The sequence below is a fragment of the Ptiloglossa arizonensis genome, chromosome 7, assembly GCF_051014685.1.
Source record: "Ptiloglossa arizonensis isolate GNS036 chromosome 7, iyPtiAriz1_principal, whole genome shotgun sequence".
Taxonomy (NCBI): domain Eukaryota; kingdom Metazoa; phylum Arthropoda; class Insecta; order Hymenoptera; family Colletidae; genus Ptiloglossa; species Ptiloglossa arizonensis.
In genome coordinates this window covers 1,177,636-1,321,814 of record NC_135054.1, presented here as the reverse complement: position 1 = coordinate 1,321,814, position 144,179 = coordinate 1,177,636, and positions in this window count along the sequence as shown.

The window sequence follows — 144,179 nt, the reverse complement described above, 5'->3', positions numbered from 1 at the left end:
AGGGGAAAAGTACACATACCGTTGTAATCGGGCGAGATTCTACTTTCAGATGCAACAGAAATTTTGCGGATTCGTCAATCCGTTCGCAAGATATGGCTGTTTGGAGGTAAGAAACGGTTGAGAAACTCAAAATTTTCGCAGTTCTGATGCTCGATACGAATAACTATAATGGCCTAGGGGAAAAGTACACATACCGTTGTAATCGGGCGAGTTTGTACTTTCAGATGCAACAGAAATAATTCGGATTCGTCAATCCGTTCGCGAGAAATGGCAGTTTGGAGGTAAGAAACGGTTGAGTATCTCAACATTGTCGCAGTTCTGATGCTCGAAACGAATAAGTAGAATGGCCTAGGGTAAAAGTACACATACCGTTGTAATCGGGCGAGTTTGTACTTTCAGATGCAACAGAAATAATTCGGATTCGTCAATCCGTTCGCGAGAAATGGCAGTTTGGAGGTAAGAAACGGTTGAGAAACTCAACATTTTCGCAGTTCTGATGCTCGAAACGAATAAGTAGAATGCCCTAGGGGAAAAGTACACATACCGTTGTAATCGGGCGAGTTTCTACTATCAGATGCAACAGAAATTATTCGGATTCGTCAATCCGTTCGTGAAATATGACAGTTTGGAGGTAAGAAACGGTTGAGAAACTCAACATTTTCACAGTTCTGATGCTCAAAACGAATAAGTAGAATGCCCTAGGGGAAAAGTACACATACCGTTGTAATCGGGCGAGTTTCTACTTTCAGATGCAACAGAAATTTTGCGGATTCGTCAATCCGTTCGCGTGATATGGCAGTTTGGATGTAAGAAACGGTTGAGAAACTCATAATTTTCGCAGTTCTGATGCTCGAAACGAATAACTAGAATGGCCTAGGGGAAAAGTACACATACTGTTGTAATCGGGCGAGTTTCTACTATCAGATGCAACAGAAATTGTTCGGATTCGTCAATCCGTTCGTGAAATATTACAGTTTGGAGGGAAGAAACGGTTGCGAATCTCAACATTTTCGCAGTTCTGACGCTCGAAACGAATAACTAGAATGGCCTAGGGGAAAAGTACACATACCGTTGCAATCGGGCGAGCTTCTACTTTCAAATGCATCAGAAATTATTCGCATTCGTCAATCCGTTTCGGAGATATGGCAGTTTGGACGTAAGAAACAGTTGAGAAACTCAAAATTTTCGCAGTTCTGATGCTCGAAACGAATAACTAGAATGGCCTAGGGGAAAAGTACACATAGCGTTGTAATCGGGCGAGTTTCTACTTTCAGTTGCAACAGAAATTTTCCGGATTCGTCAATCCGTTCGCGAGATATGGCAGTTTGGAGGGAAGAAACGGTTGAGAAACTCAACATTTTCGCAGTTCTGATGCTCGAAACGAATAAGTAGAATGCCCTAGGGGAAAAGTACACATACCGTTGTAATCGGGCGAGATTCTACTTTCAGATGCAACAGAAATATTGCGGATTCGTCAATCCGTTCGCAAGATATGGCAGTTTGGAGGTAGGAAACGGTTGAGAAACTCAAAATTTTCGCAGTTCTGAAGCTCGATACGAATAACTAGAATGGCCTTGGGGAAAAGTACATATACCGTTGTAATCGGGCGAGTTTGTACTATCAGATGTGTTGGAATGTTCAGATTATAATAAGTAGTTTATTATGATATGCAGGGATCTCGCGTATCTAGTAGTATAGTTCCCGTACACACAAGAATACAATGTAGGCACTCGAGGAGTACAATGTGATATGTCTTCGTGACTCTGGACCTGGAACTCGACTGGTAGGAAAAACAAAAACGTAAACGGCCAAACCGTTGACCGCGCGGCGGACGACCCTTACGCGCCAATACGGAGACAGTCCCAAAAATCGACATCTGGCATCCCTAAGATCGTTGTTGCATTCATTCCAACAAGATGCAACAGAAATTATTCGGATTCGTCAATCCGTTCGTGAAATATGACAGTTTGGAGGGAAGAAACGGTTGAGAAACTCAACATTTTCGCAGTTCTGATGCTCGAAACGAATAAATAGAATGGCTTAAGGGAAAAGAACACATACCCTTATAATCGCGCTAGTTTCGACTTTCAGATGCAATAGAAATTATTCGGATTCTTCAATCCGTTCGCGAGATATGGCAGTTTGGAGGTAAGAAACGGTTAAGAAACTCCAAATTTTTGCAGTTCTGATGCTCGAAACGAATAAGTAGAATGGCCTAGGGGAATAGTACACATACCGTTGTAATCGGGCGAGCTTCTACTTTCTGATGCAACAGAAATTATTCGGATTCGTTAATCCGTTCGCGAGATATGGCAGTTTGGAGGTAAGAAACGGTTGAGAAACTCAAAATTTTCGCAATTCTGACGCTCGAAACGAATAACTAAAATGGCCTAGGGGAAAAGTACACATACCGTTGTAATAGGGCGAGTTTCTACTTTCAGATGCAACAAAAATTTTGCGCATTCGTCAATCCGTTCGCGAGATGTGGCAGTTTGGATGTAAGAAACGGTTGAGAAATTCAAAATTTTCGCAGTTCGGATGCTCGAAACGAATAACTAGAATGGCCGAGGGGAAAAGTACACATCGCGTTGTAATCGGGCGAGTTTCTACTTTCAGATGCAACAGAAATTTTGCGGATTCGTCAATCCGTTCAAGAGATATGGCAGTTAGAAGGGAAGAAACGGTTGAGAAACTCAACATTTTCGCAGTTCTGATGCTCGAAACGAATAACTAGAATGGCCAAGGGGAAAAGAACACATAGCGTTGTAATCGGGCGAGTTTCTATTTTCAGATGCAACAGAAATTTTGCGGATTCATCAATCCGTTCGCCAGATATGGCCGTTTGGAGGGAAGAAACGGTTGAGAAACTCAAAATTTTCGCAGTTCTGATGCTCGAAACGAATAAGTAGAATGGCCTAGAGGAAAAGTACACATAGCTTTGTAATCGGACGAGATTCTACTTTCAGATGCAACGGAAATTATTCGGATTCGTCAATCCGTTCGTGAGATATGACAGTTTGGAGGTAAGAAACGGTTGAGAAACTCAACATTTTCGCAGTTCTGATGCTCGAAACGAATAACTAGAATGGCCCAGTGGAATAGTACACATACCGTTGTAATCGGTCGAGTTTCTACTTTCAGATGCAACAGATGTTATTCGGATTCGACAATCCGTTCGCGAGATATGGCAGTTTGGGGGTAAGAAACGGTTGAGAAACTGAAAATTTTCGCAGTTCTGATGCTCGAAACGAATAACTAGAATGGCCTAGGGGAAAAGTACACATACCGTTGTAATCGGGCGAGTTTCTACTTTCAGATGCAACAGAAATTATACGGATTCGTCAATCCGTTCGCTAGATATGGCAGTTTGGAGGTAAGAAACGGTTGAGAAACACAAAATTTTCGCAGTCCTGATGCTCGAAACGAATAAGTAGAATGGCCTTGGGGAAAAGTACACATACCGTTGTAATCGGGGGAGTTTCTACTTTCAGATGCAACAGAAATTATTCGGTTTCGTCAATCCGTTCGCGAGAAATGGCTGTTTGGAGGTAAGAAACGGTTGAGAAACTCAAAATTTTCGCAGTTCTGATGCTCGATACGAATAACTATAATGGCCTAGGGGAAAAGTACACATACCGTTGTAATCGGGCGAGTTTGTACTTTCAGATGCAACAGAAATAATTCGCATTCGTCAATCCGTTTCGGAGATATGGCAGTTTGGACGTAAGAAACAGTTGAGAAACTCAAAATTTTCGCAGTTCTGATGCTCGAAACGAATAACTAGAATGGCCTAGGGGAAAAGTACACATAGCGTTGTAATCGGGCGAGTTCCTACTTTCACTTGCAACAGAAATTTTCCGGATTCGTCAATTCGTTCGCGAGATATGGCAGTTTGGAGGTAAGAAACGGTTGAAAACTCAAAATCTTCGCAGTTCTGATGCTCGAAACGAATAAATAGAATGGTCTAGGGGAAAAGTACACATACCGTTGTAATCGAGCGAGTTTCTACTATCAGATGCAACAGAAATTATTCGGATTCGTCAATCCGTTCGTGAAATATGACAGTTTGGAGGGAAGAAACGGTTGCGAATCTCAACATTTTCGCAGTTCTGATGCTCGAAACGAATAACTAGAATGGCCTAGGGGAAAAGTACACATACCGTTGTAATCGGGCGAGCTTCTACTTTCAAATGCATCAGAAATTATTCGCATTCGTCAATCCGTTTCGGAGATATGGCAGTTTGGACGTAAGAAACAGTTGAGAAACTCAAAATTTTCGCAGTTCTGATGCTCGAAACGAATAACTAGAATGGCCTAGGGGAAAAGTACACATAGCGTTGTAATCGGGCGAGTTTCTACTTTCAGTTGCAACAGAAATTTTCCGGATTCGTCAATCCGTTCGCGAGATATGGCAGTTTGGAGGGAAGAAACGGTTGAGAAACTCAACATTTTCGCAGTTCTGATGCTCGAAACGAATAAGTAGAATGCCCTAGGGGAAAAGTACACATACCGTTGTAATCGGGCGAGATTCTACTTTCAGATGCAACAGAAATTTTGCGGATTCGTCAATCCGTTCGCAAGATATGGCAGTTTGGAGGTAGGAAACGGTTGAGAAACTCAAAATTTTCGCAGTTCTGAAGCTCGATACGAATAAGTAGAATGGCCTAGGGGAAAAGTGCACATACCGTTGTAATCGGGCGAGTTTCTACTTTCAGATACAACAGAAATTTTGCGGATTCGTCAATCCGTTCGCGAGAAATGGCTGTTTGGAGGTAAGAAACGGTTGAGAAACTCAAAATTTTCGCAGTTCTGATGCTCGATACGAATAACTATAACGGCCTAGGGGAAAAGTACACATACCGTTGTAATCGGGCGAGTTTGTACTTTCAGATGCAACAGAAATAATTCGGCTTCGTCAATCCGTTCGCGAGAAATGGCAGTTTGGAGGTAAGAAACGGTTGAGTATCTCAACATTGTCGCAGTTCTGATGCTCGAAACGAATAAGTAGAATGGCCTAGGGTAAAAGTACACATACCGTTGTAATCGGGCGAGCTTCTACTTTCAAATGCATCAGAAATTATTCGCATTCATCAATCCGTTCGCGAAATATGGCACTTTGGAAGTAAGGAACGGTTGAGAATCTCAAAATTTTCGCAGTTCTGATGCTCGATACGAATAACTAGAATGGCCTTGGGGAAGAGTACATATACCGTTGTAATCGGGCGAGCTTCTACTTTCAAGTGCATCAGAAATTATTCGCATTCATCACTCCGTTCGCGAAATATGGCAGTTTGCATGTAAGAAACGGTTGAGAAACTCAAAATTTTCGCAGTTCTGATGCTCGATACGAATAACTATAATGGCCTAGGGGAAAAGTACACATACCGTTGTAATCGGGCGAGTTTGTACTTTCAGATGCAACAGAAATAATTCGGATTCGTCAATCCGTTCGCGAGAAATGGCAGTTTGGATGTAAGACACGGTTGAGTATCTCAACATTGTCGCAGTTCTGATGCTCGAAACGAATAAGTAGAATGGCCTAGGGTAAAAGTACACATACCGTTGTAATCGGGCGAGCTTCTACTTTCAAATGCATCAGAAATTATTCGCATTCATCAATCCGTTCGCGAAATATGGCACTTTGGAAGTAAGGAACGGTTGAGAATCTCAAAATTTTCGCAGTTCTGATGCTCGATACGAATAACTAGAATGGCCTTGGGGAAAAGTACATATACCGTTGTAATCGGGCGAGTTTGTACTATCAGATGCAACAGAAATTATTCGGATTCGTCAATCCGTTCGTGAAATATGACTGTTTGGAGGGAAGAAACGGTTGAGAAACTCAACATTTTCACAGTTCTGATGCTCCAAACGAATAAGTAGAATGCCCTAGGGTAAAAGTACACATACCGTTGTAATCGGGCGAGCTTCTACTTTCAAATGCATCAGAAATTATTCGCATTCATCAATCCGTTCGCGAAATATGGCACTTTGGAAGTAAGGAACGGTTGAGAATCTCAAAATTTTCGCAGTTCTGATGCTCGATACGAATAACTAGAATGGCCTTGGGTAAAAGTACATATACCGTTGTAATCGGGCGAGTTTGTACTTTCAGATGCAACAGAAATTATTCGGATTCGTCAATCCGTTCGCGAGATATGGCAGTTTGGATGTAAGAAACGGTTGAGGAAAGAAAAATTTTCGCAGTTCTGATGCTCGAAACGAATAACTAGAATGGCCTAGGGGAAAAGTACACATCCCGTTGTAATAAGGCGAGATTCTACTTTCAGATGCAACAGAAATTTTGCGGATTCGTCAATCCATTCGCGAGATATGGCAGTTTGGATGTAAGAAACGGTTGAGAAACTCATAATTTTCGCAGTTCTGATGCTCGAAACGAATAACTAGAATGGCCTAGGGGAAGAGTACACATACCGTTGTAATCGGGCGGGTTTCTACTTTCAGATGCAACAGAAATTATTCGGATTCGTCAATCCGTTGGCGAGATATGGCAGTTTGGAGGTAACAAACCGTTGAGAAACTCAAAATTTTCGCAGTTCTGATGCTCGAAACGAATAAGTAGAATGGCCTAGGGGAAAAGTACACATAATGTTGTAATCGGGCGAGTTTCTACTATCAGATGCAACAGAAATTATTCGGATTCGTCAATCCGTTCGTGAAATATGACAGTTTGGAGGGAAGAAACGGTTGCGAATCTCAACATTTTCGCAGTTCTGATGCTCGAAACGAATAACTAGAATGGCCTAGGGGAAAAGTACACATACCGTTGTAATCGGGCGAGCTTCTACTTTCAAATGCATCAGAAATTATTCGCATTCGTCAATCCGTTTCGGAGATATGGCAGTTAAGACGTAAGAAACAGTTGAGAAACTCAAAATTTTCGCAGTTCTGATGCTCGAAACGAATAACTAGAATGGCCTAGGGGAAATGTACACATAGCGTTGTTGTCGGGCGAGTTTCTACTTTCAGTTGCAACACAAATTTTCCGGATTCGTCAATCCGTTCGCGAGATATGGCTGTTTGGAGGTAAGAAACGGTTGAGAAACTCAAAATTTTCGCAGTTCTGATGCTCGATACGAATAACTATAATGGCCTAGGGGAAAAGTACACATACCGTTGTAATCGGGCGTGTTTGTACTTTCAGATGCAACAGAAATTTTGCGGATTCGTCAATCCGTTCGCGAGATATGGCAGTTTGGAGGTAAGAAACGGTTGAGTATCTCAACATTGTCGCAGTTCTGATGCTTGAAACGAATAAGTAGAATGGCCTAGGGTAAAAGTACACATACCGTTGTAATCGGGCGAGCTTCTACTTTCAAATGCATCAGAAATTATTCGCATTCATCAATCCGTTCGCGAAATATGGCAGTTTGCATGTAAGAAACGGTTGAGGAAAGCAAAATTTTCGCAGTTCTGATGCTCGGAACGAATAACTAGAATGGCCTAGGGGAAAAGTACACATCCCGTTGTAATAAGGCGAGATTCTACTTTCAGATGCAACAGAAATTTTGCGGATTCGTCAATCCGTTCGCGAGATATGGCAGTTTGGAGGTAAGAAACGGTTGAGAAACTCAAAATCTTCGCAGTTCTGATGCTCGAAACGAATAAATAGAATGGTCTAGGGGAAAAGTACACATACCGTTGTAATCGGGCGAGCTTCTAGTTTCAAATGCATCAGAAATTATTCGCATTCGTCAATGCGTTCGCGAGATATGGCACTTTGGAGGTAAGATACGGTTGAGAAACTCAAAATCTTCGCAGTTCTGATGCTCGAAACGAATAAATAGAATGGTCTAAGGGAAAAGTAGACATACCGTTGTAATCGGGCAAGTTTCTACTCTCAGGTGCAACAGAAATTTTCCGGATTCTTCAATCCGTTCGCGAGATATGGCAGTTTGGAGGTAAGAAACGGTTGAGAAACTCAAAATTTTCGAATTTCTGATTCTCGAAACGAATAACTAGAATGGCCTAGGGGAAAAGTACACATACCGTTGTAATCGGGCGGGTTTCTACTTTCAGATGCAACAGAAATTATTCGGATTCGTCAATCCGTTGGCGAGATATGGCAGTTTGGAGGTAACAAACCGTTGAGAAACTCAAAATTTTCGCAGTTCTGATGCTCGAAACGAATAAGCAGAACGGCCTCGGGGAAAAGTACACATACTGTTGTAATCGGGCGAGTTTCTACTATCAGATGCAACAGAAATTATTCGGATTCGTGAATCCGTTCGTGAAATATGACAGTTTGGAGGGAAGAAACGGTTGCGAATCTCAACATTTTCGCAGTTCTGATGCTCGAAACGAATAACTAGAATGGCCTAGGGGAAAAGTACACATACCGTTGTAATCGGGCGGGTTTCTACTTTCAGATGCAACAGAAATTATTCGGATTCGTCAATCCGTTGGCGAGATATGGCAGTTTGGAGGTAAGAAACGGTTGAGGAACTCAAAATTTTCGCAGTTCTGATGCTCGATACGAATAACTATAATGGCCTAGGGGAAAAGTACACATACCGTTGTAATCGGGCGAGTTTGTACTTTCAGATGCAACAGAAATAATTCGGATTCGTCAATCCGTTCGCGAGAAATGGCAGTTTGGATGTAAGACACGGTTGAGTATCTCAACATTGTCGCAGTTCTGATGCTCGAAACGAATAAGTAGAATGGCCTAGGGTAAAAGTACACATACCGTTGTAATCGGGCGAGCTTCTACTTTCAAATGCATCAGAAATTATTCGCAATCATCAATCCGTTCGCGAAATATGGCACTTTGGAAGTAAGGAACGGTTGAGAATCTCAAAATTTTCGCAGTTCTGATGCTCGATACGAATAACTAGAATGGCCTTGGGGAAAAGTACATATACCGTTGTAAACGGGCGAGTTTGTACTATCAGATGCAACAGAAATTATTCGGATTCGTCAATCCGGTCGTGAAATATGACTGTTTGGAGGGAAGAAACGGTTGAGAAACTCAACATTTTCACAGTTCTGATGCTCCAAACGAATAAGTAGAATGCCCTAGGGGAAAAGTACACATACCGTTGTAATCGGGCGAGTTTCTACTTTCAGATGCATCAGAAATTATTCGCATTCGTCAATCCGTGCGCGAGATATGGCACTTTGGAGGTAAGATACGGTTGAGAAACTCAAAATTTTCGCAGATCTGATGCTCGATACGAATAACTAGAATGGCCTTGGGGAAAAGTACACATACCGTTGTAATCGGGCGAGTTTGTACTTTCAAATGCATCAGAAATTATTCGCATTCGTCAATCCGTTCGCGAGACATGGCACTTTGGAGGTAAGGAACAGTTGAGAAACTCAAAATTTTCGCAGTTCTGATGCTCGAAACGAATAAGTAGAATGGCCTAGGGGAAAAGTACACATACTGTTGTAATCGGGCGAGTTTCTACTATCAGATGCAACAGAAATTATTCGGATTCGTCAATCCGTTCGTGAAATATGACAATTTGGAGGGAAGAAACGGTTGAGAAACTCAACATTTTCGCAGTTCTGATGCTCGAAACGAATAACTAGATTGGCCTAGGGGAAAAGTACATATACCGTTGTAATCGGGCGAGCTTCTACTTTCAAATGCATCAGAAATTACTCGCATTCGTCAATCCGTTCGCGAGATATGGCACTTTGGAGGTAAGATACGGTTGAGAAACTCAAAATCTTCGCAGTTCTGATGCTCGAAACGAATAAATAGAATGGTCTAGGGGAAAAGTACACATACCGTTGTAATCGGGCAAGTTTCTACTTTCAGATGCAACAGAAATTATTCGGATTCGTCAATCCGTTGGCGAGATATGGCACTTTGGAGGTAAGAAACGGTTGAGAAGCTCAACATTTTCGCAGTTCTGATGCTCGAAACGAATAACTAGAATGGCCTAGGGGAAAAGTACACATACCGTTGTAAACGGGCGGGTTTCTACTTTCAGATGCAACAGAAATTATTCGGATTCGTCAATCCGTTGGCGAGATATGGCAGTTTGGAGGTAACAAACCGTTGAGAAACTCAAAATTTTCGCAGTTCTGATGCTCGAAACGAATAAGCAGAACGGCCTAGGGGAAAAGTACACATACTGTTGTAATCGGGCGAGTTTCTACTTTCAGATGCAACAGAAATTTTGCGGATTCGTCAATCCGTTCGCAAGATATGGCAGTTTGGAGGTAGGAAACTGTTGAGAAACTCAAAATTTTCGCAGTTCTGAAGCTCGATACGAATAAGTAGAATGGCCTAGGGGAAAAGTGGACATACCGTTGTAATCGGGCGAGTTTCTACTTTCAGATGCAACAGAAATTTTGCGGATTCGTCAATCCGTTCGCGAGATATGGCTGTTTGGAGGTAAGAAACGGTTGAGAAACTCAAAATTTTCGCAGTTCTGATGCTCGATACGAATAACTATAATGGCCTAGGGGAAAAGTACACATACCGTTGTAATCGGGCGAGTTTGTACTTTCAGATGCAACAGAAATTTTGCGGATTCGTCAATCCGTTCGCGAGATATGGCAGTTTGGAGGTAAGAAACGGTTGAGTATCTCAACATTGTCGCAGTTCTGATGCTCGAAACGAATAAGTAGAATGGCCTAGGGTAAAAGTACACATACCGTTGTAATCGGGCGAGCTTCTACTTTCATATGCATCAGAAATTATTCGCATTCATCAATCCGTTCGCGAGATATGGCAGTTTGGATGTAAGAAACGGTTGAGGAAAGAAAAATTTTCGCAGTTCTGATGCTCGAAACGAATAACTAGAATGGCCTAGGGGAAAAGTACACATCCCGTTGTAATAAGGCGAGATTCTACTTTCAGATGCAACAGAAATTTTGCGGATTCGTCAATCCGTTCGCGAGATATGGCAGTTTGGAGGTAAGAAACGGTTGAGAAACTCAAAATCTTCGCAGTTCTGATGCTCGAAACGAATAAATAGAATGGTCTAGGGGAAAAGTACACATACCGTTGTAATCGGGCGAGTTTCTACTATCAGATGCAACAGAAATTATTCGGATTCGTCAATCCGTTCGTGAAATATGACAGTTTGGAGGGAAGAAACGGTTGCGAATCTCAACATTTTCGCAGTTCTGATGCTCGAAACGAATAACTAGAATGGCCTAGGGGAAAAGTACACATACCGTTGTAATCGGGCGAGCTTCTACTTTCAAATGCATCAGAAATTATTCGCATTCGTCAATCCGTTTCGGAGATATGGCAGTTTGGACGTAAGAAACAGTTGAGAAACTCAAAATTTTCGCAGTTCTGATGCTCGATACGAATAACTATAATGGCCTAGGGGAAAAGTACACATACCGTTGTAATCGGGCGAGTTTGTACTTTCAGATGCAACAGAAATAATTCGGCTTCGTCAATCCGTTCGCGAGAAATGGCAGTTTGGAGGTAAGAAACGGTTGAGTATCTCAACATTGTCGCAGTTCTGATGCTCGAAACGAATAAGTAGAATGGCCTAGGGTAAAAGTACACATACCGTTGTAATCGGGCGAGCTTCTACTTTCATATGCATCAGAAATTATTCGCATTCATCAATCCGTTCGCGAGATATGGCAGTTTGGATGTAAGAAACGGTTGAGGAAAGAAAAATTTTCGCAGTTCTGATGCTCGAAACGAATAACTAGAATGGCCTAGGGGAAAAGTACACATCCCGTTGTAATAAGGCGAGATTCTACTTTCAGATGCAACAGAAATTTTGCGGATTCGTCAATCCATTCGCGAGATATGGCAGTTTGGATGTAAGAAACGGTTGAGAAACTCATAATTTTCGCAGTTTTGATGCTCGAAACGAATAACTAGAATGGCCTAGGGGAAGAGTACACATACCGTTGTAATCGGGCGGGTTTCTACTTTCAGATGCAACAGAAATTATTCGGATTCGTCAATCCGTTGGCGAGATATGGCAGTTTGGAGGTAGCAAACCGTTGAGAAACTCAAAATTTTCGCAGTTCTGATGCTCGAAACGAATAAGTAGAATGGCCTAGGGGAAAAGTACACATAATTTTGTAATCGGGCGAGTTTCTACTATCAGATGCAACAGAAATTATTCGGATTCGTCAATCCGTTCGCGAGATATGGCAGTTTGGATGTAAGAAACGGTTGAGGAAAGAAAAATTTTCGCAGTTCTGATGCTCGAAACGAATTACTAGAATGGCCTAGGGGAAAAGTACACATCCCGTTGTAATAAGGCGAGATTCTACTTTCAGATGCAACAGAAATTTTGCGGATTCGTCAATCCGTTCGCGAGATATGGCAGTTTGGAGGTAAGAAACGGTTGAGAAACTCAAAATCTTCGCAGTTCTGATGCTCGAAACGAATAAATAGAATGGTCTAAGGGAAAAGTACACATACCGTTGTAATCGGGCAAGTTTCTACTCTCAGGTGCAACAGAAATTTTCCGGATTCGTCAATCCGTTGGCGAGATATGGCAGTTTGGAGGTAACAAACCGTTGAGAAACTCAAAATTTTCGCAGTTCTGATGCTCGAAACTAATAAGCAGAACGGCCTAGGGGAAAAGTACACATACTGTTGTAATCGGGCGAGTTTCTACTATCAGATGCAACAGAAATTATTCGGATTCGTCAATCCGTTCGTGAAATATGACAGTTTGGAGGGAAGAAACGGTTGCGAATCTCAACATTTTCGCAGTTCTGATGCTCGAAAAGAATAACTAGAATGGCCTAGGGGAAAAGTACACATACCGTTGTAATCGGGCGGGTTTCTACTTTCAGATGCAACAGAAATTATTCGGATTCGTCAATCCGTTGGCGAGATATGGCAGTTTGGAGGTAAGAAACGGTTGAGAAACTCAAAATTTTCGCAGTTCTGATGCTCGATACGAATAACTATAATGGCCTAGGGGAAAAGTACACATACCGTTGTAATCGGGCGAGTTTGTACTTTCAGATGCAACAGAAATAATTCGGATTCGTCAATCCGTTCGCGAGAAATGGCAGTTTGGAGGTAAGACACGGTTGAGTATCTCAACATTGTCGCAGTTCTGATGCTCGAAACGAATAAGTAGAATGGACTAGGGTAAAAGTACACATACCGTTGTAATCGGGCGAGCTTCTACTTTCAAATGCATCAGAAATTATTCGCATTCGTCAATCCGTTTCGGAGATATGGCAGTTTGGACGTAAGAAACAGTTGAGAAACTCAAAATTTTCGCAGTTCTGATGCTCGATACGAATAACTATAATGGCCTAGGGGAAAAGTACACATACCGTTGTAATCGGGCGAGTTTGTACTTTCAGATGCAACAGAAATAATTCGGCTTCGTCAATCCGTTCGCGAGAAATGGCAGTTTGGAGGTAAGAAACGGTTGAGTATCTCAACATTGTCGCAGTTCTGATGCTCGAAACGAATAAGTAGAATGGCCTAGGGGAAAAGTACACATACCGTTGTAATCGGGCGAGTTTGTACTTTCAGATGCAACAGAAATAATTCGGATTCGTCAATCCGTTGGCGAGATATGGCAGTTTGGAGGTAAGAAACTGTTGAGAAACTCAAAATTTTCGCAGTTCTGATGCTCGAAAAGAATAACTAGAATGGCCTAGGGGAAAAGTACACATACCGTTGTAATCGGGCGGGTTTCTACTTTCAGATGCAACAGAAATTTTGCGGATTCGTCAATCCGTTCGCGAGATATGGCAGTTTGGAGGTAAGAAACGGTTGAGTATCTCAACATTGTCGCAGTTCTGATGCTCGAAACGAATAAGTAGAATGGCCTAGGGTAAAAGTACACATACCGTTGTAATCGGGCGAGCTTCTACTATCAGATGCAACAGAAATTATTCGGATTCGTGAATCCGTTCGTGAAATATGACAGTTTGGAGGGAAGAAACGGTTGCGAATCTCAACATTTTCGCAGTTCTGATGCTCGAAACGAATAACTAGAATGGCCTAGGGGAAAAGTTCACATACCGTTGTAATCGGGCGGGTTTCTACTTTCAGATGCAACAGAAATTATTCGGATTCGTCAATCCGTTGGCGAGATATGGCAGTTTGGAGGTAAGAAACGGTTGAGGAACTCAAAATTTTCGCAGTTCTGATGCTCGATACGAATAACTATAATGGCCTAGGGGAAAAGTACACATACCGTTGTAATCGGGCGAGTTTGTACTTTCAGATGCAACAGAAATAATTCGGATTCGTCAATCCGTTCGCGAGAAATGGCAGTTTGGATGTAAGACACGGTTGAGTATCTCAACATTGTCGCAGTTCTGATGCTCGAAACGAATAAGTAGAATGGCCTAGGGTAAAAGTACACATACCGTTGTAATCGGGCGAGCTTCTACTTTCAAATGCATCAGAAATTATTCGCAATCATCAATCCGTTCGCGAAATATGGCACTTTGGAAGTAAGGAACGGTTGAGAATCTCAAAATTTTCGCAGTTCTGATGCTCGATACGAATAACTAGAATGGCCTTGGGGAAAAGTACATATACCGTTGTAAACGGGCGAGTTTGTACTATCAGATGCAACAGAAATTATTCGGATTCGTCAATCCGGTCGTGAAATATGACTGTTTGGAGGGAAGAAACGGTTGAGAAACTCAACATTTTCACAGTTCTGATGCTCCAAACGAATAAGTAGAATGCCCTAGGGGAAAAGTACACATACCGTTGTAATCGGGCGAGTTTCTACTTTCAGATGCATCAGAAATTATTCGCATTCGTCAATCCGTGCGCGAGATATGGCACTTTGGAGGTAAGATACGGTTGAGAAACTCAAAATTTTCGCAGATCTGATGCTCGATACGAATAACTAGAATGGCCTTGGGGAAAAGTACACATACCGTTGTAATCGGGCGAGTTTGTACTTTCAAATGCATCAGAAATTATTCGCATTCGTCAATCCGTTCGCGAGACATGGCACTTTGGAGGTAAGGAACAGTTGAGAAACTCAAAATTTTCGCAGTTCTGATGCTCGAAACGAATAAGTAGAATGGCCTAGGGGAAAAGTACACATACTGTTGTAATCGGGCGAGTTTCTACTATCAGATGCAACAGAAATTATTCGGATTCGTCAATCCGTTCGTGAAATATGACAATTTGGAGGGAAGAAACGGTTGAGAAACTCAACATTTTCGCAGTTCTGATGCTCGAAACGAATAACTAGATTGGCCTAGGGGAAAAGTACATATACCGTTGTAATCGGGCGAGCTTCTACTTTCAAATGCATCAGAAATTACTCGCATTCGTCAATCCGTTCGCGAGATATGGCACTTTGGAGGTAAGATACGGTTGAGAAACTCAAAATCTTCGCAGTTCTGATGCTCGAAACGAATAAATAGAATGGTCTAGGGGAAAAGTACACATACCGTTGTAATCGGGCAAGTTTCTACTTTCAGATGCAACAGAAATTATTCGGATTCGTCAATCCGTTGGCGAGATATGGCACTTTGGAGGTAAGAAACGGTTGAGAAGCTCAACATTTTCGCAGTTCTGATGCTCGAAACGAATAACTAGAATGGCCTAGGGGAAAAGTACACATACCGTTGTAAACGGGCGGGTTTCTACTTTCAGATGCAACAGAAATTATTCGGATTCGTCAATCCGTTGGCGAGATATGGCAGTTTGGAGGTAACAAACCGTTGAGAAACTCAAAATTTTCGCAGTTCTGATGCTCGAAACGAATAAGCAGAACGGCCTAGGGGAAAAGTACACATACTGTTGTAATCGGGCGAGTTTCTACTTTCAGATGCAACAGAAATTTTGCGGATTCGTCAATCCGTTCGCAAGATATGGCAGTTTGGAGGTAGGAAACTGTTGAGAAACTCAAAATTTTCGCAGTTCTGAAGCTCGATACGAATAAGTAGAATGGCCTAGGGGAAAAGTGGACATACCGTTGTAATCGGGCGAGTTTCTACTTTCAGATGCAACAGAAATTTTGCGGATTCGTCAATCCGTTCGCGAGATATGGCTGTTTGGAGGTAAGAAACGGTTGAGAAACTCAAAATTTTCGCAGTTCTGATGCTCGATACGAATAACTATAATGGCCTAGGGGAAAAGTACACATACCGTTGTAATCGGGCGAGTTTGTACTTTCAGATGCAACAGAAATTTTGCGGATTCGTCAATCCGTTCGCGAGATATGGCAGTTTGGAGGTAAGAAACGGTTGAGTATCTCAACATTGTCGCGGTTCTGATGCTCGAAACGAATAAGTAGAATGGCCTAGGGTAAAAGTACACATACCGTTGTAATCGGGCGAGCTTCTACTTTCATATGCATCAGAAATTATTCGCATTCATCAATCCGTTCGCGAGATATGGCAGTTTGGATGTAAGAAACGGTTGAGGAAAGAAAAATTTTCGCAGTTCTGATGCTCGAAACGAATAACTAGAATGGCCTAGGGGAAAAGTACACATCCCGTTGTAATAAGGCGAGATTCTACTTTCAGATGCAACAGAAATTTTGCGGATTCGTCAATCCGTTCGCGAGATATGGCAGTTTGGAGGTAAGAAACGGTTGAGAAACTCAAAATCTTCGCAGTTCTGATGCTCGAAACGAATAAATAGAATGGTCTAGGGGAAAAGTACACATACCGTTGTAATCGGGCGAGTTTCTACTATCAGATGCAACAGAAATTATTCGGATTCGTCAATCCGTTCGTGAAATATGACAGTTTGGAGGGAAGAAACGGTTGAGAAACTCAAAATTTTCGCAGTTCTGATGCTCGAAACGAATAAGCAGAACGGCCTAGGGGAAAAGTACACATACTGTTGTAATCGGGCGAGTTTCTACTTTCAGATGCAACAGAAATTTTGCGGATTCGTCAATCCGTTCGCAAGATATGGCAGTTTGGAGGTAGGAAACTGTTGAGAAACTCAAAATTTTCGCAGTTCTGAAGCTCGATACGAATAAGTAGAATGGCCTAGGGGAAAAGTGGACATACCGTTGTAATCGGGCGAGTTTCTACTTTCAGATGCAACAGAAATTTTGCGGATTCGTCAATCCGTTCGCGAGATATGGCTGTTTGGAGGTAAGAAACGGTTGAGAAACTCAAAATTTTCGCAGTTCTGATGCTCGATACGAATAACTATAATGGCCTAGGGGAAAAGTACACATACCGTTGTAATCGGGCGAGTTTGTACTTTCAGATGCAACAGAAATTTTGCGGATTCGTCAATCCGTTCGCGAGATATGGCAGTTTGGAGGTAAGAAACGGTTGAGTATCTCAACATTGTCGCAGTTCTGATGCTCGAAACGAATAAGTAGAATGGCCTAGGGTAAAAGTACACATACCGTTGTAATCGGGCGAGCTTCTACTTTCATATGCATCAGAAATTATTCGCATTCATCAATCCGTTCGCGAGATATGGCAGTTTGGATGTAAGAAACGGTTGAGGAAAGAAAAATTTTCGCAGTTCTGATGCTCGAAACGAATAACTAGAATGGCCTAGGGGAAAAGTACACATCCCGTTGTAATAAGGCGAGATTCTACTTTCAGATGCAACAGAAATTTTGCGGATTCGTCAATCCGTTCGCGAGATATGGCAGTTTGGAGGTAAGAAACGGTTGAGAAACTCAAAATCTTCGCAGTTCTGATGCTCGAAACGAATAAATAGAATGGTCTAGGGGAAAAGTACACATACCGTTGTAATCGGGCGAGTTTCTACTATCAGATGCAACAGAAATTATTCGGATTCGTCAATCCGTTCGTGAAATATGACAGTTTGGAGGGAAGAAACGGTTGCGAATCTCAACATTTTCGCAGTTCTGATGCTCGAAACGAATAACTAGAATGGCCTAGGGGAAAAGTACACATACCGTTGTAATCGGGCGAGCTTCTACTTTCAAATGCATCAGAAATTATTCGCATTCGTCAATCCGTTTCGGAGATATGGCAGTTTGGACGTAAGAAACAGTTGAGAAACTCAAAATTTTCGCAGTTCTGATGCTCGATACGAATAACTATAATGGCCTAGGGGAAAAGTACACATACCGTTGTAATCGGGCGAGTTTGTACTTTCAGATGCAACAGAAATAATTCGGCTTCGTCAATCCGTTCGCGAGAAATGGCAGTTTGGAGGTAAGAAACGGTTGAGTATCTCAACATTGTCGCAGTTCTGATGCTCGAAACGAATAAGTAGAATGGCCTAGGGTAAAAGTACACATACCGTTGTAATCGGGCGAGCTTCTACTTTCATATGCATCAGAAATTATTCGCATTCATCAATCCGTTCGCGAGATATGGCAGTTTGGATGTAAGAAACGGTTGAGGAAAGAAAAATTTTCGCAGTTCTGATGCTCGAAACGAATAACTAGAATGGCCTAGGGGAAAAGTACACATCCCGTTGTAATAAGGCGAGATTCTACTTTCAGATGCAACAGAAATTTTGCGGATTCGTCAATCCATTCGCGAGATATGGCAGTTTGGATGTAAGAAACGGTTGAGAAACTCATAATTTTCGCAGTTTTGATGCTCGAAACGAATAACTAGAATGGCCTAGGGGAAGAGTACACATACCGTTGTAATCGGGCGGGTTTCTACTTTCAGATGCAACAGAAATTATTCGGATTCGTCAATCCGTTGGCGAGATATGGCAGTTTGGAGGTAGCAAACCGTTGAGAAACTCAAAATTTTCGCAGTTCTGATGCTCGAAACGAATAAGTAGAATGGCCTAGGGGAAAAGTACACATAATTTTGTAATCGGGCGAGTTTCTACTATCAGATGCAACAGAAATTATTCGGATTCGTCAATCCGTTCGCGAGATATGGCAGTTTGGATGTAAGAAACGGTTGAGGAAAGAAAAATTTTCGCAGTTCTGATGCTCGAAACGAATTACTAGAATGGCCTAGGGGAAAAGTACACATCCCGTTGTAATAAGGCGAGATTCTACTTTCAGATGCAACAGAAATTTTGCGGATTCGTCAATCCGTTCGCGAGATATGGCAGTTTGGAGGTAAGAAACGGTTGAGAAACTCAAAATCTTCGCAGTTCTGATGCTCGAAACGAATAAATAGAATGGTCTAAGGGAAAAGTACACATACCGTTGTAATCGGGCAAGTTTCTACTCTCAGGTGCAACAGAAATTTTCCGGATTCGTCAATCCGTTGGCGAGATATGGCAGTTTGGAGGTAACAAACCGTTGAGAAACTCAAAATTTTCGCAGTTCTGATGCTCGAAACGAATAAGCAGAACGGCCTAGGGGAAAAGTACACATACTGTTGTAATCGGGCGAGTTTCTACTATCAGATGCAACAGAAATTATTCGGATTCGTCAATCCGTTCGTGAAATATGACAGTTTGGAGGGAAGAAACGGTTGCGAATCTCAACATTTTCGCAGTTCTGATGCTCGAAAAGAATAACTAGAATGGCCTAGGGGAAAAGTACACATACCGTTGTAATCGGGCGGGTTTCTACTTTCAGATGCAACAGAAATTATTCGGATTCGTCAATCCGTTGGCGAGATATGGCAGTTTGGAGGTAAGAAACGGTTGAGAAACTCAAAATTTTCGCAGTTCTGATGCTCGATACGAATAACTATAATGGCCTAGGGGAAAAGTACACATACCGTTGTAATCGGGCGAGTTTGTACTTTCAGATGCAACAGAAATAATTCGGATTCGTCAATCCGTTCGCGAGAAATGGCAGTTTGGAGGTAAGACACGGTTGAGTATCTCAACATTGTCGCAGTTCTGATGCTCGAAACGAATAAGTAGAATGGCCTAGGGTAAAAGTACACATACCGTTGTAATCGGGCGAGCTTCTACTTTCAAATGCATCAGAAATTATTCGCATTCGTCAATCCGTTTCGGAGATATGGCAGTTTGGACGTAAGAAACAGTTGAGAAACTCAAAATTTTCGCAGTTCTGATGCTCGATACGAATAACTATAATGGCCTAGGGGAAAAGTACACATACCGTTGTAATCGGGCGAGTTTGTACTTTCAGATGCAACAGAAATAATTCGGCTTCGTCAATCCGTTCGCGAGAAATGGCAGTTTGGAGGTAAGAAACGGTTGAGTATCTCAACATTGTCGCAGTTCTGATGCTCGAAACGAATAAGTAGAATGGCCTAGGGTAAAAGTACACATACCGTTGTAATCGGGCGAGCTTCTACTTTCATATGCATCAGAAATTATTCGCATTCATCAATCCGTTCGCGAGATATGGCAGTTTGGATGTAAGAAACGGTTGAGGAAAGAAAAATTTTCGCAGTTCTGATGCTCGAAACGAATAACTAGAATGGCCTAGGGGAAAAGTACACATCCCGTTGTAATAAGGCGAGATTCTACTTTCAGATGCAACAGAAATTTTGCGGATTCGTCAATCCATTCGCGAGATATGGCAGTTTGGATGTAAGAAACGGTTGAGAAACTCATAATGTTCGCAGTTTTGATGCTCGAAACGAATAACTAGAATGGCCTAGGGGAAGAGTACACATACCGTTGTAATCGGGCGGGTTTCTACTTTCAGATGCAACAGAAATTATTCGGATTCGTCAATCCGTTGGCGAGATATGGCAGTTTGGAGGTAGCAAACCGTTGAGAAACTCAAAATTTTCGCAGTTCTGATGCTCGAAACGAATAAGTAGAATGGCCTAGGGGAAAAGTACACATAATTTTGTAATCGGGCGAGTTTCTACTATCAGATGCAACAGAAATTATTCGGATTCGTCAATCCGTTCGCGAGATATGGCAGTTTGGATGTAAGAAACGGTTGAGGAAAGAAAAATTTTCGCAGTTCTGATGCTCGAAACGAATTACTAGAATGGCCTAGGGGAAAAGTACACATCCCGTTGTAATAAGGCGAGATTCTACTTTCAGATGCAACAGAAATTTTGCGGATTCGTCAATCCGTTCGCGAGATATGGCAGTTTGGAGGTAAGAAACGGTTGAGAAACTCAAAATCTTCGCAGTTCTGATGCTCGAAACGAATAAATAGAATGGTCTAAGGGAAAAGTACACATACCGTTGTAATCGGGCAAGTTTCTACTCTCAGGTGCAACAGAAATTTTCCGGATTCGTCAATCCGTTGGCGAGATATGGCAGTTTGCAGGTAACAAACCGTTGAGAAACTCAAAATTTTCGCAGTTCTGATGCTCGAAACGAATAAGCAGAACGGCCTAGGGGAAAAGTACACATACTGTTGTAATCGGGCGAGTTTCTACTATCAGATGCAACAGAAATTATTCGGATTCGTCAATCCGTTCGTGAAATATGACAGTTTGGAGGGAAGAAACGGTTGCGAATCTCAACATTTTCGCAGTTCTGATGCTCGAAAAGAATAACTAGAATGGCCTAGGGGAAAAGTACACATACCGTTGTAATCGGGCGGGTTTCTACTTTCAGATGCAACAGAAATTATTCGGATTCGTCAATCCGTTGGCGAGATATGGCAGTTTGGAGGTAAGAAACGGTTGAGAAACTCAAAATTTTCGCAGTTCTGATGCTCGATACGAATAACTATAATGGCCTAGGGGAAAAGTACACATACCGTTGTAATCGGGCGAGTTTGTACTTTCAGATGCAACAGAAATAATTCGGATTCGTCAATCCGTTCGCGAGAAATGGCAGTTTGGAGGTAAGACACGGTTGAGTATCTCAACATTGTCGCAGTTCTGATGCTCGAAACGAATAAGTAGAATGGCCTAGGGTAAAAGTACACATACCGTTGTAATCGGGCGAGCTTCTACTTTCAAATGCATCAGAAATTATTCGCATTCGTCAATCCGTTTCGGAGATATGGCAGTTTGGACGTAAGAAACAGTTGAGAAACTCAAAATTTTCGCAGTTCTGATGCTCGATACGAATAACTATAATGGCCTAGGGGAAAAGTACACATACCGTTGTAATCGGGCGAGTTTGTACTTTCAGATGCAACAGAAATAATTCGGCTTCGTCAATCCGTTCGCGAGAAATGGCAGTTTGGAGGTAAGAAACGGTTGAGTATCTCAACATTGTCGCAGTTCTGATGCTCGAAACGAATAAGTAGAATGGCCTAGGGTAAAAGTACACATACCGTTGTAATCGGGCGAGCTTCTACTTTCATATGCATCAGAAATTATTCGCATTCATCAATCCGTTCGCGAGATATGGCAGTTTGGATGTAAGAAACGGTTGAGGAAAGAAAAATTTTCGCAGTTCTGATGCTCGAAACGAATAACTAGAATGGCCTAGGGGAAAAGTACACATCCCGTTGTAATAAGGCGAGATTCTACTTTCAGATGCAACAGAAATTTTGCGGATTCGTCAATCCGTTCGCGAGATATGGCAGTTTGGAGGTAAGAAACGGTTGAGAAACTCAAAATCTTCGCAGTTCTGATGCTCGAAACGAATAAATAGAATGGTCTAGGGGAAAAGTACACATACCGTTGTAATCGGGCGAGTTTCTACTATCAGATGCAACAGAAATTATTCGGATTCGTCAATCCGTTCGTGAAATATGACAGTTTGGAGGGAAGAAACGGTTGAGAAACTCAAAATTTTCGCAGTTCTGATGCTCGAAACGAATAAGCAGAACGGCCTAGGGGAAAAGTACACATACTGTTGTAATCGGGCGAGTTTCTACTTTCAGATGCAACAGAAATTTTGCGGATTCGTCAATCCGTTCGCAAGATATGGCAGTTTGGAGGTAGGAAACTGTTGAGAAACTCAAAATTTTCGCAGTTCTGAAGCTCGATACGAATAAGTAGAATGGCCTAGGGGAAAAGTGGACATACCGTTGTAATCGGGCGAGTTTCTACTTTCAGATGCAACAGAAATTTTGCGGATTCGTCAATCCGTTCGCGAGATATGGCTGTTTGGAGGTAAGAAACGGTTGAGAAACTCAAAATTTTCGCAGTTCTGATGCTCGATACGAATAACTATAATGGCCTAGGGGAAAAGTACACATACCGTTGTAATCGGGCGAGTTTGTACTTTCAGATGCAACAGAAATTTTGCGGATTCGTCAATCCGTTCGCGAGATATGGCAGTTTGGAGGTAAGAAACGGTTGAGTATCTCAACATTGTCGCAGTTCTGATGCTCGAAACGAATAAGTAGAATGGCCTAGGGTAAAAGTACACATACCGTTGTAATCGGGCGAGCTTCTACTTTCATATGCATCAGAAATTATTCGCATTCATCAATCCGTTCGCGAGATATGGCAGTTTGGATGTAAGAAACGGTTGAGGAAAGAAAAATTTTCGCAGTTCTGATGCTCGAAACGAATAACTAGAATGGCCTAGGGGAAAAGTACACATCCCGTTGTAATAAGGCGAGATTCTACTTTCAGATGCAACAGAAATTTTGCGGATTCGTCAATCCGTTCGCGAGATATGGCAGTTTGGAGGTAAGAAACGGTTGAGAAACTCAAAATCTTCGCAGTTCTGATGCTCGAAACGAATAAATAGAATGGTCTAGGGGAAAAGTACACATACCGTTGTAATCGGGCGAGTTTCTACTATCAGATGCAACAGAAATTATTCGGATTCGTCAATCCGTTCGTGAAATATGACAGTTTGGAGGGAAGAAACGGTTGCGAATCTCAACATTTTCGCAGTTCTGATGCTCGAAACGAATAACTAGAATGGCCTAGGGGAAAAGTACACATACCGTTGTAATCGGGCGAGCTTCTACTTTCAAATGCATCAGAAATTATTCGCATTCGTCAATCCGTTTCGGAGATATGGCAGTTTGGACGTAAGAAACAGTTGAGAAACTCAAAATTTTCGCAGTTCTGATGCTCGATACGAATAACTATAATGGCCTAGGGGAAAAGTACACATACCGTTGTAATCGGGCGAGTTTGTACTTTCAGATGCAACAGAAATAATTCGGCTTCGTCAATCCGTTCGCGAGAAATGGCAGTTTGGAGGTAAGAAACGGTTGAGTATCTCAACATTGTCGCAGTTCTGATGCTCGAAACGAATAAGTAGAATGGCCTAGGGTAAAAGTACACATACCGTTGTAATCGGGCGAGCTTCTACTTTCATATGCATCAGAAATTATTCGCATTCATCAATCCGTTCGCGAGATATGGCAGTTTGGATGTAAGAAACGGTTGAGGAAAGAAAAATTTTCGCAGTTCTGATGCTCGAAACGAATAACTAGAATGGCCTAGGGGAAAAGTACACATCCCGTTGTAATAAGGCGAGATTCTACTTTCAGATGCAACAGAAATTTTGCGGATTCGTCAATCCATTCGCGAGATATGGCAGTTTGGATGTAAGAAACGGTTGAGAAACTCATAATTTTCGCAGTTTTGATGCTCGAAACGAATAACTAGAATGGCCTAGGGGAAGAGTACACATACCGTTGTAATCGGGCGGGTTTCTACTTTCAGATGCAACAGAAATTATTCGGATTCGTCAATCCGTTGGCGAGATATGGCAGTTTGGAGGTAGCAAACCGTTGAGAAACTCAAAATTTTCGCAGTTCTGATGCTCGAAACGAATAAGTAGAATGGCCTAGGGGAAAAGTACACATAATTTTGTAATCGGGCGAGTTTCTACTATCAGATGCAACAGAAATTATTCGGATTCGTCAATCCGTTCGCGAGATATGGCAGTTTGGATGTAAGAAACGGTTGAGGAAAGAAAAATTTTCGCAGTTCTGATGCTCGAAACGAATTACTAGAATGGCCTAGGGGAAAAGTACACATCCCGTTGTAATAAGGCGAGATTCTACTTTCAGATGCAACAGAAATTTTGCGGATTCGTCAATCCGTTCGCGAGATATGGCAGTTTGGAGGTAAGAAACGGTTGAGAAACTCAAAATCTTCGCAGTTCTGATGCTCGAAACGAATAAATAGAATGGTCTAAGGGAAAAGTACACATACCGTTGTAATCGGGCAAGTTTCTACTCTCAGGTGCAACAGAAATTTTCCGGATTCGTCAATCCGTTGGCGAGATATGGCAGTTTGGAGGTAACAAACCGTTGAGAAACTCAAAATTTTCGCAGTTCTGATGCTCGAAACGAATAAGCAGAACGGCCTAGGGGAAAAGTACACATACTGTTGTAATCGGGCGAGTTTCTACTATCAGATGCAACAGAAATTATTCGGATTCGTCAATCCGTTCGTGAAATATGACAGTTTGGAGGGAAGAAACGGTTGCGAATCTCAACATTTTCGCAGTTCTGATGCTCGAAAAGAATAACTAGAATGGCCTAGGGGAAAAGTACACATACCGTTGTAATCGGGCGGGTTTCTACTTTCAGATGCAACAGAAATTATTCGGATTCGTCAATCCGTTGGCGAGATATGGCAGTTTGGAGGTAAGAAACGGTTGAGAAACTCAAAATTTTCGCAGTTCTGATGCTCGATACGAATAACTATAATGGCCTAGGGGAAAAGTACACATACCGTTGTAATCGGGCGAGTTTGTACTTTCAGATGCAACAGAAATAATTCGGATTCGTCAATCCGTTCGCGAGAAATGGCAGTTTGGAGGTAAGACACGGTTGAGTATCTCAACATTGTCGCAGTTCTGATGCTCGAAACGAATAAGTAGAATGGCCTAGGGTAAAAGTACACATACCGTTGTAATCGGGCGAGCTTCTACTTTCAAATGCATCAGAAATTATTCGCATTCGTCAATCCGTTTCGGAGATATGGCAGTTTGGACGTAAGAAACAGTTGAGAAACTCAAAATTTTCGCAGTTCTGATGCTCGATACGAATAACTATAATGGCCTAGGGGAAAAGTACACATACCGTTGTAATCGGGCGAGTTTGTACTTTCAGATGCAACAGAAATAATTCGGCTTCGTCAATCCGTTCGCGAGAAATGGCAGTTTGGAGGTAAGAAACGGTTGAGTATCTCAACATTGTCGCAGTTCTGATGCTCGAAACGAATAAGTAGAATGGCCTAGGGTAAAAGTACACATACCGTTGTAATCGGGCGAGCTTCTACTTTCATATGCATCAGAAATTATTCGCATTCATCAATCCGTTCGCGAGATATGGCAGTTTGGATGTAAGAAACGGTTGAGGAAAGAAAAATTTTCGCAGTTCTGATGCTCGAAACGAATAACTAGAATGGCCTAGGGGAAAAGTACACATCCCGTTGTAATAAGGCGAGATTCTACTTTCAGATGCAACAGAAATTTTGCGGATTCGTCAATCCATTCGCGAGATATGGCAGTTTGGATGTAAGAAACGGTTGAGAAACTCATAATGTTCGCAGTTTTGATGCTCGAAACGAATAACTAGAATGGCCTAGGGGAAGAGTACACATACCGTTGTAATCGGGCGGGTTTCTACTTTCAGATGCAACAGAAATTATTCGGATTCGTCAATCCGTTGGCGAGATATGGCAGTTTGGAGGTAGCAAACCGTTGAGAAACTCAAAATTTTCGCAGTTCTGATGCTCGAAACGAATAAGTAGAATGGCCTAGGGGAAAAGTACACATAATTTTGTAATCGGGCGAGTTTCTACTATCAGATGCAACAGAAATTATTCGGATTCGTCAATCCGTTCGCGAGATATGGCAGTTTGGATGTAAGAAACGGTTGAGGAAAGAAAAATTTTCGCAGTTCTGATGCTCGAAACGAATTACTAGAATGGCCTAGGGGAAAAGTACACATCCCGTTGTAATAAGGCGAGATTCTACTTTCAGATGCAACAGAAATTTTGCGGATTCGTCAATCCGTTCGCGAGATATGGCAGTTTGGAGGTAAGAAACGGTTGAGAAACTCAAAATCTTCGCAGTTCTGATGCTCGAAACGAATAAATAGAATGGTCTAAGGGAAAAGTACACATACCGTTGTAATCGGGCAAGTTTCTACTCTCAGGTGCAACAGAAATTTTCCGGATTCGTCAATCCGTTGGCGAGATATGGCAGTTTGCAGGTAACAAACCGTTGAGAAACTCAAAATTTTCGCAGTTCTGATGCTCGAAACGAATAAGCAGAACGGCCTAGGGGAAAAGTACACATACTGTTGTAATCGGGCGAGTTTCTACTATCAGATGCAACAGAAATTATTCGGATTCGTCAATCCGTTCGTGAAATATGACAGTTTGGAGGGAAGAAACGGTTGCGAATCTCAACATTTTCGCAGTTCTGATGCTCGAAAAGAATAACTAGAATGGCCTAGGGGAAAAGTACACATACCGTTGTAATCGGGCGGGTTTCTACTTTCAGATGCAACAGAAATTATTCGGATTCGTCAATCCGTTGGCGAGATATGGCAGTTTGGAGGTAAGAAACGGTTGAGAAACTCAAAATTTTCGCAGTTCTGATGCTCGATACGAATAACTATAATGGCCTAGGGGAAAAGTACACATACCGTTGTAATCGGGCGAGTTTGTACTTTCAGATGCAACAGAAATAATTCGGATTCGTCAATCCGTTCGCGAGAAATGGCAGTTTGGAGGTAAGACACGGTTGAGTATCTCAACATTGTCGCAGTTCTGATGCTCGAAACGAATAAGTAGAATGGCCTAGGGTAAAAGTACACATACCGTTGTAATCGGGCGAGCTTCTACTTTCAAATGCATCAGAAATTATTCGCATTCGTCAATCCGTTTCGGAGATATGGCAGTTTGGACGTAAGAAACAGTTGAGAAACTCAAAATTTTCGCAGTTCTGATGCTCGATACGAATAACTATAATGGCCTAGGGGAAAAGTACACATACCGTTGTAATCGGGCGAGTTTGTACTTTCAGATGCAACAGAAATAATTCGGCTTCGTCAATCCGTTCGCGAGAAATGGCAGTTTGGAGGTAAGAAACGGTTGAGTATCTCAACATTGTCGCAGTTCTGATGCTCGAAACGAATAAGTAGAATGGCCTAGGGTAAAAGTACACATACCGTTGTAATCGGGCGAGCTTCTACTTTCATATGCATCAGAAATTATTCGCATTCATCAATCCGTTCGCGAGATATGGCAGTTTGGATGTAAGAAACGGTTGAGGAAAGAAAAATTTTCGCAGTTCTGATGCTCGAAACGAATAACTAGAATGGCCTAGGGGAAAAGTACACATCCCGTTGTAATAAGGCGAGATTCTACTTTCAGACGCAACAGAAATTTTGCGGATTCGTCAATCCGTTCGCGAGATATGGCAGTTTGGAGGTAAGAAACGGTTGAGAAACTCAAAATCTTCGCAGTTCTGATGCTCGAAACGAATAAATAGAATGGTCTAGGGGAAAAGTACACATACCGTTGTAATCGGGCGAGTTTCTACTATCAGATGCAACAGAAATTATTCGGATTCGTCAATCCGTTGGCGAGATATGGCAGTTTGCAGGTAACAAACCGTTGAGAAACTCAAAATTTTCGCAGTTCTGATGCTCGAAACGAATAAGCAGAACGGCCTAGGGGAAAAGTACACATACTGTTGTAATCGGGCGAGTTTCTACTATCAGATGCAACAGAAATTATTCGGATTCGTCAATCCGTTCGTGAAATATGACAGTTTGGAGGGAAGAAACGGTTGCGAATCTCAACATTTTCGCAGTTCTGATGCTCGAAAAGAATAACTAGAATGGCCTAGGGGAAAAGTACACATACCGTTGTAATCGGGCGGGTTTCTACTTTCAGATGCAACAGAAATTATTCGGATTCGTCAATCCGTTGGCGAGATATGGCAGTTTGGAGGTAAGAAACGGTTGAGAAACTCAAAATTTTCGCAGTTCTGATGCTCGATACGAATAACTATAATGGCCTAGGGGAAAAGTACACATACCGTTGTAATCGGGCGAGTTTGTACTTTCAGATGCAACAGAAATAATTCGGATTCGTCAATCCGTTCGCGAGAAATGGCAGTTTGGAGGTAAGACACGGTTGAGTATCTCAACATTGTCGCAGTTCTGATGCTCGAAACGAATAAGTAGAATGGCCTAGGGTAAAAGTACACATACCGTTGTAATCGGGCGAGCTTCTACTTTCAAATGCATCAGAAATTATTCGCATTCGTCAATCCGTTTCGGAGATATGGCAGTTTGGACGTAAGAAACAGTTGAGAAACTCAAAATTTTCGCAGTTCTGATGCTCGATACGAATAACTATAATGGCCTAGGGGAAAAGTACACATACCGTTGTAATCGGGCGAGTTTGTACTTTCAGATGCAACAGAAATAATTCGGCTTCGTCAATCCGTTCGCGAGAAATGGCAGTTTGGAGGTAAGAAACGGTTGAGTATCTCAACATTGTCGCAGTTCTGATGCTCGAAACGAATAAGTAGAATGGCCTAGGGTAAAAGTACACATACCGTTGTAATCGGGCGAGCTTCTACTTTCATATGCATCAGAAATTATTCGCATTCATCAATCCGTTCGCGAGATATGGCAGTTTGGATGTAAGAAACGGTTGAGGAAAGAAAAATTTTCGCAGTTCTGATGCTCGAAACGAATAACTAGAATGGCCTAGGGGAAAAGTACACATCCCGTTGTAATAAGGCGAGATTCTACTTTCAGATGCAACAGAAATTTTGCGGATTCGTCAATCCGTTCGCGAGATATGGCAGTTTGGAGGTAAGAAACGGTTGAGAAACTCAAAATCTTCGCAGTTCTGATGCTCGAAACGAATAAATAGAATGGTCTAGGGGAAAAGTACACATACCGTTGTAATCGGGCGAGTTTCTACTATCAGATGCAACAGAAATTATTCGGATTCGTCAATCCGTTCGTGAAATATAACAGTTTGGAGGGAAGAAACGGTTGCGAATCTCAACATTTTCGCAGTTCTGATGCTCGAAAAGAATAACTAGAATGGCCTAGGGGAAAAGTACACATACCGTTGTAATCGGGCGGGTTTCTACTTTCAGATGCAACAGAAATTATTCGGATTCGTCAATCCGTTGGCGAGATATGGCAGTTTGGAGGTAAGAAACGGTTGAGAAACTCAAAATTTTCGCAGTTCTGATGCTCGATACGAATAACTATAATGGCCTAGGGGAAAAGTACACATACCGTTGTAATCGGGCGAGTTTGTACTTTCAGATGCAACAGAAATAATTCGGATTCGTCAATCCGTTCGCGAGAAATGGCAGTTTGGAGGTAAGACACGGTTGAGTATCTCAACATTGTCGCAGTTCTGATGCTCGAAACGAATAAGTAGAATGGCCTAGGGTAAAAGTACACATACCGTTGTAATCGGGCGAGCTTCTACTTTCAAATGCATCAGAAATTATTCGCATTCGTCAATCCGTTTCGGAGATATGGCAGTTTGGACGTAAGAAACAGTTGAGAAACTCAAAATTTTCGCAGTTCTGATGCTCGATACGAATAACTATAATGGCCTAGGGGAAAAGTACACATACCGTTGTAATCGGGCGAGTTTGTACTTTCAGATGCAACAGAAATAATTCGGCTTCGTCAATCCGTTCGCGAGAAATGGCAGTTTGGAGGTAAGAAACGGTTGAGTATCTCAACATTGTCGCAGTTCTGATGCTCGAAACGAATAAGTAGAATGGCCTAGGGTAAAAGTACACATACCGTTGTAATCGGGCGAGCTTCTACTTTCATATGCATCAGAAATTATTCGCATTCATCAATCCGTTCGCGAGATATGGCAGTTTGGATGTAAGAAACGGTTGAGGAAAGAAAAATTTTCGCAGTTCTGATGCTCGAAACGAATAACTAGAATGGCCTAGGGGAAAAGTACACATCCCGTTGTAATAAGGCGAGATTCTACTTTCAGATGCAACAGAAATTTTGCGGATTCGTCAATCCGTTCGCGAGATATGGCAGTTTGGAGGTAAGAAACGGTTGAGAAACTCAAAATCTTCGCAGTTCTGATGCTCGAAACGAATAAATAGAATGGTCTAGGGGAAAAGTACACATACCGTTGTAATCGGGCGAGTTTCTACTATCAGATGCAACAGAAATTATTCGGATTCGTCAATCCGTTCGTGAAATATGACAGTTTGGAGGGAAGAAACGGTTGCGAATCTCAACATTTTCGCAGTTCTGATGCTCGAAACGAATAACTAGAATGGCCTAGGGGAAAAGTACACATACCGTTGTAATCGGGCGAGCTTCTACTTTCAAATGCATCAGAAATTATTCGCATTCGTCAATCCGTTTCGGAGATATGGCAGTTTGGACGTAAGAAACAGTTGAGAAACTCAAAATTTTCGCAGTTCTGATGCTCGAAACGAATAAGTAGAATGGCCTAGGGGAAAAGTACACATAATTTTGTAATCGGGCGAGTTTCTACTATCAGATGCAACAGAAATTATTCGGATTCGTCAATCCGTTCGCGAGATATGGCAGTTTGGATGTAAGAAACGGTTGAGGAAAGAAAAATTTTCGCAGTTCTGATGCTCGAAACGAATTACTAGAATGGCCTAGGGGAAAAGTACACATCCCGTTGTAATAAGGCGAGATTCTACTTTCAGATGCAACAGAAATTTTGCGGATTCGTCAATCCGTTCGCGAGATATGGCAGTTTGGAGGTAAGAAACGGTTGAGAAACTCAAAATCTTCGCAGTTCTGATGCTCGAAACGAATAAATAGAATGGTCTAAGGGAAAAGTACACATACCGTTGTAATCGGGCAAGTTTCTACTCTCAGGTGCAACAGAAATTTTCCGGATTCGTCAATCCGTTCGCGAGATATGGCAGTTTGGAGGTAAGAAACGGTTGAGAAACTCAAAATTTTCGAATTTCTGATTCTCGAAACGAATAACTAGAATGGCCTAGGGGAAAAGTACACATACCGTTGTAATCGGGCGGGTTTCTACTTTCAGATGCAACAGAAATTATTCGGATTCGTCAATCCGTTGGCGAGATATGGCAGTTTGGAGGTAACAAACCGTTGAGAAACTCAAAATTTTCGCAGTTCTGATGCTCGAAACGAATAAGCAGAACGGCCTAGGGGAAAAGTACACATACTGTTGTAATCGGGCGAGTTTCTACTATCAGATGCAACAGAAATTATTCGGATTCGTCAATCCGTTCGTGAAATATGACAGTTTGGAGGGAAGAAACGGTTGCGAATCTCAACATTTTCGCAGTTCTGATGCTCGAAAAGAATAACTAGAATGGCCTAGGGGAAAAGTACACATACCGTTGTAATCGGGCGGGTTTCTACTTTCAGATGCAACAGAAATTATTCGGATTCGTCAATCCGTTGGCGAGATATGGCAGTTTGGAGGTAAGAAACGGTTGAGAAACTCAAAATTTTCGCAGTTCTGATGCTCGATACGAATAACTATAATGGCCTAGGGGAAAAGTACACATACCGTTGTAATCGGGCGAGTTTGTACTTTCAGATGCAACAGAAATAATTCGGATTCGTCAATCCGTTCGCGAGAAATGGCAGTTTGGAGGTAAGACACGGTTGAGTATCTCAACATTGTCGCAGTTCTGATGCTCGAAACGAATAAGTAGAATGGCCTAGGGTAAAAGTACACATACCGTTGTAATCGGGCGAGCTTCTACTTTCAAATGCATCAGAAATTATTCGCATTCATCAATCCGTTCGCGAAATATGGCACTTTGGAAGTAAGGAACGGTTGAGAATCTCAAAATTTTCGCAGTTCTGATGCTCGATACGAATAACTAGAATCGCCTTGTGGAAAAGTACATATACCGTTGTAATCGGGCGAGTTTGTACTATCAGATGCAACAGAAATTATTCGGATTCGTCAATCCGTTCGTGAAATATGACTGTTTGGAGGGAAGAAACGGTTGAGAAACTCAACATTTTCACAGTTCTGATGCTCCAAACGAATAAGTAGAATGCCCTAGGGGAAAAGTACACATACCGTTGTAATCGGGCGAGTTTCTACTTTCAGATGCATCAGAAATTATTCGCATTCGTCAATCCGTTCGCGAGATATGGCACTTTGGAGGTAAGATACGGTTGAGAAACTCAAAATTTTCGCAGATCTGATGCTCGATACGAATAACTAGAATGGCCTTGGGGAAAAGTACACATACCGTTGTAATCGGGCGAGTTTGTACTTTCAAATGCATCAGAAATTATTCGCATTCGTCAATCCGTTCGCGAGACATGGCACTTTGGAGGTAAGGAACAGTTGAGAAACTCAAAATTTTCGCAGTTCTGATGCTCGAAACGAATAAGTAGAATGGCCTAGGGGAAAAGTACACATACTGTTGTAATCGGGCGAGTTTCTACTACCAGATGCAACAGAAATTATTCGGATTCGTCAATCCGTTCGTGAAATATGACAATTTGGAGGGAAGAAACGGTTGAGAAACTCAACATTTTCGCAGTTCTGATGCTCGAAACGAATAACTAGAATGGCCTAGGGGAAAAGTACATATACCGTTGTAATCGGGCGAGCTTCTACTTTCAAATGCATCAGAAATTACTCGCATTCGTCAATCCGTTCGCGAGATATGGCACTTTGGAGGTAAGATACGGTTGAGAAACTCAAAATCTTCGCAGTTCTGATGCTCGAAACGAATAAATAGAATGGTCTAGGGGAAAAGTACACATACCGTTGTAATCGGGCAAGTTTCTACTTTCAGATGCAACAGAAATTATTCGGATTCGTCAATCCGTTGGCGAGATATGGCACTTTGGAGGTAAGAAACGGTTGAGAAGCTCAACATTTTCGCAGTTCTGATGCTCGAAACGAATAACTAGAATGGCCTAGGGGAAAAGTACACATACCGTTGTAAACGGGCGGGTTTCTACTTTCAGATGCAACAGAAATTATTCGGATTCGTCAATCCGTTGACGAGATATGGCAGTTTGGAGGTAACAAACCGTTGAGAAACTCAAAATTTTCGCAGTTCTGATGCTCGAAACGAATGAGTAGAATGGCCTAGGGGAAAAGTACACATACTGTTGTAATCGGGCGAGTTTCTACTATCAGATGCAACAGAAATTATTCGGATTCGTCAATCCGTTCGTGAAATATGACAGTTTGGAGGGAAGAAACGGTTGCGAATCTCAACATTTTCGCAGTTCTGATGCTCGAAACGAATAACTAGAATGGCCTAGGGGAAAAGTACACATACCGTTGTAATCGGGCGAGATTCTACTTTCAGATGCAACAGAAATTTTGCGGATTCGTCAATCCGTTCGCAAGATATGGCAGTTTGGATGTAGGAAACGGTTGAGAAACTCAAAATTTTCGTAGTTCTGAAGCTCGATACGAATAAGTAGAATGGCCTAGGGGAAAAGTGCACATACCGTTGTAATCGGGCGAGTTTCTACTTTCAGATGCAACAGAAATTTTGCGGATTCGTCAATCCGTTCGCGAGATATGGCTGTTTGGAGGTAAGAAACGGTTGAGAAACTCAAAATTTTCGCAGTTCTGATGCTCGATACGAATAACTATAATGGCCTAGGGGAAAAGTACACATACCGTTGTAATCGGGCGAGTTTGTACTTTCAGATGCAACAGAAATTTTGCGGATTCGTCAATCCGTTCGCGAGATATGGCAGTTTGGAGGTAAGAAACGGTTGAGTATCTCAACATTTTCGCAGTTCTGATGCTCGAAACGAATAACTAGAATAGCCTAGGGGAAAAGTACACATACCGTTGTAATCGGGCGAGCTTCTACTTTCTAATGCATCAGAAATTGTTCGCATTCGTCAATCCGTTCGCGAGATATGGCTTTTTGGAGGTAAGAAACGGTTGAGAAACTCCAAATTTTCGCAGTTCTGATGCTCGAAACGAATAACTAGAATGGCCTAGGGGAAAAGTACACATACCGTTGTAATCGTGCGATTTTCTACTTTCAGATGCAACAGAAATTTTGCGGATTCGTCAATCCGTTCGCGAGATACAGCAGTTTGGAAGTAAGAAACGGTTGAGAAACTCAAAATTTTCGCCGTTCTGATGCTCGAAACGAATAAGTAGAATGGCCTACGGGAATAGTACACATACTGTTGTAATCGGGCGAGTTTCTACTATCAGATGCAACAGAAATTATTCGGATTCGTCAATCCGTTCGCGAGATATGGTTGTTTGGAGGTAAGAAACGGTTGAGAATCTCAACATTTTTGCAGTTCTGATGCTCGAAACGAATAACTAGAATGGCCTAGGGGAAAAGTACAAATACCGTTGTAATCGGGCGAGCTTCTACTTTCAAATGCATCAGAAATTATTCGCATTCGTCAATCCGTTCCGGAGATATGGCAGTTTGGACGTAAGAAACGGTTGAGTAACTCAAATTTTTCGCAGTTCTGATGGTCGAAACGAATAACGAGACTGGCCCAGGGGAAAAGTACACATACCGTTGTAATCGGGCGAGTTTCTACTTTCAGATGCAACAGAAATTATTCGGATTAGTCAATCTGTTCGCGAGATATGGCAGTTGGAGGTAAGAAACGGTTAAGAATCTCAACATTTCTGCAGTTCTGATGCTCGAAACGAATAACTAGAATGGCCTAGGGGAAAAGTACAAATACCGTTGTAATCGGGCGAGCTTCTACTTTCAAATGCAACCGAAATTATTCGGATTCGTCAATCCGTTCCGGAGATATGGCAGTTTGGACGTAAGAAACGGTTGAGTAACTCAAAAGTTTCGCAGTTCTGATGCTCGAAACGAATAACTAGAATGGCCTAGGGGAAGAGTACACATACCGTTGTAATCGGGCGAGCTTCTACTTTCTAATGCATCAGAAATTGTTCGCATTCGTCAATCCGTTCGCGAGATATGGTTGTTTGGAGGTAAGAAACGGTTGAGAATCTCAACATTTTTGCAGTTCTGATGCTCGAAACGAATAACAAGGATGGCCTAGGGGAAAAGTACAAACACCGTTGTAATCGGGCGAGTTACTACTTTCAGATGCAACAGAAATTTTGGGGATTCGTCAATCCGTTCGCGAGATATGGCAGTTTGGATGTAAGAAACGGTTGAGAAACTCATAATTTTCGCAGTTCTGATGCTCGAAACGAATAACTAGAATGGCCTAGGGGAAAAGTACACATACTGTTGTAATCGGGCGAGTTTCTACTATCAGATGCAACAGAAATTATTCGGATTCGTCAATCCGTTCGTGAAATATTACAGTTTGGAGGGAAGAAACGGTTGCGAATCTCAACATATTCGCAGTTCTGATGCTCGAAACGAATAACTAGAATGGCCTAGGGGAAAAGTACACATACCGTTGTAATCGGGCGAGCTTCTACTTTCAAATGCATCAGAAATTATTCGCATTCGTCAATCCGTTTCGGAGATATGGCAGTTTGGACGTAAGAAACAGTTGAGAAACTCAAAATTTTCGCAGTTCTGATGCTCGAAACGAATAAGTAGAATGGCCTAGGGGAAAAGTACACATACCGTTGTAATCGGGCGAGTTTCTACTTTCAGATGCAACAGAAATTTTGCGGATTCGTCAATCCGTACGCGAGATATGGCAGTTTGGAGGGAAGAAACGGTTGAGAAACTCAACCTTTTCACAGTTCTGATGCTTGAAACGAGTAAGTAGAATGCCCTAGGGGAAAAGTACACATGCCGTTGTAATCGGACGGGTTTCTACTTTCAGATGCAACAGAAATTATTCAGATTCGTCAATCCGTTCGTGAGATATGGCAGTTTGGACGTAAGAAGCGGTTGAGAAACGCAAAATTTTCGCAGTTCTGATGCTCGAAACGAATAACTAGAATGGCCTTGGGGAAAAGTACACATACCGTTGTAATCGGGCGAGCTTCTACTTTCAAATGCATCAGAAATTATTCGCATTCGTCAATCCGTTTCGGAGATATGGCAGTTTGGACGTAAGAAACAGTTGAGAAACTCAAAATTTTCGCAGTTCTGATGCTCGAAACGAATAAGTAGAATGGCCTAGGGGAAAAGTACACATACCGTTGTAATCGGGCGAGTTTCTACTTTCAGATGCAACAGAAATTTTGCGGATTCGTCAATCCGTTCGCGAGATATAGCAGTTTGGAGGTAAGAAACGGTTGAGAAACTCAAAATTTTCGCCGTTCTGATGCTCGAAACGAATAAGTAGAATGGCCTAGGGGAAAAGTACACATACTGTTGTAATCGGGCGAGTTTGTACTTTCAAATGCTACAGAAATTATTGGGATTCGTCAATCCGTTCGCGGGAAATGGCAGTTTGGAGGTAAGAAACGGTTGAGAAACTCAAAATTTTCGCAGTTCTGAAGCTCGATACGAATAAGTAGAATGGCCTAGGGGAAAAGTGCACATACCGTTGTAATCGGGCGAGTTTCTACTTTCAGATGCAACAGAAACTTTGCGGATTCGTCAATCCGTTCGCGAGATATGGCAGTTTGGAGGTAAGAAACGGTTGAGATACTCAAAATTTTCGCAGTTCTGATGCTCGATACGAATAACTATAATGGCCTAGGGGCAAAGTACACATACCGTTGTAATCGGGAGAGTTTCTACTTTCAGATGAAATAGAAATTATTCGGATTCGTCAATCCGTTCGCGTGATATGGCAGTTTGGATGTAAGAAACGGTTGAGGAAAGCAAAATTTTCGCAGTTCTGATGCTCGAAACGAATAAGTAGAATGGCCTAGGGGAAATGTACACATACCGTTCTAATCGGACGAGATTCTACTTTCAGATGCAACAGAAATTTTGCGGATTCGTCAATCCGTTCGCAAGATATGGCAGTTTGGAGGTAAGGAACGGTTGAGAAACTCAAAATTTTCGCAGCTCTGATGCTCGAAACGAATAAGTAGAGTGGCCTAGGGGAAAAGTATACGTACTGTTGTAATCGGGCGAGTTTCTACTTTCAGATGAAATAGAAATTATTCGGATTCGTCCATCCGTTCGCGAGATATGGCTGTTTGGACGTAAGTAACGGTTGAGAATCTCAAAATTTTCGCAGTTCTGATGCTCGAAACGAATAACTAGAATGGCCTAGGGGAAAAGTACACATACCGTTGTAATCGGGCGATTTTCTACTTTCAGATGCAACAGAAATTTTGCGGATTCGTCAATCCGTTCGCGAGATATAGCAGTTTGGAGGTAGGAAACGGTTGAGAAACTCAAAATTTTCGCCGTTCTGATGCTCAAAACGAATAAGTAGAATGGCCTACGGGAAAAGTACACATACTGTTGTAATCGGGCGAGTTTCTACTATCAGATGCAACAGAAATTATTCGGATTCGTCAATCCGTTCGCGAGATATGGCAGTTTGGAGGTAAGAAACGGTTGAGAATCTCAACATTTTTGCAGTTCTGATGCTCGAAACGAATAACTAGAATGGCCTAGGGGAAAAGTACAAATACCGTTGTAATCGGGCGAGCTTCTACTTTCAAATGCAACCGAAATTATTCGGATTCGTCAATCCGTTCCGGAGATATGGCAGTTTGGACGTAAGAAACGGTTGAGTAACTCAAAAGTTTCGCAGTTCTGATGCTCGAAACGAATAACTAGAATGGCCTAGGGGAAGAGTACACATACCGTTGTAATCGGGCGATTTTCTACTTTCAAATGCATCAGAAATTATTCGCATTCGTCAATCCGTTCGCGAGATATGGCACTTTGGAGGTAAGAAACGGTTGACGAACTCAAAATTTTCGCAGTTCTGATGCTCGAAACGAATAAGTAGAATGGCCTAGGGGAAAAGTACACATACCGTTGTAATCGGTCGAGTTTCTACTTTCAGATGCAACAGAAATTATTCGGATTCGTCAATCCGTTCGCGAGAAATGGCAGTTTGGAGGTGAGAAACGGTTGAGAATCTCAACATTTTCGCAGTTATGATGCTCGAAACGAATAACTAGAAAAGCCTAGGGGAAAAGTACACATACCGTTGTAATCGGGCGAGCTTCTTCTTTCTAATGCATCAGAAATTGTTCGCATTCGTCAATCCGTTCGCGAGATATGGCACTTTGGAGGTAAGAAACGGTTGAGAAACTCAAAATTTTCGCAGTTCTGATGCTCGAAACGAATAACTAGAATGGCCTAGGGGAAAAGTACACATACCGTTGTAATCGGGCGAGCATCTACTTTCAAATGCATCAGAAATTATTCGCATTCGTCTATCCGTTCGCGAGATATGGCACTTTGGAGTAAGAAACGGTTGAGAATCTCAACATTTTCGCAGTTCTGATGCTCGAAACGAATAACTAGAATGGCCTAGGGGAAAAGTACACATACCGATGTAATCGGGCGAGATTCTACTTTCAGATGCAACAGAAATTATTCGGATTCGTCAATCCGTTCGCGAGAAATGGCAGTTTGGAGGTGAGAAACGGTTGAGAATCTCAACATTTTCGCAGTTCTGATGCTCGAAACGAATAACTAGAATAGCCTAGGGGAAAAGTACACATACCGTTGTAATCGGGCGAGCTTCTACTTTCTAATGCATCAGAAATTGTTCGCATTCGTCAATCCGTTCGCGAGATATGGCACTCTGGAGGTAAGAAACGGTTGAGAAACTCCAAATTTTCGCAGTTCTCATGCTCGAAACGAATAACTAGAATGGCCTAGGGGAAAAGTACAAATACCGTTGTAATCGGGCGATTTTCTACTTTCAGATGCAACAGAAATTTTGCGGATTCGTCAATCCGTTCGCGAGATATAGCAGTTTGGAGGTAAGAAACGGTTGAGAAACTCAAAATTTTCGCAGTTCTGATGCTCGAAACGAATAAGTAGATTGGCCTAGGGGAAAAGTACATACACTGTTGTAATCGGGCGAGTTTCTACTATCAGGTGCAACAGAAATTATTCGGATTCGTCAATCCGTTCGTGAAATATGACAGTTTGCATGGAAGAAACGGTTGCGAATCTCAACATTTTCGCAGTTCTGATGCTCGAAACGAATAACTAGAATGGCCTAGGGGAAAAGTACACATACCGTTGTAATCGGGCGAGCATCTACTTTCAAATGCATCAGAAATTATTCGCATTCGTCTATCCGTTCGCGAGATATGGCACTTTGGAGTAAGAAACGGTTGAGAATCTCAACATTTTTGCAGTTCTGATGCTCGAAACGAATAACTAGAATGGCCTAGGGGAAAAGTACACATACCGATGTAATCGGGCGAGATTCTACTTTCAGATGCAACAGAAATTATTCGGATTCGTCAATCCGTTCGCGAGAAATGGCAGTTTGGAGGTGAGAAACGGTTGAGAATCTCAACATTTTCGCAGTTCTGATGCTCGAAACGAATAACTAGAATGGCCTAGGGGAAAAGTACAAATACCGTTGTAATCGGGCGAGCTTCTACTTTCAAATGCAACCGAAATTATTCGGATTCGTCAATCCGTTCCGGAGATATGGCAGTTTGGACGTAAGAAACGGTTGAGTAACTCAAAAGTTTCGCAGTTCTGATGCTCGAAACGAATAACTAGAATGGCCTAGGGGAAGAGTACACATACCGTTGTAATCGGGCGATTTTCTACTTTCAGATGCAACAGAAATTTTGCGGATTCGTCAATCCGTTCGCGAGATATAGCAGTTTGGAGGTAAGAAACGGTTGAGAAACTCAAAATTTTCGCAGTTCTGATGCTCGAAACGAATAAGTAGATTGGCCTAGGGGAAAAGTACATACACTGTTGTAATCGGGCGAGTTTCTACTATCAGGTGCAACAGAAATTATTCGGATTCGTCAATCCGTTCGTGAAATATGACAGTTTGCATGGAAGAAACGGTTGCGAATCTCAACATTTTCGCAGTTCTGATGCTCGAAACGAATAACTAGAATGGCCTAGGGGAAAAGTACACATACCGTTGTAATCGGGCGATTTTCTACTTTCAGATGCAACAGAAATTTTGCGGATTCGTCAATCCGTTCGCGAGATATAGCAGTTTGGAGGTAGGAAACGGTTAAGAATCTCAATATTTCTGCAGTTCTGATGCTCGAAACGAGTAACTAGGATGGCCTAGGGGAAAAGTAAACATACCGTTGTAATCTGGCGATTTTCTACTTTCAGATGCAACAGAAATTATTCGGATTCGTCAATCCGTTCGCGAGATATGGCAGTTTGGATGTAAGAAACGGTAGAGAAACCCAAAATTTTCGCAGTTCTAATGCTAGAAACGAAAAAGTAGAATGGCCTAGGGGAAAAGTACACATACCGTTGTAATCGGGCGAGCTTCTACTTTCAAATGCAACCGAAATTATTCGGATTCGTCAATCCGTTCCGGAGATATGGCAGTTTGGACGTAAGAAACGGTTGAGTAACTCAAAAGTTTCGCAGTTCTGATGCTCGAAACGAATAACTAGAATGGCCTAGGGGAAGAGTACACATACCGTTGTAATCGGGCGATTTTCTACTTTCAAATGCATCAGAAATTATTCGCATTCGTCAATCCGTTCGCGAAATATGGCACTTTGGAGGTAAGAAACGGTTGAGAAACTCAAAATTTTCGCAGTTCTGATGCTCGAAACGAATAAGTAGAATGGCCTAAGGGAAAAGTACACATACCGTTGTAATCGGGCGAGTTTCTACTTTCAGATGCAACAGAAATTTTGCGGATTCGTCAATCCGTTCGCGAGATATGGCAGTTTGGAGGTAAGAAACGGTTAAGAATCTCAATATTTCTGCAGTTCTGATGCTCGAAACGAGTAACTAGGATGGCCTAGGGGAAAAGTACACATACCGTTGTAATCTGGCGATTTTCTACTTTCAGATGCAACAGAAATTATTCGGATTCGTCAATCCGTTCGCGAGATATGGCAGTTTGGACGTAAGAAACGGTTGAGAAACTCAAAATTTTCGCAGCTCTGATTGTCGAAACGAATAACTGGAATGGCCTAGGGGAAAAGAACACATAACGTTGTAATCGGGCGCGTTTCTACTTTCAGATGCAACAGAAATTATTCGGATTAGTCAATCTGTTCGCGAGATATGGCAGTTGGAGGTAAGAAACGGTTAAGAATCTCAACATTTCTGCAGTTCTGATGCTCGAAACGAATAACTAGAATGGCCTAAGGGAAAAGTACAAATACCGTTGTAATCCGGCGAGCTTCTACTTTCAAATGCATCAGAAATTATTCGCTTTCGTCAATCCGTTCGCGAGAAATGGCAGTTTGGAATTAAGAAACGGTTGAGAAACTCAAAATTTTCGCAGTTCTAATGCTAGAAACGAAAAAGTAGAATGGCCTAGGGGAAAAGTACACATACCGTTGTAATCGGGCGGGTTTCTACTTTCAGATGCAACAGAAATTATTCGGATTCGTCAATCCGTTCGCGAGATATGGCAGTTTGGACGTAAGAAACGGTTGAGAAACTCAAAATTTAGCAGTTCTGATAGTCGAAACGAATAACTAGAATGGCCTAGGGGAAAAGTACACATACCGTTGTAATCGGGCGAGTTTCTACTTTCAAATGCATCAGAAATTTCTCGGATTAGTCAATCTGTTCGCGAGATATGGCAGTTGGAGATAAGAAACGGTTGAGAAACTCAAAATTTTCGCAGTTCTGATGCTCGAAACGAATAAGTTGAATGGCCTAGGGGAAAAGTACATATACCGTTGTAATCGGGCGAGTTTCTACTTTCAGATGCAACAGAAATTATTCGGATTCGTCAATCCGTTCGCGAGATATGGCAGTTTGGACGTAAGAAACGGTTGAGAAACTCAAAATTTTCGCAGTTCTGATGCTCGAAACGAATAACTAGAATGGCCTAGGAAAAAAGTACACATGCCGTTGTAATCGGGCGAGTTTCTACTTTCAGATGCAACAGAAGTTTTGCGGATTCGTCAATCCGTTCGCGAGATATGGCAGTTTGGATGTAAGAAACGGTTGAGAAACTCGAAATTTTCGCACTTCTGATGCTCGACACGAATAACTAGAATGGCCTAGGGAAAAGTACACATGCCGTTGTAATCGGGCGAGTTTCTACTTTCAAATGCATCAGAAATTTCTCCGATTCGTCAATCCGTTCGCGAGATATGGCAGTTTGGACGTAAGAAACGGTTGAGAAACTAAAAATTTTCGCAGTTTTGATGGTCGAAACGAATAACTAGAATGGCCTAGGGGAATAGTACACATACCGTTGTAATCGGGCGAGTTTGAGCTTTCAGGTGCAACAGAAATTATTCGCATTCGTCAATCCGTTCGGGAAATATGGCACTTTGGAGGTAAGAAACGGTTGAGAAACTCAAAATTTTCGCAGTTCTGATGCTCGAAACGAATAAGTAGAATGGCCTAAGGGAAAAGTACACATACCGTTGTAATCGGGCGAGTTTCTACTTTCAGATGCAACAGAAATTTTGCGGATTCGTCAATCCGTTCGCGAGATATGGCAGTTTGGAGGTAAGAAACGGTTAAGAATCTCAATATTTCTGCAGTTCTGATGCTCGAAACGAGTAACTAGGATGGCCTAGGGGAAAAGTACGCATACCGTTGTAATCCGGCGATTTTCTACTTTCAGATGCAACAGAAATTATTCGGATTCGTCAATCCGTTCGCGAGATATGGAAGTTTGGACGTAAGAAACGGTTGAGAAACTCAAAATTTTTGCAGTTCTGATGCTCGTATCGAATAACTAGAATGGCCCAGGGGAAATGTACACATACCGTTGTAATCGGGCGATTTTCTACTTTCAGATGCAACAGTAATTATTCGGATTCGTCAATCCGTTCGCGAGATATGGCAGTTTGGATGTAAGAAACGGTAGAGAAACCCAAAATTTTCGCAGTTCTAATGCTAGAAACGAAAAAGTAGAATGGCCTAGGGGAAAAGTACACATACCGTTGTTATCGGGCGGGTTTCTACTTTCAGATGCAACAGAAATTATTCGGATTCGTCAATCCGTTCGCGAGATATGGCAGTTTGGACGTAAGAAACGGTTGAGAAACTCCAAATTTTTGCAGTTCTGATGCTCGAATCGAATAACTAGAATGGCCCAGGGGAAATGTACACATACCGTTGTAATCGGGCGAGTTTGTACTTTCAGATGCAACAGAAATTATTCGGATTCGTCAATCCGTTCGCGAGAAATGGCAGTTTGCAAGTAAGAAACGGTTGAGAATCTCAACATTTTCGCAGTTCTGATGCTCGAAACGAATAACTAGAATGGTCTAGGGGAAAAGTACGCATACCGTTGTAATCGGGCGAGTTTCTACTTTCAGATGCAACAAAAACTTTGCGGATTCGTAAATCCGTTCGCGAGATATGGCAGTTTGAACGTAAGAAACGGTTGAGAAACTAAAAATTTTCGCAGTTTTGATGGTCGAAACGAATAACTAGAATGGCCTAGGGGAATAGTACACATACCGTTGTAATCGGGCGAGTTTGTGCTTTCAGATGCAACAGAAATTATTCGGATTCGTCAATCCGTTCGCGAGAAATGGCAGTTTGGACGTAAGAAACGGTTGAGAAACTCAAAATTTTCGCAGCTGTGATGGTCGAAACGAATAACTGGAGTGGACTAGGGGAAAAGAACACATAACGTTGTAATCGGGCGATTTTCTACTTTCAGATGCAACAGAAATTATTCGGATTCGTCAATCCGTTCGCGAGATATGGCAGTTTGGATGTAAGAAACGGTAGAGAAACCCAAAATTTTCGCAGTTCTAATGCTAGAAACGAAAAAGTAGAATGGCCTAGGGGAAAAGTACACATACCGTTGTTATCGGGCGGGTTTCTACTTTCAGATGCAACAGAAATTATTCGGATTCGTCAATCCGTTCGCGAGATATGGCAGTTTGGACGTAAGAAACGGTTGAGAAACTCCAAATTTTTGCAGTTCTGATGCTCGAATCGAATAACTAGAATGGCCCAGGGGAAATCTACACATAGCGTTGTAATCGGGCGAGTTTGTACTTTCAGATGCAACAGAAATTATTCGGATTCGTCAATCCGTTCGCGAGAAATGGCAGTTTGCAAGTAAGAAACGGTTGAGAATCTCATCATTTTCGCAGTTCTGATGCTCGAAACGAATAACTAGAATGGTCTAGGGGAACAGTACGCATACCGTTGTAATCGGGCGAGTTTCTACTTTCAGATGCAACAAAAATTTTGCGGATTCGTAAATCCGTTCGCGAGATATGGCAGTTTGGACGTAAGAAACGGTTGAGAAACTAAAAATTTTCGCAGTTTTGATGGTCGAAACGAATAACTAGAATGGCCTAGGGGAATAGTACACATACCGTTGTAATCGGGCGAGTTTGTGCTTTCAGATGCAACAGAAATTATTCGGATTCGTCAATCCGTTCGCGAGAAATGGCAGTTTGGACGTAAGAAACGGTTGAGAAACTCAAAATTTTCGCAGCTCTGATGGTCGAAACGAATAACTGGAATGGCCTAGGGGAAAAGAACACATAACGTTGTAATCGGGCGCGTTTCTACTTTCAGATGCAACAGAAATTATTCGGATTAGTCAATCTGTTCGCGAGATATGGCAGTTGGAGGTAAGAAACGGTTAAGAATCTCAACATTTCTGCAGTTCTGATGCTCGAAACGAATAACTAGAATGGCCTAGGGGAAAAGTACAAGTACCGTTGTAATTGGGCGAACTTCTACTTTCAACTGCACGAGCAATTATTCGCATTCGTCAATCCGTTCGCGAGAAATGGCAGTTTGGAGGTAAGAAACGGTTGAGAATCTCAACATTTTTGCAGTTCTGATGCTCGAAACGAATAACTAGAATGGCCTAGTGGAAAAGTACAAATACCGTTGTAATCCGGCGAGCTTCTACTTTCAAATGCATCAGAAATTATTCGCTTTCGTCAATCCGTTCGCGAGAAATGGCAGTTTGGAATTAAGAAACGGTTGAGAAACTCAAAATTTTCGCAGTTCTAATGCTAGAAACGAAAAAGTAGAATGGCCTAGGGGAAAAGTACACATACCGTTGTAATCGGGCGGGTTTCTACTTTCAGATGCAACAGAAATTATTCGGATTCGTCAATCCGTTCGCGAGATATGGCAGTTTGGACGTAAGAAACGGTTGAGAAACTCAAAATTTAGCAGTTCTGATAGTCGAAACGAATAACTAGAATGGCCTAGGGGAAAAGTACACATACCGTTGTAATCGGGCGAATTTCTATAATACTTTCAGATGCAACAGAAATTATTCGGATTAGTCAATCTGTTCGCGAGATATGGCAGTTGGAGGTAAGAAACGGTTGAGAAACTCAAAATTTTCGCAGTTCTGATGCTCGAAACGAATAAGTAGAATGGCCTAGGGGAAAAGTACACATACCGTTGTAATCGGGCGAGTTTCTACTTTCAGATGCAACAGAAATTTTGCGGATTCGTCAATCCGTTCGCGAGATGTGGCAGTTTGGAGGGAAGAAACGGTTGAGAAACTCAAAATTTTCGTAGTTCTGATGCTCGAAACGAAAAAGTAGAATGGCCTAGGGGAAAAGTACACATACCGTTGAAATCGGTCGAGTTTCTACTTTCAGATGCAACAAAAATTATCCGGATTCGTCAATCCGTTCGCGAGAAATGGCAGTTTGGAGGGAAGAAACGGTTGAGAAACTCAAAATTTTCGTAGTTCTGATGCTCGAAACGAAAAAGTAGAATGGCCTAGGGGAAAAGTACACATACCGTTGAAATCGGTCGAGTTTCTACTTTCAGATGCAACAAAAATTATCCGGATTCGTCAATCCGTTCGCGAGAAATGGCAGTTTGGAGGTAAGAAACGGTTGAGAATCTCAACATTTTTGCAGTTCTGATGCTCGAAACGAGTAACTAGAATGGCCTAGGGGAAAAGTACAAATACCGTTGTAATCCGGCGAGCTTCTACTTTCAAATGCATCAGAAATTATTCGCTTTCGTCAATCCGTTCGCGAGAAATGGCAGTTTGGAATTAAGAAACGGTTGAGAAACTCAAAATTTTCGCAGTTCTAATGCTAGAAACGAAAAAGTAGAATGGCCTAGGGGAATTGTACACATACCGTTGTAATCGGGCGGGTTTCTACTTTCAGATGCAACAGAAATTATTCGGATTCGTCAATCCGTTCGCGAGATATGGCAGTTTGGACGTAAGAAACGGTTGAGAAACTCAAAATTTTCGCCGTTCTGATGCTCGAAACGAATAAGTAGAATGGCATAGGGGAAATGTACACACACAGTTGTAATCGGGCGAGCTTCTAGTTTCAAATGCATCAGAAATTGTTCGCATTCGTCAATCCGTTCGCGAGATATGGCACTTTGGAGGTAAGAAACGGTTGAGAAACTCAAAATTTTCGCAGATCTGATGCTCGAAACGAATAACTAGAATGGCCTAGGGGAAAAGTACACATACCGTTGTAATCGGGCGGGTTTCTACTTTCAGATGCAACCGAAATTTTGCGGATTCGTCAATCCGTTCGCGAGATATGGCAGTTTGGATGTAAGAAACGGTTGAGAAACTCAAAATTTTCGCAGTTCTGATGCTCGTAACGAATAACTAGGAAGGCCTAGGGGAACAGTACACATACCGTTGCAATCGGGCGGTTTTCTACTTTTAGATGCAACAGAAATTATTCGGATTCGTCAATCCGTTCGCGAGATATGGCAGTTTGGAGGTAAGAAACGGTTGAGAAACTCAAAATTTTCGCCGTTCTGATGCTCGAAACGAATAACTAGAATGGCCTAGGGGAACAGTACACATACCGTTGTAATCGGGCGAGTTTGTACTTTCAGGTGCAACAGAAATTATTCGGATTCGTCAATCCGTTCGCGAGAAATGGCAGTTTGGATGTAAGAAACGGTTGAGAATCTCAACATTTTTGCAGTTCTGATGCTCGAAACGAATAACTAGAATGGTCTAGGGGAACAGTACACATACCGTTGTAATCGGGCGAGTTTCTACTTTCGGATGCAACAGAAATTATTCGGATTCGTCAATCCGTTCCGGAGATATGGCAGTTTGGACGTAAGAAACGGTTGAGAAACTCAAAATTTTCGCAGTTCTGATGCTCGAAACGAATAACTAGAATGGCCTAGGGGACATGTACACATACCGTTGTAATCGGGCGATTTTCTACTTTCAGATGCAACAGAAATTTTGCGGATTCGTCAATCCGTTCGCGAGATATGGCAGTTTGGAGGTAATAAACGGTTGAGAAACTCAAAATTTTCGCAGTTCTGATGCTCGAAACGAATAACTAGAATGGCCTAGGGGAACAGTACACATACCGTTGTAATCGGGCGAGTTTGTACTTTCAGGTGCAACAGAAATTATTCGGATTCGTCAATCCGTTCGCGAGAAATGGCAGTTTGGAGGTAAGAAACGGTTGAGAATCTCAACATTTTCGCAGTTCTGATGCTCGAAACGAATAACTACAATGGCCTAGGGGAAAAGTACACATACCGTTGTAATCGGGCGAGCTTCTACTTTCAAATGCATCAGAAATTATTCGGATTCGTCAATCCGTTGGCGAGATATGGCAGTTTGGAGGTAACAAACGGTTGAGAAATACAAAATTTTCGGAGTTCGGATGCTCGAAACGAATAAGTAGAATGGCATAGGGGAAATGTACACATACCGTTGTCATCGGGCGAGTTTGTACTTTCAGATGCAACAGAAATTATTCGAATTCGTCAATCCGTTCGCGAGATATGGCACTTTGGACGTAAGGAACGGTTGAGAAACTCAAAATTTTCGCAGTTCTGATGCTCGAAACGAATAACTAGAATTGCCTAGGGGAAAAGTACACATACCGTTGTAATCAGGCGAGTTTCTACTTTCAGATGCAACAGAAGTTATTCGGATTCGTCAATCCGTCCGCGAGATATGGAAGTTTGGAGGTAAGAAACGGTTGGGAAACTCAAAATTTTCGCAGTTCTGATGCTTGAAACGAATAACTAGAATGGCCTAGGGGAAAAGTACACATACCGTTGTAATCGGGCGAGTTTCTGCTTTCAGATGCAACAGAAATTATTCGGATTCGTCAATCCGTTCGCGAGATATGGCAGTTTTGGAGGTAAGAAACGGTTGAGAAACTCAAAATTTTCGCAGTTCTGATGCTCGAAACGAATAAGCAGAATGGCCTAGGGGAAAAGTACACATACCGTTGTAATCGGGCCGAGTTTCTACTTTCAGATGCAAGAGAAATTATTCGGATGCGTCAATCCGTTCCGGAGATATGGCAGTTTGGACGTAAGAAACGGTTGAGAAACTCAAAATTTTCGCAGTTCTGATGCTCGAAACGAATAACTAGAACGGCCTAGGGGAAAAGTACATATACCGTTGTAATCGGGCGAGCTTCTACTTTCAAATGCATCAGAAATTGGTCGCATTCGTCAATCCGTTCGCGAGATATGGCAGTTTGGAGGTAACAAACGGTTGAAAAACTCAAAATTTTCGCAGTTCTGGTGCTCGAAACGAATAAGTAGAATGGCCTAGGGGAAAAGTAAGCATACTGTTGTAATCGGGCGGGTTTGTACTTTCAGATGCAACAGTAATTATTCGGATTCGTCAATCCGTTGGCGAGATATGGCAGTTTGGAGGTAACAAACGGTTGAGAAATACAAAATTTTCGGAGTTCGGATGCTCGAAACGAATAACTAGAATGGCCTAGGGGAAAAGTACACATACCGTTCTAATCGGCGGGTTTCTTCTTTCAGGTGCAACAGAAATTATTCGGATTCGTCAATCCGTTCGCGAGAAATGGCAGTTTGGATGTAAGAAACGGTTGAGAATCTCAACATTTTTGCAGTTCTGATGCTCGAAACGAATAACTAGAATGGTCTAGGGGAAAAGTACACATACTGTTGTAATCGGGCGAGCTTCTACTTTCAAATGCATCAGAAATTGTTCGCATTTGTCAATCCGTTCGCGAGATATGGCACTTTGGAGGTAAGACACGGTTGAGAAACTCAAAATTTTCGCAGTTCTGATGCTCGAAACGAATTACTAGAATGGCCTAGGGGAACAGTACACATACCGTTGTAATCGGGCGAGTTTGTACTTTCAGGTGCAACAGAAATTATTCGGATTCGTCAATCCGTTCGCGAGAAATGGCAGTTTCGAGGTAAGAAACGGTTGAGAATCTCAACATTTTCGCAGTTCTGATGCTCGAAACGAATAACTACCATGGCCTAGGGGAAAAGTACACATACCGTTGTAATCGGGCGAGCTTCTACTTTCAAATGCATCAGAAATTATTCGGATTCGTCAATCCGTTGGCGAGATATGGCAGTTTGGAGGTAACAAACGGTTGAGAAATACAAAATTTTCGGAGTTCGGATGCTCGAAACGAATAAGTAGAATGGCATAGGGGAAATGTACACATACCGTTGTCATCGGGCGAGTTTGTACTTTCAGATGCAACAGAAATTATTCGAATTCGTCAATCCGTTCCGGAGATATGGCAGTTTGGACGTAAGGAACGGTTGAGAAACTCAAAATTTTCGCAGTTCTGATGCTCGAAACGAATAACTAGAATTGCCTAGGGGAAAAGTACACATACCGTTGTAATCAGGCGAGTTTCTACTTTCAGATGCAACAGAAGTTATTCGGATTCGTCAATCCGTCCGCGAGATATGGAAGTTTGGAGGTAAGAAACGGTTGGGAAACTCAAAATTTTCGCAGTTCTGATGCTCGAAACGAATAACTAGAATGGCCTAGGGGAAAAGTACACATACCGTTGTAATCGGGCGAGTTTCTGCTTTCAGATGCAAGAGAAATTATTCGGATGCGTCAATCCGTTCCGGAGATATGGCAGTTTGGACGTAAGAGACGGTTGAGAAACTCAAAATTTTCGCAGTTCTGATGCTCGGAACGAATAACTAGAATGGCCTAGAGGAAAAGTACACATGCCGTTGTAATCGGGCGAGCTTCTACTTTCAGATGCAAGAGAAATTATTCGGATGCGTCAATCCGTTCCGGAGATATGGCAGTTTGGACGTAAGAAACGGTTGAGAAACTCAAAATTTTCACAGTTCTGATGCTCGAAACGAATAACTAGAATGGCGTAGGGGAAAAGTACACATACCGTTGTAATCGGGCGAGCCTCTACTTTCAAATGCATCAGAAATTGGTCGCATTCGTCAATCCGTTCGCGAGATATGGCAGTTTGGATGTAACAAACGGTTGAAAAACTCAAAATTTTCGCAGTTCTGGTGCTCGAAACGAATAAGTAGAATGGCCTAGGGGAAAAGTAAGCATACTGTTGTAATCGGGCGGGTTTCTACTTTCAGATGCAACAGTAATTATTCGGAATCGTCAATCCGTTGGCAAGATATGGCAGTTTGGAGGTAACAAACGGTTGAGAAACTCAAAATTTTCGCAGTTCTGATACTCGAAACGAATAACTAGAATGGCCTAGGAGAAAAGTACACATACCGTTCTAATCGGCGGGTTTCTACTTTTAGATGCAACGGAAATTATTCGGATTCGTCAATCCGTTCGCGAGATATGGCAGTTTGGAGGTAAGAAACGGTTGAGTAACTCAAAATTTTCGCAGTTCTGATGCTCGAGACGAATAAGTAGAATGGCCTAGGGGAAACGTACACATACCGTTGTAATCGGGCGAGTTTCTACTTTCAGATGCAACGGAAACTATTCGGATTCGTCAATCCGTTCGCGAGATATGGCAGTTTGGAGCTAAGAAACGGTTGAGAAACAAAAAATTTTCGCAGTTCTGGTGCTCGAAACGAATAACAAGAATGGTCTAGGGGAACAGTACACATACCGTTGGTATCGGGCGAGTTTCTACTTTCAGATGCAACAGAAATTTTTCGGATTCGTCAATCCGTTCGCCAGATATGGCAGTTTTGGAGGTAAGAAACGGTTGAGAAACTCAAAATTTTCGCAGTTCTGATGCTCGAAACGAATAAGCAGAATGGCCTAGGGGAAAAGTACACATACCGTTGTAATCGGGCGAGTTTCTACTTTCAGATGCAAGAGAAATTATTCGGATGCGTCAATCGGTTCCGGAGATATCGCAGTTTGGAAGTAACAAACGGTTGAGAAACTCAAAATATTCGCAGTTCTGATACTCGAAACGAATAACTAGAATGGCCTAGGAGAAAAGTACACATACCGTTCTAATCGGCGGGTTTCTACTTTTAGATGCAACGGAAATTATTCGGATTCGTCAATCCGTTCGCGAGATATGGCAGTTTGGAGGTAAGAAACGGTTGAGAAACTCAAAATTTTCGCAGTTCTGATGCTCGAGACGAATAAGTAGAATGGCCTAGGGGAAACGTACACATACCGTTGTAATCGGGCGAGTTTCTACTTTCAGCTGCAACAGAAACTATTCGGATTCGTCAATCCGTTCGCGAGATATGGCAGTTTGGAGCTAAGAAACGGTTAAGAAACTCAAAATTTTCGCAGTTCTGGTGCTCGAAACGAATAACAAGAATGGCCTAGGGGAAAAGTACACATACCGTTGGTATCGGGCGAGTTTCTACTTTCAGATGCAACAGAAATTATTCGGATTCGTCAATCCGTTCGCGAGATATGGCAGTTTTGGAGGTAAGAAACGGTTGAGAAACTCAAAATTTTCGCAGTTCTGATGCTCGAAACGAGTATGCAGATTGGCCTAGGGGAAAAGTACACATACCGTTGTAATCGGGCGAGTTTCTACTTTCAGATGCAAGAGAAATTATTCGGATGCGTCAATCGGTTCCGGAGATATGGCAGTTTGGACGTAAGAAACGGTTGAGAAACTCAAAATTTTCGCAGTTCTGATGCTCGAAACGAATAACTAGAATGGCCTAGGGGAAAAGTACACATACCGTTGTAATCAGGCGAGTTTCTACTTTCAGATGCAACAGAAATTATTCGGAATCGTCAATCCGTTGGCAAGATATGGAAGTTTGGAGGTAAGAAACGGTTCAGAAACTCAAAATTTTCGCAGTTGTGATGCTCGAAACGAATAAGCAGAATGGCCTAGGGGAAAAGTACACATACCGTTGTAATCGGACGAGCTTCTACTTTCAGATGCAAGAGAAATTATTCGGATGCGTCAATCCGTTCCGGAGATATGGCAGTTTGGACGTAAGAAACGGTTGAGAAACTCAAAATTTTCACAGTTCTGATGCTCGAAACGAATAACTGGAATGGCCTAGGGGAAAAGTACACATACCGTTGTAATCGGGCGAGCTTCTACTTTCAAATGCATCAGAAATCGGTCGCATTCGTCAATCCGTTCGCGAGATATGGCAGTTTGGAGGTAACAAACGGTTGAAAAACTCAAAATTTTCGCCGTTCTGGTGCTCGAAACGAATAAGTAGAATGGCCTAGGGGAAAAGTAAGCATACTGTTGTAATCGGGCGGGTTTCTACTTTCAGATGCAACAGTAATTATTCGGATTCGTCAATCCGTTCGCGAGATATGGCAGTTTGGAGCTAAGAAACGGTTGAGAAACTCAAAATTTTCGCAGTTCTGGTGCTCGAAACGAATAACAAGAATGGCCTAGGGGAAAAGTACACATAACGTTGGAATCGGGCGAGTTTCTACTTTCAGATGCAACAGAAATTATTCCGATTCGTCAATCCGTTCGCGAGATATGGCAGTTTGGAGGTAAGATACGGTTGAGAAACTCAAAATTTTCGCTGTTCTGATGCTCGAAACGAATAAGTAGAATGGCCTAGGGGAAAAGTACACATACCGTTGTAATCGGGCGAGTTTCTACTTTCACATGCAACAGAAATTATTCGGATTCGTCAATCCGTTCGCGAGATACGGCAGTTTTGGGGGTAAGAAACGGTTGAGAAACTCAAAATTTTCGCAGTTCTGATGCTCGAAACGAGTAAGTAGAATGGCCTAGGGGAAAAGTACACATACCGTTGTAATCGAGCGAGCTTCTACTTTCAAATGCATCAGAAATTGTTCGCATTCGCCAATCCGTTCGCGAGATATGGCACTTTGCAGGTAAGAAACGGTTGAGAAACTCAAAATTTTCGCAGTTCTGATGCTCGAAACGAATAAGTAGAATGGCCTAGGGGAAAAGTACACATACCGTTGTAATCGGGCGAGTTTCTACTTTCAAATGCATCAGAAATTGTTCGCATTCGTCAATCCGTTCCGGAGATATGGCAGTTTGGACGTAAGAAACGGTTGAGAAACTCAAAATTTTCGCAGTTCTGATGCTCGAAACGAATAACTAGAATGCCCTAGGGGAAAAGTACACATACCGTTGTAATCGGGCGAGCTTCTACTTTCAGTTGCAACAGAAAGATTGCGGATTGGTCAATCCGTTCGCGAGATATGGCACTTTGGAGGTTAGAAACGGTTGAGAAACTCAAAATTTTCGCAGTTCTGGTGCTCGAAACGAATAAGTAGAATGGCCTAGGGGAAAAGTAAGCATACTGTTGTAATCGGGCGGGTTTCTACTTTCAGATGCAACAATAATTATTCGGATTCGTCAATCCGTTCGCGAGATATGGGACCTTGGAGGTAAGAAACGGTTGAGAAACTCAAAATTTTCGCAGTTCTGATGCTCGAAACGAATAAGCAGAATGGCCTAGGGGAAAAGTACACATACCGTTGTAATCGGGCGAGTTTCTACTTTCAGATGCAAGAGAAATTATTCGGATGCGTCAATCCGTTCCGGAGATATGGCAGTTTGGACGTAAGAAACGGTTGAGAAACTCAAAATTTTCGCAGTTCTGATGCTCGAAACGAATAACTAGAATGGCCTAGGGGAAAAGTACACATACCGTTGTAATCGGGCGAGTTTCTACTTTCAGATGCATCCGTAATTATTCGGATTCGTCAATCCGTTGGCGAGATATGGTAGTTTGGAGGTAACAAACGGTTGAGAAACTCAAAATTTTCGCAGTTCTGATGCTCGAAACGAATAACTAGAATGGCCTAGGGGAAAAGTACACATACCGTTCCAATCGGCGGGTTTCTACTTTTAGATGCAACAGAAATTATTCGGATTCGTCAATCCGTTCCGGAGATATGGCAGTTTGGTCGTAAGAAACGGTTGAGAAACTCAAAATTTTCGCAGTTCTGATGCTCGAAACGAATAAGTAGAATGGCCTGGGGGAAAAGTACACATACCGTTGTAATCAGGCGAGCTTCTACTTTCAAATGCATCAGAAATTGTTCGCGTTCGTCTATCCGTTCCGGAGATATGGCAATTTGGACGTAAGAAACGGTTGAGAAACCCAAATTTTCGCAATTCTGATGCTGGAAACGAATAACTAGAATGGCCTAGGGGAAAAGTACACATACCGTTGTAATCGGGCGAGTTTCTACTTTCAGATGCATCAGTAATTATTCGGATTCGTCAATCCGTTGGCGAGATATGGTAGTTTGGAGGTTACAAACGGCTGAGAAACTCAAAATTTTCGTAGTTCTGATGCTCGAAACGAATAACTAGAATGGCCTAGGGGAAAAGTACACATACCGTTCTAATCGGCGGGTTTCTACTTTTAGATGCAACAGAAATTATTCGGATTCGTCAATCCGTTCGCGAGATATGGCAGCTTGGAGGTAAGAAACGGTGGAGAAACTCAAAATTTTCGCAGTTCTGATGCTCGAAACGAATAAGTAGAACGGCCTAGGGGAAAAGTACACATACCGTTGGAATCGGGCGAGTTTCTACTTTCAGATGCAACAGAAATTATTCTGATTCGTCAATCCGTTCCGGAGATATGGCAGTTTGGACGTAAGAAACGGTTGGGAAACTCAAAATTTTCGCAGTTCTGATGCTCGAAACGAATAACTAGAATGGCCTAGGGGAACAGTACACATACCGTTGTAATCGGGCGAGTTTGTACTTTCAGGTACAACAGAAATTATTCGGATTCGTCAATCCGTTCGCGAGAAATGGCAGTTTGGAGGTATGAAACGGTTGAGAATCTCAACATTTTCGCAGTTCTGATGCTCGAAACGAATAACTAGAATGGCCTAGGGGAAGAGTACACATACCGTTCTAATCGGCGGGTTTCTACTTTTAGATGCAACAGAAATTATTCGGATTCGTCAATCCGTTCGCGAGATATGGCACTTTGGAGGTAAGAAACGGTTGAGAAACTCAAAATTTTCGCAGTTCTGATGCTCGAAACGAATAAGTAGAACGGCCTAGGGGAAAAGTACACATACCGTTGGAATCGGGCGAGTTTCTACTTTCAGATGCAACAGAAATTATTCTGATTCGTCAATCCGTTCCGGAGATATGGCAGTTTGGACGTAAGAAACGGTTGAGAAACTCAAAATTTTCGCAGTTCTGATGCTCGAAACGAATAACTAGAATGGCCTAGCGGAAAAGTACACATACCGTTGTAATCGGGCGAGCTTCTACTTTCAAATGCATCAGAAATTGTTCGGATTCGTCAATCCGTTCGCGAGATATGGCACTTTGGAGGTAAGAAACGGTTGAGAAACTCAAAATTTTCGCAGTTCTGATGCTCGAAACGAATAACTAGAATGGCCTAGGGGAACAGTACACATACCGTTGTAATCGGGCGAGTTTGTACTTTCAGGTGCAACAGAAATTATTCGGATTCGTCAATCCGTTCGCGAGAAATGGCAGTTTGGAGGTAAGAAACGGTTGAGAATCTCAACAGTTTCGCAGTTCTGATGCTCGAAACGAATAACTACAATGGCCTAGGGGAAAAGTACACACACCGTTGTAATCGGGCGAGCTTCTACTTTCAAATGCATCAGAAATTATTCGGATTCGTCAATCCGTTGGCGAGATATGGTAGTTTGGAGGTAACAAACGGCTGAGAAACTCAAAATTTTTGCAATTCTGATGCTCGAAACGAATAACTAGGATGGCCTAGCGGAAAAGTACACATACCGTTCTAATCGGCGGGTTTCTACTTTTAGATGCAACAGAAATTATTCGGATTCGTCAATCCGTTCGCGAGATATGGCAGTTTGGAGGTAAGAAACGGTTGAGAAACTCAAAATTTTCGCAGTTCTGATGCTCGAAACGAATAAGTAGAACGGCCTAGGGGAAAAGTACACATACCGTTGGAATCGGGCGAGTTTCTACTTTCAGATGCAACAGAAATTATTCTGATTCGTCAATCCGTTCCGGAGATATGGCAGTTTGGACGTAAGAAACGGTTGAGAAACTCAAAATTTTCGCAGTTCTGATGCTCGAAACGAATAACTAGAATGGCCTAGCGGAAAAGTACACATACCGTTGTAATCGGGCGAGCTTCTACTTTCAAATGCATCAGAAATTGTTCGGATTCGTCAATCCGTTCGCGAGATATGGCACTTTGGAGGTAAGAAACGGTTGAGAAACTCAAAATTTTCGCTGTTCTGGTGCTCGAAACGAATAACAAGAATGGCCTCGGGGAAAAGTACACATACCGTTGTAATCGGGCGAGTTTCTACTTTCAGACGCAACAGAAATTATTCGGATTCGTCAATCTGTTCGCGAGATATGGCACTTTGGAGGAAAGAAACGGTTGAGAAACTCAAAATTTTCGCAGTTCTGATGCTCGAAACGAATAACTAGAATGGCCTAGGGGAAAAGTACACATACCGTTGTAATCGGGCGAGTTTCTACTTTCAGATGCAACAGAAATTATTCGGATTCGTCAATCCGTTCGCGAGATATGGCAGTTTGGAGGTAAGAAACGGTTGAGAAACTCAAAATTTTTGCAATTCTGATGGTCGAAACGAATAACTAGAATGCTCTTGGGGAAAAGTACACTACCGTTGTAATCGGGCGAGTTTCTACTTTCAGATGCAACAGAAATTATTCGGATTCGTCAATCCGTTCGCGAGATATGGCACTTTGGAGGTAAGAAACTGTTGAGAATCTCAAAATTTTCGCAGTTCTGATGCTCGAAACGTATAAGTAGAATGGCCTAGGGGAAAAGTACACATACCGTTGTAATCGGGCGAGTTTCTACTTTCAGATGCAACAGAAATTATTCGGATTCGTCAATCCGTTCGCGAGATATGGCAGTTTGGAGGTAAGAAACGGTTGAGAAACGCAAAATTTTCGCAGTTCTGGTGCTCGAAGCGAATAACAAGAATGGCCTCGGGGAAAAGTACACATACCGTTGTAATCGGGCGAGTTTCTACTTTCAGACGCAACAGAAATTATTCGGATTCGTCAATCCGTTCGCGAGATATGGCACTTTGGAGGTAAGAAACGGTTGAGAAACTTAAAATTTTTGCAATTCTCATGGTCGAAACGAATAACTAGAATGCTCTTGGGGAAAAGTACACTATCGTTGTAATCGGGCGAGTTTCTACTTTCAGATGCAACAGAAATTATTCGGATTCGTCAATCCGTTCGCGAGATATGGCACTTTGGAGGTAAGAAACTGTTGAGAATCTCAAAATTTTCGTAGTTCTGATGCTCGAAACGTATAAGTAGAATGGCCTAGGGGAAAAATACACATACCGTTGTAATCGGGCGAGTTTCTACTTTCAGATGCAACAGAAATTATTCGGATTCGTCAATCCGTTCGCGAGGTATGGCAGCTTTGGAGGTAAGAAACGGTTGAGAAACTCAAAATTTACGCAGTTCTGATCTTCGAAACGAATAAGTAGAATGGCCTAGGGGAAAAGTACACATACCGTTGTAATCGGGCGAGTTTCTACTTTCAGATGCAACAGAAACTATTCGTATTCGTCAATCCGTTCGCGAGATATTGCAGTTTGGAGGTAAGAAACGGTTGAGAAACTCAAAATTTTCGCAGTTCTGGTGCTCGAAACGAATAACAAGAATGGCCTAGAGGAAAAGTACACATACCGTTGTAATCTGGCGAGTTTCTACTTTTAGATGCAACAGAAATTATTCGGATTCGTCAATCCGTTCGCGAGATATGGCAGTTTGGAGGTAAGAAACGGTTGAGAAACATAAAATTTTCGCAATTCTGATTGTCGAAACGAATAACTAGAATGTCCTAGGGGAACAGTACACATACCGTTGTAATCGGGCGAGTTTCTACTTTCAGAAGCAACAGAAATTATTCGGATTCGTCAATCCGTTCGCGAGATATGGCACTTTGGAGGTAAGAAACGGTTGAGAAACTCAAAATTTTCGCAGTTCTGATGCTCGAAACGAATAAGCAGAATGGCCTAGGGGAATAGTACACATACCGTTGTAATCGGGCGAGTTTCTACTTTCAGATGCAACAGAAATTATTCGGATTCGTCAATCCGTTCGCGAGATATGGCACTTTGGAGGTAAGAAACGGTTGAGAAACTCAACATTTTCGCAGTTCTGATGCTCGAAACGAATAACTAGAATGGCCTAGGGGAAGAGTACACATACCGTTGTAATCGAGCGAGCTTCTACTTTCAAATGCGTCAGAAATTGTTCGCATTCGTCAATCCGTTCGCGAGATATGGCACTTTGGAGGTAAGAAACGGTTGAGAAACTCAAAATTTTCGCAGTTCTGATGCTCGAGACGAATAAGTAGAATGGCCTAGGGGAAAAGTACACATACCGTTGTAATCGGGCGAGCTTCTACTTTCAAATGCATCAGAAATTGTTCGCATTCGTCAATCCGTTCCGGAGATATGGCAGTTTGGACGTAAGAAACGGTTGAGAGACTCAAAATTTTCGCAGTTCTGATGCTCGAAACGAATAACTAGAATGGCCTAGGGGAAAAGTACACATACCGTTGTAATCGGGCGAGTTTCTACTTTCAGATGCATCCGTAATTATTCGGATTCGTCAATCCGTTGGCGAGATATGGTAGTTTGGAGGTAACAAACGGTTGAGAAACTCAAAATTTTCGCAGTTCTGATGCTCGAAACGAATAACTAGAATGGCCTAGGGGAAAAGTACACATACCCTTCCAATCGGCGGGTTTCTACTTTTAGATGCAACAGAAATTATTCGGATTCGTCAATCCGTTCCGGAGATATGGCAGTTTGGTCGTAAGAAACGGTTGAGAAACTCAAAATTTTCGCAGTTCTGATGCTCGAAACGAATAAGTAGAACGGCCTGGGGGAAAAGTACACATACCGTTGTAATCAGGCGAGCTTCTACTTTCAAATGCATCAGAAATTGTTCGCATTCGTCTATCCGTTCCGGAGATATGGCAGTTTGGACGTAAGAAACGGTTGAGAAACTCAAAATTTTCGCAATTCTGATGCTGGAAACGAATAACTAGAATGGCCTAGGGGAAAAGTACACATACCGTTGTAATCGGGCGAGTTTCTACTTTCAGATGCATCAGTAATTATTCGGATTCGTCAATCCGTTGGCGAGATATGGTAGTTTGGAGGTAACAAACGGTTGAGAAACTCAAAATTTTCGCAGTTCTGATGCTCGAAACGAATAACTAGAATGGCCTAGGGGAAAAGTACACATACCGTTCCAATCGGCGGGTTTCTACTTTTAGATGCAACAGAAATTATTCGGATTCGTCAATCCGTTCCGGAGATATGGCAGTTTGGTCGTAAGAAACGGTTGAGAAACTCAAAATTTTCGCAGTTCTGATGCTCGAAACGAATAAGTAGAACGGCCTGGGGGAAAAGTACACATACCGTTGTAATCAGGCGAGCTTCTACTTTCAAATGCATCAGAAATTGTTCGCATTCGTCTATCCGTTCCGGAGATATGGCAGTTTGGACGTAAGAAACGGTTGAGAAACTCAAAATTTTCGCAATTCTGATGCTGGAAACGAATAACTAGAATGGCCTAGGGGAAAAGTACACATACCGTTGTAATCGGGCGAGTTTCTACTTTCAGATGCATCAGTAATTATTCGGATTCGTCAATCCGTTGGCGAGATATGGTAGTTTGGAGGTAACAAACGGTTGAGAAACTCAAAATTTTCGCAGTTCTGATGCTCGAAACGAATAACTAGAATGGCCTAGGGGAAAAGTACACATACCGTTCCAATCGGCGGGTTTCTACTTTTAGATGCAACAGAAATTATTCGGATTCGTCAATCCGTTCCGGAGATATGGCAGTTTGGTCGTAAGAAACGGTTGAGAAACTCAAAATTTTCGCAGTTCTGATGCTCGAAACGAATAAGTAGAATGGCCTGGGGGAAAAGTACACATACCGTTGTAATCAGGCGAGCTTCTTCTTTCAAATGCATCAGAAATTGTTCGCATTCGTCTATCCGTTCCGGAGATATGGCAGTTTGGACGTAAGAAACGGTTGAGAAACTCAAAATTTTCGCAACTCTGATGCTGGAAACGAACAACTAGAATGGCCTAGGGGAAAAGTACACATACCGTTGTAATCGGGCGAGTTTCTACTTTCAGATGCATCAGTAATTATTCGGATTCGTCAATCCGTTGGCGAGATATGGTAGTTTGGAGGTTACAAACGGCTGAGAAACTCAAAATTTTCGCAGTTCTGATGCTCGAAACGAATAAGTAGAACGGCCTAGGGGAAAAGTACACATACCGTTGGAATCGGGCGAGTTTCTACTTTCAGATGCAACAGAAATTATTCTGATTCGTCAATCCGTTCCGGAGATATGGCAGTTTGGACGTAAGAAACGGTTGAGAAACTCAAAATTTTCGCAGTTCTGATGCTCGAAACGAATAACCAGAATGGCCTAGGGGAAAAGTACACATACCGTTGTAATCAGGCGAGTTTCTACTTTCAGATGCAACAGAAATTATAAGGATTCGTCAAACCGTTCCGGAGATATGGCAGTTTGGACGTAAGAAACGGTTGAGAAACTCAAAATTTTCGCAGTTCTGATGCTCGAAACGAATAACTAGAATGGCCTAGGGGAACAGTACACATACCGTTGTAATCGGGCGAGTTTGTACTTTCAGGTACAACAGAAATTATTCGGATTCGTCAATCCGTTCGCGAGAAATGGCAGTTTGGAGGTATGAAACGGTTGAGAATCTCAACATTTTCGCAGTTCCGATGCTCGAAACGAATAACTAGAATGGCCTAGGGGAAGAGTACACATACCGTTGTAATCGAGCGAGCTTCTACTTTCAAATGCATCAGAAATTGTTCGCATTCGTCAATCCGTTCGCGAGATATGGCACTTTGGAGGTAAGAAACGGTTGAGAAACTCAAAATTTTCGCAGTTCTGATGCTCGAAACGAATAAGTAGAATGGCCTAGGGGAAAAGTACACATATCGTTGTAATCGGGCGAGCTTCTACTTTCAAATGCATCAGAAATTGTTCGCATTCGTCAATCCGTTCCGGAGATATGGCAGTTTGGACGTAAGAAACGGTTGAGAAACTCAAAATTTTCGCAGTTCTGATGCTCGAAACGAATAACTAGAATGGCCTAGGGGAAAAGTACACATACCGTTGTAATCGGGCGAGTTTCTACTTTCAGATGCATCAGTAATTATTCGGATTCGTCAATCCGTTGGCGAGATATGGTAGTTCGGAGGTAACAAACGGCTGAGAAACTCAAAATTTTCGCAACTCTGATGCTCGAAACGAATAACTAGGATGGCCTAGGGGAAAAGTACACATACCGTTGTAATCGGGCGAGTTTCTACTTTCAGATGCATCAGTAATTATTCGGATTCGTCAATCCGTTGGCGAGATATGGTAGTTTGGAGGTTACAAACGGCTGAGAAACTCAAAATTTTCGCAGTTCTGATGCTCGAAACGAATAACTAGAATGTCCTAGGGGAACAGTACACATACCGTTGTAATCGGGCGAGTTTCTACTTTCAGAAGCAACAGAAATTATTCGGATTCGTCAATCCGTTCGCGAGATATGGCACTTTGGAGGTAAGAAACGGTTGAGAAACTCAAAATTTTCGCAGTTCTGATGCTCGAAACGAATAAGCAGAATGGCCTAGGGGAATAGTACACATACCGTTGTAATCGGGCGAGTTTCTACTTTCAGATGCAACAGAAATTATTCGGATTCGTCAATCCGTTCGCGAGATATGGCACTTTGGAGGTAAGAAACGGTTGAGAAACTCAACATTTTCGCAGTTCTGATGCTCGAAACGAATAACTAGAATGGCCTAGGGGAAGAGTACACATACCGTTGTAATCGAGCGAGCTTCTACTTTCAAATGCGTCAGAAATTGTTCGCATTCGTCAATCCGTTCGCGAGATATGGCACTTTGGAGGTAAGAAACGGTTGAGAAACTCAAAATTTTCGCAGTTCTGATGCTCGAGACGAATAAGTAGAATGGCCTAGGGGAAAAGTACACATACCGTTGTAATCGGGCGAGCTTCTACTTTCAAATGCATCAGAAATTGTTCGCATTCGTCAATCCGTTCCGGAGATATGGCAGTTTGGACGTAAGAAACGGTTGAGAGACTCAAAATTTTCGCAGTTCTGATGCTCGAAACGAATAACTAGAATGGCCTAGGGGAAAAGTACACATACCGTTGTAATCGGGCGAGTTTCTACTTTCAGATGCATCCGTAATTATTCGGATTCGTCAATCCGTTGGCGAGATATGGTACTTTGGAGGTAACAAACGGTTGAGAAACTCAAAATTTTCGCAGTTCTGATGCTCGAAACGAATAACTAGAATGGCCTAGGGGAAAAGTACACATACCCTTCCAATCGGCGGGTTTCTACTTTTAGATGCAACAGAAATTATTCGGATTCGTCAATCCGTTCCGGAGATATGGCAGTTTGGTCGTAAGAAACGGTTGAGAAACTCAAAATTTTCGCAGTTCTGATGCTCGAAACGAATAAGTAGAACGGCCTGGGGGAAAAGTACACATACCGTTGTAATCAGGCGAGCTTCTACTTTCAAATGCATCAGAAATTGTTCGCATTCGTCTATCCGTTCCGGAGATATGGCAGTTTGGACGTAAGAAACGGTTGAGAAACTCAAAATTTTCGCAACTCTGATGCTGGAAACGAACAACTAGAATGGCCTAGGGGAAAAGTACACATACCGTTGTAATCGGGCGAGTTTCTACTTTCAGATGCATCAGTAATTATTCAGATTCGTCAATCCGTTGGCGAGATATGGTAGTTTGGAGGTTACAAACGGCTGAGAAACTCAAAATTTTCGCAGTTCTGATGCTCGAAACGAATAACTAGAATGGCCTAGGGGAAAAGTACACATACCGTTCTAATCGGCGGGTTTCTACTTTTAGATGCAACAGAAATTATTCGGATTCGTCAATCCGTTCGCGAGATATGGCAGTTTGGAGGTAAGAAACGGTGGAGAAACTCAAAATTTTCGCAGTTCTGATGCTCGAAACGAATAAGTAGAACGGCCTAGGGGAAAAGTACACATACCGTTGGAATCGGGCGAGTTTCTACTTTCAGATGCAACAGAAATTATTCTGATTCGTCAATCCGTTCCGGAGATATGGCAGTTTGGACGTAAGAAACGGTTGAGAAACTCAAAATTTTCGCAGTTCTGATGCTCGAAACGAATAACCAGAATGGCCTAGGGGAAAAGTACACATACCGTTGTAATCAGGCGAGTTTCTACTTTCAGATGCAACAGAAATTATAAGGATTCGTCAAACCGTTCCGGAGATATGGCAGTTTGGACGTAAGAAACGGTTGAGAAACTCAAAATTTTCGCAGTTCTGATGCTCGAAACGAATAACTAGAATGGCCTAGGGGAACAGTACACATACCGTTGTAATCGGGCGAGTTTGTACTTTCAGGTACAACAGAAATTATTCGGATTCGTCAATCCGTTCGCGTGAAATGGCAGTTTGGAGGTATGAAACGGTTGAGAATCTCAACATTTTCGCAGTTCCGATGCTCGAAACGAATAACTAGAATGGCCTAGGGGAAGAGTACACATACCGTTGTAATCGAGCGAGCTTCTACTTTCAAATGCATCAGAAATTGTTCGCATTCGTCAATCCGTTCGCGAGATATGGCACTTTGGAGGTAAGAAACGGTTGAGAAACTCAAAATTTTCGCAGTTCTGATGCTCGAAACGAATAAGTAGAATGGCCTAGGGGAAAAGTACACATATCGTTGTAATCGGGCGAGCTTCTACTTTCAAATGCATCAGAAATTGTTCGCATTCGTCAATCCGTTCCGGAGATATGGCAGTTTGGACGTAAGAAACGGTTGAGAAACTCAAAATTTTCGCAGTTCTGATGCTCGAAACGAATAACTAGAATGGCCTAGGGGAAAAGTACACATACCGTTGTAATCGGGCGAGTTTCTACTTTCAGATGCATCAGTAATTATTCGGATTCGTCAATCCGTTGGCGAGATATGGTAGTTCGGAGGTAACAAACGGCTGAGAAACTCAAAATTTTTGCAGTTCTGATGCTCGAAACGAATAACTAGGATGGCCTAGGGGAAAAGTACACATACCGTTCTAATCGGCGGGTTTCTACTTTTAGATGCAACAGAAATTATTCGGATTCGTCAATCCGTTCGCGAGATATGGCAGTTTGGAGGTAAGAAACGGTTGAGAAACTCAAAATTTTCGCAGTTCTGATGCTCGAAACGAATAAGTAGAACGGCCTAGGGGAAAAGTACACATACCGTTGGAATCGGGCGAGTTTCTACTTTCAGATGCAACAGAAATTATTCTGATTCGTCAATCCGTTCCGGAGATATGGCAGTTTGGACGTAAGAAACGGTTGAGAAACTCAAAATTTTCGCAGTTCTGATGCTCGAAACGAATAACTACAATGGCCTAGGGGAAAAGTACACATACCGTTGTAATCAGGCGAGTTTCTACTTTCAGATGCAACAGAAATTATTCGGATTCGTCAATCCGTTCGCCAGATATGGCAGTTTGGATGTAAGAAACGTTTGGGAAACTCAAAATTTTCGCAGTTCTGATGCTCGAAACGAATAACAAGGATGGCCTAGGGGAAAAGTACACATACCGTTGTAATCGGGCGAGCTTCTACTATCAAATGCATCAGAAATTGTTCGGATTCGTCAATCCGTTCGCCAGATATGGCAGTTTGGATGTAAGAAACGTTTGGGAAACTCAAAATTTTCGCAATTCTGATGGTCGAAACGATTAACTAGAATGCCCTTGGGGAAAGGTACACATACCGTTGTAATCGGGCGAGTTTCTACTTTCAGATGCAACAGAAATTATTCGGATTCGTCAATCCGTTCGCGAGATATGGCACTTTGGAGGTTAGAAACGGTTGAGAAACTCAAAATTTTCGCAGTTTTGATGCTCGAAACGAATAAGTAGAATGGCCTAGGGGAAAAGTACACATACCGTTCTAATCGGCGGGTTTCTACTTTTAGATGCAACAGAAATTATTCGGATTCGTCAATCCGTTCGCGAGATATGGCAGTTTGGAGGTAAGAAACGGTTGAGAAACTCAAAATTTTCGCAGTTCTGATGCTCGAAACGAATAACTAGGATGGCCTAGGGGAAAAGTACACATACCGTTGTAATCGGGCGAGTTTCTACTTTCAGATGCATCAGTGATTATTCGGATTCGTCAATCCGTTGGCGAGATATGGTAGTTTGGAGGTAACAAACGGCTGAGAAACTCAAAATTTTTGCAGTTCTGATGCTCGAAACGAATAACTAGGATGGCCTAGGGGAAAAGTACACATACCGTTCTAATCGGCGGGTTTCTACTTTTAGATGCAACAGAAATTATTCGGATTCGTCAATCCGTTCGCGAGATATGGCAGTTTGGAGGTAAGAAACGGTTGAGAAACTCAAAATTTTCGCAGTTCTGATGCTCGAAACGAATAAGTAGAACGGCCTAGGGGAAAAGTACACATACCGTTGGAATCGGGCGAGTTTCTACTTTCAGATGCAACAGAAATTATTCTGATTCGTCAATCCGTTCCGGAGATATGGCAGTTTGGACGTAAGAAACGGTTGAGAAACTCAAAATTTTCGCAGTTTTGATGCTCGAAACGAATAACTAGAATGGCCTAGGGGAAAAGTACACATACCGTTGTAATCAGGCGAGTTTCTACTTTCAGATGCAACAGAAATTATTCGGATTCGTCAATCCGTTCGCCAGATATGGCAGTTTGGATGTAAGAAACGTTTGGGAAACTCAAAATTTTCGCAGTTCTGATGCTCGAAACGAATAACAAGGATGGCCTAGGGGAAAAGTACACATACCGTTGTAATCGGGCGAGCTTCTACTATCAAATGCATCAGAAATTGTTCGGATTCGTCAATCCGTTCGCCAGATATGGCAGTTTGGATGTAAGAAACGTTTGAGAAACTCAAAATTTTCGCAATTCTGATGGTCGAAACGAATAACTAGAATGCCCTTGGGGAAAGGTACACATACCGTTGTAATCGGGCGAGTTTCTACTTTCAGATGCAACAGAAATTATTCGGATTCGTCAATCCGTTCGCGAGATATGGCAGTTTTGGAGGTAAGAAACGCTTGAGGAACTCAAAATTTACGCAGTTCTGATCCTCGAAACGAATAAGTAGAATGGCCTAGGGGAAAAGTACACATACCGTTGTAATCGGGCGAGTTTCTACTTTCAGATGCAACAGAAATTATTCGGATTCGTCAATCCGTACGCGAGATATGGCAGTTTGGAGGTAAGAAACGTTTGAGAAACTCAAAATTTTCGCAGTTCTGGTGCTCGAAGCGAATAACAAGAATGGCCTCGGGGAAAAGTACACATACCGTTGTAATCGGGCGAGTTACTACTTTCAGACGCAACAGAAATTATTCGGATTCGTCATTCCGTTCGCGAGATATGGCACTTTGGAGGTAAGAAACGGTTGAGAAACTTAAAATTTTTGCAATTCTGATGGTCGAAACGAATAACTAGAATGCTCTTGGGGAAAAGTACACTACCGTTGTAATCGGGCGAGTTTCTACTTTCAGATGCAACAGAAATTATTCGGATTCGTCAATCCGTTCGCGAGATATGGCACTTTGGAGGTAAGAAACTGTTGAGAATCTCAAAATTTTCGCAGTTCTGATGCTCGAAACGTATAAGTAGAATGGCCTAGGGGAAAAGTACACATACCATTGTAATCGGGCGAGTTTCTACTTTCAGATGCAACAGAAATTATTCGGATTCGTCAATCCGTTCGCGAGATATGGCAGTTTTGGAGGTAAGAAACGGTTGAGAAACTCAAAATTTACGCAGTTCTGATCCTCGAAACGAATAAGTAGAATGGCCTAGGGGAAAAGTACACATACCGTTATAATCGGGCGAGTTTCTACTTTCAGATGCAACAGAAACTATTCGTATTCGTCAATCCGTTCGCGAGATATTGCAGTTTGGAGGTAAGAAACGGTTGAGAAACTCAAAATTTTCGCAGTTCTGGTGCTCGAAACGAATAACAAGAATGGCCTAGGTGAAAAGTACACATACCGTTGTAATCGGGCGAGTTTCTACTTTTAGGTGCAACAGAAATTATTCGAATTCGTCAATTCGTTCGCGAGATATGTCAGTTTGGAGGTAAGAAACGGTTGAGAAACATAAAATTTTCGCAATTCTGATGGTCGAAACGAATAACTAGAATGTCCTAGGGGAACAGTACACATACCGTTGTAATCGGGCGAGTTTCTACTTTCAGAAGCAACAGAAATTATTCGGATTCGTTAATCCGTTCGCGAGATATGGCACTTTGGATGTAAGAAACGGTTGAGAAACTCAAAATTTTCGCAGTTCTGATGCTCGAAACGAATAAGCAGAATGGCCTAGGGGAATAGTACACATACCGTTGTAATCGGGCGAGTTTCTACTTTCAGATGCAACAGAAATTATTCGGATTCGTCAATCCGTTCGCGAGATATGGCACTTTGGAGGTAAGAAACGGTTGAGAAACTCAAAATTTTCGCAGTTCTGGTGCTCGAAACGAATAACAAGAATGGCCTAGGGGAAAAGTACACATACCGTTGTAATCGGGCGAGTTTCTACTTTCAGATGCAACAGAAATTATTCGGATTCGTCAATCCGTTCGCGAGATATGGCAGTTTGGAGGTAAGAAACGGTTGAGAAACTTAAAAGTTTCGCAATTCTGATGGTCGAAACGAATAACTAGAATGCCCTAGGGGAACAGTACACATACCGTTGTAATCGGGCGAGTTTCTACTTTCAGATGCAACAGAAATTATTCGGATTCGTCAATCCGTTCGCGAGATATGGCACTTTGGAGGTAAGAAACGGTTGAGAAATTCAAAATTTTCGCAGTTCTGAACGCTCGAAACGAATAAGTAGAATGGCCTAGGGGAAAAGTACACATACCGTTGAAATCGGGCGAGTTTCTACTTTCAGATGCAACAGAAATTATTCGGATTCGTCAATCCGTTCGCGAGATATGGCACTTTGGACGCAAGAAACGGTTGAGGAACTCAAAATTTTCGCAGTTCTGATGCTCGAAACGAATAATTAGAATGGCCTAGGGGAAAAGTACACATACCGTTGTAATCGGGCGAGTTTCTACTTTCAGATGCAACAGAAATTATTCGGATTCGTCAATCCGTTCGCGAGATATGGCAGTTTGGAGGTAAGAAACGGTTGAGAAACTCAAAATTTTCGCAGTTCTGGTGCTCGAAACGAATAACAAGAATGGCCTCGGGGAAAAGTACACATACCGCTGTAATCGGGCGAGTTTCTACTTTCAGACGCAACAGAAATTATTCGGATTCGTCAATCCGTTCGCGAGATATGGCACTTTGGATGTAAGAAACGGTTGAGAAACTTAAAATTTTCGCAATTCTGATGGTCGAAACGAATAACTAGAATGCTCTTGGGGTAATGTACACTACCGTTGTAATCGGGCGAGTTTCTGCTTTCAGATGCAACAGAAATTATTCGGATTCGTCAATCCGTTCGCGAGATATGGCACTTTAGAGGTAAGAAACGGTTGAGAATCTCAAAATTTTCGCAATTCTGATGCTCGAAACGAATAAGTAGAATGGCCTAGGGGAAAAGTACACATACCGTTGTAATCGGGCGAGATTCTACTTTCAGATGCAACAGAAATTATTCGTATTCGTCAATCCGTTCGCGAGATATTGCAGTTTGGATGTAAGAAACGGTTGAGAAACTCAAAATTTTCGCAGTTCTGGTGCTCGAAACGAATAACAAGAATGGCCTAGGGGAAAAGTACACATACCGTTTGAATCGGGCGATCTTCTACTTTCTGACGCAACAGAAATTTTGCGGATTCGTCAATCCGTTCGCGAGATATGGCTGTTTTGGAGGTAAGAAACTGTTGAGAAAATCAAAATTTTCGCAGTTCTGATGCTCGAAGCGAATAAGTAGAATGGCCTAGGGGAAATGTACATATACCGTTGTAATCGGGCGAGTTTCTACTTTCAGATGCAACAGAAATTTTGCGGATTCGTCAATCCGTTCGCGAGATATGGCAGTTTGGAGGTAAGAAACGGTTGAGAAACCCGAAATTTTCGCAGTTCTGATGCTCGAAACGAATAAGTAGAATGGCCTAGGGAAAATGTACACATACCGTTGTAATCGGGCTAGTTTGTACTTTCAGATGATATAGAAGTTTTGCGGATTCGTCAATCCGTTCGCGAGATATGGCAGTTTGGAGGTAAGAAACGGTTGACAAACTCGAAATTTTCGCAGTTCTGATGCTCGAAACGAATAAGTTGAATGGCCTAGGGGAAAAGTACATATACCGTTGTAATCGGGCGAGTTTCTACTTTCAGATGCAACAGAAATTATTCGGATTCGTCAATCCGTTCCGGAGATATGGCAGTTTGGACGTAAGAAACGGTTGAGAAACTCAAAATATTCGCAGTTCTGATGCTCGAAACGAATATCTAGAATGGCCTAGCAAAAAGTACACATGCCGTTGTAATCGGGCGAGTTTCTACTTTCAGATGCAACAGAAATTTTTCGGATTCGTCAATCCGTCCGCGAGATATGGCAGTTTGGAGGTAAGAAACGGTTGAGAAACTCAACATTTTCGCAGTTCTGATGCTCGGAACGAATAACTAGAATTGCCTAGGGGAAAAGTACACACACCGTTGTAATCGGGCGAGTTTCTACGTTCAGATGCAACAGAAATTATTCGGATTCGTCAATCCGTTCCGGAGATATGGCAGTTTGGACGTAAGAAACGGTTGAGAAACTCAAAATTTTCGCAGTTCTGATGGTCGAAACGAATAAGTGGAATGGCCTACGGGAGAAGTACACATACCGTTGAAATCGGGCGGGTTTCTACGTTCAGATGCAACAGAAATTATTCGGATTCGTCAATCCGTTCCGGAGATATGGCAGTTTGGACGTAAGAAACGGTTGAGAAACTCAAAATTTTCGCAGTTCTGATGCTCGAAACGAATAACTAGAATGGCCTAGGAGAAAAGTACACATACCGTTGTAATCGGGCGAGTTTCTACTTTCAGATGCAATAGAAATTATTCGGATTCGTGAATCCGTTCGCGAGATATGGCAGTTTGGATGTAAGCAACGGTTGAGGGACACAAAATTTTCGCAGTTCTGATGCTCGAAACGAATAACTAGAATGGCCTAGGAAAAAAGTACACATGCCGTTGTAATCGGGCGAGTTTCTACTTTCAGATGCAACAGAAATTATTCGGATTCGTCAATCCGTTCGCGAGATATGGCAGTTTGGACGTAAGAAACGGTTGAGAAACTCAAAATTTTCGCAGCTCTGATGGTCGAAACGAATAACTGGAATGGCCTAGGAGAAAAGTACACATACCGTTGTAATCGGGCGAGTTTCTACTTTCAGATGCAATAGAAATTATTCGGATTCGTGAATCCGTTCGCGAGAAATGGCAGTTTGCAAGTAAGAAACGGTTGAGAATCTCAACATTTTCGCAGTTCTGATGCTCGAAACGAATAACTAGAATGGTCTAGGGGAAAAGTACGCATACCGTTGTAATCGGGCGAGTTTCTACTTTCAGATGCAACAAAAATTTTGCGGATTCGTAAATCCGTTCGCGAGATATGGCAGTTTGGACGTAAGAAACGGTTCAGAAACTAAAAATTTTCGCAGCTTTGATGGTCGAAACGAATAACTCGAATGGCCTAGGGGAATAGTACACATACCGTTGTAATCGGGCGAGTTTGTGCTTTCAGATGCAACAGAAATTATTCGGATTCGTCAATCCGTTCGCGAGAAATGGCAGTTTGGACGTAAGAAACGGTTGAGAAACTCAAAATTTTCGCAGCTCTGATGGTCGAAACGAATAACTGGAATGGCCTAGGGGAAAAGAACACATAACGTTGTAATCGGGCGATTTTCTACTTTCAGATGCAACAGAAATTATTCGGATTCGTCAATCCGTTCGCGAGATATGGCAGTTTGGATGTAAGAAACGGTAGAGAAACCCAAAATTTTCGCAGTTCTAATGCTAGAAACGAAAAAGTAGAATGGCCTAGGGGAAAAGTACACATACTGTTGTTATCGGGCGGGTTTCTACTTTCAGACGCAACAGAAATTATTCGGATTCGTCAATCCGTTCGCGAGATATGGCAGTTTGGATGTAAGAAACGGCTGAGAAACTCAAAATTTTCGCTGCTCTGATGCTCGAAACGAAAAAGTGGAATGGCCTAGGAGAAAAGTACACATACCGTTGTAATCGGGCGGGTTTCTACTTTCAGATGCAACGGAAATTATTCGGATTCGTAAATCCGTTCGCGAGATATGGCAGTTTGGAGGGAAGAAACTGTTGAGAAACTCAAAATTTACGCAGTTCTGATGCTCGAAACGAATAACTAGAATGGCCTAGGGGAAAAGTACACATACCGTTGTAATCGGGCGAGTTTCTACTTTCAGATGCAAAAGAAATTATTCGGATTCGTCATTCCGTTCCGGAGATATGGCAGTTTGGAGGTAAGATACGGTTGAGAAACACAAAATTTTCGCAGTTCTGATGCTCGATAGGAATAACTAGAATGGCCTAGGGGAAAAGTACACATACCGTTGTAATCGGGCGAGTTTCTACGTTCAGATGCAACAGAAATTATTCGGATTCGTCAATCCGTTCCGGAGATATGGCAGTTTGGACGTAAGAAACGGTTGAGAAACTCAAAATTTTCGCAGTTCTGATGGTCGAAACGAATAAGTGGAATGGCCTACGGGAGAAGTACACATACCGTTGAAATCGGGCGGGTTCCTACGTTCAGATGCAACAGAAATTATTCGGATTCGTCAATCCGTTCCGGAGATATGGCAGTTTGGATGTAAGCAACGGTTGAGGGACACAAAATTTTCGCAGTTCTGATGCTCGAAACGAATAACTAGAATGGCCTAGGGGAAAAGAACACATACCGTTGTAATCGGGCGAGTTTCTACTTTCAGATGCAACAGAAATTATTCGGATTCGTCAATCCGTTCGCGAGATATGGCAGTTTGGACGTAAGAAACGGTTGAGGAACTCAAAATTTTCGCAGTTCTGATGCTCAAAACGAATAACTAGAATGGCCTAGGAAAAAAGTACACATGCCGTTGTAATCGGGCGAGTTTCTACTTTCAGATGCAACAGAAATTATTCGGATTCGTCAATCCGTCCGCGAGATATGGCAGTTTGGAGGTAAGAAACGGTTGAGAAACTCAACATTTTCGCAGTTCTGATGCTCGGAACGAATAACTAGAATTGCCTAGGGGAAAAGTACACAGACCGTTGTAATCGGGCAAGTTTCTACTTTCAGATGCAACAGAAATTTTGCGGATTCGTCAATCCGTTCGCGACATATGGCAGTTTGGATGGAAGAAACGGTTGAGAAACTAAAAATTTTCGCTGGTCTGATGCTCGAAACGAATAAGTGGAATGGCCTACGGGAGAAGTACACATACCGTTGAAATCGGGCGGGTTTCTACGTTCAGATGCATCAGAAATTATTCGGATTCGTCAATCCGTTCCGGAGATATGGCAGTTTGGACGTAAGAAACGGTTGAGAAACTCAAAATTTTCGCAGTTCTGATGCTCGAAACGAATAACTAGAATGGCCTAGGAGAAAAGTACACATACCGTTGTAATCGGGCGAGTTTCTACTTTCAGATGCAATAGAAATTATTCGGATTCGTGAATCCGTTCGCGAGAAATGGCAGTTTGCAAGTAAGAAACGGTTGAGAATCTCAACATTTTCGCAGTTCTGATGCTCGAAACGAATAACTAGAATGGCCTAGGAAAAAAGTACACATGCCGTTGTAATCGGGCGAGTTTCTACTTTCAGATGCAACAGAAGTTTTGCGGATTCGTCAATCCGTTCGCGAGAAATGGCAGTTTGCAAGTAAGAAACGGTTGAGAATCTCAACATTTTCGCAGTTCTGATGCTCGAAACGAATAACTAGAATGGTCTATGGGAAAAGTACGCATACCGTTGTAATCGGGCGAGTTTCTACTTTCAGATGCAACAAAAATTTTGCGGATTCGTAAATCCGTTCGCGAGATATGGCAGTTTGGACGTAAGAAACGGTTGAGAAACTAAAAATTTTCGCAGTTTTGATGGTCGAAACGAATAACTAGAATGGCCTAGGGGAATAGTACACATACCGTTGTAATCGGGCGAGTTTGTGCTTTCAGATGCAACAGAAATTATTCGGATTCGTCAATCCGTTCGCGAGAAATGGCAGTTTGGACGTAAGAAACGGTTGAGAAACTCAAAATTTTCGCAGCTCTGATGGTCGAAACGAATAACTGGAATGGCCTAGGGGAAAAGAACACATAACGTTGTAATCGGGCGCGTTTCTACTTTCAGATGCAACAGAAATTATTCGGATTAGTCAATCTGTTCGCGAGATATGGCAGTTGGAGGTAAGAAACGGTTAAGAATCTCAACATTTCTGCAGTTCTGATGCTCGAAACGAATAACTAGAATGGCCTAGGGGAAAAGTACAAGTACCGTTGTAATTGGGCGAACTTCTACTTTCAAATGCACGAGCAATTATTCGCATTCGTCAATCCGTTCGCGAGAAATGGCAGTTTGGAGGTAAGAAACGGTTGAGAATCTCAACATTTTTGCAGTTCTGATGCTCGAAACGAATAACTAGAATGGCCTAGGGGAAAAGTACAAATACCGTTGTAATCCGGCGAGCTTCTACTTTCAAATGCATCAGAAATTATTCGCTTTCGTCAATCCGTTCGCGAGAAATGGCAGTTTGGAATTAAGAAACGGTTGAGAAACTCAAAATTTTCGCAGTTCTAATGCTAGAAACGAAAAAGTAGAATGGCCTAGGGGAAAAGTACATATACCGTTGTAATCGGGCGAGTGTCTACTTTCAGATGCAACAGAAATTATTCGGATTCGTCAATCCGTTCGCGAGATATGGCAGTTTGGACGTAAGAAACGGTTGAGAAACTCGAAATTTTCGCACTTCTGATGCTCGACACGAATAACTAGAATGGCCTAGGGAAATGTACACATGCCGTTGTAATCGGGCGAGTTTCTACTTTCAAATGCATCAGAAATTTCTCGGATTCGTCAATCCGTTCGCGAGATATGGCAGTTTGGACGTAAGAAACGGTTGAGAAACTAAAAATTTTCGCAGTTTTGATGGTCGAAACGAATAACTAGAATGGCCTAGGGGAATAGTACACATACCGTTGTAATCGGGCGAGTTTGTGCTTTCAGGTGCAACAGAAATTATTCGGATTCGTCAATCCGTTCGCGAGAAATGGCAGTTTGGACGTAAGAAACGGTTGAGAAACTCAAAATTTTCGCAGCTCAGATGGTCGAAACGAATAACTGGAATGGCCTAGGGGAAAAGTACACATAACGTTGTAATCGGGCGCGTTTCTACTTTCAGATGCAACAGAAATTATTCGGATTAGTCAATCTGTTCGCGAGATATGGCAGTTGGAGGTAAGAAACGGTTAAGAATCTCAACATTTCTGCAGTTCTGATGCTCGAAACGAATAACTAGAATGGCCTAGGGGAAAAGTACAAGTACCGTTGTAATTGGGCGAACTTCTACTTTCAAATGCACGAGAAATTATTCGCATTCGTCAATCCGTTTGCGAGAAATGGCAGTTTGGAGGTAAGAAACGGTTGAGAATCTCAACATTTTTGCAGTTCTGATGCTCGAAACGAATAACTAGAATGGCCTAGGGGAAAAGTACAAATACCGTTGTAATCCGGCGAGCTTCTACTTTCCAATGCATCAGAAATTATTCGCTTTCGTCAATCCGTTCGCGAGAAATGGCAGTTTGGACGTAAGAAACGGTTGAGAAACTCAAAATTTTCGCAGTTCTGATGCTCGAAACGAATAACTAGAACGGCCTAGGGGAAAAGTACACATACCGTTGGAATCGGGCGAGTTTCTACTTTCAGATGCAACAGAAATTATTCTGATTCGTCAATCCGTTCCGGAGATATGGCAGTTTGGACGTAAGAAACGGTTGAGAAACTCAAAATTTTCGCAGTTCTGATGCTCGAAACGAATAAGTAGAATGGCCTAGGGGAAAAGTACACATACCGTTGTAATCGGGCGAGTTTCTACTTTCAGATGCAACAGAAATTTTGCGGATTCGTCAATCCGTTCGCGAGATGTGGTAGTTTGGAGGGAAGAAACGGTTGAGAAACTCAAAATTTTCGTAGTTCTGATGCTCGTAACGAAAAAGTAGAGTGGCCTAGGGGAAAGGTACACATACCGTTGAAATCGGTCGAGTTCTTACTTTCAGATGCAACAAAAATTATCCGGATTCGTCAATCCGTTCGCGAGAAATGGCAGTTTGGAGGTAAGAAACGGTTGAGAATCTCAACATTTTTGCAGTTCTGATGCTCGAAACGAATAACTAGAATGGCCTAGGGGAAAAGTACAAATACCGTTGTAATCCGGCGAGCTTCTACTTTCAAATGCATCAGAAATTATTCGCTTTCGTCAATCCGTTCGCGAGAAATGGCAGTTTGGAATTAAGAAACGGTTGAGAAACTCAAAATTTTCGCAGTTCTAATGCTAGAAACGAAAAAGTAGAATGGCCTAGGGGAAAAGTACACATACCGTTGTAATCGGGCGGGTTTCTACTTTCAGATGCAACAGAAATTATTCGGATTCGTCAATCCGTTCGCGAGATATGGCAGTTTGGACGTAAGAAACGGTTGAGAAACAAAAAATTTTCGCAGTTCTGATGCTCGAAACGAATAACTAGAATGGCCTAGGAAAAAAGTACACATGCCGCTGTAATCGGGCGAGTTTCTACTTTCAGATGCAACAGAAGTTTTGCGGATTCGTCAATCCGTTCGCGAGATATGGCAGTTTGGATGTAAGAAACGGTTGAGAAACTCGAAATTTTCGCACTTCTGATACACGACACGAATAACTAGAATGGCCTAGGGAAAAGTACACATGCCGTTGTAATCGGGCGAGTTTCTACTTTCAAATGCATCAGAAATTTTTCGGATTCGTCAATCCGTTCGCGAGATATGGCAGTTTGGACGTAAGAAACGGTTGAGAAACTAAAAATTTTCGCAGTTTTGATGGTCGAAACGAATAACTAGAATGGCCTAGGGGAATAGTACACATACCGTTGTAATCGGGCGAGTTTGTGCTTTCAGGTGCAACAGAAATTATTCGGATTCGTCAATCCGTTCGCGAGAAATGGCAGTTTGGACGTAAGAAACGGTTGAGAAACTCAAAATTTTCGCAGCTCTGATGGTCGAATCGAATAACTGGAATGGCCTAGGGGAAAAGTACACATAACGTTGTAATCGGGCGCGTTTCTACTTTCAGATGCAACAGAAATTATTCGGATTAGTCAATCTGTTCGCGAGATATGGCAGTTGGAGGTAAGAAACGGTTAAGAATCTCAACATTTCTGCAGTTCTGATGCTCGAAACGAATAACTAGAATGGCCTAGGGGAAAAGTACAAGTACCGTTGTAATTGGGCGAACTTCTACTTTCAAATGCACGAGAAATTATTCGCATTCGTCAATCCGTTCGCGAGAAATGGCAGTTTGGATGTAAGAAACGGTTGAGAATCTCAACATTTTTGCAGTTCTGATGCTCGAAACGAATAACTGGAATGGCCTAGGGGAAAAGTACAAATACCGTTGTAATCCGGCGAGCTTCCACTTTCAAATGCATCAGAAATTATTCGCTTTCGTCAATCCGTTCGCGAGAAATGGCAGTTTGGAATTAAGAAACGGTTGAGAAACTCAACATTTTCGCAGTTCTAATGCTAGAAACGAAAAAGTAGAATGGCCTAGGGGAAAAGTACACATACCGTTGTTATCGGGCGGGTTTCTACTTTCAGATGCAACAGAAATTATTCGGATTCGTCAATCCGTTCGCGAGATATGGCAGTTTGGACGTAAGAAACGGTTGAGAAACTCAAAATTTTCGCAGTTCTGATGCTCGAAACGAATAAGTAGAATGGCCTAGGGGAAAGGTACACATACCGTTGTAATCGGGCGAGTTTCTACTTTCAGATGCAACAGATATTTTGCGGATTCGTCAATCCGTTCGCGGGATATGGCAGTTTGGAGGGAAGAAACGGTTGAGAAACTGAAAATTTTCGCAGTTCTGATGCTCGAAACGAATAACTAGAATGGCCTAGGGGAAAAGTACACATAACGTTGTAATCGGGCGCGTTTCTACTTTCAGATGCAACAGAAATTATTCGGATTAGTCAATCTGTTCGCGAGATATGGCAGTTGGAGGTAAGAAACGGTTAAGAATCTCAAAATTTTCGCAGCTCTGATGGTCGAAACGAATAACTGGAATGGCCTAGGGGAAAAGTACACATAACGTTGTAAGCGGGCGCGTTTCCACTTTCAGATGCAACAGAAATTATTCGGATTAGTCAATCTGTTCGCGAGATATGGCAGTTGGAGGTAAGAAACGGTTAAGAATCTCAACATTTCTGCAGTTCTGATGCTCGAAACGAATAACTAGAATGGCCTAGGGGAAAAGTACAAGTACCGTTCTAATTGGGCGAACATCTACTTTCAAATGCACAAGAAATTATTCGCATTCGTCAATCCGTTCGCGAGATATGGCAGTTTGGAGTAAAGAAACGGTTGAGAAACTCAAAATTTTCGCAGTTCTAATGCTAGAAACGAAAAAGTAGAATGGCCTAGGGGAAAAGTACACATACCGTTGTAATCGGGCGAGTTTCTACTTTCAGATGCAACAGGAATTATTCGGATTCGTCAATCCGTTCCGGAGATAAGGCAGTTTGGACGTAAGAAACGGTTGAGTAACTCAAAATTTTCGCAGTTCTGATGCTCGAAACGAATAACAAGAATGGCCTAGGAAAATGTACACATACCGTTGTAATCGGGCGATTTTCTACTTTCAGATGCAACAGAAATTTTGCGGATTCGTCAATCCGTTCGCGAGATATGGCAGTTTGGATGTAAGAAACGGTTGAGAAACTCAAAATGTTCGCAGTTCTGATGCTCGAAACGAATAAGTAGAATGGCCTAGGGGAAAAGTACACATACCGTTGTAATCGGGCGAGCTTCTACTTTCAGATGCAACAGAAATTATTCGGATTCGTCAATCCGTTCGCGAGATATGGCAGTTTGGACGTAAGAAACGGTTGAGAAACTCAAAATTTAGCAGTTCTGATAGTCGAAACGAATAACTGGAATGGCCTAGGGGAAAAGAACACATACCGTCGTAATCGGGCGAGTTTCTACTTTCAGATGCAACAGAAATTATTCGGATTAGTCAATCTGTTCGCGAGATATAGCAGTTGGAGGTAAGAAACGGTTGAGAAACTCAAAATTTTTGCAGTTCTGATGCTCGAAACAAATAAGTAGAATGGCCTAGGGGAAAAGTACACATACCGTTGTAATCGGTCGAGTTTCTACTTTCAGATGCAACAAAAATTATCCGGATTCGTCAATCCGTTCGCGAGAAATGGCAGTTTGGAGGAAAGAAACGGTTGAGAATCTCAACATTTTTGCAGTTCTGATGCTCGAAACGAATAACTAGAATGGCCTAGGGGAAAAGTACAAATACCGTTTTAATCCGGCGAGCTTCTACTTTCAAATGCATCAGAAATTATTCGCTTTCGTCAATCCGTTCGCGAGAAATGGCAGTTTGGAATTAAGAAACGGTTGAGAAACTCAAAATTGTGGCAATTCTAATGCTAGAAACGAAAAAGTAGAATGGCCTAGGGGAAAAGTACACATTCCGTTGTAATCGGGCGGGTTTCTACTTTCAGATGCAACAGAAATTATTCGGATTCGTCAATCCGTTCGCGAGATATGGCAGTTTGGACGTAAGAAACGGTTGAGAAACTCAAAATTTAGAAGTTCTTATAGTCGAAACGAATAACTAGAATGGCCTAGGGGAAAAGTACACATACCGTTGTAATCGGGCGAGTTTCTACTTTCAGATGCAACAGAAATTATTCGGATTAGTCAATCTGTTCGCGAGATATGGCAGTTGGAGGTAAGAAACGGTTGAGAAACTGAAAATTTTCGCAGTTCTGATGCTCGAAACGAATAAGTAGAATGGCCTAGGGGAAAAGTACACATATCGTTGTAATCGGGCGAGTTTCTACTTTCAGATGCAACAGAAATTATGCGGATTCGTCAATCCGTTCGCGAGATATGGCAGTTTGGAGGGAAGAAACGGTTGAGAAACTCAACATTTTCGCATTTCTGATGCTCGAGACGAATAAGTAGATTGGCATAGGGGAAATGTACACATACCGTTGTCATCGGGCGAGTTTTTACTTTCAGATGCAACAGAAATTTTGCGGATTCGTCAATCCGTTCGCGAGATATGGCAGTTTGGAGGTAAGAAACGGTTGAGAAACTCAAAATTTTCGCAGTTCTGATGCTCGAAACGAATAACTAGAATGGCATAGGGGAAATGTACACATACCGCTGCAATCGGGCGAGCTTCTACTTTCAAGTGCATCAGAAATTGTTCGCATTCGACAATCCGTTCGCGAGATATGGCACTTTGGAGGTAAGAAACGGTTGAGAAACTCAAAATTTTCGCAGTTCTGATGCTCGAAACGAATAAGTAGAATGGCATAGGGGAAATGTACACATACCGTTGTAATCGGGCGAGCTTCTACTTTCAAATGCATCAGAAATTGTTCGCATTCGTCAATCCGTTCGCGAGATATGGCACTTTGGAGGTAAGAAACGGTTGAGAAACTCAAAATTTTCGCAGTTCTGATGCTCGAAACGAATAAGTAGAATGGCCTAGGGGAAAAGTACACATTCCGTTGTAATCGGGCGAGTTTCTACTTTCAGGTGCAACAGAAATTATTCGGATTCGTCAATCCGTTCGCGAGATATGGCAGTTTTGGGGGTAAGAAACGGTTGAGAAACTGAAAATTTTCGCAGTTCTGATGCTCGAAACGAATAAGTAGAATGGCCTAGGGGAAAAGTACACATACCGTTGTTATCGGGCGAGTTTCTACTTTCAGATGCAACAGAAATTTTGCGGATTCGTCAATCCGTTCGCGAGATATGGCAGTTTGGCGGTAAGAAACGGTTGAGAAACTCAAAATTTTCGCAGTTCTGATGCTCGAAACGAATAAGCAGAATGGCATAGGGGAAATGTACACGCACAGTTGTAATCGGGCGAGCTTCTAGTTTCAAATGCATCAGAAATTGTTCGCATTCGTCAATCCGTTCGCGAGATATGGCACTTTGGAGGTAAGAAACGGTTGAGAAACTCAAAATTTTCGCAGATCTGATGCTCGAAACGAATAACTAGAATGGCCTAGGGGAAAAGTACACATACCGTTGTAATCGGGCGGGTTTCTACTTTCAGATGCAACCGAAATTTTGCGGATTCGTCAATCCGTTCGCGAGATATGGCAGTTTGGATGTAAGAAACGGTTGAGAAACTCAAAATTTTCGCAGTTCTGATGCTCGTAACGAATAACTAGAAAGGCTTAGGGGAACAGTACACATACCGTTGCAATCGGGCGGGTTTCTACTTTTAGATGCAACAGAAATTATTCGGATTCGTCAATCCGTTCGCGAGATATGGCAGTTTGGAGGTAAGAAACGGTTGAGAAACTCAAAATTTTCGCCGTTCTGATGCTCGAAACGAATAACTAGAATGGCCTAGGGGAACGGTACACATACCGTTGTAATCGGGCGAGTTTGTACTTTCAGGTGCAACAGAAATTATTCGGATTCGTCAATCCGTTCGCGAGAAATGGCAGTTTGGATGTAAGAAACGGTTGAGAATCTCAACATTTTTGCAGTTCTGATGCTCGAAACGAATAACTAGAATGGTCTAGGGGAACAGTACACATACCGTTGTAATCGGGCGAGTTTCTACTTTCGGATGCAACAGAAATTATTCGGATTCGTCAATCCGTTCGCGAGATATGGCAGTTTTGGAGGTAAGAAACGGTTGAGAAACTCAAAATTTTCGCAGTTCTGATGCTCGAAACGAATAAGCAGAATGGCCTAGGGGAAAAGTACACATACCGTTGTAATCGGGCCGAGTTTCTACTTTCAGATGCAAGAGAAATTATTCGGATGCGTCAATCCGTTCCGGAGATATGGCAGTTTGGACGTAAGGAACGGTTGAGAAACTCAAAATTTTCGGAGTTCTGATGCTCGAAACGAATAACTAGAATTGCCTAGGGGAAAAGTACACATACCGTTGTAATCAGGCGAGTTTCTACTTTCAGATGCAACAGAAGTTATTCGGATTCGTCAATCCGTTCGCGAGATATGGCAGTTTGGACGTAAGAAACGGTTAGAGAAACAAAAAATTTTCGCAGTTCTGATGCTCGAAACGAATAACTAGAATGGCCTAGGAAAAAAGTACACATGCCGCTGTAATCGGGCGAGTTTCTACTTTCAGATGCAACAGAAGTTTTGCGGATTCGTCAATCCGTTCGCGAGATATGGCAGTTTGGATGTAAGAAACGGTTGAGAAACTCGAAATTTTCGCACTTCTGATGCACGACACGAATAACTAGAATGGCCTAGGGAAAAGTACACATGCCGTTGTAATCGGGCGAGTTTCTACTTTCAAATGCATCAGAAATTTTTCGGATTCGTCAATCCGTTCGCGAGATATGGCAGTTTGGACGTAAGAAACGGTTGAGAAACTAAAAATTTTCGCAGTTTTGATGGTCGAAACGAATAACTAGAATGGCCTAGGGGAATAGTACACATACCGTTGTAATCGGGCGAGTTTGTGCTTTCAGGTGCAACAGAAATTATTCGGATTCGTCAATCCGTTCGCGAGAAATGGCAGTTTGGACGTAAGAAACGGTTGAGAAACTCAAAATTTTCGCAGCTCTGATGGTCGAATCGAATAACTGGAATGGCCTAGGGGAAAAGTACACATAACGTTGTAATCGGGCGCGTTTCTACTTTCAGATGCAACAGAAATTATTCGGATTAGTCAATCTGTTCGCGAGATATGGCAGTTGGAGGTAAGAAACGGTTAAGAATCTCAACATTTCTGCAGTTCTGATGCTCGAAACGAATAACTAGAATGGCCTAGGGGAAAAGTACAAGTACCGTTGTAATTGGGCGAACTTCTACTTTCAAATGCACGAGAAATTATTCGCATTCGTCAATCCGTTCGCGAGAAATGGCAGTTTGGATGTAAGAAACGGTTGAGAATCTCAACATTTTTGCAGTTCTGATGCTCGAAACGAATAACTGGAATGGCCTAGGGGAAAAGTACAAATACCGTTGTAATCCGGCGAGCTTGTACTTTCAAATGCATCAGAAATTATTCGCTTTCGTCAATCCGTTCGCGAGAAATGGCAGTTTGGAATTAAGAAACGGTTGAGAAACTCAACATTTTCGCAGTTCTAATGCTAGAAACGAAAAAGTAGAATGGCCTAGGGGAAAAGTACACATACCGTTGTTATCGGGCGGGTTTCTACTTTCAGATGCAACAGAAATTATTCGGATTCGTCAATCCGTTCGCGAGATATGGCAGTTTGGACGTAAGAAACGGTTGAGAAACTCAAAATTTTCGCAGTTCTGATGCTCGAAACGAATAAGTAGAATGGCCTAGGGGAAAGGTACACATACCGTTGTAATCGGGCGAGTTTCTACTTTCAGATGCAACAGATATTTTGCGGATTCGTCAATCCGTTCGCGAGATATGGCAGTTTGGAGGGAAGAAACGGTTGAGAAACTGAAAATTTTCGCAGTTCTGATGCTCGAAACGAATAACTAGAATGGCCTAGGGGAAAAGTACACATAACGTTGTAATCGGGCGCGTTTCTACTTTCAGATGCAACAGAAATTATTCGGATTAGTCAATCTGTTCGCGAGATATGGCAGTTGGAGGTAAGAAACGGTTAAGAATCTCAAAATTTTCGCAGCTCTGATGGTCGAAACGAATAACTGGAATGGCCTAGGGGAAAAGTACACATAACGTTGTAAGCGGGCGCGTTTCCACTTTCAGATGCAACAGAAATTATTCGGATTAGTCAATCTGTTCGCGAGATATGGCAGTTGGAGGTAAGAAACGGTTAAGAATCTCAACATTTCTGCAGTTCTGATGCTCGAAACGAATAACTAGAATGGCCTAGGGGAAAAGTACAAGTACCGTTCTAATCGGGCGAACATCTACTTTCAAATGCACAAGAAATTATTCGCATTCGTCAATCCGTTCGCGAGATATGGCGGTTTGGAGTTAAGAAACGGTTGAGAAACTCAAAATTTTCGCAGTTCTAATGCTAGAAACGAAAAAGTAGAATGGCCTAGGGGAAAAGTACACATACCGTTGTAATCGGGCGAGTTTCTACTTTCAGATGCAACAGGAATTATTCGGATTCGTCAATCCGTTCCGGAGATAAGGCACTTTGGACGTAAGAAACGGTTGAGTAACTCAAAATTTTCGCAGTTCTGATGCTCGAAACGAATAACAAGAATGGCCTAGGAAAATGTACACATACCGTTGTAATCGGGCGATTTTCTACTTTCAGATGCAACAGAAATTTTGCGGATTCGTCAATCCGTTCGCGAGATATGGCAGTTTGGATGTAAGAAACGGTTGAGAAACTCAAAATGTTCGCAGTTCTGATGCTCGAAACGAATAAGTAGAATGGCCTAGGGGAAAAGTACACATACCGTTGTAATCGGGCGAGCTTCTACTTTCAGATGCAACAGAAATTATGCGGATTCGTCAATCCGTTCGCGAGATATGGCAGTTTGGAGGGAAGAAACGGTTGAGAAACTCAAAATTTTCGCATTTCTGATGCTCGAGACGAATAAGTAGATTGGCATAGGGGAAATGTACACATACCGTTGTCATCGGGCGAGTTTTTACTTTCAGATGCAACAGAAATTTTGCGGATTCGTCAATCCGTTCGCGAGATATGGCAGTTTGGAGGTAAGAAACGGTTGAGAAACTCAAAATTTTCGCAGTTCTGATGCTCGAAACGAATAACTAGAATGGCATAGGGGAAATGTACACATACCGTTCTAATCGGCGGGTTTCTACTTTTAGATGCAACGGAAATTATTAGGATTCGTCAATCCGTTCGCGAGATATGGCAGTTTGGAGGTAAGAAACGGTTGAGAACCTCAAAATTTTCGCAGTTCTGATGCTCGAAACGAATAAGTAGAATGGCATAGGGGAAATGTACACATACCGTTGTAATCGGGCGAGCTTCTACTTTCAAATGCATCAGAAATTTTTCGCATTCGTCAATCCGTTCGCGAGATATGGCACTTTGGAGGTAAGAAACGGTTGAGAAACTCAAAATTTTCGCAGTTCTGATGCTCGAGACGAATAAGTAGATTGGCATAGGGGAAAAGTACACATACCGTTGTAATCAGGCGAGTTTCTACTTTCAGATGCAACAGAAGTTATTCGGATTCGTCAATCCGTCCGCGAGATATGGAAGTTTGGAGGTAAGAAACGGTTGGGAAACTCAAAATTTTCGCAGTTCTGATGCTCGAAACGAATAACTAGAATGGCCTAGGGGAAAAGTACACATACCGTTGTAATCGGGCGAGTTTCTGCTTTCAGATGCAACAGAAATTATTCGGATTCGTCAATCCGTTCGCGAGATATGGCACTTTGGAGGTAAGAAACGGTTGAGAAACTCAAAATTTTCGCAGTTCTGATGCTCGAGACGAATAAGTAGATTGGCCTAGGGGAAAAGTACACATACCGTTGTAATCGGGCCGAGTTTCTACTTTCAGATGCAAGAGAAATTATTCGGATGCGTCAATCCGTTCCGGAGATATGGCAGTTTGGACGTAAGAAACGGTTGAGAAACTCAAAATTTTCGCAGTTCTGATGCTCGAAACGAATAACTAGAACGGCCTAGGGGAAAAGTACACATACCGTTGTAATCGGGCGAGCTTCTACTTTCAAATGCATCAGAAATTGGTCGCATTCGTCAATCCGTTCGCGAGATATGGCAGTTTGGAGGTAACAAACGGTTGAAAAACTCAAAATTTTCGCAGTTCTGGTGCTCGAAACGAATAAGTAGAATGGCCTAGGGGAAAAGTAAGCATACTGTTGTAATCGGGCGGGTTTGTACTTTCAGATGCAACAGTAATTATTCGGATTCGTCAATCCGTTGGCGAGATATGGCAGTTTGGAGGTAACAAACGGTTGAGAAATACAAAATTTAGTAGTTCGGATGCTCGAAACGAATAACTAGAATGGCCTAGGGGAAAAGTACACATACCGTTCTAATCGGCGGGTTTCTACTTTTAGATGCAACGGAAATTATTAGGATTCGTCAATCCGTTCGCGAGATATGGCAGTTTGGAGGTAAGAAACGGTTGAGAACCTCAAAATTTTCGCAGTTCTGATGCTCGAAACGAATAAGTAGAATGGCCTAGGGGAAACGTACACATACCGTTGTAATCGGGCGAGTTTGTACTTTCAGGTGCAACAGAAATTATTCGGATTCGTCAATCCGTTCGCGAGAAATGGCAGTTTGGATGTAAGAAACGGTTGAGAATCTCAACATTTTTGCAGTTCTGATGCTCGAAACGAATAACTAGAATGGCCTAGGGGAACAGTACACATACGGTTGTAATCGGGCGAGTTTGTACTTTCAGGTGCAACAGAAATTATTCGGATTCGTCAATCCGTTCGCGAGAAATGGCAGTTTGGATGTAAGAAACGGTTGAGAATCTCAACATTTTTGCAGTTCTGATGCTCGAAACGAATAACTAGAATGGTCTAGGGGAACAGTACACATACCGTTGTAATCGGGCGAGTTTCTACTTTCGGATGCAACAGAAATTATTCGGATTCGTCAATCCGTTCGCGAGATATGGCAGTTTTGGAGGTACGAAACGGTTGAGAAACTCAAAATTTTCGCAGTTCTGATGCTCGAAACGAATGAGCAGAATGGCCTAGGGGAAAAGTACACATACCGTTGTAATCGGGCCGAGTTTCTACTTTCAGATGCAAGAGAAATTATTCGGATGCGTCAATCCGTTCCGGAGATATGGCAGTTTGGACGTAAGGAACGGTTGAGAAACTCAAAACTTTCGGAGTTCTGATGCTCGAAACGAATAACTAGAATTGCCTAGGGGAAAAGTACACATACCGTTGTAATCAGGCGAGTTTCTACTTTCAGATGCAACAGAAGTTATTCGGATTCGTCAATCCGTCCGCGAGATATGGAAGTTTGGAGGTAAGAAACGGTTGGGAAACTCAAAATTTTCGCAGTTCTGATGCTCGAAACGAATAACTAGAATGGCCTAGGGGAAAAGTACACATACCGTTGTAATCGGGCGAGTTTCTGCTTTCAGATGCAACAGAAATTATTCGGATTCGTCAATCCGTTCGCGAGATATGGCAGTTTTGGAGGTAAGAAACGGTTGAGAAACTCAAAATTTTCGCAGTTCTGATGCTCGAAACGAATAAGCAGAATGGCCTAGGGGAAAAGTACACATACCGTTGTAATCGGGCCGAGTTTCTACTTTCAGATGCAAGAGAAATTATTCGGATGCGTCAATCCGTTCCGGAGATATGGCAGTTTGGACGTAAGAAACGGTTGAGAAACTCAAAATTTTCGCAGTTCTGATGCTCGAAACGAATAACTAGAACGGCCTAGGGGAAAAGTACACATACCGTTGTAATCGGGCGAGCTTCTACTTTCAAATGCATCAGAAATTGTTCGCATTCGTCAATCCGTTCGCGAGATATGGCAGTTTGGAGGTAACAAACGGTTGAAAAACTCAAAATTTTCGCAGTTCTGGTGCTCGAAACGAATAAGTAGAATGGCCTAGGGGAAAAGTAAGCATACTGTTGTAATCGGGCGGGTTTGTACTTTCAGATGCAACAGTAATTATTCGGATTCGTCAATCCGTTGGCGAGATATGGCAGTTTGGAGGTAACAAACGGTTGAGAAATACAAAATTTTCGGAGTTCGGGTGCTCGAAACGAATAACTAGAATGGCCTAGGGGAAAAGTACACATACCGTTCTAATCGGCGGGTTTCTACTTTTAGATGCAACGGAAATTATTAGGATTCGTCAATCCGTTCGCGAGATATGGCAGTTTGGAGGTAAGAAACGGTTGAGAACCTCAAAATTTTCGCAGTTCTGATGCTCGAAACGAATAAGTAGAATGGCCTAGGGGAAACGTGCACATACCGTTGTAATCGGGCGAGTTTGTACTTTCAGGTGCAACAGAAATTATTCGGATTCGTCAATCCGTTCGCGAGAAATGGCAGTTTGGATGTAAGAAACGGTTGAGAATCTCAACATTTTTGCAGTTCTGATGCTCGAAACGAATAACTAGAATGGTCTAGGGGAAAAGTACACATACTGTTGTAATCGGGCGAGCTTCTACTTTCAAATGCATCAGAAATTGTTCGCATTTGTCAATCCGTTCGCGAGATATGGCACTTTGGAGGTAAGACACGGTTGAGAAACTCAAAATTTTCGCAGTTCTGATGCTCGAAACGAATAACTAGAATGGCCTAGGGGAACAGTACACATACCGTTGTAATCGGGCGAGTTTGTACTTTCAGGTGCAACAGAAATTATTCGGATTCGTCAATCCGTTCGCGAGAAATGGCAGTTTGGAGGTAAGAAACGGTTGAGAATCTCAACATTTTCGCAGTTCTGATGCTCGAAACGAATAACTACAATGGCCTAGGGGAAAAGTACACATACCGTTGTAATCGGGCGAGCTTCTACTTTCAAATGCATCAGAAATTATTCGGATTCGTCAATCCGTTGGCGAGATATGGCAGTTTGGAGGTAACAAACGGTTGAGAAATACAAAATTTTCGGAGTTCGGATGCTCGAGACGAATAAGTAGAATGGCCTAGGGGAAACGTACACATACCGTTGTAATCGGGCGAGTTTCTACTTTCAGATGCAAGAGAAATTATTCGGATGCGTCAATCCGTTCCGGAGATATGGCAGTTTGGACGTAAGAAACGGTTGAGAAACTCAAAATTTTCACAGTTCTGATGCTCGAAACGAATAACTAGAATGGCGTAGGGGAAAAGTACACATACCGTTGTAATCGGGCGAGCTTCTACTTTCAAATGCATCAGAAATTGGTCGCATTCGTCAATCCGTTCGCGAGATATGGCAGTTTGGAGGTAACAAACGGTTGAAAAACTCAAAATTTTCGCAGTTCTGGTGCTCGAAACGAATAAGTAGAATGGCCTAGGGGAAAAGTAAGCATACTGTTGTAATCGGGCGGGTTTCTACTTTCAGATGCAACAGTAATTATTCGGAATCGTCAATCCGTTGGCAAGATATGGCAGTTTGGAGGTAACAAACGGTTGAGAAACTCAAAATTTTCGCAGTTCTGATACTCGAAACGAATAACTAGAATGGCCTAGGAGAAAAGTACACATACCGTTCTAATCGGCGGGTTTCTACTTTTAGATGCAACGGAAATTATTCGGATTCGTCAATCCGTTCGCGAGATATGGCAGTTTGGAGGTAAGAAACGGTTGAGAAACTCAAAATTTTCGCAGTTCTGATGCTCGAGACGAATAAGTAGAATGGCCTAGGGGAAACGTACACATACCGTTGTAATCGGGCGAGTTTCTACTTTCAGATGCAACAGAAACTATTCGGATTCGTCAATCCGTTCGCGAGATATGGCAGTTTGGAGCTAAGAAACGGTTGAGAAACAAAAAATTTTCGCAGTTCTGGTGCTCGAAACGAATAACAAGAATGGCCTAGGGGAAAAGTACACATACCGTTGGTATCGGGCGAGTTTCTACTTTCAGATGCAACAGAAATTTTTCGGATTCGTCAATCCGTTCGCCAGATATGGCAGTTTTGGAGGTAAGAAACGGTTGAGAAACTCAAAATTTTCGCAGTTCTGATGCTCGAAACGAATAAGCAGAATGGCCTAGGGGAAAAGTACACATACCGTTGTAATCGGGCGAGTTTCTACTTTCAGATGCAAGAGAAATTATTCGGATGCGTCAATCGGTTCCGGAGATATCGCAGTTTGGAGGTAACAAACGGTTGAGAAACTCAAAATTTTCGCAGTTCTGATACTCGAAACGAATAACTAGAATGGCCTAGGAGAAAAGTACACATACCGTTCTAATCGGCGGGTTTCTACTTTTAGATGCAACGGAAATTATTCGGATTCGTCAATCCGTTCGCGAGATATGGCAGTTTGGAGGTAAGAAACGGTTGAGAAACTCAAAATTTTCGCAGTTCTGATGCTCGAGACGAATAAGTAGAATGGCCTAGGGGAAACGTACACATACCGTTGTAATCGGGCGAGTTTCTACTTTCAGCTGCAACAGAAACTATTCGGATTCGTCAATCCGTTCGCGAGATATGGCAGTTTGGAGCTAAGAAACGGTTAAGAAACTCAAAATTTTCGCAGTTCTGGTGCTCGAAACGAATAACAAGAATGGCCTAGGGGAAAAGTACACATACCGTTGTAATCGGGCGAGCTTCTACTTTCAAATGCATCAGAAATCGGTCGCATTCGTCAATCCGTTCGCGAGATATGGCAGTTTGGAGGTAACAAACGGTTGAAAAACTCAAAATTTTCGCCGTTCTGGTGCTCGAAACGAATAAGTAGAATGGCCTAGGGCAAAAGTAAGCATACTGTTGTAATCGGGCGGGTTTCTACTTTCAGATGCAACAGTAATTATTCGGAATCGTCAATCCGTTGGCGAGATATGGCAGTATGGAAGTAACAAACGGTTGAGAAACTCAAAATTTTCGCAGTTCTGATACTCGAAACGAATAACTAGAATGGCCTAGGGGAAAAGTACACATACCGATCTAATCGGCGGGTTTCTACTTTTAGATGCAACGGAAATTATTCGGATTCGTCAATCCGTTCGCGAGATATGGCAGTTTGGAGGTAAGAAACGGTTGAGAAACTCAAAATTTTCGCAGTTCTAATGCTCGAAACGAATAAGTAGAATGGCCTAGGGGAAACGTACACATACCGTTGTAATCGGGCGAGTTTCTACTTTCAGATGCAACAGAAACTATTCGGATTCGTCAATCCGTTCGCGAGATATGGCAGTTTGGAGCTAAGAAACGGTTGAGAAACTCAAAATTTTCGCAGTTCTGGTGCTCGAAACGAGTAACAAGAATGGCCTAGGGGAAAAGTACACATAACGTTGGAATCGGGCGAGTTTCTACTTTCAGATGCAACAGAAATTATTCGGATTCGTCAATCCGTTCGCGAGATATGGCAGTTTTGGAGGTAAGAAACGGTTGAGAAACTAAAAATTTTCGCAGTTCTGATGCTCGAAACGAATAAGTAGAATGGCCTAGGGGAAAAGTACACATACCGTTGTAATCAGGCGAGCTTCTACTTTCAAATGCATCAGAAATTGTTCGCATTCGTCAATCCGTTCCGGAGATATGGCAGTTTGGACGTAAGAAACGGTTGAGAAACTCAAAATTTTCGCAGATCTGATGCTCGAAATGAATAACTAGAATGGCCTAGGGGACATGTACACATACCGTTGTAATCGGGCGATTTTCTACTTTCAGATGCAACAGAAATTTTGCGGATTCGTCAATCCGTTCGCGAGATATGGCAGTTTGGAGGTAACAAACGGTTGAGAAACTCAACATTTTCGCAGTTCTGATGCTCGAAACGAATAACTAGAATGGCCTAGGGGAACAGTACACATACCGTTGTAATCGGGCGAGTTTGTACTTTCAGGTGCAACAGAAATTATTCGGATTCGTCAATCCGTTCGCGAGAAATGGGACCTTGGAGGTAAGAAACGGTTGAGAAACTCAAAATTTTCGCAGTTCTGATGTTCGAAACGAATAAGTAGAATGGCCTAGGGGAAAAGTACACATACCGTTGTAATCGGGCGAGTTTCTACTTTCAGATGCAACAGAAATTATTCGGATTCGTCAATCCGTTCCGGAGATATGGCAGTTTGGACGTAAGAAACGGTTGAGAAACTCCAAATTTTCGCAGTTCTGATGCTCGAAACGAGTAAGTAGAATGGCATAGGGGAAAAGTACACATACCGTTGTAATCGGGCGAGTTTCTACTTTCAGATGCAACAGAAATTATTCGGATTCGTCAATCCGTTCGCGAGATATGGCAGTTTGGAGGTAAGAAACGGTTGAGAAACTCAAAATTTTCGCAGTTCTGATGCTCGAAACGAATAAGTAGAACGGCCTAGGGGAAAAGTACACATACCGTTGGAATCGGGCGAGTGTCTACTTTCAGATGCAACAGAAATTATTCTGATTCGTCAATCCGTTCCGGAGATATGGCAGTTTGGACGTAAGAAACGGTTGAGAAACTCAAAATGTTCGCAGTTCTGATGCTCGAAACGAATAACTAGAATGGCCTAGGGGAAAAGTACACATACCGTTGTAATCGGGCGAGTTTCTACTTTCAGATGCAACAGAAATTATTCGGATTCGTCAATCCGTTCGCGAGATATGGCAGTTTTGGAGGTAAGAAACGGTTGAGAAACTCAAAATTTTCGCAGTTCTGATGCTCGAAACGAATAAGCAGAATGGCCTAGGGGAAAAGTACACATACCGTTGTAATCGGGCGAGTTTCTACTTTCAGATGCAAGAGAAATTATTCGGTTGCGTCAAACCGTTCCGGAGATATGGCAGTTTGGACGTAAGAAACGGTTGAGAAACTCAAAATTTTCGCAGTTCTGATGCTCGAAACGAATAACTAGAATGCCCTAGGGGAAAAGTACACATACCGTTGTAATCGGGCGAGCTTCTACTTTCAGATGCAACAGAAAGATTGCGGATTGGTCAATCCGTTCGCGAGATATGGCACTTTGGAGGTTAGAAACGGTTGAGAAACTCAAAATTTTCGCAATTCTGATGCTGGAAACGAATAACTAGAATGGCCTAGGGGAAAAGTACACATACCCTTGTAATCGGGCGAGTTTCTACTTTCAGATGCATCAGTAATTATTCGGATTCGTCAATCCGTTGGCGAGATATGGTAGTTTGGAGGTTACAAACGGCTGTGAAACTCAAAATTTTCGCAGTTCTGATGCTCAAAACGAATAATTAGAATGGCCTAGGGGAAAAGTACACATACCGTTCTAATCGGCGGGTTTCTACTTTTAGATGCAACGGAAATTATTCGGATTCGTCAATCCGTTCGCGAGATATGGCAGTTTTGGATGTAAGAAACGGTTGAGAAACTAAAAATTTTCGCAGTTCTGATGCTCGAAACGAATAAGTAGAATGGCCTAGGGGAAAAGTACACATACCGTTGTAATCAGGCGAGCTTCTACTTTCAAATGCATCAGAAATTGTTCGCATTCGTCAATCCGTTCCGGAGATATGGCAGTTTGGACGTAAGAAACGGTTGAGAAACTCAAAATATTCGCAGATCTGATGCTCGAAACGAATAACTAGAATGGCCTAGGGGACATGTACACATACCGTTGTAATCGGGCGATTTTCTACTTTCAGATGCAACAGAAATTTTGCGGATTCGTCAATCCGTTCGCGAGATATGGCAGTTTGGAGGTAACAAACGGTTGAGAAACTCAACATTTTCGCAGTTCTGATGCTCGAAACGAATAACTAGAATGGCCTAGGGGAACAGTACACATACCGTTGTAATCGGGCGAGTTTGTACTTTCAGGTGCAACAGAAATTATTCGGATTCGTCAATCCGTTCGCGAGAAATGGGACCTTGGAGGTAAGAAACGGTTGAGAAACTCAAAATTTTCGCAGTTCTGGTGCTCGAAACGAATAAGTAGAATGGCCTAGGGGAAAAGTAAGCATACTGTTGTAATCGGGCGGGTTTCTACTTTCAGATGCAACAATAATTATTCGGATTCGTCAATCCGTTCGCGAGATATGGGACCTTGGAGGTAAGAAACGGTTGAGAAACTCAAAATTTTCGCAGTTCTGATGCTCGAAACGAATAAGCAGAATGGCCTAGGGGAAAAGTACACATACCGTTGTAATCGGGCGAGTTTCTACTTTCAGATGCAAGAGAAATTCTTCGGATGCGTCAATCCGTTCCGGAGATATGGCAGTTTGGACGTAAGAAACGGTTGAGAAACTCAAAATTTTCGCAGTTCTGATGCTCGAAACGAATAATTAGAATGGCCTAGGGGAAAAGTACACATACCGTTCTAATCGGCGGGTTTCTACTTTTAGATGCAACGGAAATTATTCGGATTCGTCAATCCGTTCGCGAGATATGGCAGTTTGGAGGTAAGAAACGGTTGAGAAACTCAAAATTTTCGCAGTTCTAATGCTCGAAACGAATAAGTAGAATGGCCTAGGGGAAACGTACACATACCGTTGTAATCGGGCGAGTTTCTACTTTCAGATGCAACAGAAACTATTCGGATTCGTCAATCCGTTCGCGAGATATGGCAGTTTGGAGCTAAGAAACGGTTGAGAAACTCAAAATTTTCGCAGTTCTGGTGCTCGAAACGAATAACAAGAATGGCCTAGGGGAAAAGTACACATAACGTTGGAATCGGGCGAGTTTCTACTTTCAGATGCAACAGAAATTATTCGGATTCGTCAATCCGTTCGCGAGATATGGCAGTTTTGGAGGTAAGAAACGGTTGAGAAACTAAAAATTTTCGCAGTTCTGATGCTCGAAACGAATAAGTAGAATGGCCTAGGGGAAAAGTACACATACCGTTGTAATCAGGCGAGCTTCTACTTTCAAATGCATCAGAAATTGTTCGCATTCGTCAATCCGTTCCGGAGATATGGCAGTTTGGACGTAAGAAACGGTTGAGAAACTCAAAATTTTCGCAGATCTGATGCTCGAAACGAATAACTAGAATGGCCTAGGGGACATGTACACATACCGTTGTAATCGGGCGATTTTCTACTTTCAGATGCAACAGAAATTTTGCGGATTCGTCAATCCGTTCGCGAGATATGGCAGTTTGGAGGTAACAAACGGTTGAGAAACTCAACATTTTCGCAGTTCTGATGCTCGAAACGAATAACTAGAATGGCCTAGGGGAACAGTACACATACCGTTGTAATCGGGCGAGTTTGTACTTTCAGGTGCAACAGAAATTATTCGGATTCGTCAATCCGTTCGCGAGAAATGGGACCTTGGAGGTAAGAAACGGTTGAGAAACTCAAAATTTTCGCAGTTCTGAGGTTCGAAACGAATAAGTAGAATGGCCTAGGGGAAAAGTACACATACCGTTGTAATCGGGCGAGTTTCTACTTTCAGATGCAACAGAAATTATTCGGATTCGTCAATCCGTTCCGGAGATATGGCAGTTTGGACGTAAGAAACGGTTGAGAAACTCCAAATTTTCGCAGTTCTGATGCTCGAAACGAGTAAGTAGAATGGCATAGGGGAAAAGTACACATACCGTTGTAATCGGGCGAGTTTCTACTTTCAGATGCAACAGAAATTATTCGGATTCGTCAATCCGTTCGCGAGATATGGCAGTTTGGAGGTAAGAAACGGTTGAGAAACTCAAAATTTTCGCAGTTCTGATGCTCGAAACGAATAAGTAGAACGGCCTAGGGGAAAAGTACACATACCGTTGGAATCGGGCGAGTTTCTACTTTCAGATGCAACAGAAATTATTCTGATTCGTCAATCCGTTCCGGAGATATGGCAGTTTGGACGTAAGAAACGGTTGAGAAACTCAAAATTTTCGCAGTTCTGATGCTCGAAACGAATAACTAGAATGGCCTAGGGGAAAAGTACACATACCGTTGTAATCGGGCGAGTTTCTACTTTCAGATGCAACAGAAATTATTCGGATTCGTCAATCCGTTCGCGAGATATGGCAGTTTTGGAGGTAAGAAACGGTTGAGAAACTCAAAATTTTCGCAGTTCTGATGCTCGAAACGAATAAGCAGAATGGCCTAGGGGAAAAGTACACATACCGTTGTAATCGGGCGAGTTTCTACTTTCAGATGCAAGAGAAATTATTCGGTTGCGTCAAACCGTTCCGGAGATATGGCAGTTTGGACGTAAGAAACGGTTGAGAAACTCAAAATTTTCGCAGTTCTGATGCTCGAAACGAATAACTAGAATGGCCTAGGGGAACAGTACACATACCGTTGTAATCGGGCGAGTTTGTACTTTCAGGTACAACAGAAATTATTCGGATTCGTCAATCCGTTCGCGAGAAATGGCAGTTTGGAGGTATGAAACGGTTGAGAATCTCAACATTTTCGCAGTTCTGATGCTCGAAACGAATAACTAGAATGGCCTAGGGGAAGAGTACACATACCGTTGTAATCGAGCGAGCTTCTACTTTCAAATGCATCAGAAATTGTTCGCATTCGCCAATCCGTTCGCGAGATATGGCACTTTGCAGGTAAGAAACGGTTGAGTAACTCAAAATTTTCGCAGTTCTGATGCTCGAAACGAATAAGCAGAATGGCCTAGGGGAAAAGTACACATACCGTTGTAATCGGGCGAGTTTCTACTTTCAGATGCAAGAGAAATTATTCGGATGCGTCAATCCGTTCCGGAGATATGGCAGTTTGGACGTAAGAAACGGTTGAGAAACTCAAAATTTTCGCAGTTCTGATGCTCGAAACGAATAACTAGAATGGCCTAGGGGAAAAGTACACATACCGTTGTAATCGGGCGAGTTTCTACTTTCAGATGCATCCGTAATTATTCGGATTCGTCAATCCGTTGGCGAGATATGGTAGTTTGGAGGTAACAAACGGTTGAGAAACTCAAAATTTTCGCAGTTCTGATGCTCGAAACGAATAACTAGAATGGCCTAGGGGAAAAGTACACATACCGTTCCAATCGGCGGGTTTCTACTTTTAGATGCAACAGAAATTATTCGGATTCGTCAATCCGTTCCGGAGATATGGCAGTTTGGTCGTAAGAAACGGTTGAGAAACTCAAAATTTTCGCAGTTCTGATGCTCGAAACGAATAAGTAGAATGGCCTGGGGGAAAAGTACACATACCGTTGTAATCAGGCGAGCTTCTACTTTCAAATGCATCAGAAATTGTTCGCATTCGTCTATCCGTTCCGGAGATATGGCTGTTTGGACGTAAGAAACGGTTGAGAAACTCAAAATTTTCGCAATTCTGATGCTGGAAACGAATAACTAGAATGGCCTAGGGGAAAAGTACACATACCCTTGTAATCGGGCGAGTTTCTACTTTCAGATGCATCAGTAATTATTCGGATTCGTCAATCCGTTGGCGAGATATGGTAGTTTGGAGGTTACAAACGGCTGAGAAACTCAAAATTTTCGCAGTTCTGATGCTCGAAACGAATAACTAGAATGGCCTAGGGGAAAAGTACACATACCGTTCTAATCGGCGGGTTTCTACTTTTAGATGCAACCGAAATTATTCGGATTCGTCAATCCGTTCGCGAGATATGGCAGCTTGGAGGTAAGAAACGGTGGAGAAACTCAAAATTTTCGCAGTTCTGATGCTCGAAACGAATAAGTAGAACGGCCTAGGGGAAAAGTACACATACCGTTGGAATCGGGCGAGTTTCTACTTTTAGATGCAACAGAAATTATTCGGATTCGTCAATCCGTTCCGGAGATATGGCAGTTTGGTCGTAAGGAACGGTTGAGAAACTCAAAATTTTCGCAATTCTGATGCTGGAAACGAATAACTAGAATGGCCTAGGGGAAAAGTACACATACCCTTGTAATCGGGCGAGTTTCTACTTTCAGATGCATCAGTAATTATTCGGATTCGTCAATCCGTTGGCGAGATATGGTAGTTTGGAGGTTACAAACGGCTGAGAAACTCAAAATTTTCGCAGATCTGATGCTCGAAACGAATAACTAGAATGGCCTAGGGGAAAAGTACACATACCGTTCTAATCGGCGGGTTTCTGCTTTTAGATGCAACAGAAATTATTCGGATTCGTCAATCCGTTCGCGAGATATGGCAGCTTGGAGGTAAGAAACGGTGGAGAAACTCAAAATTTTCGCAGTTCTGATGCTCGAAACGAATAACTAGAATGGCCTAGGGGAACAGTACACATACCGTTTTAATCGGGCGAGTTTGTACTTTCAGGTACAACAGAAATTATTCGGATTCGTCAATCCGTTCGCGAGAAATGGCAGTTTGGAGGTATGAAACGGTTGAGAATCTCAACATTTTCGCAGTTCTGATGCTCGAAACGAATAACTAGAATGGCCTAGGGGAAGAGTACACATACCGTTGTAATCGAGCGAGCTTCTACTTTCAAATGCATCAGAAATTGTTCGCATTCGTCAATCCGTTCGCGAGATATGGCACTTTGGAGGTAAGAAACGGTTGAGAAACTCAAAATTTTCGCAGTTCTGATGCTCGAAACGAATAAGTAGAATGGCCTAGGGGAAAAGTACTCATATCGTTGTAATCGGGCGAGCTTCTACTTTCAAATGCATCAGAAATTGTTCGCATTCGTCAATCCGTTCCGGAGATATGGCAGTTTGGAGGTAAGACACGGTTGAGAAACTCAAAATTTTCGCAGTTCTGATGCTCGAAACGAATAACTAGAATGGCCTATGGGAACAGTACAGATACCGTTGTAATCGGGCGAGTTTGTACTTTCAGGTGCAACAGAAATTATTCGGATTCGTCAATCCGTTCGCGAGAAATGGCACTTTGGAGGTAAGAAACTGTTGAGAATCTCAAATTTTCGCAGTTCTGATGCTCGAAACGTATAAGTAGAATGGCCTAGGGGAAAAGTACACATACCGTTGTAATCTGGCGAGTTTCTACTTTTAGATGCAACAGAAATTATTCGGATTCGTCAATCCGTTGGCGAGATATGGTAGTTTGGAGGTAACAAACGGCTGAGAAACTCAAAATTTTTGCAGTTCTGATGCTCGAAACGAATAACTAGGATGGCCTAGGGGAAAAGTACACATACCGTTCTAATCGGCGGGTTTCTACTTTTAGATGCAACAGAAATTATTCGGATTCGTCAATCCGTTCGCGAGATATGGCAGTTTGGAGGTAAGAAACGGTTGAGAAACTCAAAATTTTCGCAGTTCTGATTCTCGAAACGAATAAGTAGAACGGCCTAGGGGAAAAGTACACATACCGTTGGAATCGGGCGAGTTTCTACTTTCAGATGCAACAGAAATTATTCTGATTCGTCAATCCGTTCCGGAGATATGGCAGTTTGGACGTAAGAAACGGTTGAGAAACTCAAAATTTTCGCAGTTCTGATGCTCGAAACGAATAACTAGAATGGCCTAGCGGAAAAGTACACATACCGTTGTAATCAGGCGAGTTTCTACTTTCAGATGCAACAGAAATTATTCGGATTCGTCAATCCGTTCGCCAGATATGGCAGTTTGGATGTAAGAAACGTTTGGGAAACTCAAAATTTTCGCAGTTCTGATGCTCGAAACGAATAACAAGAATGGCCTAGGGGAAAAGTACACATACCGTTGTAATCGGGCGAGCTTCTACTTTCAAATGCATCAGAAATTGTTCGGATTCGTCAATCCGTTCGCCAGATATGGCAGTTTGGATGTAAGAAACGGTGGAGAAACTCAAAATTTTCGCAGTTCTGATGCTCGAAACGAATAAGTAGAACGGCCTAGGGGAAAAGTACACATACCGTTGGAATCGGGCGAGTTTCTACTTTCAGATGCAACAGAAATTATTCTGATTCGTCAATCCGTTCCGGAGATATGGCAGTTTGGACGTAAGAAACGGTTGAGAAACTCAAAATTTTCGCAGTTCTGATGCTCGAAACGAATAACCAGAATGGCCTAGGGGAAAGTACACATACCGTTGTAATCAGGCGAGTTTCTACTTTCAGATGCAACAGAAATTATACGGATTCGTCAAACCGTTCCGGAGATATGGCAGTTTGGACGTAAGAAACGGTTGGGAAATTCAAAATTTTCGCAGTTCTGATGCTCGAAACGAATAACTAGAATGGCCTAGGGGAACAGTACACATACCGTTGTAATCGGGCGAGTTTGTACTTTCAGGTACAACAGAAATTATTCGGATTCGTCAATCCGTTCGCGAGAAATGGCAGTTTGGAGGTATGAAACGGTTGAGAATCTCAACATTTTCGCAGTTCTGATGCTCGAAACGAATAACTAGAACGGCCTAGGGGAAGAGTACACATACCGTTGTAATCGAGCGAGCTTCTACTTTCAAATGCATCAGAAATTGTTCGCATTCGTCAATCCGTTCGCGAGATATGGCACTTTGGAGGTAAGAAACGGTTGAGAAACTCAAAATTTTCGCAGTTCTGATGCTCGAAACGAATAACTAGAATGGCCTAGGGGAACAGTACACATACCGTTGTAATCGGGCGAGTTTGTACTTTCAGGTGCAACAGAAATTATTCGGATTCGTCAATCCGTTCGCGAGAAATGGCAGTTTGGAGGTAAGGAACGGTTGAGAATCTCAACATTTTCGCAGTTCTGATGCTCGAAACGAATAACTACAATGGCCTAGGGGAAAAGTACACATACCGTTGTAATCGGGCGAGCTTCTACTTTCAAATGCATCAGAAATTATTCGGATTCGTCAATCCGTTGGCGAGATATGGTAGTTTGGAGGTAACAAACGGCTGAGAAACTCAAAATTTTTGCAGTTCTGATGCTCGAAACGAATAACTAGGATGGCCTAGGGGAAAAGTACACATACCGTTCTAATCGGCGGGTTTCTACTTTTAGATGCAACAGAAATTATTCGGATTCGTCAATCCGTTCGCGAGATATGGCAGTTTGGAGGTAAGAAACGGTTGAGAAACTCAAAATTTTCGCAGTTCTGATGCTCCAAACGAATAAGTAGAACGGCCTAGGGGAAAAGTACACATACCGTTGGAATCGGGCGAGTTTCTACTTTCAGATGCAACAGAAATTATTCTGATTCGTCAATCCGTTCCGGAGATATGGCAGTTTGGACGTAAGAAACGGTTGAGAAACTCAAAATTTTCGCAGATCTGATGCTCGAAACGAATAACTAGAATGGCCTAGCAGAAAAGTACACATACCGTTGTAATCAGGCGAGTTTCTACTTTCAGATGCAACAGAAATTATTCGGATTCGTCAATCCGTTCGCCAGATATGGCAGTTTGGATGTAAGAAACGTTTGGGAAACTCAAAATTTTCGCAGTTCTGATGCTCGAAACGAATAACAAGAATGGCCTAGGGGAAAAGTACACATACCGTTGTAATCGGGCGAGCTTCTACTTTCAAATGCATCAGAAATTGTTCGGATTCGTCAATCCGTTCGCCAGATATGGCAGTTTGGATGTAAGAAACGTTTGGGAAACTCAAAATTTTCGCAATTCTGATGGTCGAAACGAATAACTAGAATGCCCTTGGGGAAAGGTACACATACCGTTGTAATCGGGCGAGTTTCTAATTTCAGATGCAACAGAAATTATTCGGATTCGTCAATCCGTTAGCGAGATATGGCACTTTGGAGGTAAGAAACGGTTGAGAAACTCAAAATTTTCGCAGTTTTGATGCTCGAAACGAATAAGTAGAATGGCCTAGGGGAAAAGTACACATACCGTTGTAACCGGGCGAGTTTCTACTTTCAGATGCAACAGAAATTATTCGGATTCGTCAATCCGTTCGCGAGATATGGCAGTTTTGGAGGTAAGAAACGCTTGAGGAACTCAAAATTTACGCAGTTCTGATCCTCGAAACGAATAACTAGGATGGCCTAGGGGAAAAGTACACATACCGTTCTAATCGGCGGGTTTCTACTTTTAGATGCAACAGAAATTATTCGGATTCGTCAATCCGTTCGCGAGATATGGCAGTTTGGAGGTAAGAAACGGTTGAGAAACTCAAAATTTTCGCAGTTCTGATGCTCGAAACGAATAAGTAGAACGGCCTAGGGGAAAAGTACACATACCGTTGGAATCGGGCGAGTTTCTACTTTCAGATGCAACAGAAATTATTCGGATTCGTCAATCCGTTCGCGAGATATGGCAGTTTGGAGGTAAGAAACGGTTGAGAAACTCAAAATTTTTGCAATTCTGATGGTCGAAACGAATAACTAGAATGCTCTTGGGGAAAAGTACACTACCGTTGTAATCGGGCGAGTTTCTACTTTCAGATGCAACAGAAATTATTCGGATTCGTCAATCCGTTCGCGAGATATGGCACTTTGGAGGTAAGAAACTGTTGAGAATCTCAAAATTTTCGCAGTTCTGATGCTCGAAACGTATAAGTAGAATGGCCTAGGGGAAAAGTACACATACCGTTGTAATCGGGCGAGCTTCTACTTTCAGATGCAACAGAAATTATTCGGATTCGTCAATCCGTTCGCGAGATATGGCAGTTTGGAGGTAAGAAACGGTTGAGAAACGCAAAATTTTCGCAGTTCTGGTGCTCGAAGCGAATAACAAGAATGGCCTCGGGGAAAAGTACACATACCGTTGTAATCGGGCGAGTTTCTACTTTCAGACGCAACAGAAATTATTCGGATTCGTCAATCCGTTCGCGAGATATGGCACTTTGGAGGTAAGAAACGGTTGAGAAACTTAAAATTTTTGCAATTCTGATGGTCGAAACGAATAACTAGAATGCTCTTGGGGAAAAGTACACTACCGTTGTAATCGGGCGAGTTTCTACTTTCAGATGCAACAGAAATTATTCGGATTCGTCAATCCGTTCGCGAGATATGGCACTTTGGAGGTAAGAAACTGTTGAGAATCTCAAATTTTCGCAGTTCTGATGCTCGAAACGTATAAGTAGAATGGCCTAGGGGAAAAGTACACATACCGTTGTAATCTGGCGAGTTTCTACTTTTAGATGCAACAGAAATTATTCGGATTCGTCAATCCGTTCGCGAGATATGGCAGTTTGGAGGTAAGAAACGGTTGAGAAACATAAAATTTTCGCAATTCAGATGGTCGAAACGAATAACTAGAATGTCCTAGGGGAACAGTACACATACCATTCTAATCGGGCGAGTTTCTACTTTCAGAAGCAACAGAAATTATTCGTATTCGTCAATCCGTTCGCGAGATATTGCAGTTTGGAGGTAAGAAACGGTTGAGAAACTCAAAATTTTCGCAGTTCTGGTGCTCGAAACGAATAACAAGAATGGCCTAGAGGAAAAGTACACATACCGTTGTAATCTGGCGAGTTTCTACTTTTAGATGCAACAGAAATTATTCGGATTCGTCAATCCGTTCGCGAGATATGGCAGTTTGGAGGTAAGAAACGGTTGAGAAACATAAAATTTTCGCAATTCAGATGGTCGAAACGAATAACTAGAATGTCCTAGGGGAACAGTACACATACCATTCTAATCGGGCGAGTTTCTACTTTCAGAAGCAACAGAAATTATTCGGATTCGTCAATCCGTTCGCGAGATATGGCACTTTGGAGGTAAGAAACGGTTGAGAAACTCAAAATTTTCGCAGTTCTGATGCTCGAAACGAATAAGCAGAATGGCCTAGGGGAATAGTACACATACCGTTGTAATCGGGCGAGTTTCTACTTTCAGATGCAACAGAAATTATTCGGATTCGTCAATCCGTTCGCGAGATATGGCACTTTGGAGGTAAGAAACGGTTGAGAAACTCAACATTTTCGCAGTTCTGATGCTCGAAACGAATAACTAGAATGGCCTAGGGCAAGAGTACACATGCCGTTGTAATCGAGCGAGCTTCTACTTTCAAATGCGTCAGAAATTGTTCGCATTCGTCAATCCGTTCGCGAGATATGGCACTTTGGAGGTAAGAAACGGTTGAGAAACTCAAAATTTTCGCAGTTCTGATGCTCGAAACGAATAAGTAGAATGGCCTAGGGGAAAAGTACACATACCGTTGTAATCGGGCGAGCTTCTACTTTCAAATGCATCAGAAATTGTTCGCATTCGTCAATCCGTTCCGGAGATATGGCAGTTCGGACGTAATAAACGGTTGAGAAACTCAAAATTTTCGCAGTTCTGATGCTCGAAACGAATAACTAGAACGGCCTAGGGGAAAAGTACACATACCGTTGGAATCGGGCGAGTTTCTACTTTCAGATGCAACAGAAATTATTCTGATTCGTCAATCCGTTCCGGAGATATGGCAGTTTGGACGTAAGAAACGGTTGAGAAACTCAAAATTTTCGCAGTTCTGATGCTCGAAACGAATAACCAGAATGGCCTAGGGGAAAGTACACATACCGTTGTAATCAGGCGAGTTTCTACTTTCAGATGCAACAGAAATTATACGGATTCGTCAAACCGTTCCGGAGATATGGCAGTTTGGACGTAAGAAACGGTTGGGAAACTCAAAATTTTCGCAGTTCTGATGCTCGAAACGAATAACTAGAATGGCCTAGGGGAACAGTACACATACCGTTGTAATCGGGCGAGTTTGTACTTTCAGGTACAACAGAAATTATTCGGATTCGTCAATCCTTTCGCGAGAAATGGCAGTTTGGAGGTATGAAACGGTTGAGAATCTCAACATTTTCGCAGTTCTGATGCTCGAAACGAATAACTAGAACGGCCTAGGGGAAGAGTACACATACCGTTGTAATCGAGCGAGCTTCTACTTTCAAATGCATCAGAAATTGTTCGCATTCGTCAATCCGTTCGCGAGATATGGCACTTTGGAGGTAAGAAACGGTTGAGAAACTCAACATTTTCGCAGTTCTGATGCTCGAAACGAATAAGTAGAACGGCCTAGGGGAAAAGTACACATACCGTTGGAATCGGGCGAGTTTCTACTTTCAGATGCAACAGAAATTATTCTGATTCGTCAATCCGTTCCGGAGATATGGCAGTTTGGACGTAAGAAACGGTTGAGAAACTCAAAATTTTCGCAGATCTGATGCTCGAAACGAATAACTAGAATGGCCTAGCGGAAAAGTACACATACCGTTGTAATCAGGCGAGTTTCTACTTTCAGATGCAACAGAAATTATTCGGATTCGTCAATCCGTTCGCCAGATATGGCAGTTTGGATGTAAGAAACGTTTGGGAAACTCAAAATTTTCGCAGTTCTGATGCTCGAAACGAATAACAAGAATGGCCTAGGGGGAAAGTACACATACCGTTGTAATCGGGCGAGCTTCTACTTTCAAATGCATCAGAAATTGTTCGGAATCGACAATCCGTTCGCCAGATATGGCAGTTTGGATGTAAGAAACGTTTGGGAAACTCAAAATTTTCGCAATTCTGATGGTCGAAACGAATAACTAGAATGCCCTTGGGGAAAGGTACACATACCGTTGTAATCGGGCGAGTTTCTAATTTCAGATGCAACAGAAATTATTCGGATTCGTCAATCCGTTCGCGAGATATGGCACTTTGGACGTAAGAAACGGTTGAGAAACTCAAAATTTTCGCAGTTTTGATGCTCGAAACGAATAAGTAGATTGGCCTAGGGGAAAAGTACACATACCGTTGTAACCGGGCGAGTTTCTACTTTCAGATGCAACAGAAATTATTCGGATTCGTCAATCCGTTCGCGAGATATGGCAGTTTTGGAGGTAAGAAACGCTTGAGGAACTCAAAATTTACGCAGTTCTGATCCTCGAAACGAATAAGTAGAATGGCCTAGGGGGAAAGTACACATACCGTTGTAATCGGGCGAGTTTCTACTTTCAGATGCAACAGAAATTATTCGTATTCGTCAATCCGTTCGCGAGATATGGCAGTTTGGAGGTAAGAAACGGTTGAGAAACTCAAAATTTTCGCTGTTCTGGTGCTCGAAACGAATAACAAGAATGGCCTCGGGGAAAAGTACACATACCGTTGTAATCGGGCGAGTTTCTACTTTCAGACGCAACAGAAATTATTCGGATTCGTCAATCTGTTCGCGAGATATGGCACTTTGGAGGAAAGAAACGGTTGAGAAACTCAAAATTTTCGCAGTTCTGATGCTCGAAACGAATAACTAGAATGGCCTAGGGGAAAAGTACACATACCGTTGTAATCGGGCGAGTTTCTACTTTCAGATGCAACAGAAATTATTCGGATTCGTCAATCCGTTCGCGAGATATGGCAGTTTGGAGGTAAGAAACGGTTGAGAAACGCAAAATTTTCGCAGTTCTGGTGCTCGAAGCGAATAACAAGAATGGCCTAGAGGAAAAGTACACATACCGTTGTAATCTGGCGAGTTTCTACTTTTAGATGCAACAGAAATTATTCGGATTCGTCAATCCGTTCGCGAGATATGGCAGTTTGGATGTAAGAAACGGTTGAGAAACATAAAATTTTCGCAATTCAGATGGTCGAAACGAATAACTAGAATGTCCTAGGGGAACAGTACACATACCGTTCTAATCGGGCGAGTTTCTACTTTCAGAAGCAACAGAAATTATTCGGACTCGTCAATCTGTTCGCGAGATATGGCACTTTGGAGGTAAGAAACGGTTGAGAAACTCAAAATTTTCGCAGTTCTGATGCTCGAAACGAATAAGCAGAATGGCCTAGGGGAATAGTACACATACCGTTGTAATCGGGCGAGTTTCTACTTTCAGATGCAACAGAAATTATTCGGATTCGTCAATCCGTTCGCGAGATATGGCACTTTGGAGGTAAGAAACGGTTGAGAAACTCAACATTTTCGCAGTTCTGATGCTCGAAACGAATAACTAGAATGGCCTAGGGGAAGAGTACACATACCGTTGTAATCGAGCGAGCATCTACTTTCAAATGCGTCAGAAATTGTTCGCATTCGTCAATCCGTTCGCGAGATATGGCACTTTGGAGGTAAGAAACGGTTGAGAAACTCAAAATTTTCGCAGTTCTGATGCTCGAAACGAATAAGTAGAATGGCCTAGGGGAAAAGTACACATACCGTTGTAATCGGGCGAGCTTCTACTTTCAAATGCATCAGAAATTGTTCGCATTCGTCAATCCGTTCCGGAGATATGGCAGTTTGGACGTAAGAAACGGTTGAGAAACTCAAAATTTTCGCAGTTCTGATGCTCGAAACGAATAACTAGAATGTCCTAGGGGAACAGTACACATACCGTTCTAATCGGGCGAGTTTCTACTTTCAGAAGCAACAGAAATTATTCGGATTCGTCAATCCGTTCGCGAGATATGGCACTTTGGAGGTAAGAAACGGTTGAGAAACTCAAAATTTTCGCAGTTCTGATGCTCGAAACGAATAAGCAGAATGGCCTAGGGGAATAGTACACATACCGTTGTAATCGGGCGAGTTTCTACTTTCAGATGCAACAGAAATTATTCGGATTCGTCAATCCGTTCGCGAGATATGGCACTTTGGAGGTAAGAAACTGTTGAGAATCTCAAAATTTTCGCAGTTCTGATGCTCGAAACGTATAAGTAGAATGGCCTAGGGGAAAAGTACACATACCGTTGTAATCGGGCGAGTTTCTACTTTCAGATGCAACAGAAATTATTCGGATTCGTCAATCCGTTCGCGAGATATGGCAGTTTGGAGGTAAGAAACGGTTGAGAAACGCAAAATTTTCGCAGTTCTGGTGCTCGAAGCGAATAACAAGAATGGCCTCGGGGAAAAGTACACATACCGTTGTAATCGGGCGAGTTTCTACTTTCAGAAGCAAAAGAAATTATTCGGATTCGTCAATCCGTTCGCGAGATATGGCAGCTTGGAGGTAAGAAACGGTGGAGAAACTCAAAATTTTCGCAGTTCTGATGCTCGAAACGAATAAGTAGAACGGCCTAGGGGAAAAGTACACATACCGTTGGAATCGGGCGAGTTTCTACTTTCAGATGCAACAGAAATTATTCTGGTTCGTCAATCCGTTCCGGAGATATGGCAGTTTGGACGTAAGAAACGGTTGAGAAACTCAAAATTTTCGCAGTTCTGATGCTCGAAACGAATAACCAGAATGGCCTAGGGGAAAGTACACATACCGTTGTAATCAGGCGAGTTTCTACTTTCAGATGCAACAGAAATTATACGGATTCGTCAAACCGTTCCGGAGATATGGCAGTTTGGACGTAAGAAACGGTTGGGAAACTCAAAATTTTCGCAGTTCTGATGCTCGAAACGAATAACTAGAATGGCCTAGGGGAACAGTACACATACCGTTGTAATCGGGCGAGTTTGTACTTTCAGGTACAACAGAAATTATTCGGATTCGTCAATCCTTTCGCGAGAAATGGCAGTTTGGAGGTATGAAACGGTTGAGAATCTCAACATTTTCGCAGTTCTGATGCTCGAAACGAATAACTAGAACGGCCTAGGGGAAGAGTACACATACCGTTGTAATCGAGCGAGCTTCTACTTTCAAATGCATCAGAAATTGTTCGCATTCGTCAATCCGTTCGCGAGATATGGCACTTTGGAGGTAAGAAACGGTTGAGAAACTCAAAATTTTCGCAGTTCTGATGCTCGAAACGAATAAGTAGAATGGCCTAGGGGAAAAGTACACATATCGTTGTAATCGGGCGAGCTTCTACTTTCAAATGCATCAGAAATTGTTCGCATTCGTCAATCCGTTCCGGAGATATGGCAGTTTGGAGGTAAGACACGGTTGAGAAACTCAAAATTTTCGCAGTTCTGATGCTCGAAACGAATAACTAGAATGGCCTAGGGGAAAAGTACACATACCGTTCTAATCGGCGGGTTTCTACTTTTAGATGCAACAGAAATTATTCGGATTCGTCAATCCGTTCGCGAGATATGGCAGTTTGGAGGTAAGAAACGGTTGAGAAACTCAACATTTTCGCAGTTCTGATGCTCGAAACGAATAAGTAGAACGGCCTAGGGGAAAAGTACACATACCGTTGGAATCGGGCGAGTTTCTACTTTCAGATGCAACAGAAATTATTCTGATTCGTCAATCCGTTCCGGAGATATGGCAGTTTGGACGTAAGAAACGGTTGAGAAACTCAAAATTTTCGCAGATCTGATGCTCGAAACGAATAACTAGAATGGCCTAGCGGAAAAGTACACATACCGTTGTAATCAGGCGAGTTTCTACTTTCAGATGCAACAGAAATTATTCGGATTCGTCAATCCGTTCGCCAGATATGGCAGTTTGGATGTAAGAAACGTTTGGGAAACTCAAAATTTTCGCAGTTCTGATGCTCGAAACGAATAACAAGAATGGCCTAGGGGAAAAGTACACATACCGTTGTAATCGGGCGAGCTTCTACTTTCAAATGCATCAGAAATTGTTCGGATTCGTCAATCCGTTCGCCAGATATGGCAGTTTGGATGTAAGAAACGTTTGGGAAACTCAAAATTTTCGCAATTCTGATGGTCGAAACGAATAACTAGAATGCCCTTGGGGAAAGGTACACATACCGTTGTAATCGGGCGAGTTTCTAATTTCAGATGCAACAGAAATTATTCGGATTCGTCAATCGGTTCGCGAGATATGGCACTTTGGAGGTAAGAAACGGTTGAGAAACTCAAAATTTTCGCAGTTTTGATGCTCGAAACGAATAAGTAGAATGGCCTAGGGGAAAAGTACACATACCGTTGTAACCGGGCGAGTTTCTACTTTCAGATGCAACAGAAATTATTCGGATTCGTCAATCCGTTCGCGAGATATGGCAGTTTTGGAGGTAAGAAACGGTTGAGAAACATAAAATTTTCGCAATTCAGATGGTCGAAACGAATAACTAGAATGTCCTAGGGGAACAGTACACATACCGTTCTAATCGGGCGAGTTTCTACTTTCAGAAGCAACAGAAATTATTCGGATTCGTCAATCCGTTCGCGAGATATGGCACTTTGGAGGTAAGAAACGGTTGAGAAACTCAAAATCTTCGCAGTTCTGATGCTCGAAACGAATAAGTAGAATGGCCTAGGGGAAAAGTACACATATCGTTGTAATCGGGCGAGCTTCTACTTTCAAATGCATCAGAAATTGTTCGCATTCGTCAATCCGTTCCGGAGATATGGCAGTTTGGACGTAAGAAACGGTTGAGAAACTCAAAATTTTCGCAGTTCTGATGCTCGAAACGAATAACTAGAATGGCCTAGGGGAAAAGTACACATACCGTTGTAATCGGGCGAGTTTCTACTTTCAGATGCATCAGTAATTATTCGGATTCGTCAATCCGTTGGCGAGATATGGTAGTTCGGAGGTAACAAACGGCTGAGAAACTCAAAATTTTCGCAGTTCTGATGCTCGAAACGAATAAGTAGAACGGCCTAGGGGAAAAGTACACATACCGTTGGAATCGGGCGAGTTTCTACTTTCAGATGCAACAGAAATTATTCTGATTCGTCAATCCGTTCCGGAGATATGGCAGTTTGGACGTAAGAAACGGTTGAGAAACTCAAAATTTTCGCAGTTCTGATGCTCGAAACGAATAAGTAGAATGGCCTAGGGGAAAAGTACACATATCGTTGTAATCGAGCGAGTTTCTACTTTCAGATGCAACAGAAATTATTCGGATTCGTCAATCCGTTCGCCAGATATGGCAGTTTGGATGTAAGAAACGTTTGGGAAACTCAAAATTTTCGCAGTTCTGATGCTCGAAACGAATAACAAGGATGGCCTAGGGGAAAAGTACACATACCGTTGTAATCGGGCGAGCTTCTACTATCAAATGCATCAGAAATTGTTCGGATTCGTCAATCCGTTCGCCAGATATGGCAGTTTGGATGTAAGAAACGTTTGAGAAACTCAAAATTTTCGCAATTCTGATGGTCGAAACGAATAACTAGAATGCCCTTGGGGAAAGGTACACATACCGTTGTAATCGGGCGAGTTTCTACTTTCAGATGCAACAGAAATTATTCGGATTCGTCAATCCGTTCGCGAGATATGGCACTTTGGAGGTAAGAAACGGTTGAGAAACTCAAAATTTTCGCAGTTTTGATGCTCGAAACGAATAAGTAGAATGGCCTAGGGGAAAAGTACACATACCGTTGTAATCGGGCGAGTTTCTACTTTCAGATGCAACAGAAATTATTCGGATTCGTCAATCCGTTCGCGAGATATGGCAGTTTCGGAGGTAAGAAACGCTTGAGGAACTCAAAATTTACGCAGTTCTGATCCTCGAAACGAATAAGTAGAATGGCCTAGGGGAAAAGTACACATACCGTTGTAATCGGGCGAGTTTCTACTTTCAGATGCAACAGAAATTATTCGTATTCGTCAATCCGTTCGCGAGATATGGCAGTTTGGAGGTAAGAAACGGTTGAGAAACTCAAAATTTTCGCTGTTCTGGTGCTCGAAACGAATAACAAGAATGGCCTCGGGGAAAAGTACACATACCGTTGTAATCGGGCGAGTTTCTACTTTCATACGCAACAGAAATTATTCGGATTCGTCAATCTGTTCGCGAGATATGGCACTTTGGAGGAAAGCAACGGTTGAGAAACTCAAAATTTTCGCAGTTCTGATGCTCGAAACGAATAACTAGAATGGCCTAGGGGAAAAGTACACATACCGTTGTAATCGGGCGAGTTTCTACTTTCAGATGCAACAGAAATTATTCGGATTCGTCAATCCGTTCGCGAGATATGGCAGTTTGGAGGTAAGAAACGGTTGAGAAACTCAAAATTTTCGCAGTTCTGGTGCTCGAAGCGAATAACAAGAATGGCCTCGGGGAAAAGTACACATACCGTTGTAATCGGGCGAGTTACTACTTTCAGACGCAACAGAAATTATTCGGATTCGTCAATCCGTTCGCGAGATATGGCACTTTGGAGGTAAGAAACGGTTGAGAAACATAAAATTTTCGCAATTCTGATGGTCGAAACGAATAACTAGAATGTCCTAGGGGAACAGTACACATACCGTTGTAATCGGGCGAGTTTCTACTTTCAGAAGCAACAGAAATTATTCGGATTCGTCAATCCGTTCGCGAGATATGGCACTTTGGAGGTATGAAACGGTTGAGAAACTCAAAATTTTCGCAGTTCTGATGCTCGAAACGAATAAGCAGAATGGCCTAGGGGAATAGTACACATACCGTTGTAATCGGGCGAGTTTCTACTTTCAGATGCAACAGAAATTATTCGGATTCGTCAATCCGTTCGCGAGATATGGCTCTTTGGAGGTAAGAAACGGTTGAGGAACTCAAAATTTTCGCAGTTCTGATGCTCGAAACCAATTATTTAGAATGGCCTAGGGGAAAAGTACACATACCGTTGTAATCGGGCGAGTTTCTACTTTCAGATGCAACAGAAATTATTCGGATTCGTCAATCCGTTCGCGAGATATGGCAGTTTGGAGGTAAGAAACGGTTGAGAAACTCAAAATTTTCGCAGTTCTGGTGCTCGAAACGAATAACAAGAATGGCCTCGGGGAAAAGTACACATACCGCTGTAATCGGGCGAGTTTCTACTTTCAGACGCAACAGAAATTATTCGGATTCGTCAATCCGTTCGCGAGATATGGCACTTTGGATGTAAGAAACGGTTGAGAAACTTAAAATTTTCGCAATTCTGATGGTCGAAACGAATAACTAGAATGCTCTTGGGGAAATGTACACTACCGTTGTAATCGGGCGAGTTTCTGCTTTCAGATGCAACGGAAATTATTCGGATTCGTCAATCCGTTCGCGAGATATGGCACTTTAGAGGTAAGAAACGGTTGAGAATCTCAAAATTTTCGCAATTCTGATGCTCGAAACGAATAAGTAGAATGGCCTAGGGGAAAAGTACACATACCGTTGTAATCGGGCGAGTTTCTACTTTCAGATGCAACAGAAATTATTCGTATTCGTCAATCCGTTCGCGAGATATTGCACTTTGGATGTAAGAAACGGTTGAGAAACTCAAAATTTTCGCAGTTCTGGTGCTCGAAACGAATAACAAGAATGGCCTAGGGGAAAAGTACACATACCGTTTGAATCGGGCGATCTTCTACTTTCAGACGCAACAGAAATTTTGCGGATTCGTCAATCCGTTCGCGAGATATGGCTGTTTTGGAGGTAAGAAACTGTTGAGAAAATCAAAATTTTCGCAGTTCTGATGCTCGAAGCGAATAAGTAGAATGGCCTAGGGGAAATGTACATATACCGTTGTAATCGGGCGAGTTTCTACTTTCAGATGCAACAGAAATTTTGCGGATTCGTCAATCCGTTCGCGAGATATGGCAGTTTGGAGGTAAGAAACGGTTGAGAAACCCGAAATTTTCGCAGTTCTGATGCTCGAAACGAATAAGTAGAATGGCCTAGGGAAAATGTACACATACCGTTGTAATCGGGCTAGTTTGTACTTTCAGATGAAACAGAAGTTTTGCGGATTCGTCAATCCGTTCGCGAGATATGGCAGTTTGGAGGTAAGAAACGGTTGAGAAACTCGAAATTTTCGCAGTTCTGATGCTCGAAACGAATAAGTTGAATGGCCTAGGGGAAAAGTACATATACCGTTGTAATCGGGCGAGTTTCTACTTTCAGATGCAACAGAAATTATTCGGATTCGTCAATCCGTTCCGGAGATATGGCAGTTTGGACGTAAGAAACGGTTGAGAAACTCAAAATATTCGCAGTTCTGATGCTCGAAACGAATATCTAGAATGGCCTAGCAAAAAGTACACATGCCGTTGTAATCGGGCGAGTTTCTACTTTCAGATGCAACAGAAATTTTTCGGATTCGTCAATCCGTCCGCGAGATATGGCAGTTTGGAGCTAAGAAACGGTTGAGAAACTCAACATTTTCGCAGTTCTGATGCTCGGAACGAATAACTATAATTGCCTAGGGGAAAAGTACACAGACCGTTGTAATCGGGCAAGTTTCTATATTCAGATGCAAGAGAAATTTTGCGGATTCGTCAATCCGTTCGCGACATATGGCAGTTTGGATGGAAGAAACGGTTGAGAAACTAAAAATTTTCGCTGGTCTGATGCTCGAAACGAATAAGTGGAATGGCCTACGGGAGAAGTACACATACCGTTGAAATCGGGCGGGTTTCTACGTTCAGATGCAACAGAAATTATTCGGATTCGTCAATCCGTTCCGGAGATATGGCAGTTTGGACGTAAGAAACGGTTGAGAAACTCAAAATTTTCGCAGTTCTGATGCTCGAAACGAATAACTAGAATGGCCTAGGAGAAAAGTACACATACCGTTGTAATCGGGCGAGTTTCTACTTTCAGATACAATAGAAATTATTCGGATTCGTGAATCCGTTCGCGAGATTTGGCAGTTTGGATGTAAGAAACGGTTGAGGGACAAAAAATTTTCGCAGTTCTGATGCTCGAAACGAATAACTAGAATGTCCTAGGGGAAAAGAACACATACCGTTGTAATCGGGCGAGTTTCTACTTTCAGATGCAACAGAAATTATTCGGATTCGTCAATCCGTTCGCGAGATATGGCAGTTTGGATGTAAGAAACGGCTGAGAAACTCAAAATTTTCGCTGCTCTGATGCTCGAAACGAATAAGTGGAATGGCCTAGGAGAAAAGTACACATACCGTTGTAATCGGGCGGGTTCCTACTTTCAGATGCAACGGAAATTATTCGGATTCGTAAATCCGTTCGCGAGATATGGCAGTTTGGAGGGAAGAAACTGTTGAGAAACTCAAAATTTACGCAGTTCTGATGCTCGAAACGAATAACTAGAATGGCCTAGGGGAAAAGTACACATACCGTTGTAATCGGGCGAGTTTCTACTTTCAGATGCAAAAGAAATTATTCGGATTCGTCATTCCGTTCCGGAGATATGGCAGTTTGGAGGTAAGAAACGGTTGAGAAACTCAAAATTTTCGCAGTTCTGATGCTCGAAACGAATAACTAGATTGGCCTAGGGGAAAAGAACACATACCGTTGTAATCGGGCGAGTTTCTACGTTCAGATGCAACAGAAATTATTCGGATTCGTCAATCCGTTCCGGAGATATGGCAGTTTGGACGTACGAAAAGGTTGAGAAACTCAAAATTTTCGCAGTTCTGATGCTCGAAACGAATAACTAGAATGGCCTAGGGGAAAAGTACACACACCGTTGTAATCGGGCGAGTTTCTTCTTGAAGATACAACAGAAATTATTCGGATTCGTCATTCCGTTCCGGAGATATGGTAGTTTGGAGGTAAGAAACGGTTGAGAAACTCGAAATTTTCGCAGTTCTGATGCTCGAAACGAATAACTAGAATGGCCTAGGGGAAAAGAACACATACCGTTGTAATCGGGCGAGTTTCTACTTTCAGATGCAACGGAAATTATTCGGATTCGTATATCCGTTCGCGAGATATGGCAATTTTAAAGTAAGAAACGGTTGAGAAACTCAAAATTTACGCAGTTCTGATGCTCGAAACGAATAACTAGAATGGCCTAGGGGAAAAGTACACATACCGTTGTAATCGGGCGAGTTTCTACTTTCAGATGCAACAGAAATTATTCGGATTCGTCATTATGTTCCGGAGATATGGCAGTTTGGAGGTAAGAAACGGTTGAGAATCTCAAAATTTTCGCAATTCTGATGCTCGAAACGAATAAGTAGAATGGCCTAGGGGAAAAGTACACATACCGTTGTAATCGGGCGAGTTTCTACTTTCAGATGCAACAGAAATTATTCGGATTCGTCAATCCGTTCGCGAGATATGGCACTTTAGAGGTAAGAAACGGTTGAGAATCTCAAAATTTTCGCAATTCTGATGCTCGAAACGAATAAGTAGAATGGCCTAGGGGAAAAGTACACATACCGTTGTAATCGGGCGAGTTTCTACTTTCAGATGCAACAGAAATTATTCGTATTCGTCAATCCGTTCGCGAGATATTGCACTTTGGATGTAAGAAACGGTTGAGAAACTCAAAATTTTCGCAGTTCTGGTGCTCGAAACGAATAACAAGAATGGCCTAGGGGAAAAGTACACATACCGTTTGAATCGGGCGATCTTCTACTTTCAGACGCAACAGAAATTTTGCGGATTCGTCAATCCGTTCGCGAGATATGGCTGTTTTGGAGGTAAGAAACTGTTGAGAAAATCAAAATTTTCGCAGTTCTGATGCTCGAAGCGAATAAGTAGAATGGCCTAGGGGAAATGTACATATACCGTTGTAATCGGGCGAGTTTCTACTTTCAGATGCAACAGAAATTTTGCGGATTCGTCAATCCGTTCGCGAGATATGGCAGTTTGGAGGTAAGATACGGTTGAGAAACCCGAAATTTTCGCAGTTCTGATGCTCGAAACGAATAAGTAGAATGGCCTAGGGAAAATGTACACATACCGTTGTAATCGGGCTAGTTTGTACTTTCAGATGAAACAGAAGTTTTGCGGATTCGTCAATCCGTTCGCGAGATATGGCAGTTTGGAGGTAAGAAACGGTTGAGAAACTCGAAATTTTCGCAGTTCTGATGCTCGAAACGAATAAGTTGAATGGCCTAGGGGAAAAGTACATATACCGTTGTAATCGGGCGAGTTTCTACTTTCAGATGCAACAGAAATTATTCGGATTCGTCAATCCGTTCCGGAGATATGGCAGTTTGGACGTAAGAAACGGTTGAGAATCTCAAAATATTCGCAGTTCTGATGCTCGAAACGAATATCTAGAATGGCCTAGCAAAAAGTACACATGCCGTTGTAATCGGGCGAGTTTCTACTTTCAGATGCAACAGAAATTTTTCGGATTCGTCAATCCGTCCGCGAGATATGGCAGTTTGGAGCTAAGAAACGGTTGAGAAACTCAACATTTTCGCAGTTCTGATGCTCGGAACGAATAACTATAATTGCCTAGGGGAAAAGTACACAGACCGTTGTAATCGGGCAAGTTTCTATATTCAGATGCAAGAGAAATTTTGCGGATTCGTCAATCCGTTCGCGACATATGGCAGTTTGGATGGAAGAAACGGTTGAGAAACTAAAAATTTTCGCTGGTCTGATGCTCGAAACGAATAAGTGGAATGGCCTACGGGAGAAGTACACATACCGTTGAAATCGGGCGGGTTTCTACGTTCAGATGCAACAGAAATTATTCGGATTCGTCAATCCGTTCCGGAGATATGGCAGTTTGGACGTAAGAAACGGTTGAGAAACTCAAAATTTTCGCAGTTCTGATGCTCGAAACGAATAACTAGAATGGCCTAGGAGAAAAGTACACATACCGTTGTAATCGGGCGAGTTTCTACTTTCAGATACAATAGAAATTATTCGGATTCAAGAATCCGTTCGCGAGATTTGGCAGTTTGGATGTAAGAAACGGTTGAGGGACAAAAAATTTTCGCAGTTCTGATGCTCGAAACGAATAACTAGAATGTCCTAGGGGAAAAGAACACATACCGTTGTAATCGGGCGAGTTTCTACTTTCAGATGCAACAGAAATTATTCGGATTCGTCAATCCGTTCGCGAGATATGGCAGTTTGGATGTAAGAAACGGCTGAGAAACTCAAAATTTTCGCTGCTCTGATGCTCGAAACGAATAAGTGGAATGGCCTAGGAGAAAAGTACACATACCGTTGTAATCGGGCGGGTTTCTACTTTCAGATGCAACGGAAATTATTCGGATTCGTAAATCCGTTCGCGAGATATGGCAGTTTGGAGGGAAGAAACTGTTGAGAAACTCAAAATTTACGCAGTTCTGATGCTCGAAACGAATAACTAGAATGGCCTAGGGGAAAAGTACACATACCGTTGTAATCGGGCGAGTTTCTACTTTCAGATGCAAAAGAAATTATTCGGATTCGTCATTCCGTTCCGGAGATATGGCAGTTTGGAGGTAAGAAACGGTTGAGAAACTCAAAATTTTCGCAGTTCTGATGCTCGAAACGAATAACTAGATTGGCCTAGGGGAAAAGAACACATACCGTTGTAATCGGGCGAGTTTCTACGTTCAGATGCAACAGAAATTATTCGGATTCGTCAATCCGTTCCGGAGATATGGCAGTTTGGAGGTAAGAAACGGTTGAGAAACTCAAAATTTTCGCAGTTCTGATGCTCGAAACGAATAACTAGAATGGCCTAGGGGAAAAGTACACATACCTTTGTAATCGGGCGAGTTTCTACTTTCAGATGCAAAAGAAATTATTCGGATTCGTCATTCCGTTCCGGAGATATGGCAGTTTGGAGGTAAGAAACGGTTGAGAAACTCAAAATTTTCGCAGTTCTGATGCTCGAAACGAATAACTAGATTGGCCTAGGGGAAAAGTACACATACCGTTGTAATCGGGCGAGTTTCTACTTTCAGATGCAAAAGAAATTATTCGGATTCGTCATTCCGTTCCGGAGATATGGCAGTTTGGAGGGAAGAAACTGTTGAGAAACTCAAAATTTACGCAGTTCTGATGCTCGAAACGAATAACTAGAATGGCCTAGGGGAAAAGTACACATACCGTTGTAATCGGGCGAGTTTCTACTTTCACATACAATAGAAATTATTCGGATTCGTGAATCCGTTCGCGAGATATGGCAGTTTGGAGGTAAGAAACGGTTGAGAAACTCAAAATTTTCGCCGTTCTGATGCTCGAAACGATTAACTAGAATGGCCTAGGGGAGGAGTACACATACCGTTTTATCGGGCGAGTTTCTACTTTCAGATGCAACAGAAGTTTTGCGGATTCGTCAATCCGGTCGCGCGATATTGCAGTTTGGAGGTAAGAAACGGTGGAGAAACTCAAAATTTTCGCAGTTCTGATGCTCGAAACGAATAACTAGGATGGCCTAGGGGAAAAGTACACAGACCGTTGTAATCGGGCGAGTTTCTACTTTCAGATGCAAGAGAAATTTTGCGGATTCGTCAATCCGTTCGCGAGATATGGCAGTTTGGAGGGAAGAAACGGTTGAGAAACTCAACATTTTCGCAGTTCTGATGCTCGAATCGAATAACTAGAATGGCCTAGGGGAAAAGTACACAGACCGTTGTAATCGGGCGAGTTTCTACTTTCAGATGCGACAGAAATTATTCGGATTGGTCAATCCGTTCGCGAGATATAGCAGTTTGGAGGTAAGAAACGGTTGAGAAACTCAACATCTTCGCAGTTCTGATGCTCGAAACGAATAACTAGAATGGCCTAGGGGAGAAGTACACAGACCGTTGTAATCGGGCGAGTTTCTAGTTTCAGATGCCACTGAAATTATTCGGATAGGTCAATACGTTCGCGAGATATGGCAGTTTGGAGGGAAGAAACGGTTGAGAAACACAACATTTTCGCAGTTCTGATGCTCGAATCGAATAACTAGAATGGCCTAGGGGAAAAGTACACAGACCGTTTTAATCGGGCGAGGTTCTACTTTCAGATGCAAGTGAAATTTTGCGGATTCGTGAATCCGTTCGCGAGATATGGCAGTTTGGAGGTAAGAAACGGTTGAGAAACTCAAAATTTTCGCAGTACTGATGCTCGAAACGAATAACTAGAATGACCTAGAGGGAAAGTACACATACCGTTGTAATTGGGCGAGTTTCTACATTCAGATGCAACAGAAATTATTCGGATTCGTCAATCCGTTCGCGAGATATGGCTGTTTGGAGGTAAGAAACGGTTGAGAAGCTCAACATTTTCGCTGCTCTGATGCTCGAAACGAATAAGTGGAATGGTCTAGGGGAGAAGTACACATACCGTTGTAATCGGGCGAGTTTCTACTTTCAGATGCAACAGAAATTTTGCGGATTCGGGAATCCGTTCGCGAGATATGGCAGTTTGGAGGTAAGAAACGCTTGAGAAACTCAAAATTTTCGCAGTTCTTATGCTCGAAACGAATGACTAGTATGGCCTAGAGGAAAAGTACCCATACCGTTGTAATCGGGCGAGTTTCTACTTTCAGGTGCAATAGAAATTATTCGGATTCGTGAATCCGATCGCGAGATATGGCAGTTTGGATGTAAGAAACGGTTGAGGGACACAAAATTTTCGCAGTTCTGATGCTCGAAACGAATAACTAGAATGGCCTTGGGGAAAAGTACACAGACCGTTGCAATCGGGCGAGTTTCTACTTTCAGATGCAAGAGAAATTTTGCGGATTCGTCAATCCGTTCGCGACATATGGCAGTTTGGAGGGAAGAAACGGTTGAGAAACTCAAAATTTTCGCAGTTCTGATGCTCGAAACGAATAAGTGTAATGGCCTAGGGGAGAAGTACACATACCGTTGTAATCGGGCAAGTTCCTACTTTCAGATGCAACAGAAATTTTGCGGATTCGTGAATCCGATCGCGAGATATGGCAGTTTGGAGGTAAGAAACGGTTGAGAAACTCAAAATTTTCGCAGTACTGATGATCGAAACGAATAACTAGAATGGCCTAGAGGGAAAGTACACATACCGTTGTAATCCGGCGAGTTTCTACATTCAGATGCAAGAGAAATTATTCGGATTCGTCAATCCGTTCGCGAGATATGGCTGTTTGGAGGTAAGAAACGGTTGAGAAACTCAACATTTTCGCTGATCTGATGCTCGAAACGAATAAGTGGAATGGCCTAGGGGAGAAGTACACATACCGTTGTAATCGGGCGAGTTTCTACTTTCAGATGCAACAGAAATTTTGCGGATTCGGGAATCCGTTCGTGAGATATGGCAGTTTGGAGGTAAGAAATGGTTGAGAAACTCAAAATTTTCGCAGTTCTGTTGCTCGAAACGATTAACTAGAATGGCCTAGGGGAGAAGTACACAGACCGTTGTAATCGGGCGAGTTTCTACTTTCAGATGCCACAGAAATTATTCGGATAGGTCAATACGTTCGCGAGATAGGGTAGTATGGAGGGAAGAAACTTTTGAGAAACTCAACATTTTCGCAGTTTTGATGCTCGAAACGAATAACTAGAATGGCCTAGGGGAAAAGTACACGTACCGTTGTAATCGGGCGAGTTTCTCCTTTCAGATGCAACCGAAATTTTTGGGATTCGTCAATTCGTTCGCGAGATATGGCAGTTTGGAGGTAAGAAACGGTTGAGAAACTCAACACTTTCGCAGTTCTGATGCTCGAAACGAATAACTAGAATGGCCTAGGGGAAAAGTACACAGACCGTTGTAATCGGGCGAGTTTCTACTTTCAGATGCCACAGAAATAATTCGGATTCGTGAATCCGTTCGCGAGATATGGCAGTTTGGAGGTAAGAAACGGTTGAGAAACTCTTCATTTTCGCAGTTCTGATGCTCGAAACGAATAACTAGAATGGCCTAGAGGAAAAGTACACATACCGTTGGAATCGGGCGAGTTTCTACATTCAGATGCAACAGAAATTATTCGGATTCGTGAATCCGTTCGCGAGATATGGCAGTTTGGATGTAAGAAACGGTTGGGACACACAAAATTTTCGCAGTTCTGATGCTCGAAACGAATAACTAGAATGGCCTTGGGGAAAAGTACACATACCGCTGTAATCGGGCGAGTTTCTACTTTCAGATGCAACAGAAATTATTCGGATAGGTCAATACGTTCGCGAGATATGGCAGTTTGGAGGGAAGAAACGGTTGAGAAACTCCACATTTTCGCAGTTCTGATGCTCGAAACGAATAGCTAGATTGGCCTAGGGGAAAGGCACACATACCGTTGTAATCGAGCGAGTTTCTACTTTCAGATGCAAGAGAAATTATTCGGATTCGTCAATCCGTTCGCGAGATATGGCAGTTTGGAGGGAAGAAACGGTTGAGAAACTCAACATTTTCGCAGTTCTGATGCTCGAGTCGAATAACTAGAATGGCCTAGGGGAAAAGTACACAGACCGTTGTAATCGGGCGAGTTTCTACTTTCAGATGCGACAGAAATTATTCGGATTGGTCAATCCGTTCGCGAGATATAGCAGTTTGGAGGTAAGAAACGGTTGAGAAACTCAACATTTTCGCAGTTCTGATGCTCGAATCGAATAACTAGAATGGCCTAGGGGAGAAGTACACATACCGCTGTAATCGGGCGAGTTTCTACTTTCAGATGCAACAGAAATTTTGCGGACTCGTGAATCCGTTCGCGAGATGTGGCAGTTTGGAGGTAAGAAACGGTTGAGAAACTCAACATCTTCGCAGTTCTGATGCTCGAAACGAATAACTAGAATGGCCTAGGGGAGAAGTACACAGACCGTTGTAATCGGGCGAGTTTCTAGTTTCAGATGCCACTGAAATTATTCGGATAGGTCAATACGTTCGCGAGATATGGCAGTTTGGAGGGAAGAAACGGTTGAGAAACACAACATTTTCGCAGTTCTGATGCTCGAATCGAATAACTAGAATGGCCTAGGGGAAAAGTACACAGACCGTTTTAATCGGGCGAGGTTCTACTTTCAGATGCAAGTGAAATTTTGCGGATTCGTGAATCCGTTCGCGAGATATGGCAGTTTGGAGGTAAGAAACGGTTGAGAAACTCAAAATTTTCGCAGTACTGATGCTCGAAACGAATAACTAGAATGACCTAGAGGGAAAGTACACATACCGTTGTAATCGGGCGAGTTTCTACATTCAGATGCAACAGAAATTATTCGGATTCGTCAATCCGTTCGCGAGATATGGCTGTTTGGAGGTAAGAAACGGTTGAGAAGCTCAACATTTTCGCTGCTCTGATGCTCGAAACGAATAAGTGGAATGGTCTAGGGGAGAAGTACACATACCGTTGTAATCGGGCGAGTTTCTACTTTCAGATGCAACAGAAATTTTGCGGATTCGGGAATCCGTTCGCGAGATATGACAGATTGGAGGTAAGAAACTGTTGGCGAGACTCAAAATTTTCGCCGTTCTGATGCTCGAAACGAATAACTAGAATGGCCTAGGGGAAAAGTACACAGACCGTTGTAACCGGGCGAGTTTCTACTTTCAGATGCCACAGAAATTATTCGGATTCGTGAATCCGTTCGCGAGATATGGCAGTTTGGAGGTAAGAAACGGTTGAGAAACTCAAAATTTTCGCAGTTCTGATGCTCGAAACGAATAACTAGAATGGCCTGGGGGAAAAGTACACAGACCACTGTAATTGGGCGAGTTTCTTCTTTCAGATGCAACAGAAATTTTTCGGATTCGTCAATCCGTTCGCGAGATATGGCAGTTTGGAGGTAAGAAACGCTTGAGAAACTCAAAATTTTCGCAGTTCTTATGCTCGAAACGAATGACTAGAATGGCCTAGAGGAAAAGTACCCATACCGTTGTAATCGGGCGAGTTTCTACTTTCAGGTGCAATAGAAATTATTCGGATTCGTGAATCCGATCGCGAGATATGGCAGTTTGGATGTAAGAAACGGTTGAGGGACACAAAATTTTCGCAGTTCTGATGCTCGAAACGAATAACTAGAATGGCCTTGGGGAAAAGTACACAGACCGTTGCAATCGGGCGAGTTTCTACTTTCAGATGCAAGAGAAATTTTGCGGATTCGTCAATCCGTTCGCGACATATGGCAGTTTGGAGGGAAGAAACGGTTGAGAAACTCAAAATTTTCGCAGTTCTGATGCTCGAAACGAATAAGTGTAATGGCCTAGGGGAGAAGTACACATACCGTTGTAATCGGGCAAGTTCCTACTTTCAGATGCAACAGAAATTTTGCGGATTCGTGAATCCGATCGCGAGATATAGCAGTTTGGAGGTAAGAAACGGTTGAGAAACTCAAAATTTTCGCAGTACTGATGATCGAAACGAATAACTAGAATGGCCTAGCGGGAAAGTACACATACCGTTGTAATCCGGCGAGTTTCTACATTCAGATGCAACAGAAATTATTCGGATTCGTCAATCCGTTCGCGAGATATGGCTGTTTGGAGGTAAGAAACGGTTGAGAAACTCAACATTTTCGCTGCTCTGATGCTCGAAACGAATAAGTGGAATGGCCTAGGGGAGAAGTACACATACCGTTGTAATCGGGCGAGTTTCTACTTTCAGATGCAACAGAAATTTTGCGGATTCGGGAATCCGTTCGTGAGATATGGCAGTTTGGAGGTAAGAAATGGTTGAGAAACTCAAAATTTTCGCAGTTCTGTTGCTCGAAACGATTAACTAGAATGGCCTAGGGGAGAAGTACACAGACCGTTGTAATCGGGCGAGTTTCTACTTTCAGATGCCACAGAAATTATTCGGATAGGTCAATACGTTCGCGAGATAGGGTAGTATGGAGGGAAGAAACTTTTGAGAAACTCAACATTTTCGCAGTTCTGATGCTCGAAACGAATAACTAGAATGGCCTAGGGGAAAAGTACACGTACCGTTGTAATCGGGCGAGTTTCTCCTTTCAGATGCAACCGAAATTTTTGGGATTCGTCAATTCGTTCGCGAGATATGGCAGTTTGGAGGTAAGAAACGGTTGAGAAACTCAACACTTTCGCAGTTCTGATGCTCGAAACGAATAACTAGAATGGCCTAGGGGAAAAGTACACAGACCGTTGTAATCGGGCGAGTTTCTACTTTCAGATGCCACAGAAATTATTCGGATTCGTGAATCCGTTCGCGAGATATGGCAGTTTGGAGGTAAGAAACGGTTGAGAAACTCTTCATTTTCGCAGTTCTGATGCTCGAAACGAATAACTAGAATGGCCTAGAGGAAAAGTACACATACCGTTGGAATCGGGCGAGTTTCTACATTCAGATGCAACAGAAATTATTCGGATTCGTGAATCCGTTCGCGAGATATGGCAGTTTGGATGTAAGAAACGGTTGGGACACACAAAATTTTCGCAGTTCTGATGCTCGAAACGAATAACTAGAATGGCCTTGGGGAAAAGTACACATACCGCTGTAATCGGGCGAGTTTCTACTTTCAGATGCAACAGAAATTATTCGGATAGGTCAATACGTTCGCGAGATATGGCAGTTTGGAGGGAAGAAACGGTTGAGAAACTCCACATTTTCGCAGTTCTGATGCTCGAAACGAATAGCTAGATTGGCCTAGGGGAAAGGCACACATACCGTTGTAATCGAGCGAGTTTCTACTTTCAGATGCAATAGAAATTATTCGGATTCGTGAATCCGTTCGCGAGATATTGCTGTTTGGATGTAAGAAACGGTTGAGAGACACAAAATTTTCGCAGTTCTGATGCTCGGAACGAATAACTAGAAATGCCTAGAGAAAAAGTACACATACGTTGTAAACGGGCGAGTTTCTACTTTCAGATGCAACAGAAATTATTGGGATTCGTGAATCCGTTCGCGAGATATGGCAGTTTGGAGGTAAGAAACGGTTGAGAAACTCAAAATTTTCGCAGTTCTGATGCTCGAAACGAATGACCAGAATGGCCTAGGGGAAAAGTACACACACCGTTGTAATCGGGCGAGTTTCTCCTTACAGATGCAACACAAATTATTCGGATAGGTCAATACGTTCGCAAGATATGGCAGTTTGGAGGGAAGAAACGGTTGAGAAACTCCACATTTTCGCAGTTCTGATGCTCGAAACGAATAGCTAGATTGGCCTAGGGGAAAGGTACACATACCGTTGTAATCGAGCGAGTTTCTACTTTCAGATGCAATAGAAATTATTCGGATAGGTCAATACGTTCGCGAGATATGGCAGTTTGGAGGGAAGAAACGGTTGAGAAACTCAACATTTTCGCAATTCTGATGCTCGAAACGAATAACTAGAATGGCCTAGGGGAAAAGTACACAGACCGGTGTAATCGGGCGAGTTTCTACTTTCAGATGCAAGAGAAATTTTGCGGATTCGTCTATCCGTTCGCGAGATATGGCAGTTTGGAGGTAAGAAACGGTTGAGAAAGTCAAAATTTTCGCAGTTCTGATGCTCGAAACGAATGACTAGAATGGCCTAGGGGAAAAGTACCCATACCGTTGTAATCGAGCGAGTTTCTACTTTCAGATGCAATAGAAATTATTCGGATTCGTGAATCCGTTCGCGACATATGGCAGTTTGGAGGGAAGAAACGGTTGAGGAACTCAAAATTTTCGCTGCTCTGATGCTCGAAACGAATAAGTGGAATGGCCTAGGGGAGAAGTACACACACCGTTGTAATCCGGCGAGTTTCTACTTTCAGATGCAACAGAAATTTTTGGGATTCGTCAATCCGTTCGCGAGATATGGCAGTTTGGAGGTAAGAAACTGTTGAGAAACTCAACACTTTCGCAGTTCTGATGCTCGAAACGAATAAATAAAATGGCCTAAGGGAAAAGTACACAGACCGTTGTAATCGGGCAAGTTTCTACTTTCAGATGCCACAGAAATTATTCGGATTCGTCAATCCGATCGCGAGATATGGCAGTTTGGAGGTAAGAAACGGTTGAGAAACTCAACATTTTCGCCGTTCTGATGCTCGGAACGAATAACTAGAAATGCCTAGAGAAAAAGTACACATACGTTGTAATCGAGCGAGTTTCTACTTTCAGATGCAATAGAAATTATTCGGATTCGTGAATCCGTTCGCGACATATGGCAGTTTGGAGGGAAGAAACGGTTGAGGAACTCAAAATTTTCGCTGCTCTGATGCTCGAAACGAATAAGTGGAATGGCCTAGGGGAGAAGTACACATACCGTTGTAATCGGGCGAGTTCCTACTTTCAGATGCAACAGAAATTTTGCGGATTCGTGAATCCGTTCGCGAGATATGGCAGTTTGGAGGTAAGAAACGGTTGAGAAACTCAACATTTTCGCAGTTCTGATGCTCGAAACGAATAACTAGAATGGCCTAGAGGAAAGGTACACATACCGTTGTTATCGGGCGAGTTTCTACCTTCAGATGCAACAGAAATTTTTCCGATTCGACAATCCGTTCGCGAGATATGGCAGTTTGGAGGTAAGAAACGGTTGAGAAACTCAACATTTTCGCAGTTCTGATGCTCGAAACGAATAACTAGAATGGCCTAGAGAAAAAGTACACATACCGTTGTAATCGGGCGAGTTTCTACTTTCAGATGCAACAGAAATTTTGCGGATTCGTGAATCCGTTCGCGAGATATGGCAGTTTGGAGGTAAGAAACGGTTGAGAAACTCAAAATTTTCGCAGTTCTGTTGCTCGAAACGAATAACTAGAATGGCCTAGGGGAAAAGTACCCATACTGTTGTAATCGGGCGAGTTTCTACTTTCAGATGCAATAGAAATTTTTCGGATTCGTGAATCCGTTCGCGTGATATGGCAGTTTGGAGGTAAGATACGTTTGAGAAACTCAAAATTTTCGCAGTTCTGATGCTCGAAACGAATAACTAGAATCGCCTAGGGGACATGTACACATACCGATGTAATCGGGCGAGCTTCTACTTTCAGATGCAACAGAAATTTTTCGGATTCGTGAACCCGTTCGCGAGATATGGCAGTTTGGAGGTAAGGAACGGTTGAGAAACTCAACATTTTCGCAGTTCTGATTCTCGAAACGAATAACTAGAATGGCCTAGGGGAAAAGTACACAGACCGCTGTAATCGGGCGAGTTTCTACTTTCAGATGCAACCGATATTTTTCCGATTCGTCGATCCGTTCGCGAGATATGGCAGTTTGGAGGTAAGAAACGGTTGAGAAACTCTTCATTTTCGCAGTTCTGATGCTCGAAACGAATAACTAGAATGGCCTTGGGGAAAAGTACACATACCGTTGTAATCGGGCGAGTTTCTACATTCAGATGCAACAGAAATTATTCGGATAGGTAAATACGTTCGCGAGATATGGCAGTTTGGAGGGAAGAAACGGTTGAGAAACTCAACATTTTCGCACTTCTGATGCTCGAAACGAATAACTAGATTGGCCTAGGGGAAAAGTACACAGACCGTTGTAATCGGGCGAGTTTCTACTTTCAGATGCAAGAGAAATTTTGCGGATTCGTCAATCCGTTCGCGACATATGTCAGTTTGGAGGGAAGAAACGGTTGAGAAACTCAAAATTTTCGCTGCTCTGATGCTCGAAACGAATAAGTGGAATGGCCTAGGGGAGAAGTACACATACCGTTGTAATCGGGCGAGTTCCTACTTTCAGATGCAACAGAAATTTTGCGGATTCGTGAATCCGTTCGCGAGATATGGCAGTTTGGAGGTAAGGAACGGTTGAGAAACTCAACATTTTCGCAGTTCTGATTCTCGAAACAAATAACTAGAATGGCCTAGGGGAAAAGTACACAGACCGCTGTAATCGGGCGAGTTTCTACTTTCAGATGCAAACGAAATTTTTCCGATTCGTCAATCCGTTCGCGAGATATGGCAGTTTGGAGGTAAGAAACGGTTGAGAAACTCTTCATTTTCGCAGTTATGATGCTCGAAACGAATGACTAGAATGGCCTAGGGGAAAAGTACCCATACCGTTGTAATCGGGCGAGTTTCTACTTTCAGGTGCAAAAGAAATTATGAGGATTCGTGAATCCGTTCGCGAGATATGCAGTTTGGATGTAAGAAACGGTTGAGAGACACAAAATTTTTTCGCAGTTCTGAGGCTCGAAACGAATAACTAGAATGGCCTTGGGGAAAAGTACACATACCGTTGTAATCGGGCGAGTTTCTACCTTCAGATGCAACAGAAATTTTTCCGATTCGTCAATCCGTTCGCGTGATATGGCAGTTTGGAGGTAAGAAACGGTTGAGAAACTCAAAATTTTCGCAGTTCTGATGCGCGAAACGAAAAACTAGATTGGCCTAGGGGACAAGTACACATACCGATGTAATCGGGCGAGTTTCTACTTTCAGATGCAACAGAAATTTTTCGGATTCGTGAATCCGTTCGCGAGATATGGCAGTTTGGAGGTAAGGAACGGTTGAGAAACTCAACATTTTCGCAGTTCTGAATCTTGGAACGAATAACTAGATTGGCCTAGGGGAAAAGTACACAGACCGTTGTAATCGGGCCAGTTTCTACTTTCAGATGCAAGAGAAATTTTGCGGATTCGTCAATCCGTTCGCGACATATGGCAGTTTGGAGGGAAGAAACGGTTAAGAAACTCAAAATTTTCGCAGCTCTGATGCTCGAAACGAATAAGTGGAATGGCCTAGGGGAGAAGTACACATACCGTCGTAATCGGGCGAGTTCCTACTTTCAGATGCAACAGAAATTTTGCGGATTCGTGAATCCGTTCGCGAGATATGGCAGTTTGGAGGTAAGGAACGGTTGAGAAACTCAACATTTTCGCAGTTCTGATTCTCGAAACGAATAACTAGAATGGATTAGGGGAAAAGTACAAAGACCGCTGTAATCGGGCGAGTTTCTACTTTCAGATGCAACCGAAATTTTTCCGATTCGTCAATCCGTTCGCGATATATGGCAGTTTGGAGGTAAGAAACGGTTGAGAAACTCTTCATTTTCGCAGTTCTGATGCTCGAAATGAATAACTAGAATGGCCTAGGGAAAAAGTATACAGACCGTTGTAATCGGGCGAGTTTCTACTTTCAGATGCCACAGAAATTATTCGGATTCGTCAATCAGTTCGCGAGATATAGCAGTTTGGAAGTAAGAAACGGTTGAGAAACTCAAAATTTTCGCAGTTATGATGCTCGAAACGAATGACTAGAATGGCCTAGGGGAAAAGTACCCATACCGTTGTAATCGGGCGAGTTTCTACTTTCAGATGCAACAGAAATTATTCGGATTCGTGAATCCGTTCGCGAGATATGGCAGTTTGGATGTAAGAAACGGTTGAGAGACACAAAATTTTTTCGCAGTTCTGAGGCTCGAAACGAATAACTAGAATGGCCCTGGGGAAAAGTACACATACCGTTGTAATCGGGCGAGTTTCTACTTTCAGATGCAACAGAAATTATTCGGATAGGTAAATACGTTCGCGAGATATGGCAGTTTGGAGGGAAGAAACGGTTGAGAAACTCAACATTTTCGCACTTCTGCTGCTCGAAACGAATAACTAGATTGGCCTAGGGGAAAAGTACACAGACCGTTGTAATCGGGCGAGTTTCTACTTTCAGATGCAAGAGAAATTTTGCGGATTCGTCAATCCGTTCGCGACATATGGCAGTTTGGAGGGAAGAAACGGTTGAGAAACTCAAAATTTTCGCTGCTCTGATGCTCGAAACGAATAAGTGGAATGGCCTGGGGGAGAAGTACACATACCGTTGTAATCGGGCGAGTTCCTACTTTCAGATGCAACAGAAATTTTGCGGATTCGTGAATCCGTTCGCGAGATATGGCAGTTTGGATGTAAGAAACGGTTGAGAAACTCAACATTTTCGCAGTTCTGATGCTCGAAACGAATAACTAGAATGGCCTAGAGGAAAAGTACACATACCTTTGTAATCGGGCGAGTTTCTACCTTCAGATGCAACAGAAATTTTTCCGATCCGTCAATCCGTTCGCGAGATATGGCAGTTTGGAGTTAAGAAACGGTTGAGAAACTTCATTTTCGCAGTTCTGATGCTCGAAACGAATAACTAGAATGGCCTAGGGGAAAAGTACACAGACCGCTGTAATCGGGCGAGTTTCTACTTTCAGATGCAACCGAATTTTTCCGATTCGTTAATCCGTTCGCGAGATATGGCAGTTTGGAGGTAAGAAACGGTTGAGAAACTCAACATTTTCGCAGTTCTGAATCTCGGAACGAATAACTAGAATTGCCTAGAGAAAAAGTACACATACGTTGTAATCGGGCGAGTTTCTACATTCAGATGCAATAGAAATTTTACGGATTCGTCAATCCGTTCGCGTGATATGGCAGTTTGGAGGTAAGAAACGGTTGAGAAACTCAAAATTTTCGCAGTTCTGATGCGCGAAACGAAAAACTAGATTGGCCTAGGGGACAAGTACACATACCGATGTAATCGGGCGAGTTTCTACTTTCAGATGCAACAGAAATTTTTCGGATTCGTGAATCCGTTCGCGAGATATGGCAGTTTGGAGTTAAGAAACGGTTGAGAAACTTCATTTTCGCAGTTCTGATGCTCGAAACGAATAACTAGAATGGCCTAGGGGAAAAGTACACAGACCGCTGTAATCGGGCGAGTTTCTACTTTCAGATGCAACCGAAATTTTTCCGATTCGTCAATCCGTTCGCGTGATATGGCAGTTTGGAGGTAAGAAACGGTTGAGAAACTCAAAATTTTCGCAGTTCTGATGCGCGAAACGAAAAACTAGATTGGCCTAGGGGACAAGTACACATACCGATGTAATCGGGCGAGTTTCTACTTTCAGATGCAACAGAAATTTTTCGGATTCGTGAATCCGTTCGCGAGATATGGCAGTTTGGAGGTAAGGAACGGTTGAGAAACTCAACATTTTCGCAGTTCTGAATCTCGGAACGAATAACTAGAATTGCCTAGAGAAAAAGTACACATACGTTGTAATCGGGCGAGTTTCTACATTCAGATGCAACAGAAATTTTACGGATTCGTCAATCCTTTCGCGATATATGGCTGTTTGGAGGGAAGAAACGTTTGAGAAACTCAAAATTTTCGCAGTTCTGATGCTCGAAACAAATAACTAGAATGACCTAGGGGAACAGTACACGTACCGTTGTAATCGGGCGAGTTTCTACTTTGAGATGCAACAGAAATTATTCGGATTCGTCGATCCGTTCGCGAGATATGGCAGTTTGGATGTAAGAAACGGGTGGGAAACTCAAAATTTTCGCAGTTCTGATGCTCGAAACTAATAACTAGAATGTCCCAGGGGAAAAGTACACATACCGTTGTAATCGGACGAGTTTCTACTTTCAGATGCAACAGAAATTATTCGGATTCGTCAATACGTTCGCGAGATATGGCAATTTGAACGTAAGAAACGGTTGAGAAACTCAACATTTTCGCAGTTCTGACGCTCGAAACGAATAACCAGAATGGCCTACGGGAAAAGTACAAAAACCGTTGTAATCGGGCCAGTTTCTACTTTCAGATGCAACAGAAAGTATTCGAATTCGTCTATCCGTTCGCGAAATATAGGCTGTTTGGAGGGAAGAAACAGTTGAGAAACTCAACATGTTCGCAGTTCTGATGCTCGAAACGAATAACTAGAATGGCCAAGGGTAAAAGTACACATACCGTTGTAATCGGGCGAGTTTCTACATTCAGATGCAACAGAAATTTTACGGATTCGTCAATCCGTTCGCGATATATGGCTGTTTGGAGGGAAGAAACGTTTGAGAAACTCAAAATTTTCGCAGTTCTGATGCTCGAAACAAATAACTAGAATGACCTAGGGGAACAGTACACGTACCGTTGTAATCGGGCGAGTTTCTACTTTGAGATGCAACAGAAATTATTCGGATTCGTCGATCCGTTCGCGAGATATGGCAGTTTGGATGTAAGAAACGGGTGGGAAACTCAAAATTTTCGCAGTTCTGATGCTCGATAGGAATAACTAGAATGGCCTAGGGGAAAAGTACACATACCGTTGTAATCGGGCGAGCTTCTACTTTCAGATGCAACCGAAATTATTCGAATTCGTCAATCCGTTCGCGAAATATAGGCTGTTTGGAGGGAAGAAACAGTTGAGAAACTCAACATGTTCGCAGTTCTGATGCTCGAAACGAATAACTAGAATGGCCAAGGGTAAAAGTACACATACCGTTGTAATGGGGCGAGTTTCTACTTTCAGATGCAACAGAAATATTGGGGAATCGTCAATCCGTTCGCGAGATATAGCAGTTTGGAGGTAAGAAACGGTTGGGAAACTCAAAATTTTCGCAGTTCTGATGCTCCAAACAACTAACTAGAATGGCCTAGGGGAAAAGAACACATACCGTTGTAATCGGGCGAGTTTCCACTTTCAGATGCAACAGAAATTATTCGGATTCGTCAATCCGTTCGCGACATATGGCAGTTTGGATGAAAGAAACGGTTGAGAAACTCAAAATTTTCGCAGTTCTGATGCCCGAAACGAATAACTAGAATGGCCTAGGGGAAAAGTACACATACCGTTGTAATCGGGCGAGTTTCTACTTTCAGATGCAACAGAAATTTTGCGGATTCGTCAATCCGTTCGCGAGATATGGCAGTTTGGATGTAAGAAACGGTTGAGAGAGACAAAATTTTCGCAGTTCTGATGCACGAAACGAGTAACTAGAATGGCCTAGGGGAAAAGTACACATACCGTTGTAATAGGGCGAGTTTCTACATTCAGATGCAACAGAAATTTTACGGATTCGTCAATCCGTTCGCGAGATATGGCAATTTGAACGTAAGAAACGGTTGAGAAACTCAACATTTTCGCAGTTCTGATGCTCGAAACGAATAACCAGAATGGCCTACGGGAAAAGTACAAAAACCGTTGTAATCGGGCCAGTTTCTACTTTCAGATGCAACAGAAATTATTCGGATTCGTCAACACGTTCGCGAGATATGGCTGTTTGGATGAAAGAAACGGTTGAGATACTCAGAATTTTCGCAGTTCTGATGCTCGAAACGAATAACTAGAGTGGGCTAGGGGAAAAGTACACATACCGTTGTCATCGGGCGAGTTTCTACTTTCAGATGCAACAGAAAGTATTCGAATTCGTCAATCCGTTCGCGAAATATAGGCTGTTTGGAGGGAAGAAACAGTTGAGAAACTCAACATGTTCGCAGTTCTGATGCTCGAAACGAATAACTAGAATGGCCAAGGGTAAAAGTACACATACCGTTGTAATCGGGCGAGTTTCTACATTCAGATGCAACAGAAATTTTACGGATTCGTCAATCCGTTCGCGATATATGGCTGTTTGGAGGGAAGAAACGTTTGAGAAACTCAAAATTTTCGCAGTTCTGATGCTCGAAACAAATAACTAGAATGACCTAGGGGAACAGTACACGTACCGTTGTAATCGGGCGAGTTTCTACTTTGAGATGCAACAGAAATTATTCGGATTCGTCGATCCGTTCGCGAGATATGGCAGTTTGGATGTAAGAAACGGGTGGGAAACTCAAAATTTTCGCAGTTCTGATGCTCGATAGGAATAACTAGAATGGCCTAGGGGAAAAGTACACATACCGTTGTAATCGGGCGAGCTTCTACTTTCAGATGCAACCGAAATTATTCGAATTCGTCAATCCTTTCGCGAAATATAGGCTGTTTGGAGGGAAGAAACAGTTGAGAAACTCAACATGTTCGCAGTTCTGATGCTCGAAACGAATAACTAGAATGGCCAAGGGTAAAAGTACACATACCGTTGTAATGGGGCGAGTTTCTACATTCAGATGCAACAGAAATTTTACGGATTCGTCAATCCGTTCGCGATATATGGCTGTTAGGAGGGAAGAAACGGTTGAGAAAATCAAAATTTTCGCAGTTCTGATGCTCGAAACGAATAACTAGAATGGCCTAGGGGAAAAAAAAAACATACCGTTGTAATCGGGCGAGTTTCTACTTTGAGAAGCAACAGAAATTATTCGGATTCGTCAATCCGTTCGCGAGATATGGCAGTTTGGATGTAAGAAACGGTTGAGAGACACAAAATTTTCGCAGTTCTGATGCTCGAAACGAATAACTAGAATGGCCTAGGGTAAAAGTACACATACGGTTGTAATCGGGCGAGTTTCTACTTTCAGATGCAACAGAAATATTGGGGAATCGTCAATCCGTTCGCGAGATATGGCAGTTTGGAGGTAAGAAACGGTTGGGAAACTCAAAATTTTCGCAGTTCTGATGCTCCAAACAACTAACTAGAATGGCCTAGGGGAAAAGAACACATACCGTTGTAATCGGGCGAGTTTCCACTTTCAGATGCAACAGAAATTATTCGGATTCGTCAATCCGTTCGCGACATATGGCAGTTTGGATGAAAGAAACGGTTGAGAAACTCAAAATTTTCGCAGTTCTGATGCCCGAAACGAATAACTAGAATGGCCTAGGGGAAAAAAAAAACATACCGTTGTAATCGGGCGAGTTTCTACTTTGAGAAGCAACAGAAATTATTCGGATTCGTCAATCCGTTCGCGAGATATGGCAGTTTGGATGTAAGAAACGGTTGAGAGACACAAAATTTTCGCAGTTCTGATGCACGAAACGAGTAACTAGAATGGCCTAGGGGAAAAGTACACATACCGTTGTAATAGGGCGAGTTTCTACATTCAGATGCAACAGAAATTTTACGGATTCGTCAATCCGTTCGCGAGATATGGCAATTTGAACGTAAGAAACGGTTGAGAAACTCAACATTTTCGCAGTTCTGATGCTCGAAACGAATAACCAGAATGGCCTACGGGAAAAGTACAAAAACCGTTGTAATCGGGCCAGTTTCTACTTTCAGATGCAACAGAAATTATTCGGATTCGTCAACACGTTCGCGAGATATGGCTGTTTGGATGTAAGAAACGGTTGAGATACTCAGAATTTTCGCAGTTCTGATGCTCGAAACGAATAACTAGAGTGGGCTAGGGGAAAAGTACACATACCGTTGTCATCGGGCGAGTTTCTACTTTCAGATGCAACAGAAAGTATTCGAATTCGTCAATCCGTTCGCGAAATATAGGCTGTTTGGAGGGAAGAAACAGTTGAGAAACTCAACATGTTCGCAGTTCTGATGCTCGAAACGAATAACTAGAATGGCCAAGGGTAAAAGTACACATACCGTTGTAATCGGGCGAGTTTCTACATTCAGATGCAACAGAAATTTTACGGATTCGTCAATCCGTTCGCGATATATGGCTGTTTGGAGGGAAGAAACGTTTGAGAAACTCAAAATTTTCGCAGTTCTGATGCTCGAAACAAATAACTAGAATGACCTAGGGGAACAGTACACGTACCGTTGTAATCGGGCGAGTTTCTACTTTGAGATGCAACAGAAATTATTCGGATTCGTCGATCCGTTCGCGAGATATGGCAGTTTGGATGTAAGAAACGGGTGGGAAACTCAAAATTTTCGCAGTTCTGATGCTCGATAGGAATAACTAGAATGGCCTAGGGGAAAAGTACACATACCGTTGTAATCGGGCGAGCTTCTACTTTCAGATGCAACCGAAATTATTCGAATTCGTCAATCCTTTCGCGAAATATAGGCTGTTTGGAGGGAAGAAACAGTTGAGAAACTCAACATGTTCGCAGTTCTGATGCTCGAAACGAATAACTAGAATGGCCAAGGGTAAAAGTACACATACCGTTGTAATGGGGCGAGTTTCTACATTCAGATGCAACAGAAATTTTACGGATTCGTCAATCCGTTCGCGATATATGGCTGTTAGGAGGGAAGAAACGGTTGAGAAAATCAAAATTTTCGCAGTTCTGATGCTCGAAACGAATAACTAGAATGGCCTAGGGGAAAAAAAAAACATACCGTTATAATCGGGCGAGTTTCTACTTTGAGAAGCAACAGAAATTATTCGGATTCGTCAATCCGTTCGCGAGATATGGCAGTTTGGATGTAAGAAACGGTTGAGAGACACAAAATTTTCGCAGTTCTGATGCTCGAAACGAATAACTAGAATGGCCTAGGGTAAAAGTACACATACGGTTGTAATCGGGCGAGTTTCTACTTTCAGATGCAACAGAAATATTGGGGAATCGTCAATCCGTTCGCGAGATATGGCAGTTTGGAGGTAAGAAACGGTTGGGAAACTCAAAATTTTCGCAGTTCTGATGCTCCAAACAACTAACTAGAATGGCCTAGGGGAAAAGAACACATACCGTTGTAATCGGGCGAGTTTCCACTTTCAGATGCAACAGAAATTATTCGGATTCGTCAATCCGTTCGCGACATATGGCAGTTTGGATGAAAGAAACGGTTGAGAAACTCAAAATTTTCGCAGTTCTGATGCCCGAAACGAATAACTAGAATGGCCTTTGGGAAAAGTACACATACCGTTGTAATCGGGCGAGTTTCTACTTTCAGATGCAACAGAAATTTTGCGGATTCGTCAATCCGTTCGCGAGATATGGCAGTTTGGATGTAAGAAACGGTTGAGAGAGACAAAATTTTCGCAGTTCTGATGCACGAAACGAGTAACTAGAATGGCCTAGGGGAAAAGTACACATACCGTTGTAATAGGGCGAGTTTCTACATTCAGATGCAACAGAAATTTTACGGATTCGTCAATCCGTTCGCGAGATATGGCAATTTGAACGTAAGAAACGGTTGAGAAACTCAACATTTTCGCAGTTCTGATGCTCGAAACGAATAACCAGAATGGCCTACGGGAAAAGTACAAAAACCGTTGTAATCGGGCCAGTTTCTACTTTCAGATGCAACAGAAATTATTCGGATTCGTCAACACGTTCGCGAGATATGGCTGTTTGGATGTAAGAAACGGTTGAGATACTCAGAATTTTCGCAGTTCTGATGCTCGAAACGAATAACTAGAGTGAGCTAGGGGAAAAGTACACATACCGTTGTAATCGGGCGAGTTTCTACTTTCAGATGCAACAGAAATATTGGGGATACTTTAATCCGTTCGCGAGATATGTCAGTTTGGAGGTATGAAACGGTTGGGAAACTCAAGATTTTCGCAGTTCGGATGCTCCAAACGACTAACTAGAATGGCCTAGGGGAAAAGTACACATACCGTTGTTATCGGGCCAGTTTCTTCTTTCAGATGCAACAGAAATTATTTGGATTCGTCAATCCGTTCGCGAGATATGGCAGTTTGGAGGTAAGAAACGGTTGAGAAACTCAAAATTTTCGCAGTTCTGTAGCTCGAAACGAATAACTAGAATAGCCTAGGGGAGAAGTACACATACCTTTGTAATCGGGCGAGTTTCTACTTTCAGATGCAACAGAAATTATTCGGATTCGTCAATACGTTTGCGAGATATGGCAGTTTGGACGTAAGAAACGGTTCAGAAACTCAACATTTTCGCAGTTCTGATGCTCAAAACGAATAACTAGAATGGCCTAGGGGAAAAGTACAAAAACCGTTGTAATCGGGCCGGTTTCTACTTTCAGATGCAACAGAAATTATTCGGATTCGTCAACACGTTCGCGAGATTTGGCTGTTTGGATGTAAGAAACGGTTGAGATACTCAGAATTTTCGCAGTTCTGATGCTCGAAACCAATAACTAGAGTGGGCTAGGGGAAAAGTACACATACCGTTGTAATCGGGCGAGTTTCTACTATCAGATGCAACAGAAATTTTGCGGATTCGTCAATCCGTTCGCGAGATATGGGAGTCTGGATGTAAGATACGGTTGAGAAACTCAAAATTTTCGCAGTTCTAATGCTCGAAACGAATAACTAGAATGGCCTAGGGGAAAAGTACACATACCATTGTAATCGGGCGAGTTTCCACTTTCAGATGCAACAGAAATTATTCGGATTCGTCAATCCGTTCGCGAAATATAGGCTGTTTGGAGGGAAGAAACAGTTGAGAAACTCAACATGTTCGCAGTTCTGATGCTCGAAACGAATAACTAGAATGGCCAAGGGTAAAAGTACACATACCGTTGTAATCGGGCGAGATTCTACATTCAGATGCAACAGAAATTTTACGGATTCGTCAATCCGTTCGCGATATATGGCTGTTTGGAGGGAAGAAACGTTTGAGAAACTCAAAATTTTCGCAGTTCTGATGCTCGAAACGAATAACTAGAATGACCTAGGGGAACAGTACACATACCGTTGTAATCGGGCGAGTTTCTACTTTGAGATGCAACAGAAATTATTCGGATTCGTCGATCCGTTCGCGAGATATGGCAGTTTGGATGTAAGAAACGGTTGAGAGACACAAAATTTTCGCAGTTCTGATGCTCGAAACGAATAACTAGAATGGCCTAGGGGAAAAGTACACATACCATTGTAATCGGGCGAGTTTCCACTTTCAGATGCAACAGAAATTATTCGGATTCGTCAATCCGTTCGCGACATATCGCAGTTTGGATGAAAGAAACGGTTGAGAAACGCAAAATTTTCGCAGTTCTGATGCTCGAAACGAATAACTAGAATGGCCTAGGGGAAAAGTACACATACCGTTGTAATCGGACGAGTTTCTACTTTCAGACGCAGCAGATATCTTACGGATTCGTCAATCCGTTCGCGAGATATGGCAGTTTGGATGTAAGAAATGGTTGAGAAACTCAAAATTTTCGCAGTTCTGATGCACGAAACGAATAACTAGAATGTCCCAGGGGAAAAGTACACATACCGTTGTAATCGGACGAGTTTCTACTGTCAGATGCAGCAGATATATTTCGGATTCGTCAATCTGTTCGCGATATATGGTTGTTTCGAGGTAAGAAACGTTTGAGAAACTCAAAATTTTCGCAGTTCTGATGCTCGAAACGAATAACTAGAATGGCTAAGGGTATACGTACACATACCGTTGTAATCGGGCGAGTTTCTACATTCAGATGCAACAGAAATTTTGCGGATTCGTCAATCCGTTCGCGAGATATGGCAGTTTGGAGGTAAGAAACGGTTGAGAAACTCAAAATTTTCGCAGTTCTGATGCTCGGAACGAATAACTAGAATGGCCTAGGGGAAAAGTACACATACCGTTGTAATCGGGCGAGCTTCTACTTTCAGATGCAACAGAAATTTTGCGGATTCGTCAATCCGTCCGCGATATATGGCTGTTTGGAGGGAAGAAACGTTTGAGAAACTCAAAATTTTCGCAGTTCTGATGCTCGAAACGAATAACTAGAATGGCCTAGGGGAGAAGTACACATACCGTTGTAATCGGGCGAGTTTCTACTTTCAGAGGCAACAGAAATTTTTCGGATTCGTCTATCCGTTCGCGAGATATGGCAGTTTGGAGGTAAGAAACGGTTGAGAAACTCAAAATTTTCGTAGTTCTGATGCTCGAAACGAATAACTAGAATGGCCTGGGGGAAAAGTACACATACCGTTGTAATCGGACGAGTTTCTACTTTCAGACGCAGCAGATATTTTACGGATTCGTCAATCCGTTCGCGAGATATGGCAGTTTGGATGTAAGAAATGGTTGAGAAACTCAAAATTTTCGCAGTTCTGATGCTCGAAACGAATAACTAGAATGGCCAAGGGTATACGTACACATACCGTTGTAATCGGGCGAGTTTCTACATTCAGATGCAACAGACATTTTGCGGATTCGTCAATCCGTTCGCGAGATATGGCAGTTTGGAGGTAAGAAACGGTTGGGAAACTCAAAATTTTCGCAGTTCTGATGCTCGAAACGAATAACTAGAATGGCCTAGGGGAAAAGTACACATACCGTTGTAATCGGGCGAGTTTCTACTTTCAGATGCAATAGAATTTGTTCGGATTCGTCAATCCGTCCGCGATATATGGCAGTTTGGAGGTAAGAAACGGTTGAGAAACTCAAAATTTTCGCAGTTCTGATGTTCGAAACGAATAACTAGAATGTCCCAGGGGAAAAGTACACATACCGTTGTAATCGGGCGAGTTTCTACTTTCAGATGCAACCGAAGTTTTTCCGATTCGTCAATCCGTTCGCGAGATATGGCAGTTTGGAGGTAAGAAACGGTTGAGAAACTTTTCATTTTCGCAGTTCTGATGCTCGAAATGAATAACGAGAATGGCCTAGGGAAAAAGTACACAGACCGTTGTAATCGGGCGAGTTTCTACTTTCAGATGCCACAGAAATTATTCGGATTCGTCAATCCGTTCGCGAGATATGGCAGTTTGGATGTAAGAAATGGTTGAGAAACTCAAAATTTTCGCAGTTCTGATGCTCGAAACGAATAACTAGAATGGCCAAGGGTATACGTACACATACCGTTGTAATCGGGCGAGTTTCTACATTCAGATGCAACAGAAATTTTGAAGATTCGTCAATCCGTTCGCGAGATGTGGCAGTTTGGAGGTAAGAAACGGTTGGGAAATTCAAAATTTTCGCAGTTCTGATGCTCGAAACGAATAACTAGAATGGCCTAGGGGAAAAGTACACATACCGTTGTCATCGGGCGAGTTTCTACTTTCAGATGCAACAGAAAGTATTCGAATTCGTCAATCCGTTCGCGAAATATAGGCTGTTTGGAGGGAAGAAACAGTTGAGAAACTCAACATGTTCGCAGTTCTGATGCTCGAAACGAATAACTAGAATGACCTAGGGGAACAGTACACATACCGTTGTAAACGGGCGAGTTTCTACTTTGAGATGCAACAGAAATTATTCGGATTCGTCAATCCGTTCGCGACATATGGCAGTTTGGATGAAAGAAACGGTTGAGAAACGCAAAATTTTCGCAGTTCTGATGCTCGAAACGAATAACTAGAATGGCCTAGGGGAAAAGTACACATACCGTTGTAATCGGGCGAGTTTCTACTTTCAGATGCAACAGAAATTTTGCGGTTTCGTCTATCCGTTCGCGGGATATGGCAGTTTGGAGGTAAGAAACGGTTGAGAAACTCAAAATTTTCGCAGTTCTGGTGCTCGAAACGAATAACTAGAATGGCCTAGGGGAAAAGTACACATACCTTTGTAATCGAGCGAGTTTCTACTTTCAGATGCAACAGAAATTATTCGGATTCGTCAATACGTTCGCGAAATATGGCAGTTTGGAGGTAAGAAACGGTTGGGAAACTCAAAATTTTCGCAGTTCAGATGCTCGAAACGAATAACTAGAATGGCCTAGGGGAAAAGTACACATACCGTTGTAATCGGGCGAGTTTCCACTTTCAGATGCAGCAGATATTTTTCCGATTCGTCAATCCGTTCGCGACATATGGCAGTTTGGAGGTAAGAAACGGTGGAGAAACTCAAAATTTTCGCAGTTCTGATGCTCGAAACGAATAACTAGAATGGCCTAGGGGAAAAGTACACATACCGTTGTAATCGGGCGAGTTTCTACTTTCAGAGGCAACAGAAATTTTTCGGATTCGTCTATCCGTTCGCGAGATATGGCAGTTTGGAGGTAAGAAACGGTTGAGAAACTCAAAATTTTCGTAGTTCTGATGCTCGAAACGAATAACTAGAATGGCTAAGGGTATACGTACACATACCGTTGTAATCGGGCGAGTTTCTACATTCAGATGCAACAGAAATTTTGAAGATTCGTCAATCCGTTCGCGACATATGGCAGTTTGGAGGTAAGAAACGGTGGAGAAACTCAAAATTTTCGCAGTTCTGATGCTCGAAACGAATAACTAGAATGGCCTAGGGGAGAAGTACACATACCGTTGTAATCGGGCGAGCTTCTACTTTCAGATGCAACAGAAATTTTCCGGATTCGTCAATCCGTCCGCGATATATGGCTGTTTGGAGGGAAGAAACGTTTGAGAAACTCAAAATTTTCGCAGTTCTGATGCTCGAAACGAATAAGTAGAATGGCCTAGGGGAAGAGTACACATACCGTTGTTATCGGGCGAGTTTCTACTTTCAGATGCAACAGAAATTTTGCGCATTCGTCAATCCGGTCGCGCGATATGGCAGTTTGGAGGTAAGAAACGGTTGAGAAACTCAAAATTTTCGCAGTTCTGATGTTCGAAACGAATAAGTAGAATGTCCCAGGGGAGAAGTACACATACCGTTGTAATCGGGCGAGCTTCTACTTTCAGATGCAACAGAAATTTTCCGGATTCGTCAATCCGTTCGCGAGATATGGCAGTTTGGAGGTAAGAAACGGTTGAGAAACTCAAAATTTTCGTAGTTCTGATACTCGAAACGAATAACTAGAATGGCCTGGGGGAAAAGTACACATACCGTTGTAATCGGAGGAGTTTCTACTTTCAGACGCAGCAGATATTTTACGGATTCGTCAATCCGTTCGCGAGATATGGCAGTTTGGATGTAAGAAATGGTTGAGAAACTCAAAATTTTCGCAGTTCTGATGCACGAAACGAATAACTAGAATGGCCAAGGGTATACGTACACATACCGTTGTAATCGGGCGAGTTTCTACATTCAGATGCAACAGAAATTTTGCGGATTCGTCAATCCGTTCGCGAGATATGGCAGTTTGGAGGTAAGAAACGGTTGAGAAACTCAAAACTTTCGCAGTTCTGATGCTCGGAACGAATAACTAGAATGGCCTAGGGGAAAAGTACACATACCGTTGTAATCGGGCGAGCTTCTAGTTTCAGATGCAACAGAAATTTTGCGGATTCGTCAATCCGTCCGCGATATATGGCTGTTTGGAGGGAAGAAACGTTTGAGAAACTCAAAATTTTCGCAGTTCTGATGCTCGAAACGAATAACTAGAATGGCCTAGGGGAAAAGTACACATACCGTTGTAATCGGGCGAGTTTCTACTTTCAGAGGCAACAGAAATTCTTCGGATTCGTCTATCCGTTCGCGAGATATGTCAGTTTGGAGGTAAGAAACGGTTGAGAAACTCAAAATTTTCGTAGTTCTGATGCTCGAAACGAATAACTAGAATGGCCTGGGGGAAAAGTACACATACCGTTGTAATCGGACGAGTTTCTACTTTCAGACGCAGCAGATATTTTACGGATTCGTCTATCCGTTCGCGAGATATGGCAGTTTGGATGTAAGAAATGGTTGAGAAACTCAAAATTTTCGCAGTTCTGATGCTCGAAACGAATAACTAGAATGGCCAAGGGTATACGTACACATACCGTTGTAATCGGGCGAGTTTCTACATTCAGATGCAACAGAAATTTTGCGGATTCGTCAATCCGTTCGCGAGATATGGCAGTTTGGAGGTAAGAAACGGTTGGGAAACTCAAAATTTTCGCAGTTCTGATGCTCGAAACGAATAACTAGAATGGCCTAGGGGAAAAGTACACATACCGTTGTAATCGGGCGAGTTTCTACTTTCAGATGCAATAGAATTTATTCGGATTCGTCAATCCGTTCGCGACATATGGCAGTTTGGAGGTACGAAACGGTTGAGAAACTCAAAATTTTCGCAGTTCAAATGCTCGAAACGAATAACTAGAATGGCCTAGGGGAGAAGTACACATACCGTTGTAATCGGGCGAGCTTCTACTTTCAGATGCAACAGAAATTTTCCGGATTCGTCAATCCGTCCGCGATATATGGCTGTTTGGAGGGAAGAAACGGTTGAGAAACTCAAAATTTTCGCAGTTCTGTTGCTCGAAACGAATAAGTACAATGGCCTAGGGGAAAAGTACACATACCGTTGTTATCGGGCGAGTTTCTACTTTCAGATGCACAGAAATTTTGCGGCTTCGTCAATCCGGTCGCGAGATATGGCAGTTTGGAGGTAAGAAACGGTTGAGAAACTCAAAATTTTCGCAGTTCTGATGCTCCAAACGAATAACTAGAATGGCCTGGGGGAAAAGTACACATACCGTTGTAATCGGGCGAGTTTCAGCTTTCAGATGCAACAGAAATTTTGCGGATTCGTCAATCTGTTCGCGATATATGGCTGTTTGGAGGGAAGAAACGTTTTAGAAACTCAAAATTTTCGCAGTTCACATGCTCGAAACGAATAAGTAGAATGGCCTAGGGGAAAAGTACACATACCGTTTTATCGGGCGAGTTTCTACTTTCAGATGCAACAGAAATTTTGCGGATTCGTCAATCCGGTCGCGCGATATTGCAGTTTGGAGGTAAGAAACGGTGGAGAAACTCAAAATTTTCGCAGTTCTGATGCTCGAAACGAATAACTAGAATGGCCTGGGGGAAAAGTACACATACCGTTGTAATCGGACGAGTTTCTACTTTCAGATGCAGCAGATATTTTGCGGATTCGTCAATCCGTTCGCGAGATATGGCAGTTTGGATGTAAGAAACGGTTGAGAAACTCAAAATTTTCGCAGTTCTGATGCTCGAAACGAATAATTAGAATGTCCTAGGGGAAAAGTACACATACCGTTGTAATCGGGCGAGTTTCAGCTTTCAGATGCAACAGAAATATTGCGGATTCGTCAATCTGTTCGCGATATATGGTTGTTTGGAGGTAAGAAACGGTTGAGAAACTCAACATTTTCACAGTTCTGATGCTCGAAACGAATAACTAGAATGGCTAAGGGGAAAAGTACACATACCGCTGTAATCGGACGAGTTTCTACTTTCAGATGCAGCAGATATTTTTCCGATT